Source organism: Oncorhynchus mykiss, chromosome 22, assembly GCF_013265735.2.
Source record: "Oncorhynchus mykiss isolate Arlee chromosome 22, USDA_OmykA_1.1, whole genome shotgun sequence".
Lineage (NCBI taxonomy): Eukaryota > Metazoa > Chordata > Actinopteri > Salmoniformes > Salmonidae > Oncorhynchus > Oncorhynchus mykiss.
Window position 1 is genome coordinate 12278073 of NC_048586.1, and position 124488 is coordinate 12402560.

At 41.5% G+C, this 124488-nt stretch overlaps 2 protein-coding genes, 1 long non-coding RNA gene and 1 pseudogene across 8 annotated transcripts; 2 read left to right on the top strand and 2 right to left on the bottom strand.

The window, feature by feature from the left end:
- Positions 1-9756: 9756 nt before the first annotated feature.
- LOC110501402 lies at positions 9757-18213 on the bottom strand. The gene is made up of 3 exons (XR_002470212.2): positions 18174-18213; positions 10464-10528; positions 9757-10151 (listed from the first exon to the last, which is right to left on the bottom strand). It is a non-coding gene; the product is annotated as an uncharacterized LOC110501402 (long non-coding RNA).
- On the top strand, positions 10606-69568 carry LOC110501400 (E3 ubiquitin-protein ligase Midline-1). Of its 6 annotated transcripts, none has more exons than XM_021578945.2 (11): positions 10606-10753; positions 53039-53760; positions 55671-55736; positions 61045-61140; positions 62345-62452; positions 64553-64701; positions 64815-64942; positions 66212-66355; positions 66954-67115; positions 67238-67445; positions 67684-69568. In XM_021578945.2, the coding sequence occupies exons 2-11, from the start codon at positions 53095-53097 to the stop codon at positions 68030-68032; spliced, it is 2076 nt and encodes a 691-aa protein (XP_021434620.2). In that variant the 5' UTR covers positions 10606-10753; positions 53039-53094; the 3' UTR covers positions 68033-69568. The 6 variants fall into 6 exon arrangements, with proteins under 6 accessions (XP_021434620.2, XP_021434619.2, XP_036814639.1 ...); XM_021578944.2 differs by lacking the exon at positions 10606-10753 and adding an exon at positions 28020-28228; XM_036958744.1 differs by lacking the exon at positions 10606-10753 and adding an exon at positions 28020-28228 and having other exon boundaries at positions 55671-55724.
- Positions 69569-78752: 9184 nt separating this feature from the next.
- cog3 (component of oligomeric golgi complex 3) lies at positions 78753-90984 on the top strand. The gene is made up of 23 exons (XM_021578951.2): positions 78753-78968; positions 79487-79633; positions 80006-80067; positions 80200-80365; positions 80541-80615; positions 80761-80853; positions 80960-81085; positions 81196-81276; positions 81399-81442; positions 81552-81678; positions 81801-81892; positions 82582-82721; positions 82952-83112; positions 84532-84640; positions 84831-84949; positions 85131-85220; positions 85489-85609; positions 85895-85983; positions 87646-87780; positions 88675-88750; positions 88852-88979; positions 89417-89515; positions 89771-90984. Exons 1-23 carry the CDS (start codon positions 78783-78785, stop codon positions 89798-89800), a joined length of 2496 nt encoding a protein of 831 aa, XP_021434626.1. The 5' UTR covers positions 78753-78782; the 3' UTR covers positions 89801-90984.
- Positions 90985-91101: 117 nt separating this feature from the next.
- On the bottom strand, positions 91102-97635 carry LOC118943634 (annotated as a pseudogene).
- Positions 97636-124488: the final 26853 nt, after the last annotated feature.

A 124488-nucleotide genomic window follows, 5' to 3' on the forward strand; every position in this document is an offset into this window, starting at 1 on the left:
ATATTCAGTCTTCTAGACCTCTGTTCAGCTACCTCTCCATGTAAAACAGAAGGAATGTCTGCTATTCAAAATAACATGTTCATTGTTTATTTTATTTAACATTTATTTAACTAGGCCTACCAAAAGGCAAAATGCCTCCTGCAGGGACAGGGTATTAAAAAATATATATAATAATAATAATAATAATAATAATAATAATAATATAGGACAAAACAACGCTAGTACATAAAGAGAGACCTAAAGACATCAACATAGCAAGGCAGTGTACCGTCACATGACAACACAGCATGGTAGCAACATAACATGACAACACAGCATGGTAGCAACATAACATGACAACACAGCATGGTAGCAACATAACATGACAACAACATGGCAGAAACACTACATGGTAGCAGCACAAAACATGGGTGCAAAATTATTGGGCACAGACAACAACACAAAGGGCAAGAAGGTAGAGACAACAATACATCACGCGAAGCAGCCACAACTGTCAGTAAGAGTGTCCATTATTGAGTCTATGAATGAAGAGATTGAGATAAAACTGTCTATTTTGAGTGTTTGTTGCAGCTCGTTCCAGTCGCTAGCTGCAGCGAACTGAAAAGAGGAGCGACCCTGGGATGTGTGTGCTTTGGGGACCTTCAACAGAATTTGACTGGCAGAACGGGTGTTGTATGTAGAGGATGAGGGCTGCAGTAGATCTCTCAGAAAGGGGGGAGTGAGGCCTAGGAGGGTTTTATAAATAAGCATCAACCAGTGGGTCTTGCGATGGGTATACAGAGATGACCAGTTTACAGAGGCGTATAGAGTGCAGTGATGTGTCCTATAAGAAGCATTGGTGGCAAATCTGATGGCCGAATGGTAAAGAACATCTAGCCGCTTGAGAGCACCCTTACCTGCCCATCTATAAATTATGTCTCCGTAATCTAGCAGGGGTAGGATGGTCATCTGAATCAGGGTTAGTTTGGCAGCTGAGGTGAAAGAGGAGCAATTACGATAGAGGAAACCAAGTCTAGACTTAGTTTTAGCCTGCAGCTTTGATATGTGCTGAGAGAAGGACAGTGTACCGTCTAGCCATACTCCCAAGTACTTGAATGAGGTGACTACCTCAAGCTCTAAACCCTCAGAGGTAGTAATCACACCTGTGAGGAGATGATCCAAAAGGAAGTATATTGAGCGTATTGTTGTATTTGAGCTAACACACTTTATTTCATTCCCATTATATTATTTCAGTGTAATAAGAAATGAAAAGACAGTGCTTTGAAAAAGTATTCACATACCTTTACCTTTTCAATGTTTTGTAGTGTAATCACCTGCATTTAAAATGGATTAAATTGAGATTTTGTGTCAGTGATTTACACCCAATGACTCATAATGTCAAAGTGGAATTTAGTTTTTTTAGAACATTTGAGAAAGTAATAAAAAATGTTATGCTGAAATATCTTAAATCAGTAAGTATTAAACTCCTTTGTTATGGCAAGCCTAAAATAAGTTCAGGAGTAAAAATGTGCTGAACAAGTCATATAATAATTTGCGTGGACTCATTCCGTGTTCAATAACAGTGGTTAACATGATTTCGCTACACTCGCAATAACATCTGCTAACCATGTGTGTGTCCAATAAAATTTGATTTGATTTAATTGGACTACCCAATCTCTGTAGCCCACACATACAATTATCTGTAAGGTCCCTCAATCGAGTAGTGAGCACACATTCAAAGAACAAGGAGATTTGTCAATGCCTTGCAAAGAAGGGCACCGATTGGTAGATATGAAGAATTAAAAGTAAACAAATAATCAGACGCTGAATATCCCTTTGAGCATGGTGAAGTTATTAAATGCACTTTGGATGGTGTATCAATACACCCAGTCAGTACAAAGATACAGGTGTCTTTCTTAACTCAGTTGCCGAAGAGGAAGGAAACTGTTTAGGGATTTTACCATGAGAGCAATGGTGATTTTAAAACAGTTAGAGTTTAATGGTTGTGATATGTGAAATCTGAGGATGGATCAACAACATTGTAGTTACTCCACATTACTAACCTAAATGACAGTGTCAAGAAAGAAGCCTGTACCAAATTAAAATATTCCAAAACTTGCATCCTGTTTATAACAAGGCACATAAGTAATACTGCCAAAAATGTAGCAAAGAAATGAATGTTCTGAATACAAAACGTTATATTTGGGGCAAGTCCAACATGACACATCACTGAGTACCACGCTTTGTGTATTTATGTTATGGCTATGCTTGTCATAGGCAAGGACTAGGGAGATTTTAAGGAAAAAATTATCACAATAAATCCATAAGCACACACAAAATCCTAGAGGGAAACCTGGTTCAGTCTGTTTCACTGGGAGACAAATTCACCTTTCAGCAAGACAATAGCCTAAAACACAAGGCCAAATCTACATTGGAGTTGCTTACCAAGATGACATTGAATGCGCCTGAGTGGCCTAGTTACAGTTTTTACTGAAATCATCTCGAGAGTTTATGCCAAAACTTGAAAATGGCTGTCTAGCAACCATCAACAACCAGCTTGTTGTTCGAATAATTTAAAAAAGAATAAAAATAATATTGTACAATCCAGATGTGGAAAGATCTTAGAGACTTACAACTGTGAGTATTTTTGGGTAATCGCCGCCAAAGGTGCATCTTACGAAGTAATTGATTCAGGGGTGGGAATACTTATGTAATTAAGATATTTCTGAGTTTCTTTTCCAATACATTTCACAAAAATGTCTAAAAATATGATTTCACTTTGTCATTATGGGGTATTGTGTGTAGATGGGTGAGAATTTTTTTCCATTTTAAATGCAGGCTGTAACACAACATAATGTGGAATAATAAGGTATGAATACCTTCTGAAGGCACTGTAGATACACTACATGGCCAACAGTATGTGAACACGTGCTCGTCGAACATCTCATTCCAAAATCATGAGTAGGTCCCCCCTTTGCTGCTACTCTTCTGGGAAGACTTTCCACTAGATGTTGGAACATTGCTGCGGGGACTTGCTTTCATTCAGCCACAAGACCATTAGTGAGGTCGGGTAATGGTGTTGGGTGATTATGCCTAGCTCGCAGTCGGTGTTCTAATTCATCCCAATGGTGTTTGGTGAGGTTGAGCTCAGGGCTCTGTGCAAGCCAGTCAAGTTCTTCCACGCGGATCTTGACAAACCATTTATGTATAGACCTTGCTTTGTGTAAGTGGGAATTGCCATGCTGAAACAGCAAAGGGCCTTCCCCAAACTATTGCCATAAAGTTGGAAGCACAGAATCATCTAGAATGTAATTGTATGCTTTAGCGATAAGACTTCCCTTCACTGGAACTAACGGGCTAGACCGAACCATGAAAAACAGCCCCAGACCATTATTGCTCCACCACCAAACTTTACAATTGGCACTATACAATGTGGCAGGTAGCATTCTCATGCCATCCGCCAAAACAAGATTTGTCCATCAGACTGCCAGCTTCCACTGCTCCAGAGTCCATTGGTGGTGAGCTTTACACCACTCCAGCCGATGCTTGGCATTGCGCATGGTGATCTTAGGCTTGTGTGCGGCTGCTTGTAAATCCATTTCATGAAGCTCACAACGAACAGTAATTGTGCTGATGTTGCTTCCAGAGGCAGTTTGGAACTCGGTAGTGAGTGTTGCAACCGAGGACAGATGATTTTTACATGGTACACGTTTCAGCGCTCCCGTTCTGTGAGCTTGTGTGGCCTGCCACTTCACGGCAGAGCCGTTGTTGCTCCTTAACGATTCCACTTCACAATAACAGCACTTACAGTTGACCGGGGCAGCTCTAGCAGGGCAGAAAATTGATGAACTGTGAAAAGGTGGCATCCACCTTGGAAAGGTGGCATCCTATGACTGTGAAACGTTGAATGTCACTAAGCTCCTAAGTACAGGCCATTCTACTGCCAATGTTTGTCAATGGAGGTTGCACGGCTGTGTGCTCGCACACACCTGTCAGCAAAGGGTGTGGCTGAAATAGCCGAATCCACTCATGAAATGTCCACATACTTTTGTGGTGAAAAAGTACTGATTGTCATACTTGAGTAAAAATATGGATACCTTAATAGAAAGTTACTCAAGTAAAAGTGAAAGTCACAAAATAGAACTTGAGTAAAAGTCTAAAAGTATTTAGTTTTAAATATACTTAAGTATCAAAAGTAACTGTGATTGATAAAATATAGTTAAGCATCAAAAGTAGATGTAAAATAATAAATCATTTCAAATTCCTTATATTTAGCAAAGCAGACAGCACCATTTTCTTGTTTTTAAAATGTATGGATAGCCAGGGGCACACTCCAACACTCAGACATTATTTACAAAAGATGCATGTGTTTAGTGAGTCCACCAGATCAGAAGCAGTAGAGATGACCAGGGATGTTCTATTGATAAGTATGTGATTGGGAACCTTTTCCTGTCCTGCTAAGCATCCAGTACTTTGGGTTGTCAGGGAAAATGAATGGAGTAAAAAGTACAATGTTTTCTTTAGGAATGTAGTGAAGTAGAAGTAAAAGTTGCCAAAAATATAAATAGTAAAGTAAAGTACAGATACCCCAAAAAATGACTTAAGTAGTACTTTCAAGTATTTTTTTACTTAAGTACTTTACACCACTGCATGTAGCATATGTGTGTGAACTTTGAAAAACATTTTAAATATTGGTATCCTCTAGGAGAGAGGTCATTTTTCGATTGTCCTATTTAGATGATCTGTCCTTGGGTCGACAGTGTACTTTAGCACAATTGGGATACAGATGCTTTGGACATGGTGGGACAGGAGATCAGTTTGGGTTAACCTCAATATGTCCTTATTCTGGCCAACTGATTCTTAACAAAAAAAAAATATTTTTTAAATGTGTTAGCACTCTACTTCATCATAGTAACCAAAAGCCACTTCCAATAAAGACACAGAGTATCCAACTCCTAGCAGAGAATTGTGCAACTTCAACAAGGAGCAGTAATTCTCAGAGCTACAGACACAGTGCATTCGGAAACCGATCACGCCTTTATGGTAGAGTGGCCAGATGGAAGCCACTTCTCAGTAAAAGGCACATGACAGCTCAGTTGGAGTTTGCCAAAAGGCACCAAAATGACTCAGACCATGTGCAACATTATTCTCTGGTCTGATGAAACCAATTGAACTCTGTTGCCTGAATGCCAAGAGTCACATCTGGAGGAAACATGGCACCATCCCTACGGTGAAGCATGGTGGTGGCAGCATCATGCTGTGGGGATGTTTTTCAACTGCAGGGACTGGGAAACTAGTCGGGATCGAGGGAAAGATGAATGGAGCAAAGTACAGAGATCCGTGATGAAAACCTGCTCCTGAGCTCTCAGGTCCTCAGACTGGGGCAAAGGTTTACCTTCCAACAGGACAATGTCCCTAAGCACAAAGCCAAGACAACACTGCAGTGGCTTCGGGACAAGTCTCTGAATGTCCTTGAGTGGCCCAGCCAGAGCCCAGACTTGAACCCGATCAAACATCTCTGGAGAGAGCTGAAAATAGCTTTGCAGCTACGCTCCCCTTCCAACCTGACAGAGCTTGTGAGGATCGGCAGATAAGTTTGGGAGAAACTCCCCAAATACAGGTGTGCCAAGCTTGTAGAGCCATACCCAAAATACTTGAGGCTGTAATCACTGCCAAAGGCACGTCAACAAAGTACTGAGTAAAGGATCTGAATACTTATGTAAATGTGATATTTCAGGGTATTTTTTTGTAACGCATTTGCGAATTGTATTACAAAAAATACCCAGAAATATGGCGTTAACATAAGTATTCAGACCCTTCTAAAAAACTGTTTTTGCTTTGTCATTATGGGGTATTGTCTATAGATTGATGAGGGAGAAAAAAATATATAATCCATTTTAGAACTAGGCTGTAAAAAAAAATAGAATGAAGCTGAAATATTGCTTAGCAGTGCTTGTTTGTTCTCCATAGCTACACTTGCTTTGCAATGTTTCTTGAGACATCAACAAAATAGTAATGTCGGGTTGGGAAATAGTTATTGTATTGAATGTTCTGCAACTTATATTACAGACCACACATCTGTGTTGTTACAGGTGAGACTACATAGTGAAAGCATCATCACAGTAGTCGAGTGAATACAGTTAGCTTGTTCCCCCTTCGGTAACTTTCTTGGGTTTCAAGACGAACAAATTCCAGGGGAAAAACAAAACAAATATCTCAAAGTAAATAACTAGAAACATTGCATTGTTTCTCAGATGTACACTAAACAAAAATATCACAATGCAACATGCAACATGCAACAATTATTTTACTGAGTTACGGTTAGGGCTTTGGCGGACACGAAATTACGTCAGCCGGGGATTGTCGGTCTCACAGTAATTGACCGTTAATTAACAAAAAACATAATGCATCTACTGGCTTCCACAAAAGCCATTGATGCAGACCTTTGGAACATCTACATTTTTAAAAGTCTAATAAATCCACGTAATATAGCCTACATACGTAAATCCATTCTTTATTTTCGACAGGTCAAAAGAAGCATTATATGAAGAAAATGTGGTTTATTTCAGAAGAACAGAGTAACATACACTGAGGTGTCCTTACGTCAGGTCCTGATCTGGCCATGCCATATGGCTGTGGACTATACTAGTTATTTTAGAAGACATGCTTTTGCTTAGAATTCCGTGGCATTATTTTATGTTATTTTATAGTATGAAGAATATATTTCATCAAAGCTGAATAAAAGCGAAAACAGGTTTTTCAAAATGTTTGCAAATGTATTAACAATGTACAACAGAAACACCTTATTTAAGCATTCAGATCCTTTTCTATGAGACTCAAAGTTTAGCTCAGGCGCATCCTGTTCCTATTGATCAGCCTTGAGATGTTTCTATAACTTGACTGAAGTCCACCTGTGGTAAATTCAATTGATTTTACATCATTTGGAAAGACACACACCTGTCTATATAAGGTCCCGCAGTTGACTGTGCATGTTAGAGCAAAAACAAAGCCATGAAGTCAAAGGAATTGTTCGTAGAGCTCCGAGACAGGATTGTGTCGAGGCACAGATATGGGGAAGAGTACCAAAACATTTCTGCAGCATTGAAGGTCCCCAAGAACACAGTGGCCCCATCATTCTTAAATTGAAGAAGTTTGCAACCACCAAGACTCTTTCTAGAGCTGGGGAGCCCAGCGAATCAGAATGAGTTTTTCCCCACAAAAGGGCTTTATTACAGACAGAAATAGTCCTCAGTTTCATCAGCTGTCTGAGTGGCTAGTCTCAGATGATCCTGCAGGTGAAGAAGCGGGATGTGGAGGTCCTGGGCTGGTGTGGTTACACGTGGTCTGCAGTTGTGAGGCTGGTTGGACGCAGTGCCAAACTCTAAAACAACATTGGAGGCGGCTTATGGTAGAGAAATTAACATTAAATTCTTTGACAACAGCTCTGGTTGACATTCCTGCAGTCAGCATGCCAATTGCATGTTCCCTCAAAAGTTGAGACATCTGTGGCATTGTGTTATGTGACAAAACTGCACATTTTAGAGTGGCCTTACATTGTCCCCAGTACAAGGTGCACCTGTGTAATAATCATGCTGTTTAATCAGCTTCTTGATATGCCACACCTGTCAGGTGGATAGATTATCTTGGCAAAGGAGAAATGCGAACAGGGATGCAAACTAATTTCTGCACAAACTCTGGAAGAAATAATATTTGTGCGTGTAGAACATTTCTGGGACCTTTAATTTCAGCTCATGAAACATGGGACCAACACTTTACATGTTCAGTTCATATTTTTGTTCAGTACACATTCACCAAAGGTAATTGCTACACTCTTGCACCTTTTATTCTATCTAAACCTAAAAGGGTTCTCTGGCTTTCCCCTTAGGAGAACCATTTGTAGTATCATTTTGGTACTAGGTAGAACCCTGTTGGGTTCCATGTAGAACCTTCTCTGGAAGGGGTTCTACCTGGAATGATAAAGGGTTCTACACTCTAAAAAAATGATGTGTTTAATAACAACCCAACGCTGGGTAAAGAGTGGACAGAACACATTTGTTCATCCTTAACATATACTGAAAAACACAACAGAACAGATTAACCGGAAATACATTTACTCTCACAGGTGGGTTATTGAGCTATGATCCACCGGTGAGATCAGAAGACTGGAGGTGTGGCTTAGTAGGTGCTTGGCTTTCAGATAGCTATTTTTTACCACCTGTGAGAGTAAATGTAATTCCGGTTAATCTGTTGTTGTGTTTTTCAGTATATATGTTAAGGATGAGCACTGACACTTTTGTTGTGTAGTGAGTCTTAACACAAGTTGACTGTCTCAAGTGCCTATGTGTATGCCAAGTGCATCGATGATGTTGTCCCCACCATTAGCCGTGGATTACTGGCAACGTCAGTACTAAGCTGCCGCTTTCAAGGAGTGGGACACTAACAAGAACTCCCGCTACGCCCTGCCGATGAAGCAACAAACAAGCAAAGCATCATTACAGGACTAAGATTGAATCCTACTGCACTGGCTCTTCACTTTTCCATTATTTCTCTATTTTCTTTCTCTCTGCATTGTTGGGAAGGGCCTGTAACCATTTCACTGTTAGTCCACACCTTTTGTTTACCAACAAAAGTATATTTCTTAGTTAACACTTCATGAAATTTAAATGTTATTTATTGTATATTAAAATATGTAACAGGCAATAATATTTCAGGAAATGTAAGCAACATGATGAAGAGGAATGACATTTACTCTCGTGGGTGGCCAACAATAACAATCTAAATGCCACCCCACACATAGGCAATGCCTCCTAAAAATAACCTATGGACTGGAAAATAAAAAATATATATAAATACATACATGTTGGGTCAACCCAGCATGAAAGTGAAAAAAAACAACAACTGATGGATAAATTAATAATGCATGGCCTTTTACGGGCATGGCTTTTTATATAATTATTTTGGCCTCCTGTGAGAGGAAATATCATTCCTGTTCATCATGTTTAATTTGTACACTGCACATTCCAATTATTTTTCACCTTACACATTGTAATATAAAATTAAATGGCATTATTTTTAGATATCATAACTAAGCAGTAACTAACCCAACATTCAGATATGCAGAGGCACTTAAAGGACTCATACTCTTGTATAAACCTCAATAAAACCCCAAAAGTGTCCGTGCTTAAACGTAATATGTGTTGACTTTACAACAGAACAGATTCATTGGAATGCTATTTACTCTCACGAGTGAGCAATAATAACTATCTGAATGCCAAGCTCCTACTAAGCCCCAACTACAGTCTTCTGATCTGACCCGGTGCATCATAGCTACAGAAAATCAGGGTTTCCTAAACTCGGTTCTTGGGCCCCACCTGGTTTCACATTTCGTTGTTTTGCCCTAGCACTACACAGCTGATACCAATCAACGCTTGGTAACGAGTTAGTTGGTTGTTTTTAACCCAATATTCAGTAGAGTGTGCCTGGAACGAAAAAAGGTTATCTTATGGAGACAGCCAAAGAACCCTTTTGAAACCGTTTTGTCGGAAGAGTGTACAACACACTGGAGAAAACGCTGAAGGCTGTTAGTTAACATTCCAAGGCATGTCTTAATTTCAATATTAATGCTTGCTAAATTGATTGGGGTAAAACATTGGTGCTCAGACAAAGCAGGAGACCCTGAGCGATAAATCTAGTTTCCAACCATATAATTATGCGTTTTATGTATCAAAGAAATGTCAAGTGAAAGCAAGCAGCAATTAAGCAGAAGATAGGCCTTGATAATAAGTAGTCATTTCATTTTATTGGAGTCACTGAAACTGAGGGAATTTCCTCAAGGTTTTCTAAGGTCCTCATTGAGCCTTCTGCCATGTTACCAAAAAAGTCCAGTTAGCATCAAATATGACTTGTCCTCAGGGAGGTATGTCAGACCCATAAGATCACACCACTGTGATGAAATCGGTCATTTATTTCAAACATTTGCAATCAATCCCGCAGGTTTTAGGGTCTTTAGCTGAGAAATTCAATTCTGCCTTTTTCTAATTACAACGGGTGTGTTGCCTGTTAGCGTAGGATGATGCCTAGGGAGGTTCATTCTGTTCCAGACTTCTTTATCTCTGTGTGTCCTCTCTGCTGTGGTATCTCAGTGGAGAATGCCCAGGGCCATGTGGGATACACTGTTAAGATGAAAGAGCATTAATCCCCATTATCAGGAACTGATTTTCCACCCACGGCTAACAGACCTAGCCCTAGTAAACACAAGTCTCCCTGACTTTCCTCCTAAGTCTAATTAATTTGTTATTGTATTTTGCAGCTAACTACCAAAAGATAATCAATAAGTTACTAAGTTTGTGCATATTTGGTGCAGAACAGACAAGTTCCCCCACCATATGGGTAGGTCGGATGATGACTTACAGTGAGTATAATTAGGGTGAATTCAAATGGAAATATTTGTACATTGTGTGTGGATAGAACTTTAAAGGCATTACTGTAATGTCAACTCCCCTGGGGTGGAAGGACTCACCCCAGCCCAGCTTTCTGCTCCTGTGTAAACCTGTGAGGCAGATGAGAAGCAGAGTGTGTGTCAACATGGTATGTGTGTGTACACACCCTGATGAAGGGGAGTGTACAGCAGCGAGACAGAACACCTTCCAACCTCCTGTATGTTTTTACCAGAGGAATCCTGGCTGACTGCTGCCTGACGGAGACATTCTGCCTGGCCACGTTCTGCCATTATTCACCTGGGAGAGACTCACACATGGCAGCCATGGGGAGCCAGGTAAGATACATACTGTAGAGATCTAAGGACAAATGGCAACATTGGAATAGTGATGAGACTATGAATTGTATTCAGGATTGAGTTTTTGTACAGTGTAACTTTCTCCATGACTTTCACTTGCGTCCCTCAACAACCAAATTGTTAAGCTAACCATTGCTGACTCATCATTGTTGTCTCCGGTGTACAATTTCTTGCACAAAGGCAGAGAATGTGATTAGGGATTACAAAGTCATTAGGATAATTCATCCTCAGTATTGCATCAGAAGGACTATAAAAAAGGCCTATAAAGATTTGATCAATCTCTCTTAAATGGATATTGATGAGACTCGGGGGGCCTAATATTGCTTGACACTTTCTGCCATTCTGAGAGAACAGAATAGGAATGTGCTGTAAGTGAATTCCTGTTACTGAGCTACTGGTCAGGTGTTGAAGTCCCAGGTTGTGTGTTTGTGTGTGTGTGTGAGAGAGTGAGTGTGTGTGTGTTCCAAGTAAGGAGGAGCAGGAATTGCTGTAAAAGAACAGGTTGAGACTGGTGTGGACATGAATCATACCTGCTGACAGGTCCAGTGAGTTACCAGGTACCACAAAGAGGAAACTGTTCTGACTTTGGCTTATTAAACAGAAAAATGTACGTATACTTCATTTCAGGGATCCAGTCAACTGTCATGTGGCTACTGTACATAAGGAGGTCAGAGGGTTCCGTTCCTTGTAATTTTACACCATAAATCTTATAATTTCAAATAAACGTTATGTCATATATCTTAACCTAAAGCTTTTTGGTGGAAACGACAGCAGTGCCATGTTATTTTAGGAAAGGATACAGTACATTTAATTGAGCCAAAAATGGTAAAAGTGGGAATCTGGTATATTCATTTTGGTTTTCTCTAGTTTCCCTCATGTGCAGCCTAGATGCATCTGGTAGTGATCTAACACTTCAAACACTTTCTTTGTAAACTTTGTCTTAAATAGATTGAAACAGTTGTACTTTCTCTCAACATTAATATGTTGTGCTTTCTTTGCCTTGAGGACTGAATTCCGTAACCAGCTCTTTTAAAAAAAAGTGCAATGGATTTCTTGTGATTTTTTTATTTACGTTTAGTAATGTGAATTGTAGTTTGTTGGTTTATCACCTCTTAAACCCCACTTTTGCCTCACTACTATCCTTTTTAATGATAAATGAACCCAATGTATCCATCCCAGGTCAAGAGAGCCAGGGCCATTAGTGAGTGTGAATTTGCTAGGCCTGGGTGTTGTGACCAGGGGAGAATGACTGCCCACTCTAATTGGAGCCACGGAGTTCAAGGCAGACCGCGGTACTGCAGGCATTTGCAAAAAAACAGGATCCCCATTAGGGAATGAGAAAATGTCAAACTTCATGGTAAATCTTTGTGTAAATAAAGCATTTTTTTTGTAAGAGAATCATGGTACCAATAATGTATTTTATTATACCAGATGTATGTCCTCGATTATTTAACCGATTATTTAAGAATTGCAAACAGAAGAAGTTATGAGGATAATTTAGTAGCTAATGGCAGCCTGTAGTACCTGGGCGGCCTTCAACTTGAGATACTCAATGGTGGGGGGGGGGGGGGGGCACAACACTGAGCTAGCCTGCAACATCCCTACCTGGAGTAGTAACTCAAAGTGCATGCGCATCTTAACCCGACTTCCCTGGCTTCAAATGCGCTATCGAGTCTTCACATAGGAATCAATGGTGTCATGTGATCAATGGCTTTGTCCATTCCTATATTATTCCCAGCCAATGGTTGTGACTGAGCACACATCTGTGTTGATGTGAGCCCAAGGGTTGTACTATACTGTTGCATTGACTGTGGAAAGAGTGATGCTGAGTCTGTGAGTCAGTCACCACAATGTGTGGTTGGATACTCCTCTGCTGTTGGAGTCTGGAGCACAAGCTTCAGTTCCCAGAGAAGACAATCTGAGCTCAGTGGAAAAGGCGACTGTTTAAACCATTTTGAAATCTATTGTTGGGGCCAAGTTTGGGGAATGTGTCCTGCAAAGACTTTAGAGCAAGTGAGATATATGGAGAAGGAATGAAAGGAGGATATTCTGCATGCTTCTAACCAGCCAATGATATGAAGCGTACAAGTTCTCAGTTAACTCTTGTTGAGGACTACTCAACCCCATCTAGCCAGGGCCCTCTACAGAAACTATAACCTATAGTGTAAAAAATGATATCCCAAGAAGTGATAGCTAACATCTATCCACTTTATTGCTTGTCTATGATAACCCATTTCCTCCTCTAACAATGCATCATGTAATTATTCCCACTGAGGGACCAGACCAAACCAGAGCTGATGGTGTTTTGACAGAGCCTGTAGTGTAGGGAGCATGGAATGCACCCATCCAGACAAAGACTCAAAACTCAGACCCAGATTCTAAGAGCTGATTCTCCTTCTGAGGGCTCCTACAGCACTCATCCTATCCAAGGCTCTCCCAGGATAGGACACAGGAGCATAGAACAGCAGATGTTCACACTCCCCCCCCCCCCCCCCCCTAGCCAGTCTCCACTTTTTTCGGTGTCTTAGTAACACTCAATGTTTCTGGGAGAGATACAAGGCACAGTACAATAGAGTTTGTATTAAAGGTAACTGATGATTTAAGCAGGCATCATGAATGTGCTAATTACTAAGTTTAGTCAGCCAGTTTTTAGCTGTGTAACTGTCTGAGACATCTGAGAATTACCTAGACATTTCCCACCTTTTCATCTGAGTTGCGATAAAACCGCTTTAAGTTAATATTTTGCTTAAAGACATACATCTAATAGTCTAACAGTGTAAGAAAATCCATCAGAAGCTGCTGGAAGCAATTACAGGGCTCTCCAAGCAGAAAAGAATGTGTCAGGCTTTCACCACAGACTTACAAAAGAATGATACATTTTTCAGGAAACAAGAAAAGCCAACAGGCTTTGGCTATTAGACTGTGCTGTGGAACTAAACAACCTTATTTTCCCGTAAGTTACTGCCTCTCCCTATTTAACTGGGAAACCAGACATTCAGTATTGAAGTGTTTCTCCGGCAAAAAAAATGTATTGCAACTCTTCCCGGAGTTTCTCTGCAAAAGGTTTTTGTGCTGAACATTTGAGTCACTTTATCTGCAGACTTCTTCGTGATTAGGATGTCCAAGTTTTAGAGTGAGCCATGGTAGCTAGTCATAGCGTGCAAAGTAAAATCTATTTTGTACATTTAACTCAGAAAGTCTGAAATGTACACTAACACCACTCAACTGGTGTTAAAATAACACTTTTGAAAGTGTTAAAGGTCCTGGACAGTCATACTGAAAAGTACTTTGTCTCATGGTTAGCTACCAGTAAGTTGGAAAATACAGGCTGAGTGGGCGGGGAGCTTATATTGAGGACCTCACCTTGACTGACAGCTCATTGAAACGCCTATGTCAAGCAACTTGGATGCAGTGAGCAGTTTTGCAATTAAAGTAAATAAATATATAATTTCCCCTTTATTTAACCAGGTAGGCCAGTTGAGAATAAGTTCTCATTTACAACTGCAACCTGGCCAAGATAAAGCAAAGCAGTGAGACAAACGATTTACACATGGTATAAACAAACGTACAGTCAATAACACATATGAAAAATCTATATACAGTGTGTGCAAATGTAGTAAGATTAGGGAGGTAAGGCAATAAATAGGCCATAGTGGCGAAATAATTACAATTTAGCAATTAAACACTGGAGTGATATATCTGCAGAAGATGAATGTGCAAGTAGAGATACTGGGGTGCAAAGGAGCAAAAAATATATAACAATATGGGGATGAGGTAGTTGGGTGGGCTATTTACAAATGGGCTGTGTACAGGTACAATGATCAGTAAGCTGCTCTGACAGCTGATGCTTAAAGTTAGTGGGAGAGATATAAGACTCCAGCTTCAGTGATTTTTGCAATTCGTTCCAGTCATTGGCAGCAGAGAACTGGAAGGAAAGGCGGCCAAAGGAGGAGTTGGCTTTGGGGGTGACCAGTGAAATTTCCCTTCTGGAGAGCGTGCTACGGGTGGGTGGTGCTATGGTGACCAGTGAGCTGAGATAAGGCGGGGCTTTACCTAGCATAGACTAATAGATGACCTGGAGCCAGTGGATTTGGTGACTAATATGAAGTGAGGGCCAACCAACGAGAGCATACAGGTCGCAGTGGTGGGTAGTACGTATATGGGGCTTTGGTGACAAAACGGATGGCACTGTGATAGCAAATTGGATGTAGTCTGAGTAGAGTGTTGGAAGATATTTAGTAAATGACAGCGCCAAAGTCAAGGATCGGTAGGATAGTCAGTTTTACAAGGGTGTGTGTGGCAGCATGAGTGAAGGAAGCTTTGTTGCAAAATAGGAAGCCGATTCTAGATTTAATTTTGGATTGGAGATGCTTAATGTGAGTCTGGAAGGAGAGTTTACAGTCTAACCAGACACCTAGGTATTTGTAGTGATCCACATATTCTAAGTCAGAACCGTCCAGTAGTGATGCTAAACGGACGGGTGGGTGCAGGCAGCGATCGGTTGAAGAGCATGCATTTAGTTTCACTTACATTTAAGAGCAGTTGGAGGCCACAGATGGAGTGTTGTATGGCATTGAAGCTTGTCTGGAGGTTTGTTAACAGTGTCAAAAGAAGGGCCAGAAGTATACAGAATGGTGTTGTCTGCTTTGAGGCGGATCAGAGAATCACCAGCAACAAGAGCGACATTGATGTATACAGAGAAATATTTTTGACAGTTTTGGAAACTTTAGAGTGTTTTCTATCCTAATCTGACAATTATATGCATATTCTAGATTCTGGGCCTGAGAAATAGGCAGTTTAATTTGGGTACGTTTTCCATCCAAACATCAAAATACTGCCCCCTACACTCAACAGGTTAAAGTGTCCGATAACTTTTTGGACTTTGTGCTACAGGATGCAAATTTCTGTTTTAAAAAGCTAGCCTTTGCTTTCCTAACTGCCTGTGTATATTGGTTCCTGACTTCCCTGAAAAGTTGCGTAATGCAACTAATGCAGTACGCCACAGGATGTTTTTGCACTGTCTAAGGAGTAGTCAAGTCTGCAGTGAACCAAGGGTTATATCTGTTCTTAGTTTTACATTTTTTGAATTGGGCATGCTTATTTAAGATGGTGAGGAAAGCACTTTTAAAAGAATAACCAGGCATCCTCTACTGACTGAATGAGGTCAATATCCTACCAGGATACCTGGGCCAAGTCGATTAGAAAGGCCTGCTCGCTTAAGTGTTTTAGGGAGCGTTTGACAGTGATGAGGGGTGGTCGTTTGACCAGTGATGAAGGGTGGTCGGCTGAAGACAGCAGAGGTGTATTTAGAGGGCAGGTTGGTCAGGATGATATCTATGAGGGTGCCCGTGTTTACAGATTAGGGTTTTGCCTAGTAGGTTCCTTGATATTTTGTGTGCGATTGAGGGCATCTAGTTTAGAGTGTAGGACGGACGGGGTGTAAGCATATGCCAGTTTAGGTCACTTAAAAGTACAAATGGGTGAATAAAACACACTTCGGGAGGAGGCTTCTGATGTCAACATGCATGGAAACCAAGGCTTTTACGGTTACAGAGGTCAACAAATGATAGCACCTGGGAAATAGGAGTGGAACTGAAGGCTACAGGGCCTGGGTTAACCTTTACATCAGAGGAGGACTAGGATAAGTGTACGACTAAAGGCTATAAGAACTGGTCGTCTAGTGCGTTGGGGACAGAGAATAAAAGGAGCAGGTTTCTTGGCGTGGGGAATAGATTCAGGGCATAATGTACTGACAATGGTATGGTAGGATGTGAGTACAGTGGAGGTAAACCTAGGCGTTAAGTAATGATGAGGTTTCGTCTCTAGAGGCACCAGTTAAGCCAGATGAGGTCTCCGCATGTGTGTGGTGGGACAAAAAAAGCTATCTAAGGCATTCTGAGCTGGACTGAGGGCTCTACAGTGAAATAAAACAATAAGAACTAGCCAAGACAGCAGTATACAAGGCATATTGACATTAGATAGAGGCATAAAGCAATCACAGGTGTTGATCAGGAAAGCTAAGACAACAACGGGTAAATGGCGATGAATGTGCAGAGCGGGTCAGTTAGGTACATACAGGACCTGAGTTTGAGGCTGGGGCCGACAGGTAAACAAAATGGGGTACAGTGTTATTAAAACAGTCCAGGGGGCATCAGCTGTGTAGCCGAGTGATAATAGGGTGAAAAGAGCAGCAATAGGTGAGTCAGGGTGCCGTTTGGTATTCACTACTACGTTAGGCGATTAGGGGACACAGCATTCAGAAAAGCTAGCGGGCCGGGGCTAGTAGATGGTTCTTCGGCGACATCATAACAGAATAGCCTGTTGAGACCACATCGGGCGATCATGTCGGCAGTCCAGTCGTGATGGATCGGGCGGGGCTCCGTGTCGATAATAAAGGGTCCAGGCCAATTGGCAAAGGAGGTATTGTAGCACTAGAATTAGCAGGTATATGGGCCTAGCTCAAGGCTAGCTGGTGCTTGCTTCAGGACAGAGGCGTTAGCTAACAGTAGCCACTCATTTGCAGCTAGCTAGCTGCGATGCCAGAGCGGCAGGAATCCAGTGATGTGGTAAAGAGAAGCAGTCCGATATGCTCTGGGTTGATATCGCGCTGTGCAGACTGGCATTGTCCGAGCTAAGGCTGGCTGGTGACCAAGAAAAAGGTGAAGACCTCTAGCCGTGGCTAACAAAGACTAGTAGCTAGTTAGCTGGCTAGCTCCTGATGGAAGTTCCAGTTATAAGGAATAAAAATAGCAGATCCGTACCGCATTGGGTGAGACGAGTTGCAGGAAAGTATGTTTAGTTAGTAGATAGATAAGATTAAGATGTATACGAAAAAGACAGGCTATTTACACGGGATAAGACAAAGACAAACACACACGTCCGACATCTTGGATCCTAATCAAAACTTACCAAGAAAATCACAACACTGAAGGATGTGTTGACTTGATAACTGTGTCGGAGTTGTTAATGACCCTTGCCCCACTTTTGTTCCATGCTGGCTGAAGACCTAGCTATCCAGTAACATACGAAAGGGGACCTTTAATTATAGAGTGCATTTGGATTGTAGCCAGACCCTTTGAATTTTTCCACACAATACCCCATAATGACTAAGTTTTACAAATCCCTTTGGCCCTGCAGTCTAGGGGGGGATGGAAACGAGACCCGCTGAGCTGGACCCAAGGAAAGAAATAATAAGTATCCAAAAACACCCCAAAGCTTGTCTACCGGCTTCAACAACAGCTAGCTCACTAACCAATAAAATACAGTGGGTGGTCCGCCCAGTTCTAACTAGTGTTCTTGAGAAAATATTTACCTACGGTTAGTGTATGCCCATGGGCGACTTGTCTTGGTACCCCCTTTTCCCACCATCAAACAAACACCATAACAAAACAATACTCACAGGATAACGGACAAAGTGACATGTAGTTGCAAAAACAAAAGAGAGATCTCTAGAAAGAACTGATTGGGATACTTTTAAACCAAGGGAAAGGGGATGTGATTGGGTAAGGGAAAAGGAGCAGGTGTCTTCTGATTGCCGACTGATTGATGACTGATTGGCAAAACCTGTGAATAGGGGAGAAGGAAAGAAAATACACACACAGGATACACACACAGGATACCTGTATCCATAACACTAAGCAAAAACAGGGTTTTAGACATTTTTGCACATTTATTAAATGTAAAAAACAGAAATACCTTATTTACAAAAGTATTCAGACCCTTTGCTATGAGACTCGAAATTGAGCTCAGGTGCATCCTGTTTCCATTGATCATCCTTGAGATGTTTCTACAACCTCATTGGAGTCAACCTGTGGTCAATTCAATTGATTGGACATGATTTGGAACGGCATACACCTGTATGTATAAGGTCTCACAGTTGACAGGGCATAAATCAAAAACCAAGCCATGAGGTCGAAGGAATTGTCTGTAGAGCTTTGAGACAAGATTGTGTCAATACACAGGGGAAGAGTATTAAACATTTTCTGCAGCATTGAAGGTCCCCAAGAACACAGTGGCCTCCATAATTGTTAAATTCAAGAAGTTTGGAACCACCAAGACTCTTCCTAGAGCTGGCCAAACTGAGCAATCGGGGGAGAAGGGCCTTGGTCAGGGAGGTGACCAAGAACCCGACGGTCATTCTCACTGAGCTCCAGAGTTCCTCTGTGGAGATGGGAGAACCTTCCAGGAGGACAACCATCTCTGCAGCACTCCACCAATCAGGTCTTTACCGTAGAGTAGCCAGAAGGAAGCCACTCCTCAGTAAAAAGGCACATGACAGCCCACTTGCAGTTTGCCATACGGCACCTAAAGGACTCTCAGACCATGAGAAACAAGATTCTCTGGTCTGATGAAACCAAGATTGAACTTTTTTGGCCTGAATGCCAAGCGTCACGTCTGGAGGACACCTGGCACTATCCCTACGGTGAAGCGTGGTGGTGGCAGCATCATGCTGTGGGGATGTTTTTCAGGATCGAGGGACAGATGAATGGAGCAAAGTACAGAGAGATCCTGTAAAAAACCTGCTCCAGAGCACTTAGGACCTCAGACTGGGGCAATGGTTCACCTTCCAACAGGACAACGACCCTAAGCACACAGCCAAGATAAATTGGGCGTGCAAAATCCTAAGTTTTCAGTTTTTGATTTATTAAAAAAGTTTGAAATATCCAATAAATGTAGTTCCACTTCATGATTGTGTCCCACTTGTTGTTGATTCTTCACAAAAATATACAGTTTTATATCTTTATGTTTGAAGCCTGAAATGTGGCAAAAGGTTGCAAAGTTCAAGGGGGCCGAATACTTTCGCAAGGCACTGTATACAGGATACTACCATCAACATCAAAACCTTCATTCTGAATCACAATTCCATACCTAAAACCTTGATTTTGGGCAACATGATCTGACTGGACTATTACCACCAAGGATCATCAAGAAATAAAACTTAGAACAAACCAAAACCTGCAGAAGAAACACATTGGAACACACTGAAATTAGCACTGAAGTGTGAAGTGAGAGGTGTGAAAACTCTTGAGCATGACAATGGCAAGATATTTTCACAGCCCCCTCCATCTGTGCAGAGATATCCTCCTCAGAATCTCAAAAATACTGCGACAGGACAGCTTTGTTTGGACGTCGTAAAGGACCATTTGCCGAAACTGAAAAGATATAGTTAGCTAACAACCTCCTTTTCCACATGGAAAAGACGGTGGACAGAGACTTGTTAGCTAGCTAGCTGGGATTTTCTACAAGTAATCTGCCTCCCGAAAAAAGTTGCTCCCAAGTGGGTGTAACACCTACTCCCGTTGCCTGCTGCACTGCTGCTTGGATTCCACCTGGTGATCTGTTCACCGTCTGCCCTGGCCTGTCTCCCCCTGTCTGGCACAGGTAACCACACCACACTCCCTCCTCTCTCCTGAGCTTTCACTCTCCTCCAGCACACACACACTGTTGGGGTAAGTGACTCTGAACTTACAATGACTAGCCCCAAGTTGTTATATTTTTCTCTTGTGCTTTATGCTATTTGCCTCATGACTCTTGCGTGCTTTGTTGACTATGAACTTGCTTGTTATCTCAACCGTGGTACTGACTATGTTTTTTTCTCACACTCGGGACTCTGACTCTCTATTGGTTATACAGACTCTTGGCCTCCCATCCTATTCTAACCACATTTCACCAGCTTTTTATTCATGTTACCTGATGAATTGCTGTACGTTATGATCTTGTTGCCATCTAATGCACATTCAAATGTTCTAAATCAACACTGCAGAGCTCTCCCTGTCCTCTGCCGTGCCCTGATTGTATTACTGGTGCTTATATCTGGGATTGTGAATGTACACCCTGGCCCATCTACAAGCCCCAATTCTTATTTGTGCTCTGATATCTGCTTCACTGATGTATGCTCTCTTCAAAGCCTTGGTTTTCTGCATATTAACACTAGAAGCTTATTACCTAAATTTGATAAATTGAAAGTGTAGGTTCACAGCTCCAATCCAGATGTGTTGGTCATTACTGAGACGTGGTTAAGAAAGAGTGTTTTGAATACTGATGTTAACCTTTCTGGTTACAACCTTTTTCGTCAAGACAGATCTTCCAAAGGTGGTAGAGTGGCAATCTTTACCAAGGATTACCTTCAGTGCTCGGTTGTCTCCACCAAGTCTGTCGCCAAACAATTTGATTTTCTGGTTTTACGCATTCCACTTTCAAATAACTCTTTGTTGACTGTTGCCGGGTGTTATTGGCCACCATCAGCACTGGCCTGTACACTAAACACCCTAAGCTCTCTCCTGGCCCTTTACACTAAGTCTGAATTTGTCCTGCTAGGCGACCTAAACAGTGACATGCTTAAACCACCTGACCAAGTCCTAAAGCAACGGGACTCCCTAAATCTTTCTCAGAAAAGACTACTCTACTTGATGTTATCTTTACAAATAATCCTGATAGGTATCATTCTGGTGTTTTCTGTAATGACCTTAGTGATCACTGTTTTACAGCCTGTGTTTGTAATGGCTGCTCAGTGAAACAACCTGTCCTGATTTGTCATGGCCTGATTTGACCTGGCCTCTGTAAATTGGTGTATAATCAGCTTGACCCCGTCAAAGACGCTTCTTTTTTTGATATTTTCAGTGGTATCGTTAACAAATATGCCCCATAAAGAAAATTAGAATTAAAAACAGGTTCAGCTCCTGGTTCGACCGTGATCTGGCAGAATTACTCCACCTCAAGAATTCCATTTGGAAAATTGCTCGGCACACGCATATTCAGGTTGACTGGCTCTTGTTCAGACAAATTAGAAATAAGTGCACTCAGGCTATCCGGAAGGCCAAAGTTAGTTACTTTAAAACTTCTTACGGCTGAAATCCCGTTAACGGGATCGATTTGACAACAGCCAGTGAAAGTGCAGGGCGCCAAATTCAAACAACAGAAATCTCATAATTAAAATTCCTCAAACATACAAGTATTATACACCATTTTAAAGATAAACGTGTTGTTAATCCCACCACAGTGTCCGATTTCAAAAAGGCTTTACGATGAAAGCATACCATGTGATTATGTTAGGTCAGTGCCTAGTCACATAAAAAACACAGCCATTTTTCCAGTCAAAGAGAGGAGTCACAAAAAGCAGAAATAGAGATAAAATGAATCATTAACCTTTGATGATCTTCATCAGATGGCACTCATAGGACTTCATGTTAGACAATAAATGTATGTTTTGTTCGATGAAGTTTTAAAAAAGTTTTAAAAATCTCAGTTTACATTGGCGCGTTATATTCAGTCATGTTTTGCTTCCAAAACATCCAGTGATTTTGCAGAGAGCCACATCAATTTACAGAAATACTCATCATAAATGTTGATGAAAATACAAGTGTTATGCATGGAATTAAAGATATACTTCTCCTTAATGCAACCGCTATGTCAGATTTCAAAAAAGGTTTACAGCGAAAGCACAACATGGAATAATCTGAGTACAGCGCTCAGAGACCAAAACAAGCCATACAGATACCGGCCATGTTGTGGAGACAGCAGAAGTCAGAAATAGCATTATAAATATTCACTTACCTTTGATGATCTTCATCGGAATGCACTTCCAGGAATCCCAGTTCCACAATAAATGTTTGTTTTGTTCGATAAAGTCCATAATTTATTAGTTCACAAATCCAAATTCACAAGGCGCAGGCACTTAGTTCAGACGACAGTTCCATTACAGTTCGTAGAAACATGTCAAACGATGTATAGAATCAATCTTTAGGATGTTTTTATCATAAATCTTCAATAATATTCCAAACGGACAATTATTTTGTCTTTAGAAATGAAAAGGAACAGAGCTCGTGCTCACGGCCGCAGCGAGACAGCTCATGGCATTCTGCCAGACACCTGGTTGAAACAGCTCTTATTCGCTCCCCCTTCACAGTAGAAGCCTGAACAAGGTTCTAAAGACTGTTGACATCTAATGGAAGCCTTAGGAAGTGCAATCGGACCAAATTTTACACTGTATATTGGATAGGCAAAGACTTGAAAACCTACAAACCTCAGATTTTTCAATTCCTGGTTGGATTTTTATCTCAGGTTTTTGCCTGCCATATGAGTTCTGTTATACTCACAGACATCATTCAGACAGTTTTAGAAACTTCAGAGTGTTTTATATCCAAATCTACTAATACTATGCATATATTTGCTTCTGGGCCTGAGTAGCAGTCAGTTTACTCTGGGCACCTTATTCATCCAAGCTACTCAATACTGCCCCCCAGCCATAAGAAGTAGGAGCAGTTTTCTCTCTGTGGGTCTAACCCCAAGAAGTTCTGAAGAACGGTTAAAGACCTGGAGCATAAACCCTCCTCCTCACAGCTGCCCATGTCCCTTAATGTTGACGATGTGGTTGTTACTGACAAGGAGAACATGGCTGAGATCTTTAATCACCAGTTCATTAAGTCAGGATTACTATTTGACTCTGCCATGCCTCCATGCCCGTCCAACATTTCCTCATCTCCCACCCCTTCTTGTGCGACTATCCCCAATGCTCCTCCCTCTTTTTCCCCTGCCCGCTACAAAGTTTCTCCCTGCAAGCGGTCACTGAGTCCGATGTGCTAAAGTAGCTCCTTAAACTTGACCCCCAAAAAACATCTGGGTCAGATGGTTTAGACCCTTTCTTCTTTAAGGTTGCTGCCTCTATGATCGCCAAGCCTATCTCTGACCTTTTTAACCTATCTCTCCTCTCTGGGGAGGTTCCCATTGCTTGGAAGGCAGCCACGGTGCATCCTTTGTTAAAAGGGAGAGATCAAGCTGATCCTAACTGTTGTAGGCCAATTTCTGAATGACCTGTTTATCAAAAGTGTTAAAAAAAACTTGTCAATTATCTCGGGTACGCAATCGGGGTTCCACTCAGGTTATGGATGTGTCACTGCAACCTTAATGGTCCTCAATGATGTCACCATTGCCCTTGATTCTAAGCGATGTTGTCCTGATGCTTTTATTGACTTTGCCAAAGCTTTTGAAACGGTAGACCATTCCATTCTTGTGGGCCTGCTGAGTATTGGTGTCTCTGGGGGGTATTTGGCCTGGTTTGCTAACTACCTCTCTCAAAGAGTGCAGTGTATAAAGTCAGAACATCTGCTGTCTCAGACACTGCTAATCAACAAGGGAATATCCCAAGGCTTGATCCTAGGTCCCATGCTCTTCTCAATTTAAATCAACAACATAGCTCAAGCAGTAGGAAGCTCTCTCATCCATTTATATGCTGATGATACCATCTTATACTCAGTTGGCCCCTCCCCGGATGTTGTGTAAAACGTTCTACACACAAGCCTTCTTTGACCTTAACCTTGTTCTGAACACCTCCAAAACAAAGGTCATGTAGTTTGGTAAGAGGAATGCCCCTCTCCCCAGGGGTGTGATTACGTAGAGCTTGAGGTAGTCACCTCATACAAGTACTTGGGAGTATGGCAAGATGGTACACTGTCCTTCTCTCAGCACATATCAAAGCTGCAGGCTAAGGTTAAATCTACACTTGGTTCCCTTTATCATAATCATTCCTCTTACACCGCAGCTGCCAAACTAACCCTGATTCAGATGACCATCCTACCCATGCTAGACTACGGAGACGTAATTTATAGATCGGCAGGTGAGGGTGCTATCGAGCGGCTAGATGTTCTTTACCATTTGGCCATCAGATTTGCCACCAATGCTCCTTATAGGACACATCACGGCATTCTATACTCCTCTGTAAACTGGTCATCTCTGTATACCCATCGCAAGACCCACTGGTTGATGCTTATTTGTAGAACCCTCCTAGGCCTCTCTCCCCCCTATCTGAGATATCTACTGCAGCCCTCATCCTCCACATACAACACCTGCGCTGCCAGTCACATTCTTTTAAACGTCCCCAAAGCACACCCATCCCTGGGTCGCTCCTCTTTTCAGTTCGCTGCAGCTAGCGACTGGAACGAGCTGCAACAGACAATCAAACTGGACCGTTTCATCTCCATCTCTTCATTCAAAGACTCAATCATGGACACTTCCCGACAGTTGTGGCTGATTCGCGTGATGCATTGTTGTCTCTACCTTCTCGCCCTTTGTGCTGTTGTCTGTGCCCAATCATGTTTGTACCATGTTTTGTGCTGCTACAATTTTGCGCGGCTGCCATGTTGTGTTGCTACCATGTTGTTGTCATGTTGTGTTGCTACCATTCTGTGTTTTCATGTGTTGCTGCCAAGCTATGTTGTTGTCTTAGGTCTCTCTTTATGTAGTGCTGTGGAGTCTTTCTTGTCATGATGTGTGTTTTTGTTCTATATTTTTATAACATTTTGTATCATTAATCCCAGCCCCCATCCCCGCAGGAGGCATTTTGCCTTTTGGTAGGTCGTCATTGTAAATAAGAACTTGTTCTCAACTGACTTGCCTTGTTAAATAAAGGTCAAGCAGCGTGGTTGCAGACAGCAGTATATTGAAGTAAAGTCACCTCAAGCTAATTTGGTAATACACAAAGCTACTCAAACATTTAAATTGCATGAATGTTGTATTTTCATTTTAAATATACATCTCATCTCCCATATACATCTCCCATCTTATGTGATGCAGTTCACAGCACCACTGATAGTGTTTTGAATGACCCTTCGCCCCTTTAGTTCTGTGCTGGCTGAAGACCGAGCTAGCAAGTAAATAGCTAACACCAGACACAGATGAAAGGGGAAACATAAAAGTATCTTTGCCATAGATGAATAGTGTAAACTTTTAAATATATTTGCTGACACCCCAACTTTATGATCTTACGTTGATCTGGTTACATCCAAATATCACCCTACTCCATGAAAAACATGATTTTGACTGTTCATGACCTTTAAATAAATGTACTTTCATTTTAAATGGATGAATACAACAACCATGTCTCTGTAACTAACAAATGCAGTCATGGGTGGCAACTGCAATTCACTCGAATTTTTTAACATTGTTCCAGTGTCTATACAAGTCCACACTTTCAGTGTTGATTTAATACTGGAGAATATTCTGTGCACACTCAGACTCAGACACATGCTTGTTGTTTTTTTTACACTGGAGAATTTGCTTTTCACTGTTAATAAACAGCACATCTCCAAGTATTTTCACATCTATGTTCTTAAAAACATACCTCACTGTGTCAATTCAGATCATGGCTGCCGTTGAATGGCTAGAGCTTGTGTGAGAGAGAGCAGAGTAAAAGCTGCATGGAATCTGATGCCACAGTGCTAGCAGGCAGGGCCGTAGCCATGGAGACAAATCAAGCTGTAGTATAGCCGCCCTGTACTCAAAGGAAAAGCATAACTTCCAGGTCAATGCCTCTTATAGCCCCTCACAGCCAACTATATGTTATCCAAGCTAATCAGAATGCAGTCCAAAGGTTGTTTACATTAAGGGCATCTTGTGCTGTGGCACACACATGGCTTTCCAGTTCCACTCACTTGAAACTCAACCACAGCTACTCAAATGAAAAACCCGAAGCAAAGGTAAAGAGGGTACTAGATGTTATCTTCGTTGCTATTCTTTTGTTTGTATTGTTGATAGATTAGAGGAGGGTTCATCATTTATTGTAGTAGGACACTGCTGCAGAGGTAAATGCATTTCTATGTTTATTTATTTGATCCATCAACCATGTGTGTTTCAGTAGTGAGCCCTTGGGGGAGATCATCTTACTGATAGGCCAGCAGAGTAATTAAAATCTTGAACCTTTGCCATGGTTACCGTGTGCACATAGAACTGTCCCTGGGGACAGTAGAGTAAGGTAGAATTAAACAGGAGTGATAAGGTTCTCTCAGAATGGTGCAGATTGTGTTCAGTGCAGTGCAGTTCATGCTGGATTCATCCCTCAAGTCAACATTGTGTATCTTGGGTGGTTGAGTACACAGTCCCATGTGGCTCAGTTGGTAGAGCATGGTGCTTCCCCTATCACGGTTGTGTGATTGATTCCCATGGGGGACCAGTATGAAAAATGTATGCACTCACTACTTACTGTAAGTTGCTCTGTATATGAGTATCTTCTAAATTACTTAAATTAATATACACACAAAAAAAAGCTAGGACATTGGAAAGGGTGATGGTTATATGTGCAACCATATTGACACAAAGGACCATTTAAGCTCTTATTTACAGTTCACAAAATGATTATTTGCTCTTTTAGTGATAATTCAATTGTAAGTAGCGGCAGCGTTTTGTGCAACCATGAGTGAGAGTGTCATTCCAGTTTATCTAATGTGTTGTGTTATTCCACTACATATTATAGATGACGTTGGCCAGTGATGGTGTCTTGTGAAAGATGACCAATTTGGTCAGTGGTTCTCAATTCTCTCCATAAGGACACCCAGCTGTTTCAAAGGTAGCTCACCTGATTTCACTTGTCAATGAACACAGTAATAACACCTCTGGAATATAATGACCGACCAGAATAAAACAAAGTCTGTATGGTTCTTCAAAAGGATCTACAAAGAACCTTTGAGAAAGGTTGAGAAAGGTTCTATAAAGAACCATAAAAAAGGCCTGTGAAAGCCACAAAAATGGTTGGAACCATGGCGGAAAGTTTTTTTGGCGCTATATAAAACCTTTTTTAATGGGTCTTTATAGAACCTTGGGAAAGGGTTCTTTTCAGAACAGTGCAAGTTCCATTTAGAACTTTATGAGCATGGTTCATTATAGAACCTTCAAATAAGTGTTCCGCTAAATCTACAAAATTATGTTTTTCATGAAGTTGATACTTACCGCACAACCCCTATCTGATTCTATTATTATTAGATGTTTTAGTGTGTAGATAAATATTCTATACAACCTTATAATAAGTCTGAAAAACGTTGCCTAAAGCATGCTTTCACTTAGATTACGTCTGCGTTTTCTCACATCTGATTTGCTAACACATGGACACATCAACACATGGACACATCAATGAAGAAGTCCTCCTTTCCCCTAGATCTTCTCCCATTGTATGGCCTTGCAATTGCACATTTATTTCACCATGATTTCATGAGGAGCTTTTATTGAGCCGTGTATTCTTCATGTATCTTTTGTGATGATGTATGGTTGTGATGCAGCGATGCAGCAGAGCCTTGGAGACTGACCCCATCTGTGTGCAGCCTGATCCCCAAGGTTCCCCCCTACTCCCCCGTCTTTGTTTGCTTGCTCTTTTGTCTTACGGAGGGGAGAGAGGGGAGCGACAGGGGAGTGTCAGGGCCAAGAGCACAGTCCCAGCCCTTAATGGATGCCGCGTCCATGAAATAACCCAGTGCAAGTGACGCTACTCCAGCCCGTTACACGCTTCCATGAGCATACGGCTGCAGCTGGGTCAGGGGCAGAGGGAGGGAGAGGCACCACACTAACTAGGTGGCTGTGTTTTGTTTGGAGCCAGAGTTTCATCCATGTGCCAGACATGCAGTATAGTGTTTAACCGTTCAGTGGGTGTTGCATCTCTCCTCCGTTGGACAGGACCACCCTGGACCATAGCATGTGAGTAGTGCTTGTACTGCAAGGGCTGAATGTTGTGGAAAGTTGTTGTAATTAATGATTCTAGCTATTTATCCTGAGCTTGAACGTGCCATATATAGGCATAGCTTCTTGAGCTTCTTGACATGGTGATCCATGATCTGGACATGTGCAGTAGAAGTTAATTTGTAATTGTGTTGTATGAATCCTTAAGATTTTGTATTTCTAGTTTGAGGTTTTTGAAGGACATAAGATTTGAAGGACACAACAGCATATTGATTAATGAAGCATTTTTGTGGACCTTGTTAAGCCATTTTTTGAAAATATGGAATAATATGGCTCGTTTTGAGAATATGGCCTGTACCTGAAATCTTGCATTTTAGAAGTGTATTATGTTCAGAAATCTTCAATATGAATCTATCTGTTTAGTTGGAATCATGTAGACTAGTTCAATTGTTCAACAACCAGATCACAGCAAGTCAATTATGAACTGTTGGATGGATCTGTGTTAATCCAGTCCATATGACACATTTCTGACACACCCATGTGCTTTAGACTCTTGGATCCATCAGGCCTCAGTGCTTTCTCTGTTCCATCCCTTATCTTCTACTTCAAGAAGGTTTTTCTAAGCCACAATTTCTTATGTTTAACGTGCCAAGCACCACCAAGGAAATAGCCCTGGGCTACTAATGGATTTATTTAGCATGGATGAATATTAATCTGTTTGGAAGAATTGTTCTATATTATGGTAGTCATCAGAGCAAATGGTAAATGCTCATATATACAAGACAATTACTTCTAAGTAAATATTATTTCTGAGTGTAAATTACGGAAGAGGTTTATAAACTTTTAATTCACTGATGAATATTCAAAGAATTCAGGATTTGATGAAGCTGTATTTGTTGCTACATTGAAAAAAAATTAAGGTTCTTAAAATGGTTCTTCCTCAGTTCTTAAGGTTCCTTCAAGAACTCTTGCCCAAATAAGCACATTTGAGTTACGTATGGGGGTTCTTGACATGGCATCTGGTACTTCAGAATTCTTAAAAGGTTCTTCAAATGAATAGAAGCATGCAGATGTGTCCCTTTCATAGCACACAGCAAATTGGCCAGTGTTAACTAGTGTTTGTTTGTCAGTGTAACACTTCTAGTGTTGATTCAAGAGTTCAATTAGCACTGTAATGAGTTAAATTAACACTCAGTGGTGTAGAATAACCCCAGTGTTGGTATTAAGGTACAGTAGTCTAATATCTTAATCTTCCCAACCCTGGCAGTCATTCTGAATGCAGGTTGTGAGTGATTTTTCTTCTGAAAATATTTAATATCCCCAATCAGGCTGGATTCCAATAGGAATTACACTTCACTTTGCAAACCAGCATAAATGTGATTTGCAGGCCTGATGTGGGCAGTAATCTATGAGTTACAGGCCACTGTATAGAGTAAAAGAAGGCCCTCAACTGAAAGCCTTGTCTTAAATAATTACATTTTTATGACAAAGTTATACATGAAGGCCATAGTTATGTTAATTAATAATCATCTCACTGTCACTAGCAAACACAGCCATGGGTGGCACTGGTAACTCTACAATTCACTCTAAAGGCATGCTGGGAAATATGTAAATAAGGCTTAAAATCCTAAAGCAGGGCTATTCAATTCCTGTCCTGGAGGGCTGAAACATTTCTGGTTTTGGAATCTTTGTATGGTTCTTTTAAGAACCATCCCATTTATGATTCTTCCGAGACTCCAAAATAGTTTCCCCGTGGTATTGCTCTCAAGAACCTTATTTGGGCCTCCCGGGTGGCGCAGTGGTTAAGGGCGCTGTACCATCAGAGACTCTGGGTTCATGCCCAGGCTCTGTCGTAACCGGCCGCGACTGGGAGGTCCGTGGGGCAACGCACAATTGGCCTAGCGTCGTTAAGGAGGGCTTGGCCGGAGGGATGTCCTTGTCTCATCGCGCACCAGTGACTCCTGTGGCGGGCCGGGCGCAGTGCGCGCTAACCAAGGTTGCCAGGTGCACGGTGTTTCCTCCAACACATTGTTGCGGCTGGCTTCCGGGTTGGATGCACGCTGTGTTAAGAAGCAGTGCGGCTTGGTTGGGTTGTGTATCGGAGGACACGGGAGTTGTAGCGATGAAACAAGATAGTAGCTACTAAAACAATTGGATACCACGAAATTGGGGAGAAAAAGGGGTACAATTTAATTTAAATAAAAATAACCTTCCAACTTGCAGCTTTATTTTTAATGTTTAACCTAATTCATCTCGGTCTCAGTTTGGATGCTATATACTTCAGTCAAGTACAACACTGTCAGATTGACGTAACAGAAGTTGATTGTTTATGGTATTATTATGTTGTTGAGGGAAGTTTATTAAAACGTTTTAATAGTTAAAAAACGAACATGCTTTTGTTTCTTTTGTTTTTCTCTCAGACAAATCATAAATGTAGCTTTGTGCGTCAGCCTGGATTTAGGATCAGTTTGGATTTCATGTGGGTGAGGTGGAGACAGTTGCTTAGCCACAGTCCAGACATGTCCCTTTTGGAGTGGTTCAAAATGTAACCAAATAAAACCGTTTCCACTCAATCCTTATTTCAGCTCCAAATGGGTGTGATATTGGACTTGACCTTCTGCTGCTAAACCAGTTGTTACCAGTAGAAACGTTTTGTCCCCAAATAACCTAACTGCTGAGGAAACAACACTGCTGCATCAATCATAATGGAATTTCTCAAAAAGTTGAGTGGAAAATGCTATTATGGACCAATCCTGTATACTCTGATGCTTTACCTGGAAGCTATACAGAAGCAACTATACAGAAGCTGTAGCATAAAAGTTATTTCAATGCAGTATTTCTACAGTGTAGAAATATATTGTCAATTGTGTGTCAGATGGGTACAGGGTTGGTGTCTTTTAGAGTTGGCACATGTGGTATTGTAATGAGGGGGTGGGACATACTTCTGTCAAGCGAAGTGAGAATAATCGAACACGGCTTTGCGTGTGTACAGCATATGTGTTACAGTCATGAGTTGTTTGCATATCCTTTGTCCGATCTTTTTAAACGAGGGCAATGTATACATGTTATAATGCTGTTTTGATTTAATATTTAACACACTACAATTCACACAGTTTAATTGGAAGCTCCTGTCAAGCTAAAATGTGAAGAGAGGGGCAGGCAACCCAGGTTTACTAAACGTCAACTTGAACACCTCTGTTATAAATCCGTTGTGCAAACCTTCCATCAGTAACACTCCTCAAGCCTCTCCATGTCAAGTCGTCAGCTTAAGAACAGAAAGACCCTTCACAAGTCCAGTTGCCTTGTGCGAAGAGAGTCTTTGTAAACAAATTGCTTTGCCTTTTCAAAACATTTGACCAGTCACCACAGTAAGAAGAGGAAAGCTTGCGGGTGAGGAGAGGAGAGCAGGAGGAGAGTGACAGGCAGCCATGGGCCTCAGTAGGAGACAAGCAGACTTTGATCTGGGAGAGAGAGAGAGCTGAGCTGGAGGACTTGCCATGAAAGGATTAGAATGCTGTTTGGCACAAGAGCCAAGATGCACTGTCGAGCTGTTGCACACCACCATGGCAACCAAATCCTTAAAGCTCCCCGCCAACTCTCCTCAATGCCATCCCTACTCATGCATTTATAAATGCTCTTATGTCTTGAAGAAAATGCTCACACTGTACTCGCAAGCTAAATACCTGTAGATATGTAACTGTGGCACATGAACAATGAAATTGTACTGTGAACAATAATGCATCTAAAAAGCTAAGTACACATATATTACATGTATCAAGAATCTTATTGCAAATCAATATTTATTTTTTATTTTATTTAACTTTTATTGAACTAGGCTCGCCAACAAATTACGATTTACAATGACGACCTACCCCGGCTGACACTGGGCCAATTGTGCGCCGCACTATGGGACTCCCAATCACGGCCGGATGTGATACAGCCTGGATTCAAACCAGGGTGGAGCACTGAGATGCAGTGCATTATACCGCTCCAATATCAATGTACAGGCCAGCCCAGCTGTGCCACCTCCACCTCCCCCATCCCCAAATCCCCACACACCCATTTCCATACCCCCATCCCCATGTCCCCATATCCCCACTCGCCGATATCCCTCTTATCCCATACATTGCAATTTCCTAATTACCATTATAAAACAGGTAGTTTGGCTTCTGGATACTGATTGGCTGAAAGCCGTGGTATATCAGAAAATATACCATGGGTATGGCATAAAATGACTTGTTTACTGTTCTAAATAGGTTGGTAACTAGTTTATAATAGCAATAAGGCACTTTCTGGTTTGTGGTATATGGCCAATATACCACAACTAAGGGCTGTATCCAGGCATTCCATGTTGCGTTGTGCATAAGAACAGCCCTTGGTCGTGGTACATTGGCCATATACCACACCTCGTCGGGCCTTATTGCTTAAATCAGGGATGTCTCCTTGGCAGCCAGCCCCCTCAGTCTCCACCACCAGGTTTGATTGACATCCTCCCTATGGAGGAGGGGGATTATTTACATCCCAAAGTCTCCAGGGACCAAGTTAATGATCCCAGCCAACAACACAACACAAAGAGTAAAAGCCTGAGAAGTCTCTGCAGTCTGCTGGAGGTATTTGGATCGCACTCTTTATGAGGAGGATTAGAGAAGAGAGAGTGGCTGTGTGTGTGTGTGTGTGTGTGTGTGTGTGTGTGTGTGTGTGTGTGTGTGTGTGTGTGTGTGTGTGTGTGTGTGTGTGTGTGAGTGAGAGTGAGAGATGAGAATTTCACAGATAGTGGCAAAGGCGAGACCAGGAGAGACCAACCATGTCAGAGAGAGAGGCTCCTGAAGGAAGGAAAGTGGTGTTCTCAGCTCTTTCCCGCTCTTCAAGGTGTCTAAGCCAGTGCTATGTTCATCTGTCACCCAGGCTGTGTGTGGAGAAGTGACTGGTAAGAGATAATCACAAGATTCTCTGTTTGTTTCCATGATGGGAGTTCCTGACCTGCCCTCTGATTCGTGGTCAGCTGGCCGCAAGCCTCAGCTGATCTTATCGATAGTGTGTACATACAGTACAGGAGAGACAGTTTTGTGTTTTTATTAACAAAGACATCAAATTCAAGCATCACAGTAGGTGTGGTGATGAGTACGGTTCATCCTTTGTAGGGTGACATCTCTCTCTGTGTTAATATGAAGAGAATAGTTTAGTTTGTGCGTTTGGCTCCTTTATTATGCAAAATAAAAATTGAAAATATAATTTATTTAGTTTATCATACTATTACGAATTATCAAAATGTTATACATTTGAACCACTTTTAAATTAACATACATGGGTCATTGTTAATAAAAACATATGTAAGACAGTTATATTGCAAACTTTTATATACGTACAGTACCAGTCAAAGTTTGGACACACCTACTCATTCAAGGGTTTTTCTTTATTTTACTATGTTCTACATTGTAGAATAACAGTGAAGACATCAACACTATGAAATAACACATATGGAATCATGTAGTAACCAACAAAAAAAAGTGTTAAACAAACCAAAATACATTTTATATTTGAGATTATTCAAAGTAGTCACCCTTTGCCTTTATGACAGCTTTGTACAGGCTTGCCAAACTTTTGACTGGTACTGTATATATCATAAAACATAGTACAATTATTTCCCCCCCCCCACTTTAAATCTAAGAATACCAAGGGAAGTATTATATTTGTTTTGTGTATTACTTAAAATACTTAAATATCAACTACATTTTATAAATAATTTACAGAGAATAGCTGTCCCTCAATTTAATGTCACTGGTGTTACCCCATTATAACAACCACAATAAAAAAAAAACTAACTTCTTACCTGGCCAAAGGTTCATTGGATGTAGGGCTGTTTTCAAAAGCACATGGTGAATCTGCACTCTCTCTTCATATGTTAGCAATTTCAGGTGAAGCCTTAAGATGTGTCACTGGTGTTACACAGTTTAAAGTAAGGGTAAAGGGACATTTAATTAAAATAGTTGATGAAATCAAATGATTAAGTGATTTATTTAGAATTTAAGAAATGTGGTTTGTATACTGTGGCCACCATCTTAGATATTCTATATTTTCTGCAGATTTGTCACTAGTGTTACCATCACTGGTGTTACTGTTCCTGATGGTTTTAATAGAATAATCTGAAGATTCGTTACTGGTGTTTCTGGTCACTGGTGTTACAGTCACTTGTATTATTATAGAAAAATGTGTTTTGTTTAAAGTAAATTATTACTAATCAAAAACATTTCTTAATTTCATCCTTAACCTTTTCTGGTCTTTGAATATGTATGCAAATTAAATAATCAAATTACATTCTGGAAAGGTTGAATTGTCATTAAAATATAGGCAACACCAGTGAAAAAGGCAACACTAGCATTTTGTTTTTTTATGTAGTGAAAATATCAAAATACTGTGGCGTTTGCGAGTTTCCCGATCTTATAATTTCGATAGCTTAAATAACAAATGGACTGATAGGGAAATACAGTTAACGCCAAAAGGCATTTTAATGTTTCCATGCAAAGGGTAACGGGGAGTTGCACAAAATAACCAACCTAGCCTGAGCTAGATAAATCACAGTCCAGCAGGAGGTATCTCCCCAGAGAGATAAACACAAGAGAGACACTGGTTATCTCCCCACAAAACCTATGAGCAGCCCTTTTCTATTACCACGACAAACCCATAAACATTGAATGTGACTGGTGCTGACAGGTTGGGGCAGGGTCTGCCCACCCTACCCCTTGAGGGTCGCTACATTGCTCCCTCCCTCAAGTCCTCGTCCCCAAGGATAAAGTATCTGAACGCTGTAGCCTCCGGGTTGGAGCAATGGGGGTAGGCGGAGAAGGGTGTCCAGCTCTGGGTGCGAGAATGGAAGCAGGGAATGTAGTGTTTGGCCTTGATGGAGGCACCAGTGCCCCCATCGGGGTCACCACTTCACCTGCATGCGATCTTGTGTAATCAAAATCAAATCAAATTGTATTTGTCACATGCGCTGAGTACAACAGCTGTAGACCTTACAGTGAAATGCTTACTTGCAATCCCTTAACCAACAATGCTTTAAGAAAAAAAAATGTGTTAAGTAAAAAAAGAAATTAGTATAAAATTAATATAATAATAATTGAACAGCAGTAGTAAAATAACAATAGCGAGGCTATATACAGGGGGTACCGGTACAGAGTCTATGTGCGGGGGCACCGGTTAGTTGAGGTAATTGAGCTAATATGTACATGTAGGCAGAGTTAAAGTGGCTATGCATAGATTATAAAAAGAGAGTAGCAGCAGTGTAAAAGAGCGGTCTGAGTAGCCCTTTGATTAGCTGTTCAGGAGTCTTATGGCTTGGGGTAGAAGCTGCAAAGAAACCTTTTGGACCTCGACATGGCCCTCTGGTATCACTTTTCTGTGCGGTAGCAGAGAGAACAGTCTATGACTAGGGTGGCTGGAGTCTTTGACCATTTTTAGGGCCTTCCTGATATAGAGGCGCTGGATGGCAGGAAACTTGGCCCCAGTGATGTACTGGGCCGTACGCACCACACTCTGTAGTGCCTTGCGGTCAGAGGCCGAGCAGTTGCCATACCAGGCAGTGATGCAACCAGTCAGGATGCTCTCGATGGTGCAGCTGTAGAACCTTTTGAGGATCTGAGGACCCATACCAAATCTTTTCAGTCTCCTGAGGGGGAATGAGCTTTGTCGTGCTCTCTTTACGACTGTCTAGTGTGTTTGGACTATGATTTGTTGGTGATGTGGACACCAAGGAACTTGAAGCACTCAACCTGTTCCACTAGAGCCACGTCGATGAGAATGGGGGCGGGCTCGGTCCTCCTTTTCCTGTAGTCCACAATCATCTCCTTTGTCTTGATCACGTTGAAGGAGAGGTTGTTGTCCTGGCACCACACGACTAGGTCTCTGACTTCCTCCCAGGCTGTCTCATCGTTGTCAGTGATCAGGCCTATCGCGGTTGTGTCATCGGAAAACTTATGATGGTGTTGGAGTCGTGCCTGGCCATGCAGTCATGAGTGAACAGGGAGTACAGGAGGGGACTGAGCACGCACCCCTGATGGGCCCCGTGTTGAGGATCAGCGTGTCGGATATGTTGTTTCCTACCTTTTCCACATGGGGACGGCCCGTCGGGAAGTCCAAGATCCAATTGCAGAGGGAGATGTTTAGTGCCAGGGTCCTTAGCTTAGTGATGAGCTTTGAGGGCACTATAGTGAGGGCACTATCCTCCACATCCTGTCTGCATTGTCCCCAGTAGAAGGATTGGTGGGTTCGCTTCAGTCTCTTGGTAACACCAACATGTCCTATACCAGGGCATCCATGGTGTAGCTCGAGCACTTCTTCTCTCAGGACCTCGGGGAATACCAACTGCAAACGAGCCTCACCTGTGGCTGGTTCCAACCTGCTTCTTTTTAGTGATCCATGTCTTATTTCTAACCTAGGCCACTATGGCCACAGTTCCCTCACTATGGGTGACTGCTCCACCACCTCATCGCAAGGGGGCAAGATCTTTCCTCCACCCAGCCAAACACCATCTGTTGGTCGGGATCAGCCTGCTGTGGTTCTATCCACCTACCAGTGTCTGCTGGCAGCAGTGCCAGCACTTCACAAGCATCTGTGCGCTCACAATGCTTGCACTCAGGACCACATGGCCGCCTGGACAGTGCATCAGCATTTTAGTGGTTCTCCCCAGCACAGTGAACAATGGTGTACTGGAAAGCCTGCAGCAGCTCTATCCAGCGGGCGACTTGGCTCTCAGGTTCTTCAAAGGAGAGAAGCCACTTCAAAGCTGCATGGTCTGTTCGTATAAGGAAGGGCAGGCCTCAGAGGTGTTGGCGGAAGTGATGAGTAAAGTCCACTACTGCCAAGAGTTCTCGGCGAGTGACAGAGTAGTTCCTCTCCGCCTTGTTGAAGGTACTGTATGTCTATAGTATGCCACTACACGCTCATCCTCCGGGGTGACCTGTGACAGGACTGCTCCCAGACCCTTCCGCTGGTATCGGTGGCCAGGGTGAAGTGTCTCTGTGAGTCTGGGGCAAGGAAGATGGGGGCTTCACAAAGGGCCTTTTTCAGGGCTTCAAAGGCAACCTGCTGCTCTTGGTTCCACTGGAAGTCATTCCCTTTCTTCAGGAGCCAGTTCAGAGAAGCAGCCACTATTGAAAAGACTTCAACAAATCCCCTGTAGTATTGGGCTAGGCCCAAGCATGCCGGTACTTAGTGAATGTCTCTGGGGGCAGGCCAGTCCTGAACTGCAGCATTTTGTCCTCCATTGTTTTCAGGCCCTCACTGCTCACTCTGTGGCCGAGGAACGTGACCTCCCTTAGCAACACTTTTCAGGGTGCAGCTTGAGGCTGCACTAGACAGCATTCAGGAGGCATGCCAGCCAGTACTTTCTCCATCAGTCGTTCAAACATTGCTGGGGAGTTGCATAGTCCGAACAGCATGGTCTTGAACAGCCACAGCCCCTTTCCTGTGGTGAAAGAAGTCTTTGCTTTGTCCTCTGGAGCCATGGCCACCTGCCAGTAGCCGTTTCGAAGGTCCAAAGAAGAGAACCATGTGAACACCATCACCAAGTCAAGGGACTCATCCACCCGAGACAGCTGAAAGGAGTCCTTGACAGTTATGTCACTTACCTGGTTGTAGTCCACACCTGGGGGTCACTGCTTGGATGAGTGTGGGGAATAGAGGTTGAGTCAGGCTGGGCATTGTTGGTGTAATCACGTCCACAGGGTGCTGTACACTGGGAGGTTGCAGAGGTCACGTGCCTGCTAGTGGGGTTGAGATGTCTTCTTCCAAAGGGCAAGGCTTCGATAGTACAGGGGTCTGGAGGGTCTCAGTCTTCGGGAACACCGAAGATGTATGGCAGGACTGCCATAAAAGATTATAATCTCAGCACGAAGATCCAGCTGTCAGCATGCCCTGCGTAGGAAGTCCAAAATCAACAGCCACTTTTCTCTGACCTCTGCAACCCAGACGGGGTGGTGGAACGTTCGGTCTCCAATATGTATGTCCACATTGGCTGATCCCATCACTGGAGCCTGAAAAAAAAATATTCTGATTGGCTGGACCTGGCTCCCCAGTGGCTGTGCAATCCATAGATTAGGACAGAATTAATTTATGTAGATTTCCTTATATGATCTGCAACTCAGTAATAGCTTTGTATGTTGTGTATATATTTTTGAAAAGTATTCAGACCCCTTGACTTGTTCCACATTTTGTTATGTTACAGCCTTATTCAAAAATGTATTAAATACAAAAATGTCCTCAATCTACACTTAATACCCCAAAATGACATAGCGATAACAGTTTTTTTATTTATTTTGGGAAATGTATTAGAGTGGCCAGACGGAAGCCACTACTCAGTAAAAGGCACTTGACAGCCCACTTGGAGTTTGCCAAAAGGCACCTAAAGGACTCTCAGACCATGAGAAACAAGATTCTCTGGTCTGATGAAACCAAGATTGAATTCTTTGGCCTGAATGCCAAGCTTCACGTCTGGAGGAAACTGGTGCATGGTGGTGGCAGCATCATGCTGTGAGGATGTTTTTAGCTTCAGGGAATGGGAGACCAGTCAGGATCGAGGGAAAGATGAATGGAAAAAAGTACAGAGAGATCATTGATGAAAACCTGCTCCAGAGCACTCAGGACCGCAGATTTGGGCGACGGTTCACCTTCCAACTGGACAATGACCATAAGCACACAGCCAAGACAACGTAGGAGTGGCTTCGGGACAAGTCTCTGAATGTCCTTGAGTGGCCCATTCAGAGCCCGCACTTGAACCTAATCAAACATCTCTGGAGACACCTGAAACTACCTGTGCAACGACACTCCCCATCCAACCTGACAGAGCTTGAGAGCATCTGCAGAGAAGAATGGGATAAACTACCCAAATAGAGATGTGCAAAGTTTGTAGCTTCATACCCAAGAAGACTCAAGGTTGTAATCGCTGCCAAAGGTTCTTCAACAAAGTACTCAGTAAACGGTCTGAATACTTTTGTAAATGTGATATTTCAGTTTTTATTTTTAAGAAATTAGCAAAACCTGTTTTTGCTTTGTTTTTACAGGGTATTGTGTGCAGATTGATGAGGGGGAAAAAACAATTTGTGACCGACCGGCTCAAATCGTTCTTATGTAGCAAAATTTGAAATTGTGTTTTTTTTTTACATTGGATAAAAGTAGAGACTCAGAGCTACAAATGGTATATCATACAATATAGTTGAGAAACAATGGGAAAGTAATTTTGCTTTGAAAGTTGATAAACTTTTGAGAAAATGGCCTTTAAATATTTTGGTGCTACTAATGGAGAGCCCCTCTTTGTCTACACCCATTCAGCATCGTTCACACCCTCTTAAGCTTTAGCCCCACCAATCTCTTTAAGGGTTGATCCAAGCGTTCTGTACTAACAACAAAAATCAAACACCCAAACTCACTTGATAGCTACTTTGAGACAGAAATAACAGAACAGCTCACTGAACATTACTCATTACTCATTATATTATGTAATCCAGAGCGTTGGTGACTGTAACTGTGCTGTCAGATTGAGAGTTCAGAGTGCACACCCAACGCTCTGAACCTCACAATGGCAGTCAAGCACCCAAGCTAACTGGCTGACATTGGCTAGCTTGCTAGCTACTTCCATACACATAATGAGAGAACATCCCACTCTGACCATTTTTCTCGCCCTAGCAGAGCTAGTTAGGCTGTGTTCATGTTATCCAGACTAACTGTGCTGCTGGCAACAATTGACTTACTCTTTCTTGCCGACGTTTACTGACACCGGCCATGTTCAATGGGTGTTGAGTGTTCGTAAATTCAGCAGTTATTCTGCGCTCTGGCACAAACAGATGAGAGTGCTATGATATCGGAGTACATGGCCAGACTGAATTTACGAATGCACCAAAATGGTTACTTGGATAATGGAGTCTTTTGGTAAAACATGTAGCTAGCTAGATAAACAATGTACCATAATCCCAACTCATGACGTTACTACCCTGCATGAATCTACAGGTAAATAAACCAACCAGGTTCAATGTTAGCTAGCTAACATTAGGCTATAGCTAGCTAAGCAAATGGCTCTGATATACAAATAATAAGGCCATACATGTAACGTTAGCTAGTGAGCCAGCCAACATACGTTAACTAGCTAGGCAAACAATTAACCATAATCCCAACTCATGACATTACTACCCTGCATAAATCTAAAGGTAGCTAACCAACCAGGTTCAATGTTAGCTAGCTAAGAAAGGTATTTTCTCCATCTCCTTAGCAATCATCCACTGATTTCAAAACTCGGTCCTCCAGAAAGTGGGGAGCAACACATAAGCAGTTTTAATAAGCGATACATATATATATATATTTTTTTTTAAAGATGCATTAGACAGGATTACCTAGGCATACTGACCAGCTCAAATAGACAGAAGTGTGCCACATGGAAGACCAATCCAAACTCATCTCTCAGCATGTCCAGCCCACTCATTATCTCAGCCAATCATGGCTAGAGGGAAGGTTGCTGCCTTTTCTTTGGCTAAACCAATTAAGCTCGTAATTTAACAATTTGATTAATCTTTACAGATGGCAAATTCACATGTTCGAGAAGGCATTTCTGCCAAAAAACACATTTTGATAAAGAAAATAAGTTTACGTTCTAACAGGTCTCCTGTGAAGTAATGAGTCGTAAGCCTAGATTCCTAGTTTCCTGAAACGGGTCACATTTAATCAATTTTAGAATAAGGCTGTAGTGTAACAAAATGTGGAAAAAGTCAAGGGGTCTGAATACATTCTGAATGCACTGTATATATATTTAAATATCCATAATATCAAAGCTCACTGCATTAAATCCCACACAATTTAAACATTGAATCCAACACAATTTAAAAGCCAATTTCATAGGGAACCTTACAAACTGGAATATATGTAGTAACATTCTTTGAAGAGATGGTGATTGGGTCTAAACAGGCGTTTGGCGTTTAGTAGTCTAAATGTAGTGCACTTGTCTTTAACTGCCATGTCCCAAAAGTTAGACTCTTCCGACACACCAACACATTTTTCTCAGCTCCAGAAGCATCTGTGTGGAATAATGTGTGTGTGGTTATTCTTAGATACGGTATGTTCTCCAGACTGTTACAAAATGAATTGTTGATGTGTTGTACAATTTTTATTCTAGATAACATTTTCTTCTGAAGAATGTGCCAAAAATGCATTAAACATACATATTTACATTTGTATAGTTAATTGATAGCGCCTCATTTGCATATTAGAAACAAATATTTAAGAAACATTTTAATACAAAAATGGATCATATTTAGTGACCTCTTAATCACATCACAATAAACTTTTGCCAGCTAAGGGAAGGGGGTGGGGGGGTGGGGGGGGGGGTGCCTGGCCTTAAATCCATCTGGAACGTAGAGGTCACTATTGATTGATGGTGGCAGTATTTATACACAGCTATTGGCCAGTGTCCAATACAATACAGTGAATAGACAGGGCTGGAATTGTGTCCTACAGATGCATGATTTAAAAAGGCTTCTAAAGTCATTGTCATTTTCCCCCCCAAAAAAATGTCAGACTTGATTTGACCTAACAAAAAATGGCTCAACCCCTACAAGAAACAAGAACAATAATTAGAAATCCACATAACAATTCACATTTTCTGTTGCTGCAGTAATACTTTCCTGCTGTAGCAAACTGGCTCAAATTAAGGCAACTGTACAATATTGTTTTGTGGCAGCCCTCTGAGGGACTGATATGCCAATGTTGATTAGGATGGAGAAGGAACAATGGCAGCAATTGTATTTACTGTAGGCCATCAACGTCATACTGGAGCAGATTTCCATGACAGACGTTATGCGGTGTGCACTGGCCACTCACACACACTTCTCATGTCAGAGGATTCTGTTTTGATTAGTTGTCAAAATAAACTGTGCACACTACTGTGGTTTTGTACCACATTTTAAACCACAGTATTTCATCACGGTAAGCCCAGTTGCTCTAGTGTAATTGGTTACTGAGCTATTGTTATTCATTGCTCAATCTTTGCTCAACCAAAGAAGAACTGGATGTCTCTTTCAGTGGTATGAAGTGAAAAAGGAAACATGAGCGTTCTCATGGCAGGCGTCCGGCTCTGGGTAATTACCAATCTAAATCGATTACTGCCTGAGTTCTGTAGCCAGCATGCTGTGCTAGAGCCTTAGCACGGTAAACTAACACAGGGTTTATTATGAGATATCAATAGTCAGAGTGATCCCATGAGGTCATTGATTAAAGGTAATTCCAGGTAGTGGAACATGTGAGCTGAGCTACGGTATATACCTTAACCTTTAGCTATGGAGGTGTGATGGAAGCCAAGGTTTTGCATTGCTCAGATGTTATACGATGTGATGGCATCAGCAGGCGGCTGCCAAACTTGCCTGGTAGCTGCAGACGTTAGGAGAGGAAGTTTTTTTCCTCCCCACATGACCACAGAGCGGTGCAACTGGTGCCAACAAACTGAGACTATCAACACTGTCTCAGTCAACTGTTTCAACCACAAACACATTCCTCTATTTCCATGTTTCAATGTCCAGTGTTTACCGGGCAAGATGGAGCGTGTGCTCGGTGCGAGAAACTTGCACGGCGCTTGTCAAGTTTGATAGAAGTCAAGATAAATCATCCCGGTGTTCTGCTTTTTTGTCAGGTCAGCATTATGATCATGTTTCCAATGAGAATGCTGAAAAGATGCTGTTGTGACAATGAACACATTTTTCATAAAGAAGCGAATGGGTAACAATATAGCCAATATGACTATGAAAGTCATTCGTTTTTTTTCCACTGTGGGTGTTGCTGACCTGTTAGATCATTGGTCTAATTCTGTGGAAGTATAATACAATCTGTAACGTAACAATGTAATTTATATGGTAATTTGGGGTATTATCAACAGTAACAAACTCTTTGGAGCGTATGATGACCTAGCTAGCAAGTAGCTAGCTAACACCAGACACAGATGAAAGGGGAAACATATACATGTAAGTATCTTTGTCATATATGAATAATGTACACTTTTAAATATATTTGCTGACAAGGCGGTACTTATTGAAATTAGGTAGGAGAATATCATGTTACCATTGGTATACTAAAATGAGAGTTAGGGTGAGGTCACCCTATTGCCTTAATAAACCCCGCCTCCTGAATCCAAGTGTTTGACATGGGGGAGGGAGCCAGTAACTTTATGATCAAACTATCTCAATATAAAAGCAACAGTCATTTTTCATACTTTGGTCATCTTACTTTGATCCAATGTCATAAAAAAACATGATTTTGACTGTTCATGACCTTCAAACCTTAAATTGTTGAGCATTTTGCCCTATCGTCGCTACCAGTTCGGAAGCCTTTGTTAAAGCTTCTAGAAGTGCAAGTGGTATCAAACAACAAATATTCATCAATACAGTATACTGTAATGTGTAAACACTTTACCTAGCAGCCAACCTGCTTGCACCAATCCCCTGTAATTACAGTAAAATACTGTGAAATACAACCCCCCTCCCCTCAATAAATGTAGTTCATTCATTCATTAATTCCGATTACAGTATAAGTTACTTTTTTTTTTTTTTACAGTATAATACAGTCAATATTAACGTATTGTACTGTGTGTCATTACTCAGTACTTGCTTTGATACCGTATTTACATTACAGTAGGTGTACAGTAGTATGAAATGCATCATTTTACAGTGCATGCATGGTGACGTCATTGACTGTTTTACTTGGCTATATGACTCTGGTCTGTGTTGAGTTTCCCGGGGACTGGTGTGAGAACCACCACCTCATATTGTTACAGATGTGTTTTTCATCAATTAGATCAACATTGGTATGTTGTGGCGCATTAAAAAAATCATTGTGATATACTGGATTAATAACTGGATTGTTATACCTGTTGTGGTTTTATACATCAACGGCAAGTAATTTAACCTATATAAATTATGATTTATGGTTATTGGATTATAAACATGCTCTAGTACAGTAATACCATATGTGCCATTTGGATATACTGTCTTAACAGAGCATTAGATGGCAACGCTTCTCAGCTCACAATCCCTGAACAGACACCCCCCCTCTCAGAGGTCCCTCCCCCTCTGTGTGATTGGTTAGGGCAACAGTTTGTAGCCCACAGGGGCCAGATACAGTACTCAGTAGAACAGAGAGAAAAGGAGGACAGCTTCAACCCTCCTGCCTCTTCTCAATAGGCTGAGAGGACAGGGTTAGAGGACCAGAAACTTAAATCAGAGCCAATATACTGGTACTGGAGGTAAACGCTTAAGTAGGGCTGAGCTAGTTTGTCCAGATTGCTACAGTGGATTGGCCTAGTACAGTATTACCAGACTTGTCAACTGTGAGACCTCTTTTCTTTTCCCCCTGTTTGTGGATGATGGGACTTTAGCCATGTGGCAGGTAAAAAAGAGGTTACTGCTTACTTTGGGGTTGCTTATTTTCCTTCAAGCAAGTGGTTTCTCTCTCTCTCTCTCTGTGTGTGTGTGTGTGTGTGTGTGTGTGTGTGTGTGTGTGTGTGTGTGTGTGTGTGTGTGTGTGTGTGTGTGTGTGTGTGTCTGTGTGTGCCTGTGTGTGTCTGTGTGTGTGTGTGTGTGTGCCTGTGCAGTAAGTGCTTGATATCAGTGTGTCGACAGAACAAGTTTCTGAGACTCGAGGCAGGGTACAGTTCAAAAGCTGATGTCACTGCTGCATTGCACTCAGAAATGCCATTATGTTTGACGACAGATGAATTATCAAAGTCACGTTACAGAGTGTAGAATAACACAGCGGTGGAGGGGCCATGTGAATGTGAAAGGAAACAACACATCAATGGTGTGATTATGTGCGACGGGTCGTCTGTAATCAGCATTCTTTGGATGTCACCTCATTTTGTGATGAGAAAAGCCGGTATGCCAATTTCAGTGCTGAGATCATGCCAAGGTTTACACATTGATCGTCATGAAAACGTCATTTATGAGACAGGTGCAAGAAGTAATCCATCTTTATTTGAATCGAGCAGGCTGTTTGCAGAATGCAGTTGAAAAGCCAGCCTTTGTTGTTCTTCAGGTTGTAGAATGTGACCAGTTCAGAATGTTGTTTTCTCACAAATGTCAATTAAAGCTGTTTTTGTTAAGTGAAGCTGCTATTTTCAACAGTGTATTGCCAATAAAGACCTTGCGTTTGTTACACAGTCTGAGGGTTATACTAGTGCTACCAGGGGATTGAAAATACATCCTTATGAATACAAAACACATCTCCTGATGCCCCAGCAAATGTAATACACCTCAGATAAGATAAGATAAACACAAGTGAAAGATAGCAGTGTTCCGCAATCTGGGTTACCTCTTTAACTCTCAAGCATTATGTATAATGTTGTGTCAGAAGCTTGCCTGTAGTTTTACAACAGAGCTTATCTCTGGGCAAGTCATCCTTACGAACGTCTTATTTTCTAAGTGTAAAATGTAGACTTTGCTGTTGGAGCCTGGGGTTTTCCTTATTAATTAGTAAGTCATTGTTTCCCACCAGAGCTGAAGAATGCCTGACTTTCTCTGTAGTCGCTCTTTGATCACTTGTGTGGTAAATAATGTATCACCATGGAAACCTTGTGGGCTGGCCACTAGAGGTATCATGGAATGTGTCAGTCAGTGAATCATTTGTTGAGATTCAGTCTTTGGAATGTAGGTGTTGAAATAGGCAAAGAAGCAACGGTACAGTCGGGATAGTGTGTTTGTTTGGGAGTCTACAACAGTAACTTTTTGTTTGACGCTACTACAGAAAGTATTTCAGAAGTCTGTGTATGCATAGTTCGTAACCTATCATCAGCATGACCAAATATTCAATTATGTCAGGGATCGTCAGTTTTTATGTCAGCCACAAGATGTCCCCCTTTAACCTGTTTTTCAGTGGGTTGAGTTGTCCATTAATTTCCATGTGGTGATCTGAAATCACAATGCAGCAATGTAAAACAGTATATTTCATAATAATGAAAATATATCTCTTGAAGTTAACCCATACATTTTCGAGTAATTTCAATGACTCATAATCTTCTTGAGATATTCATAAACCCTCAATTTAATCCACTGAGTTATTTGTACAGTATTTGGGGACCAAGGGACGAAAGATGTTTTGATTGATTATGTTTTAATTAAAACGACCGGAATTTGAGATTAGTGTAATCCAACTGCGACCAATTCTGTTATCATGACATCTATGCTGGTCTAGGGCTTTGCCGGGAAAGCAACAGTCTTAGGGGGATTCAGTGAAAGTTCATGTGGTTATGGAAAGAAAACAACATTTTCCTGCTGATGCCACCTGCCAAGCAGCAGGGAGGAAATGGGAGAGTTTGGCTGTTCTGATTACTGACCAGGATGACCTACAGAAAGACTGGCCCTGCCAACAGCTGGCCTAGTTAACACACCCTCTGTTCTAAAGCTCTCTGACTGCTTTGCTGGCTAACGGCTAACTGGCAATGTATCAATCCAACTAGTGGCCTCCGTTTCCAGTTTCTTATCTTTGATCAAATCAGCATTGGACTCTCAGCTGCAAAAAAAACCTACTTTGCAGTGTATTTTTTTTTTTAGATGGTTGCATTTCATGACTGTATTATTGTCTGTTCACATGTACACCCCTTACTCTAGGCTATTGTTTATTGGCACACATTTGTGATCAATATCCCTCAACAGGACATCAACTTAACAAATGAAACACCTACTGTACTGTCAAAATCAATATAGCAAGTCCTGTATGCTCTAGTTGTATCTTATCTTGATTACTGTCCAGTCATAAGGTCAAGTGCTGCAAAGAAAGACCTAGTTAAGCTGCAGTTGACCCAGAACAGAGCGGCACGTCCTGCTCTTCATTATGATCAAAGGGATAATATTATGCATGTAACTCCCATCGTATACAGTGCAAATAAACAGCAAACATGGTTTAAAAAAAACAAATAAAGGAACACCTCACGGCACAACACCTCTCCCCCATGTGACCTACTTGTTGTGTGTATGTAATGACATGTACTGTATATGTAACTGATAGATGCACACACACTACATGTTAATGTTTTTAAATGTATGTCAATTGGAGTCTTTTGTCTATAATGTATTTTCCGTTATGTGTCGGATCCCAGTAAGACTAGCTGTCGCCATTGGCGTCGGCTAATGGGAATGGGAAAATGATTGTTGAAATGTACAACAGGTCACATGCTCTCATTATAATTCAGTAGTACAAATCCATAGTCAATTGGTTGTGCATTAGCTTCGCATCAATAGTAGAAACGCAGTATAATGCAAACCCCTGAATAAAGCTGGTTTGCCTTTTCAACAAAATCATATTTGACAGGTGGAGGGGCCCTTGAAGTAAAACAAATGTTGATTTCTATCGTCCACTTAGATAACACAGCACACCACTGTGCTTCCTGGTTTGTTTTCTAATATATGAAAGCAGTAAATTCCCATGTTTTTGGTGAATGTAGGTCAGGATGAGGCCCTTGCTGATAATCACAGTGATGTGTACGGGTGCAGATTTGGGAGATTAGAGGTTTTGTCTAATCATCTGCCTCTCGCCACAGCTGTAAATCACTTTAGGCAGACAGAGGGGACCGTTGGGCCGCTCCATTGAGCCGGCTGCTTTTGGGTGCAGCACCAGGCCACACATTGGTCACAGATACGCTGTGAAGACAGGATTACAGATAATGATGTTAGGTATCTGCCCCAGGAAAAAAAGGGAAAAGAGCAAGTTCTCTCTCTCTCTCTAATAATAAATATATGGATTGCGGCCATCATTAGAGATGATAAAAGAGTCTGGCATAGCCAATTAAAAAGGTGCTTGAATTGGAGAGAAAAAAATCGGCACAAAAATGAGAGCACATATCTTGTTTCTTTTTAAATGTAACCTTTATTTAACTAGGCAAGTCAGTTAAGAACAAATTCTTATTTACAATGACGGCCTACCCCGGCCAAACCCGGACGAAGCTGGGCCAATTGTGCGCCGGCCTATGGGACTCCCAATCACGGCCGGATGTGATACAGCCTGGAATCGAACCAGGGTGTCTGTATTGATGCCTCAAGCACTGAGATGCAATGCCTTAGACAGCTGCGCTACACGGGAGCCCAAAAGGTAATATTTGTCCAAGGATGACTCTAGTTTAAATAACATTTCAATTTTGTTATTAGGCCTAATATCCAAATTCAGAGTTTCCCTGAAGTGCCATATTGCTTAGTACTAATGCTTGATACAAGATGCAAGCACACTGGAAAACTGTCAGTGACCACGTGCAGTGATGCCTATCCCTGTTTATTGTTCCACTGCTCTTTCAGTTCTGCAGAGATACCACCCTGCATGTCTGGGCCCTGGGAATTAACAATTTACAGTTAACTCTGTGAGTAAGCGATTTATCAGTTTTCCTGCACTTAATCTGACCCTGCTGGCTCTACATGTTGGGGATTTACAACCTTTATGACGAGAGCTTTGTGGGGCTCTTTAGGCTGATGGTGTCTAGATGTGGCTACACATTAGGCGGTGTTAGTTGGCTTTTTGTGTGGTGTTTCTCCCTCTCTCAGGCCACGCTGATGCACAGTCCTACTGGCTATCGATGGTGGGTTCAGTGCCAACCAATGACTGTAGGTGCCAACCCCGGATGGCTGTAAACCGTCCCAGCCCCATCGTAAAGGTCACATTTCATATGGGCCTTTTTCCAAAGCTGGCAGTGGACAGACAGGCGACTGGCTTCAAGGCAATTGATCATTCATCTCCACCCACGCATTATCAATCAATATTTTGTCAATGGGAAAAAGGTTAATGCAACATGATCTTTGTGTATGACTAGAATACTGACGCATTGTAAAGTTTTATTTCCTATAGACAGTGTTTTAACAATGCCATTAATTAATCTTGTATTCTGCATGAATGTGTTGCATATGTGTGGCAATGTTCTTTGAGTACTTTGTGTAGAATTGTTTTAAATAAAAATAGCAGGCATGTGTAAGGCTACTATGGGTGTGGAAATGAACTGTGGGCATGGGTTTTTCATTCGGAACCTCTGGGTCCTGAGTGTGTTTTGATGAACCCCACTCTCCCCCACTGAGAATCACTGACACTGAGTCACTGACATTACAGTACAGAAGACTGCAGCAGTACAGCAGGCATTCCTGCCCAGCTGGAGGCTTCACATGAAGTCAGTCAGGGGAATGCCATTCACATTCCCATGCCATCTCCAACACCATGTGTCTCTCACTTTCATACCCACCCCTTTGTGTTCACCAAGGCATGTCTATGATGTCTACAGTATGGATCTGTCTGTCAGAGAGGGGATTCTATCTCAATGTCATTTTGAATGATAGGAGAATTCAAATGGCCTGGAGGGAGGGAGGGACATGAAGAGCAAATAGTAGATGGTAGACACAAACCCTTACCTACAAGTGATTAATCCCGCTTTAGAAGGCACTGGAACAAATGAACACAGGTCTTATCATGAAGAGACACATGTCTACAGATTGCACTGCTCTTGAGGAGAGGGAGAGGGCTTTAATTTTAAAACAGAATGTGGAGCTTTTGTGGTCTAATAATGATTTTGTGAAGCTTTGTAGGCTTACTGCCTCAACTCAGTGAGAGACACTGATGGTCTGTATAGAGACAGACAGATGTAATCTGTGCCGTCTAGGTCAACTTGTTGTTTGGGAGCACAGGGAATCAGAGATCCCTGCCTGCCCTCCCTGTGTTTCAGATGAATCCTGCTGCCAGCAAGGCTCCCATCCCAACCCATCCCCTGTGTGTGTGCACATTCCTACGTGCCTGTGTACAGATGTAGGATCTTAATTTGACCAGTCTTTCATTGCTGAAAATGTTCCTGCTCAGCAGGAAATGCTAACTTGTAATGTATTTTGAGTTTTAAAATGGCTTCTAAAGTTTGTCATTTCCACTTAGACTTGATTTGCCCAAACGAAAGCATATCAACGCCTACAAAAATGTCGATTCATTATAATTCACATAATAATTCACATTTCCTGTTGCTGCAGAAATGTTTTTCTGCTGTAGCAAACTGGCTCATATTAAAATCCTACATCTGTATATGTGTGCTTGTGTTTAGTCAGGCTTTCTCTTTTTTAATCCCTGGTGACAGAGCCAAGAAAAGTTCTGCCACACAGGGCAGCATTGTGCCGCTGGAGAGGCAGAGGTGACGGTCACGGAGGAAAACGGATCCTGACGCTGTCCTCTCTCTCCTCTCTGGATCAGAGCTCAGTGGGCAGGGCTCAGAGCACAGAGGACACTGACCTGTCTGTCCTGTGTGAGGACCAAAGATATACTGACTAGACCAACCAGGGTCCTATGGAGTTCTGTCCCTGCTTATATCCAGCCTCTCGCTCTTTCTCCTTTTTTTCTCTCTCTCGCTCTCTCTCTCTTTCTCTCTCTCTCTCTTGTTCTCTCTCTGCCAATACTTCCAGTGAGTAATTGAGTGCTGGCCGGCTTTCCTACTGTAGGTGGAGCTGACTTTCCTGGAATTGTGGGGCAGCTCTTCCTGTTGTGCTTGCTACTTGCTACCTCTTGCTCTCCGTCTCCTGGTTCCTGGTTAATGACAGCCCTGCTCCGCTACCGCAGGATTACTGCCTTATGAAGACTTGTTCCATCTGGATGCTGGCCTCTCTTCTGTTACTGCACACTGCCACCGCCTCGTTTCGGGGGGGGGGTTCTTTTGTTGTTGTTTAATATACTTTCATGATTTGGGTCAGAAGTTCCCCCTCAACTGAAATGTCTCTGCAGTGCAAAGCGGGGCAAAATCCATCGGTGGGTAAAGTAAACTGCTTATGAATGGGAAAGCTTTCAGGGGAGTGCGTTGCTGTGAAGCACTTTGTTCTGGCTCTCTGCCACAGTATACTTTTACAGGGTTTTTGTGTAACTCTAGGGCTTTTAGTGGCTGTTTGTATGATGACATCAAGGCTGAGACGTTTTCATTTGTGTACGGTATTTGTATTGTTCATGCAAAGCTCTTAGATCTTTTTGCATATTTATGAACTATTATTTGGCTTCATTGAATGGAGACTAAATCATTTACAGGGCATGTTCGGTCGCACATTTCAGGATTTTTTTGTACTGTTACTGTACAAAAAAATATATATTCTGACCGATGTGTCATATGAGTTGTGTTTGACTTGTGGAATACTTGTCAAACACATTACAAGAGACAAACATGTCAAGACGGTGATCATCTGTGGATTTAGTAGCCACTCTACTTCAACAACAACTATTCTTACACTACAGTAGACATGAGCACCAATATACTTTGCATCAGCAAGTATTGTTGAGATTTTGTCATTCACTTTTCACCAGATGAATTTACTTCAGTGTGCAAAATATCTAAACTTGGGGCCATGTGCACTGTGCATGAAAAATAGATGATTTAAAATGACATTTAAAATAGATGATTTGAAGTGTATTGGGTGTTCAAGGTCAAGAAGGAAACCATAAACTGTCCTAATATTTCTAACTGTTTCTGAAGAATGCAGTTCAGTAGCCTATACTGTATGTTTCCTTACCGCTAACAAACTATTGTTCTATTTCTACTCTCTGAGCATCACTTTTGAACATTGGATACACAAACTCCACCCCCCCCCCCCTTACTCATTTAGCCAGCAAGCTTGTCTCGTCAATTTGAATAACAGAGAGAACTTTGTTACTCCAAAGAAATCACATTCAGACATCTGCATTAAACTCCATGTCTGAGCAAACCAACAATAGTAGCACAACAAAGCCCCACAGATGCATTCATATTGTCTGCATCACAGACATGGGAGACAAGTCCAACAGACAATTGTCTCTTGTCTCATACAGTAGCTTAGCTGAGTGCCTCTGCGGATTTGACTAGAATAGGAGGGGGAACAAACCCGGGCCTGTAGCTCTGGGGCCTGGGGTAATTGCTGCATCCTCACAGCTTCAAAGACAACTTGTGCCCGGCTGGCCTGATAATGAGCTTTTGCCTTCTTTCACACGTAATTAGTGGAGGTAGAGAGTTTACACAGGGAGACATGGTGGTCAGAGTGTCTACTCGCAGCTGGGGTGTCTGACTGGCCTGTAACAAAGGCTCTGTGTCCATCAGTCCAGTCACAGTGTGGAGCTCCAGCTGTGAACAGGCAGGGCCAGGGACTTCTGCTTCACTGAGCTGTCTGGCCTCACTGTCCTGCACTGCCCTGGGCTAGCTAGCCAGACCAAGCCTTTCAGTATACATGGCTATTCTTGTATGCACTGTATGTCTACTTGAGTCATTTTCGTGTTTCTGGAGTTATATCATCAAAACAGCTCAAAACGCTTACCTAAAATATTCACTGTTTGTTTGTTTGTTTTTCCCAACTCCAGTCTTCAGTTGTTTGGTTGTTGCATCACAGGGAATAAGGACAGATGTGCCTCCCTATAAAATATGTATGGATTAGTTCAGGGGAAATTAAGATCAACATGGATTGCTTAACTTTTTTACGAACATCACTTTCATTTCTATGGCGCTTTAATCATTTCTATTTGTCTGAAGGGTTTACAACACGCCAAAACTCAGAAGAGTCTTCATTTCTCATTTCCTCATTTCATTCAATACCCCTGATAAAGATACCACATATGTGTTATCCAGTACCTGCTATTTATTCCTCTAGTACATCAAGTAATCTCCAGTTTTCTTAAATTAGGAATGTGGAAAGACCACTCATTAATTTATATTCTGGGAAGGTTGACAACCCCCTATAGCTCAACCCTTTTCGAACCCTTCACTTCTCTCTCTCTCTCTCTCTCTCTCTCTCTCTCTCTCTCTCTCTCTCTCCCTCCCATTCTCTAATGATGTACTACATGTCATCCCTACAGATAGCTGATCAGCTTCCTTGGATTTTGCTGACGACACCGCTTTGTTGTGCGTGAAGATGGAAACACTAGAGTCGGAGCTGACCTGCCCAATCTGTCTGGAGCTCTTCGAGGACCCACTGCTCTTGCCCTGCGCTCACAGCCTGTGTTTCAACTGTGCCCACCGCATCCTAGTCTCCCACTGCACCCCCAACGAGCCTGTGCAGTCCATCAGCGCCTTCCAGTGCCCAACCTGTCGCTATGTCATCACCCTCAGCCAGAGGGGCCTAGAAGGACTGAAGCGCAACGTCACTCTGCAAAACATCATTGACCGCTTTCAGAAGGCTTCCGTGAGCGGGCCCAACTCCCCCAGTGAGACTCGCCGCGAGCGGGCCGCCCTAGACAGCACGGCCATGACCTCCCCCAGCGAGAGGGTGCAGTGTCAGTTCTGTGAGCAGGACCCTCCCCAAGACGCCGTCAAGACCTGTGTCACCTGTGAGGTGTCCTACTGCGACGAATGCCTGAAGGCCACCCACCCCAATAAGAAGCCCTTCACTGGCCACCGTCTGATCGAGCCCATGCCGGACTGCCACCTCAGGGGACTCATGTGTCTGGAGCACGAGGACGAGAAGGTGAACATGTACTGTGTCACAGATGAACAGTTGATCTGTGCCTTGTGCAAACTGGTCGGTCGGCATCGGGACCACCAAGTAGCAGCACTCAGCGACCGCTACGAGAAACTGAAGGTAAGAGATGCTACTGTACAATACTGTGCACAGCTTCAGGAATGTCTGGGGAGCATCTAGGGAGTTAATGACTGACTGTGAAGAGCTCCTTGTGTACACATGGTGAGATTTAAAATCATATTTGATGAAAATCAAGTTTGAATTTGTAAGTATACTAGATCAACAAGATTGTGCCTGAATTGCGTGACACAAATATTGATCAAATTCAATATTTGACCATTCACTTTTTGTTGTGTGGAGATTCACCACACATTTTTCAGAGATCAGTTCATTTTTTCATGACTTACTATCTTACTATCAGCAGCTTTTCAAAAGCACTAAAACGATGTGATTGTTATACAGTGTGTTGTTTCCAGAATGCGATATTTTATTTGTGGCCGTATCATAAAAATCTGTGACCTACTGCAGTTTGAGAAAAAAAACACATTGTTCAACATGTCATAGAGACATCGTGATGATGGAATTGTAAAATTACATTGGAGATTCACATTAAACTTGAGTCATTAACATTATACTTATTATCCAATCTTTCAATAAATAGTCGTTCCCCCAATGATATCCTCTCTTTTTTTTTTTATCATACTAGATATGTTTCCCCAGACTAAGTCTAATGGGTGAACAAGGAGTCATTGCTGGTGGTAACAGTGCAGTACAAGAGCACAACCTCACTATTATATGATATGTATTATATATCTACAGATGTCTGGGCTCTTGATGTACGAAACCTTAAAAGAAAGTATTACAGAAATGGCTAATGGAAATCCCCATTCAGTCAGATTCCCCAATAGTACAACAGCATTCAACTAATGTGATTTCTGTTCATATTTCAAAGAGCTTTGGGAACAAGGAGTGATCACACACGCTTTCTTCGACGGGCTTAAATGTAACATTTGCCACGTAATTCCAACCAATAAAAAAATATTGCTTCCAGGGTTTCAGGTTAAGTGGAGCTAACCACTTTCCCTCCATGGTGCCATATTAATAAGGCGTCATGAGAGAGACTTTGTTAGCTGGAACACACGAAAAAAGGTGGCCACGCATTCCTTCCACTTTAGACTTGAATGAGCCCCCGTCAAAGCACTGAGATTTGGGCTTTGTGGGTTAGTATTTTGACAACACACGCCGTGGGACACGATCATGGCTCCAGAAACCTCATGGGAGCAATGAATGCTTTATTACCAGGCAGAACCATGCAGCTGTGTGTCATAGTTAGCCTTTCACATGTAAATTGACCCTCACATTTGACAAGTTCTGTCAAGAGATGCCGCAAGCAGGGCTGTGATGTTATCAGACCTCCACCTTTTGCATTCTATATTGATCAACATGTAAACTGTTGAAATGTCTTCTCAGTAAAGTTGTTATTTTAGTATTTGCAATTCATCAAGTGGACGATAAAACTCCTTTTTTTGTAGTTAACATTTTTTACCGTCTTTTGTTTGTACAGTACAGTAGACATAGCCTATCTATTGTCATTTTATCACAGGCTATTGATGGCGTATACATATATATTTGCATAAGGCAGTGTTTAGTTAATGCCTTTAGTAAATAAGAAGTCAGTGTAACAGTGTAGCAACTGAGGTGTCAAGTCTAGCGAAAAGGTTTCTAGGGATCACATGGCTTCCACTGCACGGCTCTGAAAGACCACAGGGCTTTTCACACATATATAAATATATAACACTACTTGAGCATGAATCATAAAAATGGGGTTTTGCATTACATGATACACACAAACTATTTTTGCTTGTCCTTTCATCAACAACAAAGAGAATGCCAATGGCGAATGTCAAGCTTGGTCCCAGACTCCCAGTGAAACTGAGATGCGGTAATCTTAGATTGCAGTATAGCGATTGAGGTCAGAGCATCAGCCTTAACCAGTTTCTCCTTTGTTTGATCATGCTGTCATTGTGCAGAGAACTCCAGACTGCTATCTCAGTGAGAGGAGCGAACAGGAGGAAACAGACCAGGTGATATATACGGTATCTAAAGTATTACTTTGACTCTACATTCAGGGACAGGTCTACTAAGACTTTATAGCTGCTATTTTCAATGGGGAATAAAACCTACAGACTAGAGTATCAAATATGATGCAATATACAGTAGAAATTATATTAAGGTCAAATCTAGATAATTTCCGGGGCTCTCTTATTCCCCTCTGAAAATATCAGGAGCATGTTTTGCACATGTGCAAATGCTCGGTAAACCTGACCTTTAGAATATAGTCCACATTTGATTGTCGATGGCTTCATGGCCTCTATGCGAGATCTGCATAGTTTATGTAATGAGTAGTGACATATCTATACATACAGTATATAGATATGCACTATGGAACATAGTTTCACTTTTTGTGCCATCATACTGTTACATAAACACAAGAGAGAACACTATAAAAAAACAACGTTTTACAAGATTTACATTACTAGGAAAATAACTATCCCCTACTTCACTGTTGCACTGTATTTTACTGGTATTACTAAGAGTGGGCCGTGGCAGACTTGTTATCAACTATAACCCATGTATGTCCAATATTACTTGCCAGATGTAAGATGCTCTATCTACCTCACTGTAAAACGGTAAAATGTACAGTTACTTACTGGCTGCAACTTGCCAGTAAGTTACTGTAATTAATTTTACAGTACGCTACTGTAATCCATTTTACGGTAATCCAAACATGTTCGCAAAAAAGTTACTGTAATCTAATTTAAAAACTGAAATTGCCCATGTTTGAATTTTTAACATTTATATTTTGGTAATTTAGTGGGTGCTCTTGTCCATAGCAACTTACATCTAGGGCATTAAACCAAGGTTGATAAAAAAAAAAACACACGTCACAGTCATAGCAAGTAAATGTGTATCTAACTGTTACTAAAAATGTTGTAGTTAAGGATACATTGGTCTTCAGAATAATTGTAATTACAACAAGACATCTTATTATCTAGGTCATCTCTGAATAGTGCCAATACAATACTGAAATATTCACAGTAAATTCATGCCAGAGCAAAGAAACACAGTACAATAAAGTAAAAGTGACTATAAACTAAGACAATTATTTCTACAGTATTTTACTGTAATTACAAGGAATTAGAGCAAGCAGTTGGTGGTATGTATTTGCATATTAAAGCATATTAATGAATACTAGGTGTTTCATGTCCTTTTGATCTGTTTTGCCCTGCACTCAACCTTTAACAATTTTAGACTTTCTGCCACTCTGATCTGTCTCCTACATCAGATTAAGTATTAGGTAACTACTACCACATATCAAATAAATTGGTACAGCACTTTCACTAGTGGGTGCAACAAACATAGCCTCTTACAAGACACGCCTCAAAATATGTTAACGAGTGAGAAACAACAACACCATGCATCCACTAATGTTTAAAAGGCTTTTGGTGCTCCAAAAATGCAATATGGTACTATATTCTGAATTACAGTAAATTACTGGCAGCAATTGTTCAGTAAGCTACTGTAGAGTTTCAGGACAAGATTTGTAGAAATCCAAAAATACAGTATATTACTGTATTCTGTGGGGGTACAGCATTCTCACTCACAGGTCCAACTAATATAGCCTCTTACAAGGCATGCTTTAAAATATGTTAATGAGCCAGAGACTCTTTCCCAGCCCACATTTTCCCACAATGCAACATAATTAATACTTTTTTTAAAATAAGGTATTTTACTGTGCGTTCTACAGTGTTTTACTGTTGAAATTACAGAAAGGTCTTTCAGTGTGCTGTAAAACAAATACAGTACTTTACTGTGCATTCTACGGTAATCTACTTTGTTTAGTTTATACAGTATTATACTGTTGACTAAAACAGTAAGTTGCTGATCAAATTACAAAAACGGCTAGCAGTGTGCGTGGTCACATTTTTCACCACAAATCCTACAATATATCTGATTAGAATGTCTGAGGCAGAAACAAGTTATTCTGAGCATGGCAATTGTAATGTCATAACCACACTGGTCCTTACTTATCGTCATAGACCTTAATACCCTTGTGCATGATTACTTTTTGTCTGTTTCTATTCCCCCTGACCTTAGTACCAGGGTATTGTCATACTATCTCCCCATGTCAGTGTACACAGTGGGGCTAGGGTGACCTGGTCTTGGCTTCATTTGATGTTGCAGCACTGTCCTATGTGCTCCGTGTCTGTCACATGGGGCTATTGTCTTGATTTTGAAAAGTTTCATCTTTTCAACATAAAAGTGGTCACCCCGCTTCACCTTTTGAAGTTAAACCTATAAAATATACAACAGCCAAAGTACAAAACAATCCCATCTAAATAAATCATGTTAAACAGAGAGTTTTTTTATGAAAAGGATAAGATATTTTTGGACATGGAGATGCAGCCATAGGCCTCAATGCAAAAAGAAACCTACATGTGTTGTAAAATGAATTACACTAAGCAGGCCCTATTTCTTATTTTCACAAGTCTTGACGAGCTAGACTACAGCATGCTGATGGTCCTCTGCCAAGCCCCATCATTGCCCTATTTGGTTACATCCCAGAGGGCACATGCACTGTAGCACTCTCTGACTAACGTAGGAGAAACGCGAATCAAAGACATAGCAGTAGTATTTAGATACCTGTACATGTCTGAAATCTCTTATGTTACCTTAGGATGAATGCAGACAGAGAGGTGAGGAAGAGAGGGTGAGGAGGTTAAAATAAATGTTCCTTTTTATATAATGAGACTGATCGTTATTGGTTATGGTACTGTAGATTTTCCAGTAGTTTTACATTTTGCCCTCACTTTCATCTGACATATTTTTCATATTTTCATTGAAAGATTCTCAACTTCATTTCCGCTACTATAATGATTCATTGTACAACTTTTTTCCTCAACCTTAGAACATGTTTATACAGTTCCCTGCAATGGAGTTCTGTTTTCCTAAAGTAATTCAGACGTGATGAGAGAAGAATAGCTGCTTCCTCCGGACGAGGAATGCTTTTGGTCCCACACCTTTCTTTGGCTTGCTCAGTCTCTCTTCCTTTCTGACAAAAACCGGACAGGTCAGACCACTGTCGATGTTTGGAAACTGTTCTGCCAACTTTTCCATAATTTTACCGCCTGATCTAAGGACGGTGAATGCTTTGATTGTGTCGATTGTAAAAAGGCAGGCAGCAGCTTGGTTTATTATTTCAAACTCTGTTAATATATTATAAAATAGTGCATTTCTTGGGAAGAGTGCGTTCACATGCAAAACAATGAAATTCACCATGTAGATGACTTGCCAGTGGCCACGATCAAAAACTGTGCATCAACCCTCAAAAGGCTAAAGGAGGCCACGTCCACCCAAAATGAGTAACAGAGAGAGATGGAGTTGGCAGAGTGGGTTATCTAGTCTCCAGCATGGGCCTACTGTCTCTCCTCTCAGAGTTGTTCTGGGATCTTCTGCAGGGATCCAAATCCTCTCAGATTAATGGCACAGGATAAATCATCTCTGAGAGGAAGTGGATGCTTTATCTCCTGTTGGGAGTTGAAATGCCAACTGGCATGTCACCCTAACTGTCAAACGTTTATGGAAGAGAGACAGGAGAGAGAGGGAAATACCCTATTTACATAAAGCAATGTTGTTTTGGCCTGGCAACAGAGTGTTAACCCACCAAGAGGCATATCATTCATTACTATACCCTCTATGACGACTTTTGTTTTCGCATTATGTAAACTTTCTTCACCAAGGCAATTATTTCAAGTGCATTATACAACTATACAGGCAAACATACAAATGAACACACTGCTGTATATAATTGTCTTTTTCGGCTGATTCAATTATTATGACACATCCATTCATACTTTAGGAACTGCATTGGAGCATTTTTCATTGCGTTGTAGTGTGTGGGTTTTTGTTCTGGTGAGGCTACTTCAGCTTGCTCAGCTGTTATCTAGCCAGGGCTCTCCGGGTCGGTCCCCTTCACCTTCCATCCACAACAGCACAGAGCTATTCTAATGGTTTCATCACCTCTGCTTGAATATAAATAAATAATCTTGGTGAGAGCAGTAAAAAAAAAAGAATATGCTATTTCTGTACACACTGACGGCTGACGCACAGACCCTTATGAAATCGCAATGCGAAAAGGCCAACCTGAGAGAGCTTTCCCCACCATTAGCTAAACAGTGACTTCACAGACACCTTCAGATCTCCAAAGTTCTATGCTCTCTGTTCACGCAATTCTTTAAACTTTGCATCATACAGTACAGATGTAGGATCTTAATTTGAGCCAGTTTACTACAACAGGAAATGGGAATTATTATGTGGATTATAATTATTTTTGTAGGAGATGATACATTATTTCCTAAGGGAAAATCAAATCTGAAATTTCAAAGTGGAAATTACAAACCTCAAATATACTACAAGTTAAAAATGTCCTGCATTGCAGGAAAGTTCTCCTGCAACAGGTTGATCAAATTAAGATCATACATCTGGGCTTGTACTTAATATGATAAAAATAATAGTATTTCAACAAGTTTTTCATTTCAATTGACTGTTATCTAGAGGGCAACATAATGGTACAGCACTCCATTTTTGTATTCTCTTACTGTGTTTATTCAGTGAAGTAGGCTCATGATGTTGTCTATAGACCCATACACACGTAACAATTCTCCTGGAGCATAATCACAGTATTAAACTCATCCAGGATTATATACCGTTAACAAATACCCCTCTCAGACATCTAACCAATGCTCTGGTGTCCTCCTTACGCCTCACTGCATAAACCCTGTGGCAAGACAATGTAATCCTTCATGGAGAAGAGCAATACATTGCAATCTAAATCATTGTGCCAGACAATAATACAACGTAAAGAACCTTCTGGATGCATAACAGCCAAAGAGAAGTTCCCAAATATTCACCTAGCCATAGAGCAGAGCTGTAGATGTACAGCTCTGCCGTAGATCGTCAAGCTGTGAGAGAGTTTGATCTGAGCCATCGGTGGGTGATTAATGCATGCATGGTTTAGTTGGCTAAATCTCTGGCAGATGCTCTTCTTGTCCCTCTCAACTTTGGGAGCTTAGTGAGCAGGCAGAAAGATGGGAGCTCTGGCATTGGGGCTAGCTCAGAGGTTACTGACTGACTGATCACACACCAAATGGTACACAACCAGACCCTATGAAGGGATTCTCTGTTAGCGTATCATCTTCCACCAGTGAACAGACATGGTTGTGATTTTGACTTCCCCCGTTCTTTCTAAATGTTGTGAACTGTGTACAGTTTGCTAGAGGAATATTATTTTCATTTACATACTCTGTTGTTCATAGTTTTGTTCTATTCTTTTTTTCCACACAGCAAGCCTTGGACTCTAACCTCAGCAATCTAATCAAGAGGAACAATGAGTTGGAAACTCTGATGGGCAAGTTGATTCAGACTTGCCAACATGTGGAGGTAAGGATGTTTATCTATTTCCCTATTAGGCTATGTGGCACATCTCCCAGTTTCTGTGTCATTTCTAATGTTTGATTATTTGATGATATGATTTGTTGATTTCTTCCTTGTGAGTATTGTAAATTTAACCCATTACGTGCCAGAATAGATACAGTGGTTGCTGACACAAAGTGCATAGAAAAGGAAAAGGAATATCTCTGATTGGTTTAAGAAAAGAAATGGCCTCAAACCTCAATATTGTCGTTGAGCATTCAAGCTCACCAGATTCTGTGAAATGCAGAACTTTGCTGCATTTATTCATGTTAGAAAACTGTGACATATCGAGAGCTTGGGACTATAAGGTTGTATCTGCAAAAAGCTCTAATGTTCCCGAACCCTCACTGGTTTAAATGGTGTCAGCTCTTTTTATCTAGTATTCTTTTGAAATGAACAACATGAATTGGGGTATCTAGAGCACTATATAGGTAGAGTACATGGAATAGAATAAGGTATGTCAATTACTCAAGTTTGACAAAAATGCAGATAGAACCTTATAGTCCCAAGCTCTCGGTGTAATATAATGTTATCTCAGGGACACAGTTACTGAGATGAATATGTTCACTGGGTATACAATAAAGTGGATATGCCAGTAAACCTAACTGTATAAAGTAGGATATAGGCTAATCTTACTGTAGCTTATAAACATTGCAATATTGCCAAGCGTGCGTGAATGTCTGTGTGTATGTGCATGGTAAAGTGTTATTTGGGGAATAGAATGATAGAACACAGCAAAAATGTTTGTGCATGAACAAATTGAGGACTAAAATGACACTGATGACACAACATGCCCACAGAGAGATGAAAGAGAGACTGGGCCATGTAGCAGCTCTGGCTGTATTTAGGAACACAGAACTACTGCTGCAATGACTATGCTCCGCTGATTCTCACCTGCGGCACTGTGCTATCCAGTGTGTGATGACTGTATTGTGTAGATTTAATCTGGGAAACCCTAGGTAGATCTTCTGCCTCAAGTGGACTGTTATCTCATACGAGCCAGGGGAGCTTTGTTACTGTATATGAGCATTATTGTATTTTAACAATGAATATTTGTAAATGTTTGATTGTACTATATTTTATCCTATATCAGGCCAAAGCCACCGCAATGAAAAACCATCAAATACCACATTCATATATTTGACCATCCCTGTTCTAATCTCTTCCAAAGTGCAACGCATCAAGACAAGAGAACAAGCTCCTTGAAGAATGTGACCTCCTGATCGACATCATACAGCAGAGAAGGCAGATGATAGCCACCAAGATAAAGGAGGGCAAGGTCATTTCTTAGGCGTTAGTATGTTTTGATGGTTACTGAGGAGGGCAGATGGGTCAGGCTGCCTATCCCTCGGGAGATGCTCAGTCTGGCTCTTCATCCCCCTCGTGCCCCCAAGGTTGAACTTTCTGTTAAGGCTGAGGATGTACACTCTCACACAATCTCAAAAACAACGGCCATCATTATCATATTTCCCAGCATGCTAATTGCAGGTTGTTTTTTAGAACTGTTTGTTTCAATATGTGTGTTTTTGCATGCAAATTGATTGATTGATCTCATGCTACACAAAGATACATAACATACATAACGAAAGAATACAATCTGTTAGTAGTTTGATTCATTGCACCCGTTACTGAGTTGTTCCCGTTGGGATAGTTTAGGTAGTAACATTTATAAAATGTTTCCTACCTTGGCAGTCATTCTAAATGCAGGTAGCAGATGATTAAAAGTTCACATTTTTGGATATCCTTACTCTGGCTGGATTCCAATAGAAATTACATATCACTTTGCAAGCCACCATACTGGAACTGCAAATCAGGAGATTCAGACCACTGTGTTTGGGTAAAACAACACATTCAACATACGCCTGCCTCAAAAGGGTTCTTCAATTGTCCCCATAGGATAACCCTTTTGGGTTCCCAAAATGGTTTTTCATATGATTATCCTATGGCAGGTCGTGTCAAGTTCATTCCATGGAGGGCCTAGTGTCTGTTGGTTTTTGTTTTTTTCCTTTCAAGTAAGACCTAGACAAGCAGGTGAGGGAGATCCTTACCAATTAATGGGGGGAGTGAAAAGCCGCAGACACTCGGCCCTCCATGGAATGAGTTTGACTCGTGTCTTATGGGGACAGCCGATTAAGGTACAAATTACAAGGGTCCAATTATGCCCCCATTCTAAAGGTACATAGGATATACTATACCTTACACTTACAGGATACCACTGCAGTGACAAGTGTTTGTACCCCTTTAAAAAACTAATCTAACCCTTTATTTCTGAGAGTGTACGTTGTCACCATACCATAAGTCTCTGCTCGGGATGCACAGCTTTCACTGACTATATAGCCTACCTCAAGAGACAAACATCAACCAGAGTCGGCTTCTTTGTTAGAATGCATGATTTCATTTCCTCTGGAATTCAGATTTGATGAAAAAGTGTTGTCAGTTCAGTGCTGTGTGACTGATCCAGCTGTAATAGCTTGGTTGTGTACGTGCAATACAGTATGTATCCTGTAGTATGCTTACTAACAGTAAGGGAGTATTGTTGGCACAGCATTTAGGAAATTTAAACAAATCCACTCTGCTCCTTTAGTGGTTTCCATCCCTTTCCCCCAATATTGGGGGAACTGCATCTCAGTGCCAGAGGCGTCACTACAGACCCTGGTTCGATTCCAGGCTGTATCACAACTGGCTGTGATTGGGAGTCCCATAGGGCGGCGCACAATTGACCCAGCGTCGTTAGGGTTTGGCCGGGGTAGGCCGTCATTGTAAATATGAATTTGTTCTTAACTGACTTGCCTAGTTAAATAAAGGTTAGATAAAAAAAAAATTAATAAGTGTCATTAGAGAGGGATTGAGGGGCTCGGAGGGATGGCTCTGGCATGCTGTGCCATGTTCAGAGCCACATCACACCTGTTTCCTGTGATTCCTATAAGGAGCACTGCTTCCTTCCTCGCCCTGTGCCTCATGTCACAGTCAGGAGTCAGAGGCTGCTTTCTGCTCCCTGCCGATGGACGGAGGGGGCAAGCAGCCATCCTCCCAGAGGGGAGGATGTAATGGCTCTGTTACCTTGGTGATGTTATGGAGGATGTAGATTCTCCTCATGCCATCCTCAAAGTGTGTCTCTTATAATGATTTAAGCAGATGTGATGAAATAAAAGCATGTTTTGAATTTGAGAAAATGGTGATATGTTTATGTACAAATGAATTACCTCTTGATTGCGACCGTTAAAGAAGGAACTGTCAACTCAATTGAACCTGGGGCGTTGGTAGTCCTTCTGTTTCTGAAGCCGCAGTAGCCTGAGAAGTAGGTTTGTAGATTTGATACTGCAGGTCTACTGTACCTGCCTCTGCACCAGTGAATTCAATAATCCATTTTTCTTTTCAGGCTATACGGCTGCGAAAGCTAGCCCAGCAGATCGCCAGCTGCAAGCAGATCATTGAGAGATCGTCGTCCCTCATCACTCAGGCTGATCACACCCTCAAGGAGACAGACCATGCCCGCTTCCTGCAAACAGCCAAAAGCATCTGTGAAAGGTGAGCTATCAAGTCAACCGATTGTGGTGATAACGTTCCAAACCCCAACTGACTGAGAGTCACAGGTTGTAATAAGAGAAATGTCACGTGAATCCTGTATCTTTGGGTTTCAGAGTGTCCATGGCAACAGCCTCCTCTCAGATCCTGATACCAGAGATCAACCTAAATGACACCTTTGATACGTTTGCATTGGACTTCACAAGGGAAAAGAAAATGCTGGAAAGCTTGGATTACCTCACAGGTGAACGCAATTTCGAACATGATCCTTGATGTTAAGGATATTAAGAACATATCTATAACTCCGATCTGAAATAGGAGATTATGGTATAGTGCAATCCCTGTTTATCTATTTCTTTAACAGTCAAAGTGAAAACAGCTACACTGTATTTGTATTTGTAATTATTATCGATCCCCATTAGCTACTCCAAGGCAGTAGCTACTCTTCCTGGGGACGAGCAAAATTAAGGCAGTTATACCATTTTTAAAACATTACAATACATTTCAGAACAGATTTCACAACACATTAAGTGTGTTCCCTCAGGCCACTACTCTACTACCACGTATCTACAACACAAAATCGCTGTGAATATGTGTGTATAATGTATATGTTCTCATGTGTGTGTGTGTAGCAACCCGTGTGTGTGTGTAGCATCCCATGTCAGAAGCTATGTGGCGTGTACAGTGGTTTTGACTGGGTAATCCCCCTGGTGCTTTGTTGAGTGCTTCCTGAGGGCAACGAAATGCTCACAAGTTTAGAAGATACAGTTTGAGGTTTGTTTACAGTTGAATGAAATGGCTTTTGACTGTTCTGGCTTTTAGGACATTCTCAGCAGGGTGTCATGTCCTCTGTTCTGTATTGAGGCAGTGGGTTGTAGCTCAAGGAGCAGCAACTTTACCACCTGAATCGGCAGGTAGCCTAGTGGTTTGAGCATTGGGCCCGTAACCGAAAACTTGGTGGATCGAATCCCCGAGCTGGCAAAGTCTGTCGTTCTGCCCTAAACAAGGCAGTTCATCCACTGTTCCTAGGCCGTCATTGTAAATAAGAATTAATTATTCACTGACTTGCCTTGACTTGCCTAATTAGGCGGCAGGGTAGCCTAGTGGTTAGAGCATTGGACTTGTAACCGGAAGGTTGCAAGTTAAAATCCCCGAGCTGACAAGGTACAAGTCTGTCGTTCTGCCCCTGAATAGGCAGTTAACCCACTGTTCCTAGGCCATCATTGAAAATAAGAATTTGTTCTTAACTGACTTGCCTAGTTAAATAAAGGTAAAAAATAAGAAAAAAAAACGCAAAGTAAAAGTCACTTGCAAGAGTGGGCTTGGTTGTATTTACCTAAAATCTCCAATCCCCTGCACATAACACATTGGACATAAGAAAATACACTGATTGTGTTAATCCGCAGTACGGTACTCTTCTGTGTGTTATGACAACTGTCCATCACTGTTGTCATTAAATGACACATACCAGGAACTGGCGTGAATAAAAGTAACTATATTTTTCTATTTGCAGCACCAAATCCCCCAATAATCCGGGCGGAATTATGTACGGCATCGAACGACACCATCACTGTTCACTGGACGTCTGATGACGAGTTCTGTGTCGTCTCCTATGAGCTTCAGTATGCAATCTTCACCGGACAAGCCAATGTTGTCAGTAAGTTTACAATTCTTGTCTAGAAGCCCTCAGTACAGTATGTTGGGTGTGTCTGTACAGTACATCTGTTGTGGTACAACATTTAAATCATGAAAGGTAGGCTATCTGAGAGCAATCATACATAGAAAGCCTCTTATTGTATTTGGCTTCTGGGTCTTCATTGCACTATCCTGATCAAATAAATAATGTGTCATTTCAGCAAGGGGGCAACAACCATTTCATTGTGTGGATAATAAGATATCAGAGATCTCTGCTCTGTATCTCTCTGGCACAGACTCTAGGCAAGAGTATATAGGCAGATTATGGGCTGAATTTTTCCCTGTGGCTCATGTAAGTGACAGACTGTTGGAATAGATCACCCTAACAGGGTTACAGCATGCTGAATCAAGCAATTGGCCCTCTTGTGCCCCAGTGCCTGTTCATACTACAGTGAATAGGTAATGTTATTGTTTGATTTAATGACAACAATTGGAGAAGGATTCATTGGAGGTGTTCTTATCTCAACAAATGTATTTTACATTGTGTGTTTGTTACAATCCGGTGGTTGTTTTTTTCTCTCTCATCTGCCATTAACTGATTGTCTTTGTCTGTGGTCTAGGTTTGTGTAACTCGGCTGATAGCTGGATGATTGTGCCCAACATCAAGCAGAACCACTACACGGTGCATGGACTCCAGTGTGGCACCAAGTACATGTTTATCGTCAAGGCCATCAATCAGGCAGGGAGTCGCAGCAGTGAGCCTTGGAAACTCAAGACCAACAGTATGTTTGCGTTTCGAATAGCTGCACCATGCTGAAATCATTAAGCATCTTTGGAGATTTGACATATGGAGATAGCATATTTACCATTGTTTACTGTAAATCTATTAATGGTCAATTCACAGGTCAACCATTCAAGTTGGACCCAAAGTCTGCTCACAAGAAGCTGAAGGTCTCCCATGACAACCTGACAGTGGAGCGAGACGAGACATTGTCCAAGAAGAGCCACACTCAGGACCGCTTTACCAGCCAGGGCAGCTACGGCATCACAGGGAATGTGTACATCGACAGCGGGCGCCACTACTGGGAAGCCTTGATAGGAGGGAGCACATGGTAAGGATATTAACCTGTGGTGTTTAAAGTACATCAGACTAGAACATTTGGAGAGACAAATGTGTGTGAGAATCAGATTGGGAAATCCAATCATGGTGTCTGTTACACTATAGTAAACGCAATCTTAAAATCTAAAATCTCTAGGACGTTAGGCCTATCATTTCCCATCAGTGCAATTTGACCACTACCAGAAAATGAGCCATCAACATTCAATATTCTATTTTTCTATCTTTATCAGGTTTGCTGTGGGCGTTGCTTACAAGTCAGCACCGAAACATGAGTGGATCGGCAAGAACTCTGCCTCGTGGGTACTGTCTCGCTGCAACAACTCCTGGGTAGTACGTCACAACAGCAAGGAGATGCCCATCGAACCGTCTCCCCACCTGCGTCGTGTGGGGGTGTTGCTGGACTACGATGCTGGATCCCTGGCCTTCTACGATGGCGCCGGCTCACAGCACCTGTACACGTTCGACATCGCCTTCGCTCAGCCAGTCTGTCCCGTGTTCAACGTGTGGAACAAGTGTCTGACCGTCCTCACAGGGCTGCCCATCCCAGACCACCTAGAGGGAACAGACTGTCGGGATTAACAGTCCAGCTAATAGAACACAGAGACACAGAGTGAGCAGAACAAACTGATTACAGCCTCACCTGGCTGCCTTTTTGTCACATCACCAATGCTGTATAAAACAGAATAAAGCCATGGTCACAGATGTCTCTAATCATGCTCTTACTAGAAGTAAATTCATTTCTTGAATTATTTATGGAAACCATTTATTGGATTTTATTTCTTGCTTTGCACATTAATGTACACTACTATATGTATTCGTGTTTGGTTTTGGGGTGCGTTTAGATAGGAAGATGGATATAACGTTTTGAAATTCAGTCAAACGTATTTTCATGCAGCTCTGAGAATAGTTGATTTCCTTCTTACAAATGTAAAAGGTTGTTTCCATCTTTCCGTGTGTCCATCTTTAGCAGCGTGTTGATAAACGGTTCGTGTGCAACCTGTTGATATTGACACGGCATCACAGGAGCAGTACCACTGATTACTTCCTAAAGCAGTCGTAACACGATTGGTCAACTATACCTGTTCTGTTTCATGCAGGTGTACCAAGATCCTCTCTACAATTAGAGTTATAATAAGCATGTTAAGAGTTATTTTAAGAGTTCTTCTTAGGGTGATTTAGTGCACTGACAACTCGACTATGATTGACAGATTAACCGAGACAATTCTTCATCTTCTCTTTGTTGAAAACCACTATGATGTTAAAAAGCTTACTATTGCTGAAAATGTACATTTGAAATAGAAGCCATTTTAAGTTAAATTTCGACACAGAAATAACTTATAGAGTCGATTGAAACACCACCGCGTCACATGGTGATGGAATTTTTGAATATTGAACAGCTCCTTGTGTGTTTCTGCTAAAGACCAGAGAGGTGAAGCGAGAGGGATAACTGGGCGTTTTATTTATTTTTTGCTCACCAAGCACAGGAGTTTTTTGTCTGGTCAAAGAAAGTGTGTCGAATTTGGTTTTGAAAAATGCGCTTATTTGCTACTTGTGGCTTATTTGATTGAATATAACTTTCAGAATGATTAGGTTGTTGCATGTGTAGTGATATAAGTAGGACATGCAGGCCACTTCGAGAAACATTTTTTTATATTGGAGTTGTACCTGGTCATCACTAGTTACCGCAGCCACAAAGTTTTTTAATGATTTATTTGATGATATATACTGTAATTTCGACTTTGTGTATGTGGTAGCTAGTTGAAACCATTGTGCCTGTTCACACGCGTCCTAAAATTCTAAATCAAATGGCTAAATTATACATTTTATGACCCATTCCATATGTTAGCTTAGTAGATATGGCGATCTAAAGGGCTTAGACCTACAGGGAGTTACTTGTAATTAAATGCACCATGTGCAATTTCTGTAAATACCTTGCTGTTTTCTTCTCACATATTGGCTCTGTATGTTCACATACATTTGGTATTTGAGCAATTTGACTTTTTCTGATGCCTGCATCATTATTTTCACACTAGTATACATTCCTTAAAAATGTAATAAAGTGACATCAACACACTTTTCAAGTCGTGAATTTGTAATAAAACGTCTCAATTGTAATGATGACGCTTTTTCATTGTCTGATACCTAATCTTAACAGTCATTTTAATTGAATTCAGATACCCCTGTAGGTGAAACGAAGAGAACCACCTCATGTGTTTTACCTTTGATTAAATTCACTGACTATAATGTCTCATTAATGTCGCACTGTATCCTTTATTAACCCACTTTTTAAAAGTGTGTCACTATTATTCTAAAGAACTCCCCAGCACTGTGCAACAATGATTAAGCTGTGATGAGATTCCTTCTGACATCTCTTTTCATGCTCAAGTAACATGGCTTTAAGACCACTGGACCCCAATCCTTTCAACTAAAGTAGACTAGAGCATATCTGAAATGTACCGTGACCTCACTATCGAACACCCTTGAGACATGGATCATGACGTAGCTCGAGTGCATGGACATCGCCTGGCTAGAATGATGTCACAGAGACCTTCGTAGTTTGATTGGAGGCATCTGTAAATATTTGTGTACAAAAAAACATGAGTGAAATATTATTGAGTTTGTTTGAGCTTGAGTTTATTTTATTTTTACAGGGACAGTGCACATTAATCAACGTTTCAGTGAAAGTGCCGGTTTTAGCCAGCCGGCTAATTTTCAACTTCCGTCCCTGGGCAGGTTATTAAAAACAATTGCAATATAGACAATCATTGAGCAGTGAGCACACGCAGAGCAACACAGGACAAGCAAGACGTACCATACAGACAGAGCAACATAAAGCAGCAAGACAAAATTCATAAAAGCAACAAAGTGTTTCCACACCTCACAAGCTACAGACAACATGGAAAGCGGCAATACACAGCATTCTTTCATACTGTAGCTATTCCTCTTTTCCAGATGGGTTAGGGCAGTGTGCAGTGTGATTGTGATTGTGTCGTCTGTGGACCTATTGGGGCGGTAAGCAAATTGGAGTGGGTCTAGGGTGTCAGGTAGGGTGGAGGTGATATGATTCTTGACTCGTCTCTCAAAGCACTTAATGGCATGATGACGGAAGTGAGTGCTACTGGGCGATAGTTGTTTAGCTCAGTTAGCTTTCCTGGGAAAAGGAACAATGGTGGCCCTCTTGAAGCATGTGGGAACAGCAGACTGGGATAGGAATTGATTGAATATGTCCGTAAACACACCAGCCAGCTGGTCTGGCCACGTGAAGGAGAGCCCGCAGATTTTGGTAGCCGGCCGTGTCAGTGGCACTGTATTTTCCACAAAGCTAGCAAAGAATGCATGCATTAGTAGTAGCCTACCCAACTCGCCAATGATCGTCAGGCTAATAATGGCCTTGTATTCATGGCTCAATTGTCTCTTTAACCACTCTGACATCAATGCAAATGCGATTAGAAAATCACAACAAACACATCATCAAAACAGTATGTGCTTTTAAAACTCACCTCACTGTGAATGATCAACTTGAAGAAAGAAGTTCAACAGTAGGTTGAAACTGGGTGGGAAATTTGGCCATTGGTGATGTTGTTTCAAAGCCTAACAACAAAATCGACAGCGCTTTCTAAGGTGATGATTATTTCAAAACACTCACATGCATATTAGAGCTTATGCCTAAGCATAGGCCTATATATGAGCCCAAGCACCCCAAAAAACCTGAATTACAGTAATGATTGTGCCATTATAAAAAACACAGCCAACCGCATATTACACATGGCATAATATTTTTTATTTTAAATAGTGATTTAATATTTCATTGGTACATAATTGGTCTACATTTAACACATTCAGATCTAGCCTACAATTACAGTGAATTTGTTTTAGATTTTGAATGGCCTAGTAATAGGGAATTTTTTAAATGTTCATAATTAATAGACTGACACTTTACGTTTAGCTACAGACTATCTCACCACCATGAGTTTCCATCTCGTCCCCTCTCTCCTTAATTTCTTTCTCCAGCGCCCAGATCGAGGTGCTGTCAACAGTTTAATGAAATATGTTTCGTTGTGAAAACATGTTACTATCGAACAATTTGGTTTCCATATTAAGTACTGGGTAGCTGCAGGAACAGGGTTTGTTCACCCAGCAATCAGGACACGCAGGTTGAAACATCAAAACAAACTCTGAACCAAATATATTAATTTGGGGACAGGTCAAAAAGCACTAAACTTTTATGGCAATTTAGCTAGCACAAGGTCCTCTACTCTGACATGCACAAGGTCCTCTACTCTGACATTTAATCCACAGATAAAACTGTAAACCAAATTCGTTTCTCATCTTCTCTCCTCCTTCCTACAGGCTTCTTTTTCTTCTTTGGACTTTATTTGGCGGTTGGCAACCAACTTTACGGTGAATTACTACAACCAACTGGAGTGTGGAGGTCATGTAATCTTTTAATCACCCACATGGGTATATGCTCCTAAAATCCAATGAGGAGATTTTAGAGACAGGACTTGCAGCACGTTGAGCGTCACAAATATAACCAACTGCCCTTTTAGCGCCTGGCAACGCACACGCTCGCGAGCAGTGTGTTTGCAATGATTGGATAACTTTATGTACATTTATTTTTGCAACACCCACAGTGTGGTCAGCATGTTAGTGCGTAGCCTAAGCCTAAGCTTTAGAGCCTAACTAGCACGCCAAATAGGCCTACACACCAATTGCCAAATTATTTTGGGAACTTAGGAAGAAAAAGTTAACTTGATCCACTGAGGCAAAAGGGACAATGTCAGAGTTTCATTAAGAGAAAATACGCCAAATGGAGAGTTGAGCAGAAATATAAGGGAAGGCCAGAACAGTATTTTAATGTTTGGTAAAAGAGGATGATTGAAGTGCCTGCTATGTCACATACTGTATATGAGATGACTGTGAGGTGGTGTACATATTCAACAGTCACAAGACGGTTGTCTCGCGTCGTCATTCCTCTGAAATCATGTCGCTGTCACGCCTCCCTTGGAGATATGGAGAATTTTGTATTGCAATAACGGTTTGAATGGTCCGCTAGCTCCCAGCTCCAAGATTTTGATGAGATGTTACATTTCAAGAACCCTCCCCCCACATAGCTGTTGGTGCTACGTGTGATGTTCGTCACTGTTTTCAAACCGTGCAGGACGCATTTTGCAGAGAGTTGTCGTGGGATCAAGACAACTGGGAACTCGGGAAAAAAACGAGGTCAAATCATGATGTCAGTAATCTTCAGTGCGGATAGTCGGAGATCTAGAAAGAGGCCCAAGTTCCTGAATCAGAATTTTGAGCTGAATGACTGTTCAATACGATTTTTTACCAGTCGGAACTTGTTTTTTTCCGAGTTCCTAGTTGTCTTGTACACACTAAAGTCAGAGATTTCTAAGTTCCCAGTTCCCAGTAGTTTTGAATGTGGCATTGTTCCACATCCTAGTTTGTAACTGCAGAAAATGGAAGAAAACCTGGAGGAAAGTGTGCTTTTATACACAAAATCGACATACATCAACATATTTTGATGGGGTTTTAATATGTGATTTCCTGGCAATCCTCACGCACTGTTGCAGCTATGACACTAATCTAGTGAGCACTAACAAGCAAGGCATTTGATGGGTTTGACATTTTGTGTCATTGATTTACACAGCTTGGTTCTCCATGAGGCTAAAAGGCGGGAAATTGCACGTCAAGGGAACTATACTGTTCAGATTATTTAAATGGCATAGCAGCCTAACAAAAATCTGGACACTGACTATGTGATCTATAACATTTCACATAGCCTAATATAATGAACTTGTGCAGAATAAGGCATTTCTTGCAGTAAAATAAAGAAATGGAAGGGACAGAGACATATGATTTATTCTTTCAGCATCTTGAGAGAATCAATGCGCGGTTAGGGACCGTCTGTTAAGGTGCTATCTTTCAGCTTTATAAAAGCTTATATAGTATGTCAACTGTATTGCTGTTATTGTGAAGTGGAAAAGTCTAGGAGCAACAACGGCTCAGCCAAGAAGTGGTAGGCCACACAAACTCACAAAACGGGACCCTCTGGTGTTGAAGCGCGTGGCGCATGAAAATCATCTGTCCTCGGTTGCAACACTCACTACCAAGTTCCAAACTGCCTCTGGAAGCAACTTCAGCACAATGACTGTTCATCAGGAGCTTCATGAAATGGGATGCCATGGCCGAGCAGCTGCACAAAAGCCTAAGATCACCCTTTGCAATGCCAAGCAGTGGTGTAAAGCTCACCACCATTGGACTCCAATGGACGAATCTGGGTTTGGCAGATGCCATGAGAACGCTACCAACCAAAATGCATAGTGCTACCTGTAAAGTTTGGTGGATGAGGAATAACAAAGCATTTTTTAAATGTATTTTTATTGAACTTTTGTTTAACTAGGCAAGTCAGTTAAGAACAAATTCTTATTTACAATGACGGCCTAACCCAGCCAAACCCAGACCAACAGTTTGGGGAAGGCCATTTACTGTTTTAGCTTGACAATGCCCCTGTGCACAAAGGGAGGTCCATACAGAAATGTTTTGTCGCAATCTGTCTGGAAGAACTTGACTGGCCTGCACAAAGCCCTGACCTCAATCGATGAATTGGAACTCCAACTGCGAGCCAGGCCTAACTGCCCAACATCAGTGTCCGAGCTCACTAATGCTCGTGGCCGCAATGTTCTAACATCTATTAGAAAGACTTCCCAGAAGAATGGAGGCTGTTATAGCATCAAAAGGGGGCCTGTTATTTTGGAATGAGATGTTCGATGAGCAGGTGTCCACATACTTTTGGTCATGTAGTGTAGTTGGGTGGTGGGTTATTAGCAATTATGGGTGGGTGCAAGTGAAGAAACCACTGACCTGTGCACTACTAACCTCACCGGCCACCTTGAGTGCACAAGCGCTGCAAAATAAATGTACACATACATGTTATTCAATAATTTCCCACACCGCTTGCGCAAATGAATGAGCGTCTGCATTTGAGATGGACAAGTCGCCTCCTTATTGGAAATCAGGAAGATACAAACCCAAGTGGTTGCTTGAAAGAAAAAAAGAGGAGAGATTAATTAAAGATAACTTAAATCTAACTGTAACTTACTTGGTTTCGATTCTGTATTTCTCAGGGTCAAAATTCTACAACAAAAAAAAGGACCTTAAATACTTTGTGTTATTAAATAATTTCCCACACAAGACAAATGGGCTAGCAGTAGCAATCTTCCTAAATATCCACGAATGTTTCATGTGTGTTTCGACATGCCCCCAAATTAAAGGTGCAAATGCAAAAATCGCTCCGCCAGCTCCAAATCCTAATAGTTATAAATTCTAATAATAACTTTCTAATAATAAACAGATCAACCACTTCTTAGACTTGCTTTTAATGAAAATTACATAGCTGTAACTCACATGTGATTTTGGTTGGGTTGCTCAAAAAGTAACAAATTCCAACTATAATATAGTTGGTTCACAGTTGGTTTTAATTTTTTGAACCTGCGTGTACTGATCGAGTTGGGTGTGGATGGACAAAATCAACACGCGTGCGATGGCGCATGCTCGTGGCCAGTGTATTCAGCATGTAATGTTTTCTGCCACCTCGGTAGCATGTGCAGTGCAATCAGAAAGTATTCAGACCCCTTCCCTTTTTCCACATTATGTTACGTTACAGCTTTATTCTAAAATTGATTCAATAAATAAAAATCCTCATCAATCTATACTCAATACCACATAATGACAAAACAAAAGCAGGTTTTTGTGTTTTTTTTCACAAAAAAAACTGGAAACATCAGGTTTATGTAAGTATTCAGACCCTTTACTCAGTACTTTGTTGAAGCACTTTTGGCAGCGATTACAGAATTGAGTCTTCTTGGATATGACGCTACAAGCTTGGCACACCTGTATTTGGAGAGTTTCTCCCATTCTTCTCTGCAGATGCTCTCAAACTCTGTCAGGTTGGATGGGGAGTGTCGCTGCACAGCTATTTTCAGGTCTCTCCAGAGATGTTAAAACGGGTTCAAGGCCAGGCTCTTTCTGGGCCACTCAAGACATTCAGAGACTTGTCACGAAGCCACTCCTGCATTGTCTTGGCTGTGTGCTAAGGGTCGTTACCCCGTTGGAAGGTGAACCTTAGCCCCAGTCTGATGTCCTGAGCACTCTGGAGCAGGTTTTCATCAAGGATCTCTCTGTACTTTGCTCCGTTCATCTTTGCCTTGATCCTGACCAGTCTCCCAGTCCCTGCCGCTGAAAAACATCCCCACAGGATAATGCTGTCACCACCATGCTTCACCTTACGGATGTTGCCAGGTTTCCTCCAGACATGGCAGTCAGGCCAAAGAGTTCAATCTTGGAGAGAGTCCTTTAGAGTCCTTTAGGTGCCTTTTGACAAACTCCAAGCGGGCTGTCATGTGCTTTTTACTGAGGAGTGGCTTCCGTCTGGCCACTGTGCCATAAAGGCCTGATTGTTGGAGTGCTGCAGAGATGGTTGACCTTCTGGAAGGTTCTTCCATCTCCACAGAGGAAATCTTGTGCTCTTCCAGAGTGACCATTGGGTTCTTGGTCACCTCCCTGACCAAGGCACTTCTCCCCCAATTGCTCAGTTTGGTCCTGCGGCCAGCTCTAGGAAGAGTGTTGGTGATTCCAAACTTATTCCATTTAAGAATAATGGAGGCCACTGTGTTCTTGGGGACCTTCAGTGCTGCAGAAATGTCTTGTGTCTTACCCTGATCTGTGCCTTGACACAATCCTGTCTCGGCGCTATACAGACAATTCTTTCAACCTCATGGCTTTTGCTCTGACATGCATTGTCAGCTGTGGGACCTTATATAGACATGTGTGTGCCTTTCCAAATCATGTCCAATCAATTTAATTTACCACAGGTGGACTCCAATCAAGTTGTAGAAACATCTCAAGGATGATCAATGGAAACAGGATACGCCTGAGCTCAATTTCGAGTCTCATAGCAAAAGGTCTGAATACTTACATAAATAAGGTATTTCTGTTTGCTAACATTTATAAAAATCTGTTTTCATTTTGTCATTATAGGGTATTGTGTGTAGATTGATGAGGACAAACATTGAATTTAATGAATTTTAGAATGAGGCTGTAACGTAACACGATGTGAATACAGTTAAGGGGTGTTATACTTTCCGAAGGCACTGTATATTTCTTTATTCACATGTGTATTTTTATCTGACTTAGTATTACTGCATTGTTGAGGTAGAGCTTGCAAGTAAGCATTTCACTGTTTGAAGTCTCAAGTTTTGTTAGTCATTTGTACTCAGCAAATATGCCAGTGTTACCTAGTGTTGATTTTCCAGTGTAACACTTCTAGTGTTGATTCAGGAGTTCAATTAACAACAACAAAAAATGAAATTAATACTTAGTGGTGTAAAATAACCCCAGCGTTGGTGTTAATAATCAGTGTTGAGTGTGATTGTGTCCATTTTATTCTTTGGAGAGTAAAATATTCCCATCAACACCATGTCCATCATCATCATTTTGCCCAGCATGCCCTACTGTAGCTAGATTTTTTAGGATTGTATTTAATATCTGTGTTTTTGCATGTACATTGATTAATTAATTAATCTTATGCAGCACAAATATAAATAAATTGTTTATCTAAACTTCTAAACTAATCCAATCAGTTAGTTATATGTATTGTGCCTGTTACTGAAATGATTGATCCAGTTTAAATGGTTTAGGTAGACTACTTTGTCAATGTTCCTAACCCTGACAGTCATTCTGAATGGAGGTTGTGGGTGAATAAAAACTGTTGGAGATCCTAACTCTGACTGGTTTCTAATAGGAATTACACATCACTTTGCAAGCCAGAATAATATGATTTGCAGTCCTGATGCGGCCTGTAAACCAGGAGGTTCCTAACACCACTGTGTTAGGGTAAAACTTGGCCATCAAAGCAAGGCCGTATGATATACAGTATGTAATGTATTGTCATAAAGAGATTAATTTCAATGATGGCATTTGCCTAAAGTAGAAACTCACTTGAAGTCCACAGGACTGAACATGTACAGTATGAATTCAACAACCATGTCTCTAACAAATACAGTAATAGGTGATAACTCTACAATTCACTTGAAAAGTCAAGGCACACTGGGTAATTATATTGAGGAATGGCTTAGTGGCGACCCATGAGTGGAAGTGTTGTACCAGTTTTAGTAGGCTATTGTTATGTTTATTTAAAGTGTGAGTACGTCTCCTGCCAGTTGTAAAGTCTTTATAAGCACTTGCATGTGGCAATAAAGACTATTATTGTCATGTCATTAACCCAACACCTTTTCAACCTCTTCAAATCAAAATATATTTTTGGGGTCACATTCACTTGTTTAGCAAGTGAATGTTATTGCGGGTGTAGCGAAATGCTTGTGTAATGGTTAAAATACTATATGAGGTTTTATTGCATAGCACCAATGGTGTAAACAATATACACTTCATAGTGTTAAAAATACTACACAGTGTGTTATTGCATAACAATGAAAGTGTTAATTCTCTAACACTGACAAAGGGTAACAGGGTCAGCACTAAGCACGGTGTTAATTTAACACTCAAAAGTGTGGACCAATACAGACTATAGTCTGTGTTGATTTAACACTAGAACATTTGCTGTGTAGAAACAGTCTCTGAGCCTGTTGGTATCAGACCTCATGCTCCGATACCATCTATCCGACGGTAAGGGAGTGAACAGCTCGTGGTTGGGGTGTATGGGGTCCTTGATGATGCTGCGGTCCTTCCACAGGCACAGTTTTGAGTGGGTGTCTTGAATGGATCAGAGCACGGTCCCAGTGTTGTACTTGGCCTTCCTCAACACCCTCAACAAGGAGGGCCTTGCGGTCGAGGATGGAGAAATTCCCGTCCCAGGCCACGATGCAGTCGGTCAAAACACTCTTGACGGTGCAGCGGTAGTATTGTTAACACCTGCTGTATCCTGTGCATGTGACAAATAACATTTGATTTGAGATAGTCTACCAAGACGATAATAAAACTGGTAGGATTGATGGGCAACAGCAGTGAGTGCTTCCATGCTGTCACTTTGGGTTGTGTAATTTCTCTGTTTAGTGAATCAATGTCAAAGTGTACTCAAATTTACAGATTACAGATTTGCCAATTGCACTGGAAATACTGTTCACTAAATGTCTCCTGAGAACACCACTCCTTTATCACCTGTATTGATGTGTGCAACGTTTTAATCGTTTCAACCACCAATGAGTAAGAAATTGTTCAGAAAAATAATAGTCATACCATTGGATGCTGTAGTCAGAGTCCTCCCCCTATTTTTCCGGAAGAGGAAGTAGTCTGTTGCTGACGTTTAATGTTGCTGAGAATGATGATGGCGTCTACAGACCATTCTTTTCTGGACCTGACAGATAAAGAAACGCGTGAAAAACTGTCACAGTGGGACCGGCGGGCAGATGCCATGGCTCCCCTGACAGAAAAACAAACGGACTCTATTCTGGATATCCGAGCTGCGGCTGAAACCCTCCCTATTCCCGCAGAGGTGAGTTGACAAGCTAGCTGCTAATGCTAATAACCTAGCTAGCTAGGCTACCACCGATTTAGCAGCTAGTTGACAGGTGCAAAGATGCATTCCAGAAGGAAAATTGGTTGATTGCATTGCAGGATTGTCAGGAGGGACTTGCTAAGGAGTATAACATTAGTTAGTGTCACAACTCAACCTAGCTAGCTGCCAGCTCAAATATATAGCTAGCTAGCAAGCTACCGTCTGCCACGTCGTTTGTTGAGTCTTAGTTAGTAGCCACCAGCCAGCTAGGCTAACGAGCTACTTTGCTAACAACTTGCCAGAGTTGATATGCTTGTTTGATGACTTCTGTGAGTAGGCTTCGCTAACTCTCACTAACACACCAGGCCAAGTATTAGTCATCGAATCATAACCTCATATCATAGTAACCTGTCAATCAAACCTGGTAAAGCTAGCTCTAACTAACATTTTGAGATCTATGACAGTATTGATTGTGTCATGTGTTGGTCTAAACCCCATTTGCGTTCTGTATCCAGTTGCCCATTGAAGACTTGTGCAGCCTGACATCCCGCTCTTTACGGTCTCCATTTACGACAACTGTACCAGCTTCCACAGAAGATGTCCTGCTCAAGGGCTTTCAGATGCTTGATCTGGAGAATGAGAGGATAGAGACAGCACAACAGGTGCGTTGCTTTTCATTACACTTCAATGCTACTACTCTGGCTGTGATTGCAAACGCAGCCTAATAATTCTGATATTTTCTCCACAAATTGTCTTTTGACCGATCACTTCAGCTCTTTTTCAGAGCTGATCCGATTAGTGAGAAAAGATACGAATTGGGCAGCCTGTCTAAACGCAGCCTCTGAGGCACACACACTGTCATTACATGCCTCTACTGTCTACTATTTCAAATCAAATCAAATTTTATTTGTCACATACACATGGTTAGCAGATCTTAATGCGAGTGTAGCGAAATGCTTGTCATATTATATGATTGTTGCATGTGTTAGTTTGATGTGTAGTAGTTAGCTATTTCAGTGTTTTTTGCGTTGCAGTTTTTCTCCTGGTTTTCAAAGCTACAGACGCAAATGGATCAAGATGAAGGAGCTAAGCACAGGTGAACTCGATGTTCATGTCTTTCCACTTGCTGATCTTTCACATTGAAAGTAGATGTATGTACAGTGCACCCTAAACTGCATTAGATCTCTGAGGAATTTACTGGAATGTTCCCTGTGTGTTACCCCTGCAGGAAAACGAGAGACCATCTCAATTGTTATCAGGAACAATGCGATGCTATTCTGAGTGACGTGAATGCTGCCCTGGAGCACCTGGACTCTCTGCAGAAGCAGTACCTGTTTGTGTCCAACAAGACAGGCACCCTCCACGAGGCCTGTGAACAGCTCCTTAAAGAACAGGTAGAGAACCATTTTACATGTAGGCTGTGAGACTGTCAGCGGCACAAAAGGTACCAACAGATCATAGTAGTATGGACCTGTTTCCATTTGTAATGGAATACAACATCGGACATGAAATGTCAGCCTGTTATCAAAATCATAGTTCCCTGCCAACATATACTTTTCTCTTTAACAGTCCGAACTGGTGGATCTGGCTGAGAGCATACAGCAGAAGCTTTCCTATTTCAATGAGTTGGAGAACCTCAACACGGTATGCTGGTTTTCTGATTAAACCTTTTATCCATCCTTCTTTGCTGTGACACTTGAAGCTCTCGAGCAAATGTCTCCGAAGGAGAGTCTTGTTCCTAACCCGAGCATTGCAAAAGGTCATCATCTCTCTCGCTCTGTCTTTGCAGAAACTAAACTCACCCACACTGTCTGTAAACAGTGAAGGATTTATACCAATGCTTTCAAAATTGGATGACTGTATAGAGTATGTTTCGTCCCATGTAAGTATATTTTCAGCTCACAATGGAGAGTGTCCGTATTCTACTGTAGACCAGTGTCACTATATTGTGTTATGACTTACTTATTTCTGCTATTTTTCACCTACAGCCAAACTTTAAGGACTACCCAGTGTATCTGGCCAAGTTCAAACAATGTCTGTCTAAAGCTATGCACTTCATGAAGACTCACACTGTGAACACTATGCAGAATCTCACCAACCAGTTAACAAAAAGGGTAGGAAGAACTCGGCCACTTTTATTATCGACAGTGACTTGGTACTGGTACACAATCAACTGTCTTCGCTCTTGAGTTGTATGTCTGATTAGAATATACTTTTCTTTCAGGATCCATTGGGTTTGGCTAACGCAGACAATGCCTTCACACTGTACTATGTCAAGTTCAGAGCAGCTGCACCCAAAGTCAGAGTTAGTAGAACTACTTCATTTTTCTTTTGGAATTACCATCAACATTCTGAGCCACCCTTCTTTTGGTGTGCAAATATGTGTTGTCTTTCTAGAGATTAATACTTGTGTGATTGTTCTTTCAGACACTGATTGAACAAATAGAGCAGAGGTCAGAGAGAATTCCTGAGTAAGTATGGGGCTCTTGTATGCTGAAACGCCATTATCAGGAGCACCTCACCTATGTAATGTTTTCTGTCATCTACGTATAATTATTTCCCACGTTCTGGCATCCCCAGGTACCACCAGCTGTTAGAGGAGATACACCAGTGCTACCTGGACCAGAGAGAGCAGCTCCTCAGCCCCAGCATCACATCCACCATCACAGACCTGACCAGTCAAAACAATAAGGACCACTGTGCATTAGTAAGACCACATGTTTGTTTTTTTTACTAGAATCCATTCACTTTTGATTATTGAGATTATCTGAGAAGCTTTCAACATGGTTTGCCAGTGCTGATTCTGTCTGTCCTGTGTTCTCCTCCCAGGTGCGTAGTGGCTGTGCCTTCATGGTTCACGTCTGTCAGGATGAGCACCAGCTCTACAATGAGTTCTTCTCCAAACCCACGCCCAGACTAGAGTAAGTAGCACCATCCCCTAGTGCTGGTATAGGAGTGAGTAAGAAGCATGTACAGTTTGTCCTACAACACATTCTGCATATGTTTGTCAAGGAGGTGGGACTATTTCCTGGTTGGTTAGTATTCACCATAGTATCTGCTGAAGCTCATGACACCTCTATTGTTGTATTGCTGACTTCAGGTTTTCATTAACTGAATTTGCTGAGGGCAGCCATACAATTCAACACAGTGTCATGTCAATGTATCTAACCTTCCAGTGGGCTGCAGAAGAAGCTGTGTCTGTAACTGAGAAGCAAAGAGCCCTGCCTGTTCTACTTCAGTATATGTACAGGGTGTTTGTCTTGAAGGCAAGGCTCACATGAATGGCTATTTCCTGGTCATTATTCTCAATAGTGTTTGCTACAGCATGTGATGGCTCTACTGTAGTAATTGCTGACTTAGCCATTCATTAACAAAAACGGCAGCTTTACAATTCAACACAGTGAGACGCAAATCATTATCTAGCTTTCTCATATACTAGCTAGTGTTTCTCGCTTGGAGCAACAAATACACTTTCAACATATTATTTCAAGAGGACGACTCAAATATGACCTTTACGTTGCAGTGAGTTAACTCACTAGAGCCTTGTGCTCGCTAGTCTGACATGTGAATGGGAATAATGGAGCTTGCCGTCGGGTTTTACCCCCTCTAGTGAGCTGCTGGAGAAGCTGTGTCTGTCGCTTTACGACGTCCTGCGGCCACTCATCATCCACGTTATCCACCTGGAGACCCTGTCGGAGCTCTGTGGCATCCTCAAGAATGAGATGCTGGAGGACCACGTCCACAACAACGGTACTGTTATTCACAATACAAAGGACCTACTCTGGTTACTCTAACCATCCGGTACAGTTAACTCTTTGTAGGAAATATGCACTTGTATGTTACATTTACCAGAACATCTTACCATACAAGATAGCAATATACAGTGAGCTCCAAAGTATTGGAACAGTGACAAATGTAGTTGCTTTGACTCTCTACTCCAGCACTTTGGATTTGAAATGATACACTGACTATGTTTGTAGCTGGTCAGTTGGGGGCCTTTGACGCGGTGGTGAAACAGATGCTGGAGGATGTCCAGGAGAGGCTGGTCTACAGGACACACATCTACATCCAGACTGACATCATCGGATATAACCCCGCCCCCGGGGATCTGGCCTATCCTGAGAAACTGGAGATGATGGAGGTGGGTCTGTCTGATGTGGCTGTTTTCAGTGAGTCACCCCTAGATACAAATGTAAAGTACAGTGCCTTGCAAAAGTATTCATCCCCCTTTGCGTTTTTCCTTTTTTGTTGCTTTACAACCTGTCATTTAAATTGATTTTTATTTGAATTTCATGTAATGGACATACACAAAATAATCCAAATTGGTGAAGTGAAAATAAAAAAACATAAAAAGTGGTTTGTGTATATGTATTCACCCTTTTTGCTATGAAGGCTCTAAATAAGATCTGGTGCAACCATTTACCTTCAGAAGTCACATAATTAGTTAAATAAAGTGCACACAGGTCAAATCTAAGTGTCACATGATCTCAGTATATATACACCTGTTCTGAAAGGCCCCAGTGTCTGCAATACCACTAGACAAGGGGCACCACCAAGCAAGCAGCACCATGAAGACCAAGGAGCTCTCCAAACAGGTCAGGGACAAAGTTGTGGAGAAGTACAGATCAGGGTTGGGTTATAGAAAAAATATCAGAGACTTTGAACATCCCACGGAGCACCATTAAATCCATTATTAAAAAATGGAAAGAATATGGCACCACAACAAACCTGCCAAGAGAGGGCCGCCCACCAAAACTCATAGACCAGGCAAGGAGGGCATTAATCAGAGAGGCAACAAAGAGACCAAAGATGACCCTGAAGGAGCTGCAAAGCGCCACAGCTGAGATTGGAGTATCTGTCCATAGGACCACTTTAAGCCATACACTCCACAGAGCTGGGCTTTACGGAAGAGTGGCCAGAAAAAAAAGGCATGTGGGAGAATCCCCAAACATATGGAAGAAGGTACTCTGGTCAGATGAGACTAAAATTGAGCTTTTTGGCCATTTTGGGGGTGAATACTTTCGCAAGCCACTGTACATTTTCTGTTTCCCCTCTTTCCCCTCTGTGGAATATTTAAGAGTTTAACAGTTAAGTGTTCCCTTTCTGCAATACACATGATTTCCAGTGGTCTGTTTGTGCAATGTTTTGTTGATTGCAATTGACGCCAGACTGGAGGTACAAGGACAGGGGCCACTTGATGATTATTGTATTATGTGATTTTGTAGCAGCTGATAAAACTAAATGCAGTGACTGTCTTCCTACAAGCTTCTGGGGTTGGTGTTTACAGAACACTTGGTGCTGTCTGATTTAAAATATAAAGGGCTAGACATTACATTTTTCTCAGCTTCTGTGCTTTTGCAACTTGAAATAAACCAGATTGATTTATGATTGACTTTATATGCGGCTGCTCTTCCCTTTTCACCTAGTAATTCCCCCCCCCCCCCCAATGGTTAAGATTTGGGGAACGTGTGCTGATCCTAGATATGTTCCTACGGGCAAGTTCGATACAAAATAAAGACAGTTTTTGTAATCCATCTCTTTCTCGTTCATGGGGTCACAGAAAATTGCCCAGAGCCTGAAGGAAGAGCAGATGAAGCTAATGGCCCAGGAGTCGTCCTTCTCAGACGTGCAGCTTGAAGATCCAAATGACCGGAGAGCCAGTAACGCAAGTCAGTGTTTACAAATTAGTGTAAAGGGATATCTTATATTGTATTTATAAAGCCCTTCTTACATCAGCTGATGTCACAAAGTGCTGTACAGAAACCCAGCCTAAAACCCCAAACAGCAAGCAATGCAGGTGTAGAAGCATATGTCTTACTGTTGTACCTTTCTGCCCTCCTCTCTTTCCCTTACTTACAGGTAGTATAGACTCGTCCCGCTTGCAGCCATCCATCTCTCCCGCTGACCTGCATGGCATGTGGTACCCCACAGTCAGACGGACGCTGGTCTGCTTGTCCAAGCTCTATAGGTGCATAGATGTGAGTGCTTGGATTATCTGGCATTTTGCATGTTTACTCTTCGATATATGAGAGAGTCATATGAATGAATCATGAGCCTGGTCCATTTCATGATGCTATTTGACCTTTCCTCTTGATCTCTTTAATCTACCATCCACCATGTTGTCCCTGTGTTGATGCATTGAATTTATTGGCCCCCCAGAGAGCAGTCTTCCAGGGCTTATCGCAAGAGGCCTTGTCTGCCTGCATCCACTCCCTGCTCAAAGCGTCCGATGTCATCCTAAAGAACAAGGTTGGTGCCTATTATTATTATTATTATTATTATTATTATTATTATTATATATTTTTTTGGGGGTGGTTGGCGCATTGCATGTGATGTGTTGTAATATACGTTTCTGCCTGTATACGGTGTAATTGAGAAACACAACTGTAGCTTTACGATTAGCATGTTATTCATTTTTTCCTCTATAAATGGCTCAATGCTAGTTTTGTTTTTGGAACAAGGTTACATTTGGATTATTCAGATGTTATATTTAGCGCTATGGCTTCATCTTGTCCAGACGCAGGTAGACGGTCAGCTGTTTCTGATCAAACACCTGCTGATCATGAGGGAACAGATCGCTCCCTTCCACACAGACTTTGCCATCAAGGAGATCTCTCTGGACCTGAAGAGAACCAGAGGTGAGGAGGGAGAGATTAGGCCAGTTGATGTATGTTCTGGCTCCATGAAACCTGTCATTATATTGTCATTATCATTGGGGAATGCCCATTGTGTCCATCAAATGCACATGTGACTATTATAGTAGTGGTAATAACTTGAGATACTGTATAACTTGTAGCGTTTCATAGAAGTGTTACTGTTTTAGCACTCATTTCAGTCAAGTTAGTATTTAATTTGTAACACTAGAGGGCACTCTAATCCTTCTTCAGCAAGATGAGTCGTCTTTTTTTTTTGTCTCAAATCAGATGCTGCCTTCAAAATGATGAACCCAAAATCTGTTCCTGGTTTCTTCAGACTCAACAGCCACAACGCTATCCTAGAATTTCTATTGGAGGTAAAGTTTTTGATTTGGTTTAAACATAGAATACATATACAGTGCCTTGCAATGGTGTTCAGACCCCTTGGATTTCTTCACATTTTGTGTTAAAGTGAGATTAAAAAATGTATTAGTCCTTTTTTTTCAACGATCTATACAAAATATTCTAATGTGAAAGTGTAGAGAAAATAAATAAAAGATGGCTAGAAATTAAATAACTCAAATATAGTTGTTGCATAAGTATTCAGCACCCTGAGGCGATACATGTTAGAAACACCTTTGGCATCAATTACAACGGGATCTTATTGTGAGCTTTGCACACCTGGATTGTGCAATATTTCCCCATTATTCCTTTCAAAATTCTTCAAGCTTTGTCAAAATGTTGGATCATAGCTAGATGGCAATTTTGGAGTCTTGCCATAGATTTTCAAGCTGATTTAAGTCAAAACTCTAACGTGGACATTCAGGAACATTCAGTCTTCTTGATAAGGAACTCCAGTGTAGATTTGGCCTTGTGTAATAGGTTATTGCCCTGCTGAAAAGTAATTTACCCTCACTGTCTCTGGTGTAAAGCAGACTGAAGCAGGTTTTCTAGGATTTAGCCTGTGCTTAGCTCCATCCAGTTTCTTTTTATCCTGAAAAACTCCCTAGTATTTGCCAATGTCAAGCATACCCATACCATGGTGCAGCCACCACCATGCTTGAAAATAAGGAGACAGTTACTCAGTGATGTGTTGGAATTGCTCCAAACATAAGGCTTTGCATTTAGGCCAAAAAGTGTGTTCATTTCCTGTTTTTTTTGTTGCAGTTTTACTTTAGTTTTGGAATAGTTTGTCATTGAGGAATAGCTTGTCAATCTGTCATTGAGGCAATTATTGTGGAGTCACTACAATGTTGTTGATCCATGTTTAGTTTTCTACCATCACTGACATTGAACTTTGAAGCAGTTTTAAAATCATCAATAGCCTCATGGTAACATCCTTGAGCAGTTTCATTCCTGTCCGGCAGCTCAGTTCAGAACAATGACTTTCTTTGATGTGTCTGGGTGGTTTAATGCATAATCCACAGCATAATTATTAACTTGACCATGCTTATGATTTGTTATTGCTACCGATCTACCAACCACTGACCTTTATGAGGCTTTCGAAATGCTCCCTGGTCGTTGTAGTTGAATCTATGCTTGAAATGCAATACTTGACTGAGAGACCTAAAGATATATGTATGGGGACAGAGGAAGGGTTAGTCATTAAAAAAATGAAACCCCTATTATTTCACAGAGTGAGTCCATGTGATTTGTTGAGCCAACTGTCACTCGTAAAATAATTTAGGCTTGTTGAAAAAAAAAAAAGGGCTGAACACTTATGCAATGACTATTTTAGTTATCTTGAAGAATTCAAAATAAATATTCTTCCACTTAGACCTCAGAGTATTTTGTGTAAATTGTTGACAAAAAATGCCATCGATTTGAATCCCACTTTGTAAAACAGTATAAGGTTCAGCAATCCAAGGCGTCTGAATACTTTCACACAGGAAAAAAAACTCCTGGTCCTATCCCTATGTCAGGAAAACCTGGCAGTATATGTCATGTTTCATCTATACTATCACTTACTAGTTACTAACCCCCCTCTCTCTCTCTCTCTCTCTCTCTCTCTCTCTCTTGCTCTCTCTGTTGGACCTTAGGGATCACCGGAGATAAAGGAGCACTACATAGATTCGAAGAAGGACGTGGACCGCCATCTGAAGTTTAGCTGTGAGCAGTTCATCCAGCAGCAGACTCACCTCTTTGTTGGGAATCTGGAGGAGTTTCTCACTAAGGTAACGTGTCAGTCTGACAGAGTGGAGAGGCAGACCGATAGCCTGGGGGCTCAGACTTCAAAAACATGACCTTGGACTTTCTCGTTTCTTTTTCTGGTAATTGAGGGTCATGATTTTGTGCAGTAAAACTGAAAGATAAAGGGCTATTCAAAGGTGAATCTTATTCTACTGGAATCTAGGCCTTTTCAAATGTGATGGGTTTCATTTTAAAACATTGTGACCTTCTGTTCTGAATCTACTCAGTGCCTATCATCTATGGTCTTTCTCATACAGTATTAAAAGTCATACAGTATTAAAGTGGTTATAATGAATTGGACTTACAGGTAACTGCCAAATTAAAGGAAATGCCAACATAAAGTGTCTTAATAGGGTGTTGGGCCGGAACGGCTTCAGTGCGCCTTGTTATAGATTCTACAAAGTGTCTGGAACTCTATTGGAGGGATGTGACACCATTCTTCCACAACAAATTCCAGAATTTGGTCCAGAATCTCCCACACCTGTTCAGTTGGGTTGAGCTCTGGTGACACACACACCCTTTAAACCCCTTGAGCCCTTTTGAGATCCCTCTTTCAAATTCACTGAGATCTCTTCTTCCAGCCATGGTAGCCAAGATAACGGGCTACTTGGGCATTTTTTTTTTTATACATGACCCTAAGCATGATGAGATGTTAATTGCTTAATTAATTCAGGAGCCACACCTGTGTGAAAGCACCGACTATACTTTTGTGTCCCTCATTTGCTCAAGTGTTTCCTTTTATTTTGGCAGGTACCTGTATATAGCACTTTCAACAAATGCCTTCCTTAATCTAGAATAGGACTTATAGTCAAGATCGCCAGACTAACTCACGTTGTCCTTCACTGAGGAAGATGGGAACTTGTCTTGTGTTGTTTCAGGTGTCCGCTCTGAAAACCATGGCGATCCAGGGAGGTCCCACGTACAACCTCTCCCAACAACCTTGGGCACAGCCAGGTAAGAAACCGTATCATATTTCAGTGAAACCTCTAAATCATGTGGTGGATTGAAGGCTTGGAACTGAGAAATGACTCACGCTCTCGCTCTCCCCTTTTTAGCCAAGATCAACGACATAGTGATGGCTACCTACAGGGTGATGAAGAGCAAGCTGCCAAGCACGTTACAGAGCATGTCCTTGTACCTGGCCAACAGAGACACAGAGTTTATCCTCTTCAAGCCTGTCCGGGTGGGTGTCTGTTAGACAGTGGAGTTTAAACTCTCCTCCTTTCGCCAACCCTGTGCTAGCCTGGTCCCAGATATGTTTCTGCTGTCTTGCCAAAGTACAAATGAACAGATCTTTAGCTAGGCTAACCCAGTAGAGTAACAGGCGCTCATAGGGGTTTTAGTACACACCTACATAATAAATAGGATATTTTCAGCAGGTGCTCAGGCTGAGCAATTTGCAGCTACTTTTTTTTTTAAGCCTTGTTCCTGCTTGTTAAAAATAAATAATTATTCCGTAATTATCATGGCTCTTTGTGCACAGCTAGGTGCTAATCTACAGTAAGTGAATCTAAGTGCACAATAACACCGTTGACATGGCAACTGGGATACAAAGGGGACCAGCGAGGGGATAATTTCTCTCCAGCAGCTCTCTGGCTAACCTGCTGTTTTCTCCCACAGAACAACATCCAGCAGGTGTTTCAGAGACTGCACGCCTTGCTTCAGGAGGAATACAGTGGCGAGGACCTTCAGATCATCGCTTGCCCTTCTATGGAACAGGTAAGGCTGGCACTGGCTTCACTTACAAAATCATAACCAAGGGCAAGATATTACAAGGTTTTACAATCTCTTACTGGAAATGTCTGTTCGATCTCGAGAGATTTTTTCCAAGTGTATTTATTCAACCTTGGGTTTATTCAGGTTTTCGCTGTGTGTGTGTAGTGGTGTCTGGAGCGACATTCAAAGTCACACTGGATGTTTTTCGTGGAGTGAGTCCTCGCTGTGTTTTATATGCTCTCTCTCTCTCTTCTTCAGATGAACCTGCTGTTGTCTGTGAATAAGTAACCTGAAGGCCTGGTCCGAAGAACCCTGTCTGGTTTGGACAGGAGGGTTACTCCAGCCCTGACCTAGCCAGACCTGGCGCTTGTGGAGCAAAAGTCTAGGAGAAGGACTGTGCTAGTCTTTGGCCCTCGACCTGCAGAGATCCTATACAAGGCCAAAGATACCCTTAACACTGACACAACCAACAGCGTCCGAGCATGTCGTGGTCTAGTTAGGCATTCAATCACTCAGTTGGTAGGAGCAGTGTGAAATGAAGACTTTCTTTTTGGTACTGATCTGGAATCAATTTGTTCAACTAAAATGTAAAGGTGTTGGGCTTACTTCTTTATGTGGGAGAGATCCACACAGACAAGGGTTATTGGCTATATCAGCTGTATTTTTCTTATCATAATACAACATTTCTGAGTCAAGATAAGTTGGCACATTCAGTGAGCGTAGCAAATGGGGAAACGAGGGTGAATGTTGAGCGGGTGGAATAAGGACACTCTAACCAGGCTAATAGAGGAGGTAGAACTTTATTCATTAGCCAGGTAGCTAATGAGCGACGAGCAGCCGCCACGTTTATGCTTCATTTGTTAATGGATTAAGAGACGGAATGAAAAGAGAACATGCTGCACGATATGTAACATCTCTCCGCCTTTCTCTATGAACATGGAGATCTCTGGTCTATGACAGCCTGTGCTGCAGGGCTCTCAGGTTTAAACACTGCTCCCTTGGTCTGTTTTTAATAAAGGAACCCTTCTGTTTTACTGTGTGTCAGTGGTTTCCAAATGATAGTTCTTCCTCTTGCTCTCTCCATTGATGTTTTTTTTTCAACTTGTTGCGTACATGTAAAAAAAAATTTTTTTTTTTTTTTTAAAGGACCCTGAGAACTTGTTAAACATTTTTTTAACCTTTTCTTTTGTATTTGGGATGCTTGGACTTCTCTATAGCTTGGTGTTAATGTACCTTTGTCTTGAGCAGTTTTGCACTGTAAAGGAATGGAGAAGTCAGTGGTCTTACTCAGAAATGTAATATATTATGGATATATTTGCCTAATGCTACTCCCACATTCAATGAATTACAAAGTTAATGTAAACTTAACTGCAGCTTTTTCTTTGGCATCCTCTGTATAGAAGTGTGTGTGTATAGTGTAACTACTGTATTTATCCATGAACAATCTGATTAAAAAGGATGACAAATTAGTATATCTGCTGTCCTTGTCTCATTGTTCACACTATACATAAGCACTATTGTCTCATTGTGCAATTTTTTTTGTTTTTGAGACTAGACGAGTTGCTGTATCCAATTTAATGAAAAATTAATTATTTGGCTTTGGTAGCTATCTGAACTCTCTTCTTGACTGAGTGGTGCTTGTCCAGAGGTGTCTTCAGTCTCTCCATCTGAGAGACCAGGCTATATTGGGGCGTAACCTTCTGTGGACTTGGGGCCTGCTGGTAGGTGATATAGCCCTGGATCCTCTGCAGAAGGTTGTAGATCTCTGCACTCTTCATGTGGAGGTGTCTCTGGTCCAGGTCTGGCCCAGGTAACATCAGGCTCTTCAAGTGCTCCAGCTGGGGAAAAGCAAAGTGATCAGCTCTGATATGAGTGGGTGTTAGTAGAAAGCTGTGGAAGGATGTGACACCTGTGATCAACTTCAGTGCTCATTGTAAAGCATGGTATTCTGTGCTCGCATGATTAGAGTAATATACGCCACTCACCTGGTGTCTTGAATCTGTAATTGACCATGTCAGTGTCTCACCTTGAGTTTGGCCCCCACGTTGAACCTCACACTGCTCTTGCGAGAGGTGAAGGTGAGGTAGATGCAGTCCTGTGTCTGGATGCGGAGGCTGATGTTGGGGCTGAGGGTCAGACAGATGGGCTGGAAGGGAGGGGCGTGGACATGGGGCTCATGGTCTAGCCAACTCCAGCGCCTCCTCATAGCCCCGGTGTCACTGCAGCAAGAGCCTCCCAGCTGGGTAAGGTTCACCCTGCCAAACAAGCAAATAAAACACAAACGTACAGTTATGAATATACAGTGCCTTGCGAAAGTATTCGGCCCCCTTGAACTTTGCGACCTTTTGCCACATTTCAGGCTTCAAACATAAAGATATAAAACTGTATTTTTTTGTGAAGAATCAACAACAAGTGGGACACAATTATGAAGTGGAACGACATTTATTGGATATTTCAAACTTTTTTAACAAATCAAAAACTGAAAAATTGGGCGTGCAAAATTATTCAGCCCCTTTACTTTCAGTGCAGCAAACTCTCTCCAGAAGTTCAGTGAGGATCTCTGAATGATCCAATGTTGACCTAAATGACTAATGATGATAAAATACAATCCACCTTTGTGTAATCAAGTCTCTGTATAAATGCACCTGCACTGTGATAGTCTCAGAGGCCCGTCAAAAGCGCAGAGAGCATCATGAAGAACAAGGAACACACCAGGCAGGTCCGAGATACTGTTGTGAAGAAGTTTAAAGCCGGATTTGGATACAAAAAGATTTCCCAAGCTTTAAACATCCCAAGGAGCACTGTGCAAGCGATAATATTGAAATGGAAGGAGTATCAGTCCCTCTAAACTTTCAACTCATACAAGGAGAAGACTGATCAGAGATGCAGCCAAGAGACCCATGATCACTCTGGATGAACTGCAGAGATCTACAGCTGAGGTGGGAGACTCTGTCCATAGGACAACAATCAGTCGTATATTGCACAAATCTGGCCTTTATGGAAGAGTGGCAAGAAGAAAGCCATTTCTTAAAGATATCCATAAAAAGTGTCGTTTAAAGTTTGCCACAAGCCACCTGGGAGACACACCAAACATGTGGAAGAAGGTGCTCTGGTCAGATGAAACCAAAATTGAACTTTTTGGCAACAATGCAAAACGTTATGTTTGGCGTAAAAGCAACACAGCTGAACACACCATCCCCACTGTCAAACATGGTGGTGGCAGCATCATGGTTTGGGCCTGCTTTTCTTCAGCAGGGACAGGGAAGATGGTTAAAATTGATGGGAAGATGGATGGAGCCAAATACAGGACTATTCTGGAAGAAAACCTGATGGAGTCTGCAAAAGACCTGAGACTGGGACGGTGATTTGTCTTCCAACAAGACAATGATCCAAAACATAAAGCAAAATCTACAATGGAATGGTTCAAAAATAAACATATCCAGGTGTTAGAATGGCCAAGTCAAAGTCCAGACCTGAATCCAATCGAGAATCTGTGGAAAGAACTGAAAACTGCTGTTCACAAATGCTCTCCATCCAACCTCACTGAGCTCGAGCTGTTTTGCAAGGAGGAATGGGAAAAAATGTCAGTCTCTCGATGTGCAAAACTGATAGAGACATACCCCAAGCGACTTACAGCTGTAATCGCAGCAAAAGGTGGCGCTAAAAAGTATTAACTTAAGGGGGCTGAATAATTTTGCACGCCCAATTTTTCCATTTTTGATTTGTTAAAAAAGTTTGAAATATCCAATAAATGTCGTTCCACTTCATGATTGTGTCACACTTGTTGTTGATTCTTCACAAAAAAATATAGTTTTATATCTTTATGTTTGAAGCCTGAAATGTGGCAAAAGGTCACAAAGTTCAAGGGGGCCGAATACTTTCGCAAGGCACTGTATAGTGGGGCAAAAAAGTATTTAGTCAGCCACCAATTGTGCAAGTTCTCCCACTTAAAAATATGATGTAATTTTCATCATAGGTACAGTTCAACTATGACAGACAAAATGAGAGAGAAAAAAATCCAGAAAATCACATTGTAGGATTTTTAATGAATTTATTAGCAAATCCTACAATGTGATCCTACAATGTGATTTTCTGGATTTTTTTTCTCATTTTGTCTGTCATAGTTGAAGTGTACCTATGATGAAAATTACAGGCCTCTCTCATCTTTTTAAGTGGGAGAACTTGCACAATTGGTGGCTGACTAAATACTTTTTTGCCCCACTGTAACTACTGTTCCCTGAAGGACTGAACGAGGGATAACATACTATGGGGAGTCAATGAGCAACCATATTCACCTGAAGAAAACGCCCAACGGGCCAATGGAGCTCACCCTCGGAAGCCCCACCTTCCTGGCTCACATGCCGGGCTCGCACGAATTTCATCAACCCTCTGACAGCATGGGGCCAAAATATGTTTTTCCGCATTCCCTACTTCAGGGAACAGTAGTTATATTCATAACTGTAAGTTCCCTTTCAGTCGGTCACTTGGTATAACATACAATGGAGACATACAATCATGTCCAAAGCCAGCCCAGAGGGTACCAAACTAGGAGGCCCATGGCAGCCCACGTACACACAGGTTCCATCGTCTCCAAAAAGGGGTTACACAAGCCACCTTTTTCCCCTAATGAAGGGAAAGGAGGATACCTAGTCACTTGTACAACTGAATGCCTTCAACTGAAATGTGTCTTCTGCATTTAACCCAACCCCCCAATCAGAGAGGTGCGGGGGGCTGCCTTAATCGAAATCCACTTACCTGAGAAGCCTGAACTGTCAAATCCTCATGAGTCCTGAACTGTCAGAGACCCATATAGGGAACCAGGACCTGCTGCAACTTGGCTATGCACACTGACACGCTGCCACTGCAGCCCAAGTCCATAGATCCCATGATTCCAAGAACAATACCTTATGAGCCTGAAATGTCATAAGAACACTATGAGCCACACTGGGAAAAAGGTATGTGGGGAACCCAAACTCGCTGTAGCACAGACATCACCAATCAACATGCCCCTGAACAGTGCCCAAGAAGCCGCCACACCCCTAGTGGAGTGGCACACCGCTAGCCAACCGTTGTCCTTTGCTGCAATATTTCAGGGAGCCTCCAACATCCAATGAGAAAGACGCTGCTTAGAAAGCACCCTGCCGCGAGCTGAATTTGTGAATTCTGGTCACAAACGCAGTCCTATCCATATGCAGTGCCTTGCGAAAGTATTCGGCCCCCTTGAACTTTGCGACCTTTTGCCACATTTCAGGCTTCAAACATAAAGATATAAAACTGTATTTTTTTGTGAAGAATCAACAACAAGTGGGACACAATCATGAAGTGGAACGACATTTATTGGATATTTCAAACTTTTTTAACAAATCAAAAACTGAAAAATTGGGCGTGCAAAATTTTTCAGCCCCTTTACTTTCAGTGCAGCAAACTCTCTCCAGAAGTTCAGTGAGGATCTCTGAATGATCCAATGTTGACGTAAATGACTAATGATGATAAATACAATCCACCTGTGTGTATTCAAGTCTCCGTATAAATGCACCTGCACTGTGATAGTCTCAGAGGTCCGTTGAAAGCGCAGAGAGCATCATGAAGAACAAGGAACACACCAGGCAGGTCCGAGATACTGTTGTGAAGAAGTTTAAAGCCGGATTTGGATACAAAAAGATTTCCCAAGCTTTAAACATCCCAAGGAGCACTGTGCAAGCGATAATATTGAAATGGAAGGAGTATCAGACCACTGCAAATCTACCAAGACCTGGCCGTCCCTCTGAACTTTCAGCTCATACAAGGAGAAGACTGATCAGAGATGCAGCCAAGAGGCCCATGATTACTCTGGATGAACTGCAGAGATCTACAGCTGAGGTGGGAGACTCTGTCCATAGGACAAGAATCAGTCGTATATTGCACAAATCTGGCCTTTATGGAAGAGTGGCAAGAAGAAAGCCATTTCTTAAAGATATCCATAAAAAGTGTTGTTTAAAGTTTGCCACAAGCCACCTGGGAGACACACCAAACATGTGGAAGAAGGTGCTCTGGTCAGATGAAACCAAAATTGAACTTTTTGGCAACAATGCAAAACGTAATGTTTGGCGTAAAAGCAACACCCTGAACACACCATCCCCACTGTCAAACATGGTGGTGGCAGCATCATGGTTTGGGCCTGCTTTTCTTCAGCAGGGACAGGGAAGATGGTTAAAATTGATGGGAAGATGGATGGAGCCAAATACAGGACCATTCTGGAAGAAAACCTGATGGAGTATGCAAAAGACCTGAGACTGGGACGGAGATTTGTCTTCCAACAAGACAATGATCCAAAACATAAAGCAAAATCTACAATGGAATGGTTCAAAAATAAACATATCCAGGTGTTAGAATGGCCAAGTCAAAGTCCAGACCTGAATCCAATCGAGAATCTGTGGAAAGAACTGAAAACTGCTGTTCACAAATGCTCTCCATCCAACCTCACTGAGCTCGAGCTGTTTTGCAAGGAGGAATGGGAAAACATTTCAGACTCTCGATGTGCAAAACTGATAGAGACATACCCCAAGCGACTTACAGCTGTAATCGCAGCAAAAGGTGGCGCTACAAAGTATTAACTTAAGGGGGCTGAATAATTTTGCACGCCCAATTTTTCAGTTTTTGATTTGTTAAAAAAGTTTTAAATATCCAATAAATGTCGTTCCACTTCATGATTGTGTCCCACTTGTTGTTGATTCTTCACAAAAAAATACAGTTTTATATCTTTATGTTTGAAGCCTGAAATGTGGCAAAAGGTCGCAAAGTTCAAGGGGGCCGAATACTTTCGCAAGGCACTGTACATGTGTAAAACGCACACCGTTCACAGTCCATGCAACCTTCGTTGTTCACTGGAAGGAAACAGAGGCGGCCAGAAATGGAACACCTCGATAGCTAAGGACCTGTAGGACATAAGCATAACCTTGGGAGCAAAAGCTGCATTAGGGCATAACATCACTTTGCAGTAGCCTGGCGCGAACTCCAAACAGGAAGGGTGCACTGATGGAGATGGATATCCCAAATGCATTTGGCCGACACAAGACCAAAGCCAGGTCACAGGTTGGTGCCATAGGCTTAGACACTGGTCGGAGCAGATGCACGCCTTTTTAAGGAACCGCATCACCAGAGGAGGAGACCCCGGGTTAGAGTTGTCAATCCCTACATGACACACTGAGATAGCTGCCATATAAACGTTTAAGGTGCAAAAAATCTTGCAAGAACAAACATTTCTTCCAAAGAGCTCTGAAAAGGAGAAACTCCTTTAACCAGACACCAACCCTCTAACGTGCGTCACTTATATGTATACAACCCTCTCGTAGAGGGCGCACGTGACCACTAGCCCTCAATTTCAACTTTTCATTGCCAAACCCATAGATCGCATATCTGTAGTCGTGGGTGCCAAACTCTCCCGTGCACCTGGGACAATAGATCCCAACAACACGGAACCCTCCACAGGTCCCCGCCCAACAGGCGGATGATCTCCAGGAACCAGAGTTGTCTGGGCCAACGGAGAGCCACCAGAATCAACAACAGACCCTCCTGACGGACCCTCTCCACGGTGGCCTGAATCAGGTCCACCGGAGGAAACGCATAGAGCAGGGTCCGAGGCCACTGATACGCCAAAGCCTCCATTCCCAACGGAGCACCCAGATCCCTCATTGAGAAGAACAGACGACAATGCGTGTTTTACTCGCGATGTGTACACTCAGCCCTGCCGAACCGGTCCCATATCTGGACAACCACAGAGGGAGGCAGTCTCCACTCCGTAGAGCTAGGACCCCCCCTGGAATGTAGATCCACACCCACGTTGAGAGCCAGCAATTGCTGTCACCCTGAGCGACAGCAAATGCGCACTGGTCCATACGAGCAGATTACAGGCCAAGTTTAGCAGAAAGAGAGACCACGTCCCACCCTGCCTGTTGGTGTATTTGATCGCACCTTACCAACACATGCTGGCCCTCCAACATTGGAAGAAAATACCTTGGTTCTAGCAAAACAGTCAGTAGCTCTAGGTAATTTATATGCAGAGCCGTTTGCGCTGTTGACCAAATCCCTCTTTCTGAGTAGCCCACACACAGCGCTCCCCATCCCAGTAAGAATGCGTCTGTCATGATCCCCCTGCGGGACACTACCCGGCCCATGAGAACCCCCTGCAACAGCAGTAGTGGGTCACTCCAAGGAGTCAACTCTCTTAGGCACGTTGGAGATACCTTGGGGAACTGATGGCAGTGGTGAGATGCACCCAGACGAGTAGCAACCACCCAGCACTGAAACAAGCGCATCATCAGTCCCAATAACTGCAAGCACAAGGTAAAAGGCACAGAGTGCCCCAACTGAAACTGTGCCAGCCAGAGCCGTAATGTGACCGTCCTCTGTTGGAACAAATATGCATGATTCAGAATTGAGTCCAGAACGAGACCAAGAAACTGAATGCGCTGTGGCGGAGTCAAACAACTTTTCTTGTGATTCACTATGAACCCCAGAGACTGAATATGGGAAACCAGTGTGGCAGTCCATCTGTTCCCTCGACTCCACTACGACCAGCCAATCGTCCAGAAAGGTCAATACTCTGATCCTCTGGCACCGCACCAGTGTCACAGCTGCCTCCACCACCATAGAAAAGGTGCGGGTGATAGGGAGAGCCTGAAAGGCAGGACCAGCATCTCGTAGGCCATAGCATGGAAATGAATCCTCTGAAACATTTTTTGGGGGAGTGTACAAAACATTTGGAACACCTGCTCTTTCCATGACAAGTGAATTCTGGTGAAAGCTATTATCCCTTATTGATGTCACTTGTTAAATCCACTTCAATCAGTGTAAAGGAGAGGAGACAGGTTAAATAAGAATTGTTAAGTCATGAGACAATTGAGGCATGGATTGTGTATGTGTGCCATTCAGAGGGTGAATGGGCAAGACAAAAGATGTAAAAGTGCCTTTGAACGGGGTATGATAGTATGTGCTAGGTGCACCGGTTTGAGTGAGTCAAGAACTGCAACACTGTTGAGTTTTTCATGCTAAACAGTTTCCCGTGTTGTTAGGTTCTAAACATACAGAGTAAAATCTAAAATGGAGGACTAGGAAAAAGGTCAAACCAAGTTTATTCACCCACTGGGTCAAACAGCTACAAAGTCAGACAGGTTTTCACAAGCACATATATTTACACCCTCCTACTAGGAGAAGTAAACTCCTTACACAGCCAATAAATCTCTGTTGCTAGTCAGGAACTTAATTGGTTCCTCTTACTGGTGTAGTCATGGCCCCGCCTCCTGCTAGATCCTTTGTAGGCATGTAAGTATATGTGTGTAATAGGACTGTTCCTTCTCACTTCATCTGACCTGACCACGGGCCGAATTCCTCACTCCTCCCTACTCCACGGCTGTCCTACCTTATCATTGACTGAAACCAGACAGTTGCCCTTTGCCTCCCTTCACAGGATCCATGAGAATAAACAATAACATGTTTGACCAAATGAAAACTTTCTGCCTCCCTCCATTGCCCAACTCAGTAACTTTCCATACACCTAGTTATTAACCAACCTCCATTGACCCGAACATACCAGTCAAAAGTTTGGACACACCTACTCACACCTACCCTACCTGCACACGCTTGGCATTCTCTCAACCAGCTTTACCTGGAATGCTTTTCCAACAGTCTTGAAGGATTTCCCATGTATGCTGAGCACTTTTTGGCTGTTTTTCCTTCACTCTGTGGTCCAACTCATCCCAAACCATCTCAATTGGGTTGAGGTCTGGTGATTGTGGAGGCCAGGTCATCTGATGCAGCACTCCATCACTCTACTTCTTGGTAAAATATCCCTTACACAGCCTGAAGGTGTGTTGGGTCATTGTCCTGTTGAAAAACAAATGATAGTCCCGCTAAGCGCAAACCAGGTGGGATGGCATATCGCTGCAGAATGCTGTGGTAGCCATGCTGGTTAAGTGTGTATTATATTATAAATAAATCCCAGGCAGTTTCCCCAGCAAAGCACCCCCACACCATAACACCTCCTCTTCCATGCTTCACGGTGGGAATCACACAATTGGAGATAATCCTCTGTCTCACAAAGACGGCGGTTGGTACCTCGCAACATCTAGGGGGACAAGTACTCTCTCACCAGTAACAGACACCTACGTCAGAGCCAAATCTCATAGTCTTCATGTGCTTGAAAAGTTTGTCAATTGCATGACACGTTCTTCCGTCAGGCGAGCTGAAGAGAGAAGAATTGAGGAAATAAATGCGAGCCCCGGTATTATGTATTATAGCCAGGAGCTGGAGCTTCCGAGGGTAGGCTCGGCATCCATCAACCCGTTGGGGGTAATTTCACTTTTCTTCAGGTGAATATGATTGGTCGTTGACTCTCCATGGTATGACATACCGAGTGACCGACTGAAAGGGAACTCAAAATCACATCCAACATGCAGAACAGCAAGATCACAGATACTACCGGTGTTTCTCAGTATGCATACTACCATGTTCCACATGCTCATGCTCCGAGTGCATTCTCCGAGGACGTTCTCTTGAGGACATTCTTGTGAGACGAGAGTGTGTGGGGAACACATAAATCATTACATTTGAGAACATGGTTGGGGAGTAATGTATTACATGTGAATCCGTTATATGTAAGGGATTACAAAAAATGGTAACTGTAATCCGTTACGTTACCAGCAGAAATATTGTAATCAGATTACAGATACTTTTGAAAAACGAAATGATTACTTTGAGGATTACTTTTAAATTCAGAAAGGTTGTTTGCTGAAAAAAAAAATCTTTGACACCCCTCTGAATTCTCAATGACATTCAAATCAATATTGATAAAAGGCCAATATTAAGTTTGTTCCACCTGAGCGAGTCTGACCACAAGTCAGAGACCCCTACGATGACACACCGAATGTGTTTGATGGATCGTGAGAAAAGAGCAGGAATAGGCTTTTGTAGGCTACAGTCAAAGCTATGTCTTCCAATGGTGCGACTGCTGTCGGCATCCAAAGATTTTCCAACTTGAATAAAGCTTGGAGGTAAGGATGACAGCAGTGGTGTAGTCTACGGCGATACGGATATCACTTACTATTGATATCTACATTGATGTGAGTCACATTGCTACTCTCTCATTTTGCTTTTTGTGCCTTATGAATTGTGGTTGTTGTGGATGGTTGTTCACAAATCTGAATTGTGTATTTGAACGCAATAATGGTTGAATTCAAGTTTAAGATGCCTGTCAATCAATGTTTTTGAAACCAGTGGACAGCCATGGAAAAATATGCTCTTGCAACAGCTGCATAGTGCGTATCCCAGCCTCTGGAATAAAAGTGGGGCTTTTATTGCTCAATCTAATTCATGCTGATAAAAAATCAAATCCATTTTCCTACAGGACACATTCTTAAACTCGTACACTTTTGATAGACTTAAAGGGGCAATCTGTATTTGCTACATCCATTTTTGGGCTTACATTTTTTGGACTTAAATAAATTTGCCCTTTAAACAGCTGCATGTTATCAAGATATCAAAGTGTCACCAACAAAAACAATAGGCCTATAGCAAATGCAGCATATGACATTCATTTTTCAGTAGTGCTCAAAGCACGCCATTCCATGAGCGCAGCAATTTTTTTCCAACTCGAATCAATGAGCCCAATCAGACCTTCATGACAACAAAAGCATAAACAACAGAGTAGGTAGGGCTGGCTAGTAAGTCCTTCGTTCTGGGGTTATGCTCAGGTTAAACTATTTGGAAAATCTATACTTCCATATTTCCAAGTACTGTTCTTGAAGATCAAGGAGTATAATATTTATTGGAATTATTGGTTTTTAATGTAAAGATAACATTTAATCGTATTATTATATGAGGTCGAAAGCGATAGGTTATAAGAAGCCTACATAACCAATCCATAGCATAAGTAATCTAAAAGTAACTGAATGTAATCAGATTATGTTACTGAGTTTGGGTATCCAAAAATTACGTAACTGATTACAATTTTGGACAGGTAACTAGTAACTGTAAAGGATTACATTTAGAAGTAACATACCCAACCCTGGCGATGGGTTAGAAGAAGCAAACATAAGCAACCCATAAAGTGCATTTTAACATCCATATATTGCTAGCTAAAACTAAATTAAAGCTGTAAACTTTAACATTGATTTATCCTGCAATAGATGTCGTTCAATTGGTAACATTCAGTTTTAGAAAGTAACATTTCCAACCCTGTTTGAGAAGCACTCGCACTCCCCCTACTGTATCACATCACGCTGCACCTCCCATTCACTGAACCTTCTCAGCCAGGACAATGGCAACAATAGAGACAACAAACAAGATATACACAAAGCAAACATTTTACTTCATAACTATCAACTAGCTGTATGTGAATTGTAATAATGTAGCTAACCAGATAGTTTAACAGGCAAAATGACCTAAAACTAATGTTATGCAAGGTAGATGTCAAATATTCGTAGGTGGCTAGCTAGCTAACAATTCTTTGTGGCTATATGGCTAACTAACAGTAGTAGCTAGACAGTTAACCCTATTGACTTACTTACTACAGTGGGTATTGTAGGCAGGTAAACCTTCCAAAATTAACAGTGTTTATTTATTAATGTATGTATGAAGATAAAATATTGTAGTCGGGCAACATATGAGATGTGAATTGTCAACATGTCATTCCGAAGTCGGAGTGTATTTTCTCTCGTTTCAGCTATTTAATAATGGCCGCAATTGATTTCAAGAAAGTGTTCATCATTTTTTTATGTGGTTGCGTCATGTTCTGTGCATACTTTCTGTTTAAACTTGCATTGATGCATGCTTCAAAATATGTACAAACAGAGTACACATTTGAAAAGTGCCGTCTGTGAGCCATTTCGCATACTTCGATTTGGACTCATACTCCCACCCTCCCATGCTCGAATTTGCATGCTCGGAGCACGGTAGCATGCATTTTTAGAAACACCCTAGATGTCAAGTTACCAAATATAGGCCTACACAGCCACCAAGGAAGCTAAAAATCTATAGGGTACCATTTTCGTTCTTCATTTGCATAATACTATATTATACACACCATATAAGACCATTGGGATGATAGCAGGTGGCCTGACCCCTGGATGTAAAGATGGCCTGGATGTTGGGTACCAGATCTTTGTCCTCCAGGATCACATAGGTGTAATCAGCACCATGGACAGCAAATATGAGAACGGCAAGTCTTCCTGATGGATAGCTTTCACTCCATTAAGGTAAACGATCTGACCATCCTGCATATTCTCTGATCAACGATACTTTTAAAAATGTTATAAAACATATAACTCAAAATCAATATATTGTATATTTTGAATACATTTTCTGAATATTCTCTCCAAAAGGATACAAAACCTGTCCTGTTCCATCTGGAAATATGGTGACAAATGATTGACCACTCTCATAGAGCTTGATTAGTGTGTGCTTTACCTATAAAATCAAACAGCAATCATGAATTGACATGTACTGCACAAGCATAGCCATTGGCCTTCACTGAAGTATATTGAGTGAGCTAATCTATTTGTTAACATCCCCCGTGCTGAAAATTGTCATTAAAAGTTCAGTTAGTATACCTTATGTCCTTGTTCTTCTCCATAAAGTGTGAGAGTGTTCGGAGAATCAATGATTTCCATTTCGGCGAATGAGTCTTCCTTCTCTGCAGTCCAGACCTCATTTGAAAGTCGATAGCAAATGGTGTTACGCAAGTTAACTTTAGATCCTGCAATGTTAAAAGCATCAACACAATGAGTCAGTAAAGTCCACCAGCCTAAGATGTCTGTCTCTACTATATTAAAAGTTTTTCACTTTAATCAGTGGATTCCAAACAACTTTCAGTATCTTAAAGAATGAGATAATACATGTCATGTAACAAAGGGGTGGTGGCCTTGTGAGTAGACTTACTTTGTTTAGTTGAAAACATGCAATTCTGGTCGTCCCATTCTTTCAACCTGATGTTTGAGAATAGTACCATTAAGATTTCAGTGATGTTTTAAAGTAGTGCTGTGGGATATCATGTCAAAGTTACAATAAATTAAGAGTGTATTATATTGGGATCTTTTTAGTGCCTCATCAATCATACGAGAGTCTGGTCATGACCTTTGCTCCACCCGTTCCTTCGCAGCCTTCTTGAAGGGTGGGTGAGGGCTTACATCAATCTTCCTGCTCCCCTGGATTGCAGCAAATGCAGCCTCCTCCTTCTCCTCCATCAGAAACGTAGTCATCTTCCAGGCCAACTCACAACAAAACAACTGACAGGAAGATACAACTTCAATTAGCACTGACGTGTGAAGTGAGAGGTGTCGAAGCCTTTGGCAGGCTACCCCACCCAAATCCAGAGACCTTGAAGGCCCCCCCTGCTGTTCAGAGACCACACACTGGCATTTTCTACAAGAACTCTGCCTCCAGAAATGAAAGCTTCTCCCAACCTACTCCCGTTGCCTGCTGCACTGCTGCTATGGGCTCCACCTGGCGATCTGTTCACTGTCTGCCCTGGTTGTCTCCCCCACCACACTGTTGGGGCAAGTGACACTGGTCTTACAATGGCTAGCCCCAAGTCGTTATATATTTAATTATTTTCTTGTGCGTTTAGCTATTTTGCTAATTGCCTAATGACTCCTTTGTGCTTTGTTGACAACAAACTTTCTTTAGCCAACCGTGGGACAGACTATGTTTGTTCCCACACTCGGGACTCTGACTCTCTATTGGTTACACAGACTTTTGGCCTCCCATACCATTTCTAACCCTCTCTCGCCGGCTTTGTATTCATGTTACCTGATGAAATTGCTGTACAATATGATCTTGTTGCCATCTGATGCACGTTCAGATGTCATAAATCAGCACTGCAGAGCTCTCCCTGTCCTATGCCGTGCCTTGACTGTATTTCTGTTGATGAAATTTGGAAATGTGCATGTACACTCTGGCCCATCTACTGTTGCTAGCCCCTCTGCACGTTAACACTTGAAGCTTATTACCTAAACTAGATCAATTGAAAGTGTGGGTTCACAGCTTCAATCCAGATGTGCTGGTCATTACTGAGACGTGGTTAAGGAAGAGTGTTTTGAATTCTGATGTTAACTTTTCTCATTATAACCTTTTTCAGCAGACAGATCTTCCGAAGATGGGGGAGTGACAACCTTTACCAAGGATCACCTTCAGTGCTCGGTTGTCTCCACAAAGTCTGTCCCCAAACAATTTGATTTGCTGGTTTTAAGCATTCAACTTTCAAATAGAGCTTTGTTGACTGTTGCCGGGTGCTATCGTCCTCCATCAGCATTCTCCTATTCTCCTACATTCCTTTCACATTTCCACAAACGTCAAAGTGTTTCCTTTCAAATGGTACCAAGAATATGCATATCCTTGCTTCAGGGCCTGAGCTACAGGCAGTTCGACTTGAGTGTCATTTTAGGCGAAAATTGAAAAAAAGGGGCGGATCCTTAAGAGTTTTTTATTCACCACTTCATTAAGTCAGGATTCCTATTTGATTCAGCTATGCCTCCTTGACTGTCCAACATTTCCTCATCTCCCACCCCTTCTAATGCGACTATCCCCGATGCTTCTCCCTCATTCTGTTTAAGGTCCCCAAAGCACACACATCCCTGGGTGGCTCGTCTTTTCGGTTCGCTGCAGCTAGTTACTGGAACGAGCTGCAACAATCACTCAAACTGGACACTTTAATCTCAATCTCTTCATTCAAAGACTCCATCATGGACACTCTTACTGACAGTTGTGGCTGCTTTGCGTGATGTATTGTTGTCTCTACCTTCTTGCCCTTTGTGCTGTTGTCTGTGCCCAATAATGTTTATACCATGTTTTGTGCTGCTACCATGTTGTGTTGCTACCATGTTGTTGTCATGCTGTGTTGTCATGTGTTGCTGCCTTGCTATGTTGTTGTCTTAGGTCTCTCTTTATGTAGTGTTGTCTCTCTTGTCGTGATGTGTGTTTTGTCATTATATATATATATATATATATATATATATATATATATATATATATATATATATATATATATATATTTATTTATTTATTTTAATTGTTGCAAGTTCAAATCCCTGAGCTGACAAGGTACAAATCTGTCGTTCTGCCCCTGAACAGGCAGTTAACCCACTGTTCATTAAAAATAAGAATGACTTGCCTAGTTAAATAAAGGTAAAATAAGTGATAGGTGATGATGTGGCTCTGCCTCTAATAGAGATATAAAAGTATCAAGCCATGGATCTTATTTCCATGGTGACAAATATTTCAGTTTCACACAAAATGTTTGTCCTTATTGTCAGTATAAGATTTGTGTGAGAGCATTATGTGGTTTGCGAAGGCCTCACCGCCTCTTGGTCCATATTGTTGACTATCTGGTCTCTGGTCACAGTGGGCTTCCTGGGCTGCAGGCAGTACTCACAGGGAATAGATTCCATCTCACTCTCCAGCATCTCCCCTGATGAGTCTGAGCTGGATGCCCTTCTGATCTAGAAGCAGACCAGACATTCAGTTCGGCTGACAACATCCAGTACAGTGCACTAAACCTGTGCCTTTTAGGCATGTCCATCAAGCCAGTGGCCTAGGTTACGCTATTTTCCCCAAAAAATGTTATGCAAATTTGCTGCAAGAAATGATGATATGTGTAATGCAGTTATCAGTGTCGCGACAGTGTTAAGTTGAATAGGCTAAGTCATAACGTCCTTAGAAAAAACTGTGCTGAGAAAGTTATATAAAACAATCCAACAGTGACAATATAAAACATTACCATCTCAAAATGTGTTGGTGACTGTTTAGTTTCTACTCTACAAGCTGTGGGAGGTTGGGGATGCTTGCTCAGAGTTTCCAATACTTCATTATCGAGGGACATATCTATCTCCAGGTCCTCGTTTTTAGGAAGATTCTAAAGGGAGACAACAAAGGCAGCTCATCATTTATTAAACTCTCAACAGAAGTGCCCACATTGCTCATCATGAATCATTGAGAACTGAGAAACTCCAGATTTCAGGATATTGTATCTACAGTTATGCTAATCTTTGATGTGGATGCCTGCTAGATTGGTAACAATTCAAATGGCCCTAGATGAAGATGTAGACTTTTCCCCTCAACACAAGGCGCACAAGGCACAACACTTGGAGCACTTCAGGGACTCAGAGACAGGCAATAGCAATTTATTGGATCACATTTAAAGTGAAATGTACTACTTTGGAATGTACTACATTGGTCAAAGTGAGTGCCTTCTTTTAAAACATCCTTGTTTTGCCCATCTACCTCAAGCATTGTGGAGTCAAGTGTTGTATCTTCACATTCCAAGGGGCTCCCTGATTCCTCTGCAGGTTTTGGTGTCACTTCTTCTGACTGAATGTTGACTGCAAAGGAAGAATTTGTCAAGAGAAAATAAAGTAGAAGACTAAGGAAGCAACATGCTCCACTTTAAAGATCATCATAATTCAGGGGGTCTGACCTATAACAATCACCAATCATATCTCCCCTGGTAATTACGACGTTACTCCACTGTAAAGTAAAATGACATTTTTCTCTTACCTTGGCTATGCTCCTCATGTCTCCTCTGGTCCACCCAATCCCAGTCTGTTTGTGTCCTCGTGCTGATTCTGGATATAACTCTGCCATCGAATGCATAGACCTCCACATATTCAGGAGAGTCAAACCTACTGTAGATGGTGTTCAGGGCATTCAGTTCAACCAAAATAATATCACTAACTTGAAAACTCCTTGCACTGTAAGTTTTTCCTTCAACTTATTCTAATTATTCAGCAACAAAAAAAATCATAATATGCCAACTCTTAAATTAAGTCACAAGATTCCTTTTAACATAAATTATGTAAATACCGTGGGCACAGATCCTGAGAAGCTGTCCTCATGTGGTCTCGCAGGTCCAGCTCCTCTGAAGAGACTATTCAGAAATGTCTTAGCCTATCATTTTAACCGGAGGCTACTGCACATATGAGTAATTAAGTATCTGTCTACCACAGCAATCTACCTGCCATGGCCTATTTGCATTGAAGATTCTGAGCTTATTAGCTATCTCATGGCTATATACCTGCACCTATGCCTTCAGAAATAATGAATATCCCTTGACTTATTCCACATTTTGTTGTTTTACAGCCTGAATTCAAAATGGATTAAATAAATAAAAAATCTCACCCATCTACTACATACAATACCCCATAATAACATATATATTTGATTCAATTAGCCAATTTATTGAAAATTAATATTTTTACATAATTATTCAGGAATGTGTTGTATTGGATTTGCCCCAAACATAACACTTTGTATTAAGGACAAAAAGTGAATTGCGTTGCCACATTTCTTGCAGCATTATTTTAGGGCCTTCTTGCAAACAGGATGCATGTGTCGGAATAGTTTTATTCTGTACAAGCTTCCTTCTTTTCACTCTGTCAATTAGGTTAGTATTGTGGAGTACTAAAATGTTTGTTGATCCATTCTCAGTTTTCTCCTATCTTAGTCATTAAACTCTGTAACTGTTTTAAAGTCACCATTGGCATCATGGTGAAATCCCTGAGCGGTTTCCTACCTCTCCAGCAACTGAGGCCTGTATCTTTGTTGTGACTGGGTTTATTGATCCTCCATCCAAAGTGTAATTAATAACTTCACCATGCTCAAAGGGATATTCAATGTCTGCTTTTTCTTTACTCATCTACCAATAGGTGCCCTTCTTTGTGAGGCATTGGAAAACCTTCCTGGTCTTTGTGGTTGAATCTGTGTTTGAAATTCCCTGCTCGACTGAGGGATCTTAATGATAATTGTGTGTGTGGGATACAGAGATGCGGTAGTCCTTCAAAAATCATGTTAAACACTATTATTGAGTCCATGTAACTTATTGTGACTTGTTAAGCAAATGTTTACTCCTGAACTTATTTAGCCTTGCCATAACAAAAGGGGTTGAATACTTATTAACTCAAGACGTTTCAGATTTTCATTTGACATTATGGGGTATTGTGTGTAGGCCAGTAACAAAAACATCTAAATGTAACCCTTTTTAAATTCAAGCTGTAACACAACAAAATGTGGGGGTGGGAATACTTTCTGAAGGCACTGTACATAATACTAGTAGTCCTACCATTATCATCCTGCTCACAGATCTCCTCGATTCTCCCGGCCTCCCAGTCCATTTGGCTGCATTGCTCCACATACCCCTCCAAGTTGCGACTGCTGCTGTACAGCCATTCTGTGCCTTCAAACTGCTGCTCCAACCTCTGCACGTTTTCAACTGTGAGTTCAAAGGTGGTTAGCACCTCAGCTTCATCTTTTAGGCCTACTTGTAATTGTGTAGAGTAAGGTGCCTCATCTTCTTTTTCGGGGGACTGTTGGCTCATTGTTTAATTTATAGTAGGCCAAAAAAATATATTAAAATGCATCTGACAAGAAGCATAACCAGCCTTTTCTTTGTAACATTTTAACACAACAACACAGGTCTGTAGTTCTTTCTAGTTAGCAAAATGCTAATTGCCTTGGTTCCATAGCAACGAGATTTATACAAAAACAACACAGGCTTTGGGTTGTTACTAATGCTATATTTATTTAGAGGCCATGGGTGCTTTGGTCTTTTTGGGCAAGGTTTGTTATTCCATGTGCTTCTGAGTCTATGCATCTGGGCAATGAGGCTGTACGGGGGCTTAATGTTGTGGGGATTGGCCGAATGCTGGTAGGCCATGCTGGTCTGAATCCAGAGAGATTATATCTCCAGGCTTTTCATTTGGAGATGTTTCTGCAGGATGTCTGGCCCCAGCATCACAAGGCCTTCTGGATGGGTGAGCTGGGAGAGACAAACACAACAGAAAACAGTCAGACCACATGGGATGGAGCTTGTCCATGAGATTAACAACACTGTACAGTACCACCTGAGGCAGATGCCCATATTTTGGTAGCCTTCTGTCTTCCTGTGGGGTACGGCTCAATGTTGGCGGTGAGGTAGAACCCCATCTTTGTAGTTTGGATGTCAAATCTGAAGACAAATTACAAAAGTAGATCACTGTGTCTATTCATCATGATGCTTAGAGAACAAACATAAAAAGCTTCCTTATGAAATTCTAACCGGAAAGAAATAAAGTAAATTCGCTATCATATAATAAATACAGTAACATCAATAACAACATCACATCTAACCTGAAATTTTCTTGTAATTATAAATAGCTCACCTTAAGCAGAAAGCCCTACCGTCCATAAGGGCTTAATGTTTGACACCAGTTAGGACCCTAGCTTTATCGTATGTCAAGTCAGAAAATAGAATTAATCAGTTAAGCACTTCAATATAACATTGCCTGTTATATTTTGCAATGGCGTGTTCTCACATGTATTTTCTAGGTGACAGCTTACCTTGAGTTGAGTTGCTGACATGTAGTCTTCCATCCTTGTATCCTAACAAAATAAAAAATAGTCTTGTGTTCAAAACACAATAACTATCATGTTTAAAAAATGTCAGATGCATGCACAGTCGTAACTTACTTCATCAGTTCATCCAAATACATTCTATCTACTCTGCAGCATGTGATGTTGGCATCCCTGATTAATAAGACAAAACAAAACAATCAATACATGGACCAGACATTACTCTATAATTTATGTTTGGGATATATTTGACATAACAAGTATTGTAGATGTATCCTCTATGTAGCACTTTCCTGCACTCAATGACCAAAGGCACCCTTTTTGGCTTCATGGGTGGAAGGTTATTAATATTTTTCAAAAATAATAATTATATACAGTATATTGAAAACATTTATAACAAAAATCCAGTGTTTCAATGTCAAACAGTTTTGTTATATTTCAGTCTTCTGTGATGTATATAGTGTAATATTGGGATGCAAACTCAAAACAGAATACATTTAAACTCTATCCGACACGGTACAGGTCACTTCTTTTGTTTAAACCCATAACCATGTGTGTGAGGTGTATACTTTTGTTTCAAAGCAGATTTCTTTGAGACCAACAAGAATCACTCTGTGTGACCCTGATTAAGCCCAATGCAGTAAAAGGTTGATAAAACTGTCAAGGAAAACCCAGAATTGCACTCTCACCTGTTCAGCAAGAGAAGATCAACTTTATGTATGAAGATCTGTCTTGGGACATCTTAAGATGAAGGTGTTGATGGGGCTGAGATTTCATTGAAGTTGAAACATTTGACATCATCCCTTCCCCCTGTCTCTGAGCCCCATGGACTCCATAGGCAACTGAAACAATGTAACAACCTGCTTTTAAATATTTTGTATTCTCTAGGCTAATACATTTATTTATTTTTTTTGCTAATTTAGCAAAATTAAGTTCATGCAAGTTGTTAGATAGCTGGTTAAACAGAGTCTTCAATATAACATTTTGGTAGCGCTAAAACAAGATGTCAATAACATATTTCTTCATATTGACAAAATACGAATCTGGAATGACATACATTAGACATTAAAATGCTTTGCTTGCGTACACCAAGTTGAAAAACAGTTTATAAATCCTCCAGGTTTGACAGACTGTTGTTTCGAGTCTTGCATCAACTGTCAGTTCACTAAAGATTGTTGAACCTTCCAAAATTCCAAACCCTTATGAACAGGAATACTCCGAGTCGATATTCACGTAATAATAAGGAATTCCCCTCGACCACGCCCATTGACCCCCAGTGTAAAAGAGCCAACTTCATCGTCGATTTTTTGTCATACAGAAATAACAAAACATTCCGAAAAGGTGGTGTGTTATTAAATGTACCAGGTCAAAAACTCCAACCTGTGGTTCGTAATGCAGAGCCCTGTGGCTTCAGGCTATTTGGCGTGTGACAGTGGAAAATTGTGGCGACCCAGTGTCCAAGTAGGCTACACGTGTGGAAAACATTTAGTCACAGGTAAGACATTTAACTTGTGTAGTATAGTCTGTTCGTAAATCCACTCACTAGCATTATAGTCCATTTGTTTATCTTGGTTCGATTCATGTTTTAGTTGGTAGCTAGCACCTTTTTTTTAACCTTTATTTAACTAGGCATGTCAGTTAAAAACACATTCTTATTTACAATGACAGCCTAGGAACAGTGGGTTAACTGCCTTGTTCAAGGGGCAGAACAACAGATTTTTACCTCGTCAGCTCGGGGATTCGATCTTGCAACCTTGCGGTTGCTAGTTCAACACTAACCACTAGGGTACCTGCCGCCACCAGGTAGCCTAGAGTAATACACTTACTCACGTGGCGAAAAGGGGCATGAGGGAGCTCTACAATATTACGTTTTGGGAATGCTTGGGAGCAGGCAATGCTGAAAAGAATTCTTTAGACATGTTGTACTCTTCTTAAATGTAGTTGGTCATTGACTAAGACAAGCAGACAACAATAAAATTGTGTTTGAAAAATGTCAAGTTTTTGCTGTGAGCCAATAGGGTAAACACAGTGACCACACGATCTATCTAACACCAACTGGGACTATAGGAGTGCCGGTCAGAGTGATCCTAACCGCATTTTCATTATGTTTAGTTTGTATGTTCTTATGTAAAAGATTCGCCTGGACCCTGAGAAGGCTGCAGATAAGGCTGTCCAACCAAAGAAATATCTATCTAGGCAGCCTTCTCTCCTCTCTCTCTCGAATATCAATACACTAAAATCTCAATCACTGGGGTTTTCGGGGACGTCTCATAGTCTGACAAACCACCGCAGGTGAGGAAGGACGCCATTGGCGGATGCGGGGGATTGAGACACAGCCCATGCAAGAAGAACAACATTTGTGCAGTAAAGTAGAGGTAAAGAAACACATGTGCAGAACGTGATTCGAATTTTCAACTCTGGAGAAAAGGGATCCATGGGGGCAGGAAGGGGACGGTTAACTACGGATCCACAGCCTCAGCCTTTAATAGAAGGATACAAAACATTACCAAACGAATAAGTCGCTAATAAAATGGTACAGTCCATGGACCTGAACAGTAATGTGATAGGTGTAGAGTGATGAGAGAAGCTGGTGTCAATGACAGTACAGGGTTGGTGTACCTTCTGCCTTCCTGTCTCCTCCTGTAAGGCTGAAGATGTCTGAGGAGTCTCTGATATCCATCTGAGGGAAGCAAGGCTTCTCTCGGATGGTCCAAACCTCATTGGGCTGTCTGTAGGAGATGGTTTTGATCAGACCATCACCTTTATAAACACAGGAAAATAACCTAGTATTGACTTGGAGAGTACTAAGTCAATATACGGTATCTCATTTATCAGTTAGATTATTCAAACAATTACAATTTAATGCATCAAGGTTTTTTTTGTGACAGCGTGAGAAAAGACAGCGTGAGAAAAAGCTGTTCTGATTGCCGGTATTCTGGAGTCCCCATTCCAGCGACCTGAAGTTAAAATTGGTTAAAACAGAGGTTGGTTTTCCTCAGAGTGCACCATCAGAAAATGTTACAGTGACGGACACTGGGAGGTTAGGCGGAAATCTCTTTGAATATCGAAATCCCAAGCCACCCTCCCATCTCCAAAACTCGAGACTTTGACAGAAAAGCGGTTCCTTTTTGGCCATATTTAGCTTTTAAGTCTAAGAAGGTCCAATTGCACATGTCCGGTCAGAGGTGATTGAGGTGCATCATCATTCCATTAGAGGAGCTGACTGCAGGGGTTTCAAGTAGCTGGCACCAGGGGTATAACATCAATTGGACAGGGTATAACATCAATTAAATTCGCTCTCACCTCTGCTCTGTCCACTCTTTTGCAGCTCTCTTCTACGGTTTGCTCATAAAGGGTGGGTGAGGACCCACATCAATCTTCCTGTTCACCTTCCACGGCAGCTAAGGCCCACTCCAATTCCAGGAGAAACTATTGCGTTTGTTGGAGTTGAAAAATAAGGCAAACACACAACATCAAATCAAGCCTCTTCTACGGGTGTAGAAGGGATCTTGATTCAAATCCATATCTACAATCTTAGAAGCATGTTGTCCACACCAGGAGCCATAAAGGAACCCAAGACTGCAATCATTCCTGTCTCTGAAAAGAGCACCAAAAGGCTTAGACTGGCCCATTGTTACTTGCGTTGGTTTGCTTTGAATTGATCGTCTGAAGAAAAACATAATCTTCAGCAACACTCAAATCCAGGTCAGGATTATTTTCCAATTGTTCACGGCATATGAAGGGCTTACTGGGTTGCTGGCAGTAGTCACATAGAACAAGCGCTATTTCCTGTTCGGACTGATCCCCAGAGGATCAAGAGCTGGACACCACTGGGACCGAGAGTAGGGAATCTTCACCATCATCATCACTCATTTACTCCTCTCAATTGTACAATACTATATTATGTACGTAACTTGTGAATGAGAAATACGTCATCATGAACGCAGGACACACTGTTGGTATAGAGGGAAAAGGTTGAGAAAGAGAGGTTGATTACCTTTTCAAACTGAACAGGAGGTTGATTCAACTCTGGTTGGTAGGCCAACAGGGTAGGTGGCCCCACAATAGGTATACCATACAAATAATTTTCCTTCACCATATCTGTCTCTTCATTCTTTGAAAAAGGACACAAAAGTTCCTTTCATACCACCATACCATGAGATTTTTCAGTTTTGCTATTATCTATTTTCTGATTGTTGGATTGGTGGTAAATTGATTGTTAGAATAAGCTAGCTAGCCTACATTACAATTGCATTTCTAATAACTAATCATATACATTGGCCTACCTTATCTGGCCCAATAAGGCTTTGGACTTAACCTTCTCCACTTCACTTTGAACTAGGAGAGAGGAAATAATTGCAGGAAGGACCTGACAGGTGTTTGAATCATCAGAGGGGGAGAGCAGCAGAAAAGTGTGACCCATTTGAACCCAAAAGTCTGACAGTCTGACTACCTTGACAGCTGTCTGTGAAGTGTCTGCTCCACCCACTCCCAGTCTGTCTGGGTCTTGGTGGTCAGCTGCTCACTATGGTGATGGCTCTGCCATCCAGCGCATAGAACTCTATGAAAGCCGGTGTGGTAGAATCACTGTTTGGCGGTGCACTGGATAGGGCGGGAAGACGAGCGTGTGGTCTTCATGTTCAGACTGTACGGCAAAATAGTTTCAAGCATATGCCGAACTGCAATAGTTGTAATAATAATTGTAGGCTATGACAATGTTTTTATTTCGTATTAATAATGAAAGTTCCAACAGGGGTAAATGTTTCCCCAATGGGGTCCTTCTGAAATGTTTGGATTTTGTCAAGCAAATAGTTACTGACAACAAAAATATACCAATGAACATGATTCCTGTGTTAATATGGAGGAATGAAAAAGTATCTCTCCTTTGTGTACTCAATATGTGGACTCAATATGTGGACTCAATTTGTGGACTCAATATGTGGACTCAATTTGTGGACTCAATAGTAAACTTTGTGATTTGGCACAATGTACAGATATGGAGCCACCCCAGATTTGCTCCCTGGGGGACATGGCAGCCACTATAACAAAATAATAACTCAAGAATTTGAAGACATATTTAGCTTCCAGACAGTGAGTCTCATCTTTCAAATGCATTTGGAACTGAGTTGATAGTCCATAGGGTTCCAGAGTTAAAGCTAAAAGTCAGATGGCACAGGTGCCCATATCGTCTATATCGCCCATATCGGTCAGATTAGCCCAATCGCCAATTTTTCATTTTCTGACTATCACAGAAACACTTTAAATGAATAACAGACAAATGTTCATCACATGGATATGGATGGACATTTATTTTTAAACATCAAATTTGACTGTAAATGTGTGAAAATGTAAGAAATATATGCTTATTTGGGGATTTTTTTTTTTTTTTACTTCTTGACAGTGTCTCTTTGCAATCATTACCAATTTGGGGTTAAAAATGACACCAGTTGGCACTTTTAAGCAAAAAAATATGTCGGCGCTTTTAAGGTTAATTACTTAGGATAGGCTACAGGAGGAAGGGAACAATGCTGCTAACTTGCTCTCCAAAGGTGCATGAATTGAGGAGCAAACTGAAGTGAAGGGGGAATTCAGCAACTCTCGGTGGACAATGGAAGTTCATAAAAAGTGCCTTTTCATTGTTAAAAGTAAAACCACCATATTTTTGCCCTTACTTCATCAGTGTCAGTGTTCAGCCTACTAACTTTACAAATAAAACACGGAGACTTTTATACATTTCAAAATGCCCTTCTATGGGTTCAGGGACCAATCACAATTGGACTACAAAAAAAGCAGGATGTGATTGGTAAATGAGTCGCAAATATCTGAACAATAGATTGTGTGTGCAACTCATTTACCAATCACATCATGTTTTGTTTTGTATGCCCATTGTGATTGGTCCCTGGGTCATTTTCAAATACAATTTATTAGGTACACCCATCTTGTACCAGGTTGGACCCCCTTGGTCTCCAGAGCAACCTGAATTCTTTGTGGCATGGATTCTACAAGGTGTGGGGTTCAAATGTTGCTCAATTGGTATCAAGGGACCTAAGGTGTGCCAGGAAAATAGTCCCGACACCATTACACCACAGCCACCGGCCTGTACCATTGACACCAGGCAGGATGGGGGCCATAGACTCATGCTGCTTACGCCAAATCCTCACTCGCAACAGGAACTGGGTTTTCAACAGACCGGGCATTTTTCCACTCATCAATTATCCCGTTTTGGTGATCGTGTGTCCCTTTTTTGTTTTTAGCTGATAGGAGTGGAACCTACGATCATACCATACCTGTCTGCCTACTTTATATACTGTAGCTTTATATAGGAAGCCGCGGCCACCTGACTCAATGTCTATAGGAGAAAAACATGTTTGTGAATGGAGTGGTCTACCTAATAAACTGACACTGAGTGTATATTAAAATCTCAATTGTATTATCTGTAAATGAACTTAATGAATGCAAAGTGCTGAAGCTCAGTTGTTTTAATTGTAGAATAAAGAAGCACTTTTATCCAGTTCCACTGTTACTCCAGGAATAATTAGGCTACTACAACATTGGCTACATTTTTAATTCAGTTATACTTATCTGTCTAATTTCTAGTGATGGGAAACTGAAGCTTTCTGAAGCCTTTGGGGCTTTCACCAAATTGTGCCAAAAAAACCCTGTTTCATTACTCAAAGCTTTTAACACAATGCACATTAGGGACACCTACCGGTCAAAATACATATCAACACATTTGATGGAAATATAGAAATGATTTCACTCTGCATCCATCAAAACTTTGTGGTTCAATGGATAGGTGTGAATTCTAATAAACGAAAGTCAGTTGAATGCTCGTCTCCCGGGCAGTTCAATATTTTTTGCACAAAAACTGTGCATCCGTGGTATTATTAAGAACGCTGAAGACAAAAAATGATCAGAGGCCATACTAAATAGAACAAATTATTTGAACAACAATGTGCTGATAATGTGGTTTCACAGAAAATAATTGTCCAAAGTTTGCCAGGATTCGATTCCTGTGCCTATGGTGTCTGGTTGTTTCCTAATGCTTGAACCGACCTGCTGAGCTCCCTTTCGCATGTAGGTACATTTTTTTTTTAATAAATGTACATACAGTTGAAGTCGGAAGTTTACATACACTTAATTTGGAGTCATTAAAACTAGTTTTTTAACCACTCCACAAATTTCTTGTTAACAAACTATTGTTTTGGCAAGTCGGTTAGGACATCTACTTTGTGCATGACACAAGTCATTTTACCAACAACTGTTTACAGACAGATTATTTCACTTATAATTCACTGTATCACAATTATAGTGAGTCAGAGATTTACATACACTAAGTTGACTGTGCCTTTAAACAGCTTGGAAAATTCCAGAAAATGATGTCACGGCTTTAGAAGCTTCTGATAGGCTTATTGGCATAATTTGAGTCAATTGGAGGTGTACCTGTGGATGTATTTCAAGGCCTGCCTTCAAACTCAGTGCCTCTTTCCTTGACATCATGGGAAAATCTAAAGAAATCAGCCTCAGAAAGACCTCAGAAAAAAATGTGTAGACCTCCACAACTCTGGTTCATCCTTGGGAGCAATTTCCAAACGCCTGAAGGTACCACGTTCATCTGTACAAACAATAGTACGCAAGTACAAACACCCTCATAAAAAGATCAGCCATCATACCACTCAGGAAGGAGATGCATTCTGTCTCCTAGAGCTGAATGTACTTTGGTGAGAGAAGTGCAAATCAATCCCAGAACAACAGCAAAGGACCTTGTGAATATGCTGGAGGAAACAGGTACAAAAGTATCTAAATCCACAGTAAAACGAGACCTACATCAACATAACCTGAAAGGCTGCTCAGCAAGGAAGAAGCCACTGCTCCTGAACCAACATAAAAAAGCCAGACGATGGTTTGCAACTGCACATGGGGACAAATATCATACTTTTTGGAGAAATGTCCTCTGGTCTGATGAAACAAAAATAGAACTGTTTGGCCATAATGACCATCATTATGTTAGGAGGAAAAAGGGGGAGGCTTGCAAGCTGAAGAACACCTTCCCAACAGTGAAGCACGGGGGTGGCATCATTATGTGTTGGGGTACTTTTCTGCTGGAGTGACTGATGCACTTCACAAAATAGATGGCATCATGAGGAGGGAACATTATGTGGATATATTGAAGCAACATCTAAAGACATCAGTCAGGAAGTTAAAGCTTGGTCGCAAATGGGTCTTCCAAATGGACAACGACCCCAAGCATACTTACAAAGTTGTGGCAAAATGGCTTAAGAACAACAAAGTCAAGGTATTGGAGTGGCCATCTCAAAGCCCTGACCTCAATCCTTCAGAAAATGTGTGGGAAGAACTGAAAATGCATGTGCGAGCAAGGAGGCCCACAAACCTGCCTCAGTTACACCAGCTCTGTCAGGAGGAATGGGACAAAATTCACAAAAATTATTGTGGGAAGCTTGTGGGAGGCTACCCGAAACGTTTGATCCAAGTTAAACAATTTATAGTCAATGCTACTAAATACTAATTGAGTGTAAAGTATGTAAACTTCTGAGTCATTGAGAATGTGATGAAATAAATAAAATCTTAAATAAATCATTCTCTCTACTATTATTCTGACATTTCACGTTCTTAAAATCAAGTGGTGGTCCTAACTGACCTAAAACAGGGAATTTTTACTAGGATTAAATGTCAGGAATTGTGAAAAACTGAGTTTAAATGTATTTGGCTAAGGTGTGTGTAAACTTCCGACTTCAACTGTATAAGGTGTCCAGTTAGCATCGAAGAAATCACCATCACAATAGCGAAATCTTTTTTTCTCACATTTTACAACACGTCTCAAAAAAGTTATCAAAACGAAGCTTCAGACGTCTTTGATCACATGGTAATGTAACGTTGAAGTGATCAACCTATTTTCTACCTAAAGTTTACACATTTACAAAATATTGCATGATTTAGAATGATAATACAATGATAAACTGAGCTGCCTATGCACCAGCCAAACACCACGCCCCCAGACCAGTTTCTTCTCTGCAATGAGTCTGGTCACTTTGACCATATCTACATACTACCTCAATATGCCCGACTAACCGGTCCCTGTATATAGCCTCGCTACTGTTATAGCCTCGCTTCTGTATATAGCCTCGCTACTGTTATTTTTCACTGTCTTTTTTACGGTTGTTTTTTTATTTCTTTACCTATTTTTTTACTTAAACATTGCACTGTCGGTTAGGCCTGCAAGTAAGCATTTCACTGTAAGGTGCCTGTTGTAGTGACAAAGAAACGTTGATTTGATTTGATTAGGATTAGACCCACCCGTTGTATATAGCCTAACAAGCAACGTATTCTAAAACACAGAGAACTTTAGAAATTTCATAAATTACAAAGTACATGACCCTCCCCTGGACTAGATTTAAAAAAAGACTAAACCCTCCCCTTGACTGAAATTTAAAAAGCATGCTCCTCCCGCATTTTCCTCCAGGTAACCATTTTGTAAATTTAGATACGTCCCTTATTTACTTTGAACTACTGAAATAGTGATTTTGGCAGACATCATAGGCAGCAGAGTTATAGAGATGAGATGATGACTTAATAAAGTATTCAGATATATTGGGATGGCAGGTAGCCCAGTGGTTAGAGTGTTGGACTTGTAACTGAAAGGTTGCAAGATTGAATCCCTGAGCTGACAAGGTAAAAACCTGTTGTTCTGAACAAGGCAGTTAACCCACTGTTCCTAGGCCATCATTGTAAATAATAATTTGTTCTTAACTGACTTGCCTAGTTAAATAAAGGTAAAATAAATATAGGCTAATATTCACAACAACTGAAATACGTAATGTGAATAAATTATGGTTAGCAGTTTGTTTTATTTTATTAGTAACCTACTGTATTAATCAACAGTAAGATAATATATAATCAAAATACAGTAGATTATTGTAGAATTCACAGTAAAATACCGTAAATGTGTTTTACAGTAATAATTATGGTGCATCATGAGATGAAATGTTGTGGGTGGGTGAAGAGTCTCTAGAGCATTAACATATTTTAAGGCTTTAGTTGTTGCATCAGTCAGTTAGAATGCTGTACCCCCACAGAATATGGTAATATACTGTATTTTAGGATTTCTACAAACCTTGTCCTGAAACCAATTGTTGCCATAAAAAAACAAAAGGGTGCATCCTGTCTCCTATTTGGGTCTGGCCATAGCAGCTCATCATCATCTCATCATTTGATTCTATTTATTTATTTATTTCGCTCCTTTGCACCCCATTATTTTTTATTTCTACTTTGCACATTCTTCCACTGCAAATCTACCATTCCAGTGTTTTACTTGCTATATTGTATTTACTTCGCCACCATGGCCTTTTTTTTGTGCCTTTACCTCCCTTATCTCACCTCATTTGCTGACATCGTATATAGACTTGTTTCTACTGTATTATTGACTGTATGTTTGTTTTACTCCATGTGTAACTCTGTGTTGTTGTATGTGTCGAACTGCTTTGCTTTATCTTGGCCAGGTCGCATTTGTAAATGAGAACTTGTTCTCAACTTGCCTACCTGGTTAAATAAAGGTGAAATAAAAAATAAAAAAACATTTTTAAATACATAAATAAATAAATCAACATCACAAGCGATGTTCTATCTGTCTAAACAGCATGGGAAGTAACGTCTGGAGTGGCGTATCCAGCCCAGGCATGCCCCCTTTTCTATGTCACCACAGGCCTCCTTCATCACCTGGAGAGAGGTATGTGTTGGTGGGGTTGGCGATCGTATACCTTCCAACGCCAAACCCTAAATTACTCTTCTATTGGGTTTCGAAATGGAGAATATGGTGGTAGGTTGAGCATCAAAACTTGCGGATGATCAATGAACCAATTGCGGACAAGAGCAGCCCGGTGGAAACTTACGTTGTCCTTACTGCTCTGGCCCATTCCCAAACGTACTGCTCTGGCCCATTCCCAAACGTACTGCTCTGGCCCATTCCCAAACGTACTGCTCTGGCCCATTCCCAAACGTACTGCTCTGGCCCATTCCCAAACGTACTGCTCTGGCCCATTCCCAAACGTACTGCTCTGGCCCATTCCCAAACGTACTGCTCTGGCCCTTTCCCATACGTACTGCTATGGCCCTTTCCCATACGTACTGCTCTGGCCCATTCCCAAACGTACTGCTCTGGCCCATTCCCAAACGTACTGTTCTGGCCCATTCCAAAAACGTACTGCTCTGGCCCTTTCCCATACGTACTGCTCTGGCCCATTCCCAAACATACTGCTCTGGCCCATTCCCAAACGTACTGCTCTGGCCCATTCCCAAACGTACTGCTCTGGCCCATTCCTCTGGTCATTGAAATGAGGATATTATGCAGAGTGTCAAGCAAGGTGATAATGTGGGCAGTATTGTAAGGACCAAGAGTGGCATGATGACGAAGGACACCGTTCTGACTAATGGCTGCACACATTGTGGTGTTGCCACCACACTGTCCAGGGACATTGACGATGACGCGGTGTCCTCTGAGGTTTTTTCCCCTGCGTCTTGTTTTGGCTAGGTTAAAGCTGACCTCATCAACGTATACAAAATCATAATGCTCTGCAGCAGAATCTAGTTCCGTAACTCTCTGAAACAGACAAGACATTATTGCATGACAGTATGAATAGACAGAGCAGTCAATATGTAGCACAATACATTGGAATACAGTATCAACGACAGGATAGTATAGCTTACTTATACATATCCATAGAGTAGTCGTTTCAATCTGTCAGAATTTGGCTCAAATGGTACTCTGTAGAGCTGCTTCATACGAATCTGATGGCGTTTCAGGAGACGGCCAAGTGCGGATAAACTCACACTATTTATGTTACTGAATGTTGTGTTGTCAGTGATGATGTGGTGTTGCAGTTGTTGGAAACGTATGCTGTTGTTTGAAATGACCATATTCACTATGTTTTGTTCCAGTTCTGCTATGAACAGCCGGTTTCATCCTCTATTGAAGGGTCATCTAGTAGTATGCTGTTGGTATGCTGTATTATTAGGTACAATTTCACTATTTTCAATACAATAAAGTAGTGTATTGTTGTTATGCTATGTATTTACTGCAGCATACTGTAAAGTGTAGCGCATTGTATAGAAATATTGTGGGAGGAGAAAGAATCACTGGCTCACTAACATATTTCAAGGCATGCCTTGTAAGTGGCTATATTTGTTGCGCCCATTAGTGAGAGTCCTGTACCAATTAAGTGATATGTGGTAGTTGTTTTGTAACAATTAAGAGTGGTAGAGGATGTTAAATTAGTTTAATTGGTAAATATTTACCCATGTCTGTTTGATGTGTTTTGTCCTGTAATCGCCCAGCTTGGAAGCCTTTTTTAGGCGTCTTGGAAGGCAAGCGATATATAACACGTATTCAGTAATATGCAAATTCATGACAGCCAACCTGCTTGCTCTAACCCCTTGTAATTACTGTAAAACACTGTAGAAATAATTTTCTTACAGTTTGATAGTCACCTTTGCTGTATTGTGTTCTATTGCTCTGGTTAGTTAGTGTGATTGTCTCAGTATTGTACTGCCACTATCTAGTCAGAGATATATTATAGGTATATATCTGTATATATATCTGTAGGTAGATATTACAATCATTTTGAAGACCAATGTATCCTTAACGACAACAACATTTTCACTAACTGTTAAAGCCACATTTTACTTGCTTTGACTTTTGATATGCGTTTTTTTTTTATCAACCTTTGTCGAGTGCACTGACTGTAAATTGCTAAGGACAAGAGCACCCACTAAATTACCCAAATGTAAACTTGCAATGTACTCTGGGCAATATGTCGCTGGATGGGCAATTCCAGTAATATACTGTAAATTTGATTGCAGTAACATTTTTGGTACCGTAAAATAATGGATTATTTTAGCTGTAATCCAATTGCTGCCAGTAAGTTACTGTACATTTGACAGAAAATGGTTTACAGTGCAGTAATGGGCAGTCACTACATGGGGGGTTATTAATGGGGGGGTCGAAATAGGCTCTCTCAAGATTGTGGTTTAAGATTCCTCTGTCGTGTGGTTCTACGCCCCGAGCTATCTTTCTACCTGCCAAGCAGATGAAATATCTAGATAAAAATAAAAAGAGGTCAGCTCTCTCTGTCCAGCAGTTCTGACACCCTGTAAAGGCCACTGCAGACTAGGTTCTGTTTGCTCCTAGCATAAGCACGACTGTGCTTGCATACTCCCTTATAATGTCCAATGCAGCCGTTTTCGTCTCAATATAAAATTATTTCTGGGTAACAATTAAGTATTGTACTGTAATTCTTTTCAATTACAATGCTAAAAAACATTCCTAGGACTGTCTGGGAGTGGTCTGAGTGGGGAAGGGAAAACAGAAAATGAGTTACTGGCAGAGGCGTTTGGCACTCTCTTTCTCATTGATCTACTAAATAATTTACTGCATAGTGATGTTGCCATGGAAGGCCAAAACTCCATCCCACCAAAACAGGCTGAAATTTCAGGCGGTCTTTTCAAACATCTGTTACACTAAAAGGGCATTATCATACTTTGCACAACTTCACAATATTATTCCAACCTCATAATGTGGAAATATATATAAAAAAACAGGCTAATCACATTTTTGACTGCAACAAGACTTTAAAGACCTTTATTTGAAAACGACCAGTCGACCAGTCACAGACAAATGGGCGTAGACTTTGGCTCCCGAACTTCAACTTGCCTCAAGAAAAACGCGAACAGGCGAACACCAAAACATTACAAAATGTTGTCATAATACGTCTGTGAAACGGCATGCCACTTTTCAACTGGCCTTAAGATGGTGATGTGATGTCCAAAGCTTCAAACTTCATCAACGGTCATTGTACTTTGATTACAAGCCTTGATACTTTTGTATCGGATCAGACTGCTTTGAAGATTTTAGGCAAACCTCGAACTTAAAACAATAAAAATGTCTCACATTATACATTTTTCATCTTTGTGCAAAGTCCGCAAATGGCTCTTTCATCTGTTCTCACTTAGCGTTGCACAATGAAGGCTATCTGCTTCAAAATCTATACTATTACAAAACAATTACAATACAACGATTATGCATTGACATGCTCAGTGCTCCCTCTTTCCAAGAGGTCGAAGTATTTTGTCCTCTTCACAGACTTTCCAAATGTCATCCAACGCCGTAGGTGGGCAATTTTGGCAGATAAACTTTCCATCACAAGAGTTACCACTGGGTCTTGACCTGATTGTCACAGGTCAACTGGCCCCCTGGGTTTTGCACGTTCTCCGCTAAGATCCGAGGGGCAGTCACTCGTGTTCAGAATCTTGGATGATTGCGCACCCCCAGATTCTCTGGAATCTGTCGGCATCCCCAGACTCATCAGACAGAATTTTTGATAAAATTCATGGCAACAGTTTAGTGTGCATTTTTATTATCATATGATATTTAGAATTCAGTGTTGCCCATTAGTCCTACGTCCCTAGCCCATAGAATTAAGAACTAGAATACTGGAACTTTCAGGGTTCATTACCTTGCCCCTCTAGTAATTTACTACACTCTTAGAAAAAAAAGGTGCTATCTAGAACCAAAAAGGGTTCTTTAGCTGTCCCCAAAGGAGAACCCTTTGAAG

What these genes read in the sequence shown, in the direction of transcription:
- cog3 (XM_021578951.2), top strand. Translation starts at nt 78,783, where the DNA reads ATGTTGCTGAGAATGATGATGGCGTCTACAGACCATTCTTTTCTGGAC. An exon ending in CAGCTGCACCCAAAGTCAGA is followed by an intron (nt 81,277 to 81,398) that starts GTTAGTAGAACT and finishes TTGTTCTTTCAG; the next exon opens with ACACTGATTGAACAAATAGA. An exon ending in AAACCCACGCCCAGACTAGA is followed by an intron (nt 81,893 to 82,581) that starts GTAAGTAGCACC and finishes TACCCCCTCTAG; the next exon opens with TGAGCTGCTGGAGAAGCTGT.
- LOC110501400 (XM_021578945.2), top strand. Translation starts at nt 53,095, where the DNA reads ATGGAAACACTAGAGTCGGAGCTGACCTGCCCAATCTGTCTGGAGCTC. An exon ending in ACCGCTACGAGAAACTGAAG is followed by an intron (nt 53,761 to 55,670) that starts GTAAGAGATGCT and finishes GTCATTGTGCAG; the next exon opens with AGAACTCCAGACTGCTATCT. An exon ending in AGACTTGCCAACATGTGGAG is followed by an intron (nt 61,141 to 62,344) that starts GTAAGGATGTTT and finishes TCTCTTCCAAAG; the next exon opens with TGCAACGCATCAAGACAAGA.